The sequence below is a fragment of the Manacus vitellinus genome, unplaced genomic scaffold (genome assembly GCF_001715985.3).
Source record: "Manacus vitellinus isolate BGI_N305 unplaced genomic scaffold, ASM171598v3 scaffold_44_pilon, whole genome shotgun sequence".
Taxonomy (NCBI): Eukaryota; Metazoa; Chordata; class Aves; order Passeriformes; family Pipridae; genus Manacus; species Manacus vitellinus.
This window is the reverse complement of record NW_021940565.1, coordinates 2,759,293-2,882,194: the sequence shown is the minus strand read 5'-3', so window position 1 is coordinate 2,882,194 and position 122,902 is coordinate 2,759,293. Positions and strand designations below refer to the sequence as shown.

The following is a 122,902-nucleotide window of genomic DNA, read 5'->3' as shown; positions in this document are numbered from 1 at the left end:
TGCCTTGGCATCTTGCTTTGCTCCCCAGCTCCCCCCCGGCACGGCCGGGAGCACCGGCCTTGGACAGCCCCGGGTGAGGGAGGGGCCGCCTGTGTCTCTGCTGGCACCTCCTGCAACACCCCCCTGCACTCAAGCGCAGCAGAGAGAAATGAAGTGCTTCTCCAGAGCCTGGGGGAGTCAGAACTGCTCCCCAGCCTCGGTGGGTTTCAGTTGGGTCACTGCAGCACCCAGCCCTGAGCTGCTCCAGCGTCCTCTGGGAGCACCCAGCCTGGCCACCCCAAATTTGGAGCAGGGAGGGCCAAGGCAGGGTGAGGGCTGGGCAGGGTGTGTGGTAGGGGCTGTCCAGGAGGGTCAGCCTAAAAATACACACTTTCCCTGGTTGAGAGCAGCGATCCCCTCTTGCAAGGTCGGGAATCCTGTCTCCAGGCTCCAGCCCTGCAGAGCTCCCGTGCAGAGAGCCCACAAACCCACTGCATCCCACACCACCAGTGCCCAGGGCCATCGTGGAGCTCAGCCACCTCCAAAAATCATCCAGCAGGATCAGAAGCAGCAGGGAATACAGACACTCATTGCACAAGCCTTGTTTTATTGGGGAAGAGAAAGCAGCCAAGAGAGCAGGGGTGAGGAGTGCTGGCAGAGCATCCTGCAGCCGGGTGGCCTCTTGGTGCACCCAGCCCCTCCCGGCCACGTGCTTCGGCTTTGCAGGCCGTGCTGGGCCAGCAGCTCTGCCCACAGCAGTCCAAACCATGCTGCTTTATCTATTTATTGTAGAAATTTTCTAGGAGGCTTTTTCTTTCCCCCCGCCCTGGCATTCAGGGCAGCAGCAACCACGTCCCCCAAGGGCTGTGTAGGGTCCTGGCCCAATAAACACTGCCCAGCACCACTGCTGCCTTGCACCTTATCTTTCCAAGCCTCTTTTCCTAGGGGGAAACTGTAAAGCCTTGGGTAGGAAAATGCCACGTTTGAGAAGCAGCTTCTGACAGAAATACACCACATGTTGGAAAAAGAAAGGACAGAGAACACAGTGGGACACTTTTCAGATGGTCACCTACAGGAATTGTCAGCAATGCGCTTCACCCCACTGCTGTCCTCCTAACACATTGTTGTCTTAAGTGTAGCACTGTGTATTTACATATACAACATAATGAAGAACTTGGCTTTTGTATCATTCCCACGCTTTATTTTGGAAAAAATATGCGATGGCTGTAAAAAGTGAGACTCACTCTATGCATAAGGGGTTTGGTGAGCCAGAGGTGGGCAGGGCAAGATCTGGGGCAGTAAAGCTGGGGAGCAGGCAGGGGCTGTCAGGGACCCTCTGGACCCAGGAAGAGCGAGGCAGCAGCAGCCAGACCCTGCTGACACAGTGCTGAGCCACCCCAGCTGAGACCTGCCCACCCAGTGCACAGACAGCCAGGCAGTGAGGATGGGAGAAAGGCATTTCTGTCCCAGAACAGGATGGGAGGCGAGGCTGGAGCCTCCCTTCACCCCGCAGCTCCCTGGGGGAGTGAGCCGAGCCCCGGGATGAAAGGCAGGGTTTGTGCAGAGCCCCGGGGAGCAGCAGCACCTCGCTGAGCCCAGACACCGAGGGCAGACAGCCCCGGCCCGGCCCACCCCGGGGCCTTTTCAGGCTGGGAAGTCCATCTCTTAATTGACTACGAAAATAAATGAAGACAAGCCAGTGTACACAGGATTTCCAGAAAGCTGGGCTGGAGCTGAACAGTGCTGAATACACGGCTTTACTTAACAGGCTTTGGGAAAACAAGCCCTCCCCTCCTGCATCCCAGCAAGAAGCCAGCCTGAGCCCAGGGGGGTTGCTGGATCTGGGCCCAGTCACACTTAACCCCCTTCTGCTCCTGCCCTTGAGAAAAGTTACAGTCTTTTCACAGCCTGAACATTATTAAAGGGAAAAAAAATTTAATTACCCCAACAAAATAGTTCCCTAATTTCTGGGAGGTTCAGCACAATTCTTTCTGATGACCAGAGTCCTAGAAAAGAGATTACACACCAAATCCCACACAAATTAAAAAAGCAAGAGCTACTCCAGAGTAAATAGCCAGGGGCAAGTTATCTGATTAAATGTCATAAAAATATTCCATGAACTGGGGTCAGTGACTGAAAGCTCCACCTGGCCTCAAAGGCAGCCAGGGTGGTTTGGGGTTTTGGAGAGACACACATCAAAACTGGGTTATTTGGAGGCAAAAATGCCCAAGAATTTGCTTTTAATTAAGTTTCTGCAGAAATATTACCCTCATTCAGTTCTGTGCAAGAAACAGCCCAAAGCCTGGTACATTCCCAAAGCCAGCTGTGGAAAATTTGTCTGACTTCCTAGTTACCACAGAATTTACTTCCTTTATTACCACAGAATTTAACATTAATCCTTTTAACAGCATTTCCTTAAAAATAGAATACTCTGGTGAATGAGTTCCCATTTTTGGGGTGAAACAGGCAGAAGACAACCTCAAACCAGGGAAACATCAGCAGAGCTCAATTAACTTTATAGCACATTTATAGATCAAATCAGTGTCTACATTCACTCAGTTCCCCACCTCCTCCTTTTCCCGAGTGTTTACTGCAGTTGTGCTCAGAGGTATCCTTATGAAAAAGGTGATTTACCTGCAGTGTTACCTGCTTGGAGGTTACTCCCTGCCCACTGCTTGTTTGTGGATCACAGAATCTTTTATTCACTCCATATTGCTGCAGTTCTACCCCCAAACAGCAGCAACCTGGGCAGGGCTCCAGCTCTCCTGGTGGCCCCAGTCTGCTGCTTCCTGACCCACTGCGGGGCCGGGCAGCAACACCCCTGACCAAAGGTCAACCTGCCCAACAGCCCCCCAACACCCCTGCCTGGCTTTGCCCTTTCTTCAGGGGTGCAGAGCCAACCAGCACCTTCTCCCAAGGCAGGAATTACTTCTCGGAGACCAAACACGAGAAGGTTGGGAAGCAAGTTTCCCCTGGTGGCAGCTGACAGTGTCCTGCCTCTCCTGAACCCCACATCCCAGGGCTGGGAAGGCTCAGGCCAAGCTCTCTCTGGCAGGAAACCTCTTGCCTTTACCCCTGGTGCTGCCAGGGTGTTGTCACTCACCAGCTGGGGACATCCCAGTCTCCTCTGCCAAGCGGCTCCTCCCTGGGGAACCACCAGCGCCAGGCAGCTCCCAGGGGCTGTCGATGGAACATGTGGCAACCACACCCATCAGGCTCCTTCCAGGGAGAGATGGAAGCCACATCCACATCCTGGGAGACCTTCACTGCAGAGGGAGCGTGACAGTGCTGGGGGTACAGCAGTGAGCTGTTGCAGTGTTTTCCTCAGCAGCCTGCTTTCCCTTGGCACCGCTCCCATCGCGTCCTGCAGCGCTGCACCAATCACCAGATCACCAGGGGGCTTTATTTAGAGAATACTTTATTAGTTTCTGTAATCAAACCCATGTAAATAAGACCGTACATATTTCATACAGTGCGTTACCCCTGTACAAATGGAAAAAAAATTAAGTTTAACATTTCTAGACCAATATGGCTGTTAATTTCTGTACAATGCCAACTCACACTACAAGTGGGATACTTTTTTCCAAAGTTGACATCACAGCTAGAGTTTCCAAAAATTCAAATTATATATATATTTATATAAAAAGATAACCAATAGCGATTCACTAGGCATCAATAGCAGCAACAGCCTTTCCAGCTTCTGCAGTCATTTGAACAAAATTATACACATTAGACTTTCAACTCTTCCTTCCAAAAAATGTAAAAAAAAAAAAAAAGAAAAGAAAAAAAATCCAAGAAAAAACCAGCAAATTCTGCTACTGATGTGGTACCTGGTGCTTTTTATTAGCTTTTTCAATCATTGTCTGGAAAAAAAACCTCTAGAATAACATTATTAAAAACAGCTCCAGTATAGCACAGTCACTACTACATATCATAAGCAGGTACAGGATATCTTACATTCACAGAAGTATCATACAGTACTGTCCTACAGCTAGAATACTAGAGGATACAATTAAAAAGGCATTTATTTGACTTGATTCTACTTTCCAGCACACTGTGGGCAAGGAGGTGGTGCGACTCAGCTCTGATATGAAAATGCACCTTTGAGATAAACTCTCATTAATCAGTAAGGTTTCTGTAGTTCTCGTGGCACAGTTTAAGTGCTCGTTGCTGTATCACAGACAGAAACTGGAACCGTTTAGAGACCACTCGCATCATATAAAGACACCTGGACAGGGGTGAACGGAACAAACCTGACTATTGATGCAACGAACCTTTCAACTCCAGGGGAGAGAGCCACTGAGGGGGCAGCGGGTGGAGAGGACACAGGTGGCCAAGTAGCGTTTTCATGTGGTGATCTAAATGCAGAGTATTGTCATCCAAGCAGCAGCAGCCAGCAAAGCACTGCCTCCAGAGGGAAATCCAACACCGCCAGCATCACTGTGTCACGTTAGGTTAGACCTCGCGTGGCAAAGGCAATTTTGCCAGCTATGGATCCCTCTGTTTGTTACAAGATAGAAGCTTCTTAAGTCACTAAAAACTTAACACACATTACTTGGCCCAGCACCATCTTCAGAACTGCATGTTGTCATACTCATGGGTTTATAAAAAGATAAATAGCAGCTGAAGATCAGAGCCTGAAGAAAATAAGAGAAGTCATCGTGTCAGCCAGGAACATGCCTCCCCACCACCTTCTTCCCTGCCATTGCCACTTCTCCATGTTTCTCACCGTGGGAAGCAGAAGGTGTGTAAGCCAAAACACGTGCACACGTGTGGAACGTGCACACACCGAGAGCAGCCTTCATGCTGTCAGAGGAGACACAAACCCCCAGAGCCCAGGAGCTCAGCTGGACACCCAGCAGTTTGCACCTGTAACTGCTGATGGCTCCTGTGCCCCTTCAGGCTGCTCGGAGCCCTGCAGGGAGAGCAGGCTGCTGCCTCGGCCTTCAGGCCACAAATTCATGCTGCTGACACCTCGCCCACCCTCCCCTCTGCCCCCCTCCACGGGAACACAGCCTCTAAGATTTAGTTTCCTCGGTTTTGATTGCCTGAGGTTTGATTGGTCCAGTTCTGACAGGTTTCGGTGTGGCAGCGGGTGCAGGCGCGGGCTTCTCCTCCGTTTTGTCCTGGCAGACTCCTGAGGAATCAGCAATTGCCTCGGGGGGTTTGCTTCCATTCTCCTCCACTTTCTGGGCTTTGCCTCCTATGGGTTTGCTCTGCTGCTGCTGCTGCTCAGAAAAGAATCTCTGGGTGGACTGAAGTACCTCTGCTCTCTGCTTTGCCTTAAGAGAGGGAGAAAATAAGTTCACTGAAGAGAGGGCATTGGAATAAGAGTGACTTCACAAAAGTATTTCCTAAACAAAGGGGAAAGGACTGACCGCAGTGGCCAGACTTTCCTAGAAAGGCAGTGTCCATCCAGTTGCTTTCCAGATGTCACCATGGGTGCTTGGCTCCTCAGCAGTAGCTTAACTTCATGCCTAGGCTTCCCTTCCTCTTCCTAATCCTGCCCCCAGGAAAAGAGGATCAAGGACAACAGTCTGAAGCGTTATCTAACATCTTTTTATGCCACTACTGTTGCAGAGCTTTAGAAGTATAAACACTGCTGACAGCAGGCTCAAACTGCAGCTCCCCCCTCAGCACAGGTCAGACATGGCCAGAGGGTGCAGGACACTCCCTGGGCACCCAGGGCACTCCAGCTGTCCCTGCTCCTGCCCTGTGTGTTGCACCTCAGAGTGGAGGGGCTCTCACAGCACCACAGCCTACTCTGAGCACACAGATTTCCCCCCCTGTGGCTCTGAACACAGACTTCAGAACCTGCAATGGGGATGCAAGTGAACCAGATTCAAGATTGTGCTATGTGTAAGCTGAAGCCTTATCTTTTCCCACTCCAAGCAAGCACTTGTCCCAGGCAGCACAAACTACTGCCTGGCTTCCTTCAAATCCCTCCTCTGAATCCTACCAGTAACCCTGCCCTGCGACATGTTCCAGTTCCACTGTGCAGACCAGACACTTCACACCAAGCACTTGGCTTTCGTGCCCACACTCAGGCAGAGCAGGAGTTCCATTAGAGTTCAATCTTTTGGAAACTGCACAATTAAGCCCAATGCAGTCAAAAATCTTTTTTTTAAATTAAAAAGGTGTATCTTAACAGAAGGAGCCCCAACTGCAATACAGGCACTAAGCCATGTACCTCTCCAAGTATTTTATGTTTGGTTTTTTTGTTTATTTGTTTGTTTTTTCTCAGAAAATGGAGCTGGGAAACACAGACACAACAACAGGGGTGGGGGACAAAACAGCAAATGCCTGGAACAAGAGGCCTTGGCTCTCACACTGTGTAGTTGCTCCAAGTAACTCAAGCAGCAACAGAACAGAAAACAAACCTGTGAACTCTGGTGTGCAAGACTGCAGCAACAGCCTGATTTTACTGGAGCCAGGCGGACACCTGAAATCTTTAGCCCAGATTTCAGCCATCCCCCGAGGTTAAGGCTGGATGACTTGATCCCAAGTAACCAAGTGTGACAGAGTAACTCTCATTCCTTTCCACAGTGTTTGCAGGGAGGTTCAGGAAACCAGAACTGTGTATTAGTATTTGCTATGACTGGCCAGATTCAATGCACAATACAGAGTCAGGACAATACACGAAGCATCACCTGGTAAGTCTTTGCATGAATTGGTGGTAGAAACTAAATGGACCAACTACCTACAATTTAAGGGGTAACAAATTCTCCTACAGCCATGCAAAACCAGGGCCACCACATTCTCTTGCTTTTATACAACAGTGCATGTGTTACATTGAATGGCAGTAGATGAAGGAGCTCCTAAGTACCATCTATTCAAGCAACTCACTCTGCAGCAAATAGGCTGAGTGTCCAATGGTGCCCCTACAGACATCCCACACTGCAGTCCTGCTGTAGGAAGAAGAGTTTACCTCGACCTGAAGGGTCCCAAAGTGCTGTAAGAAGTTTGATGACTTTCATCCCCTGCTACTGAAATGCAGCCCCCTGTTCTGTGCAGTGCACCATGTACTGCATTCTTCCACAGAGAATTAACCACAGGTATTTCAAACCACCGGGAAATGACTCTTCAGAGTCCTCAAGGAGCGAGGCTGGCTGGAACAGGAGGGTCCACAGTGCTGCTCAGAGCTGGGGTGTGAAATGAGAGGTAACAGCCAGGCATGAAGCTTTATCGCTCATTCAATAAAAATCCAGGCTCTTGACACCTCGTTGTCACTTTGCCTTGGACAGCAGTGGCAGCTCTACAACTGCTGACCACAGGACCACCTGAGCAAGGAAGCTCCCTACAAATATTTTAAAATTCTTGTTAAAAAACAACAGGGCTTAGAGAAGGTCTGTTTTCAGTTGTTAAAAGCCCAGCTACCAGCTTTGGGTCCAGAGGCCTTTTCCTGAAGCCCTGATTCGCAGACACATCCCTGCCCTAGAGCTGTCAGACTGAACTGGTGGCAGCAGCAGCTCTGCTGTTCACATACTAACCTTCATGTCTCGTTCAGCCTTCAGCGCAGCCTGGGCCTGACTGCCTCTGGCTCCAGGTACTGATCCACAAGGACCTCTGGCCACACGTGGTAACTGAGGGTGGCTCATAAGGCCTGTGGTCATCTGAGACGGCATCTGACTATGCAGTGCTACTGGCAGCCTCTGAACAGGCGCTGGGAAGGTGTTAGTAAATGGGGCTCTTATCAATGGAGGGAGCAGGTTAGGCTGAGAGAGGATCTAAGTGGGGGAAAAACAACAAGAAGAGACAGTTCTCAATTAGAAAATCGCCAACTAGATTGCACGTTGGCATTATCTTAAAGGGGGAAAAGCTGCTACTCTGCTATGTCAAGAAAACAGGCTTTTTTTGCTAGGAAAAGCCACGCCTGAACTCCAAGAAAAAGCCAGCCCTGCAGTGCTGCTGTGGCTGAAAGCAGCACCAACAACTTCAACCCAGCATGTAAAAGGGAGAAAACCCTCAAAAGGCAGTGGAGGAGCCACTAGAGAAAGGCAGCCCCAGAAAGGTGATGTAGTTTCTGCTAGTGGCAATCCAGAAATCAAATCCACAAGTCCTGCAGTCCAACACTCCAAATGCTAAAAGACAGAAATATCCTACATTTTTAGAGAGGCTACATTTCCCTGGCAGCCTGGTTAGAGACACCTGTAACAGGGATGCACCACCCTTGTAAGCTGTGCTCCCTGGAATGCCAAAGCAAATCAAACCCTTTGCCATCAGGCCTGCCTTGTATGGACTATTTGACCTCAGAGATCTTTTCCAACCTGAACTGCTCCTTCAGTACTTCAGAGCTGCAAATCTGCTTTGTCTTTGAACATTTAAAATATGCACTGGGACCCTTCTGAGACACAAAGCTCCTCCCTTTCCCCAACCAAGTGACCCGTTTTTGCAGGACGAGGTGCATTACAGCTGCCTGGGGAAGCCAGAACACTGTCTGTTCTACATCATTCACAACTTGTATTACATTCCTGAGTGGGCACAACACCACAAAATCAGCATTACTAGTTAGCAAGATCAGAGAGGTACTTTTTTGCTTTGAAATCAGTTTTCTTACGCCATTTCATTTTAAGGATGCCATTTTGTATCTCCCCATGATAAAGCCTGAGGAGACACAGTCAAGGTAGTCATCAGGTCATACAGAGAAAAAAAATCTGTTTGTAGGAAGCCACCAATCACCTACCTGGGGTGCAAATTGTGCAGGAAATGGCTGTGTCATTCTTACAGCAGCAGCTGCTGACTGGAACTGCTTCTGGTAGACAATGCTGTTCATTTTATTGGACTGATTGTTAGGACTTGTAGAACTGGCCCTAAGGGAAAGAACTCCAGTTAAAAATCACACTGCTTTCATTCAGAGGATGTTTCTGCCTTTAGTTACAACTAGAAATTTAGCATTGGAGGGGTAAAAAAAATAAATCTCTTCGAGAAGCCGGTGTGAAGCTTCGTCTATATGCAAACAAACTCAGAACTTTAGAATACAAGGAGAAACCATAATCAGAAATATTTAGGATATGGAAAGATTCCAGGGTATGTCTGTGGGAAAGAGACCTTTCCTTAAAGTATTCACGACACAAATAACTAATGTTAGAAGTGTGTTCCCCTTCCCATCCCTGCCCAGTCCTGCCCCCTCACACTGTTTGCTCTATTGTGGCAAGTTCAGAGCTTGTCACAACAGGCAGTGAACGTGTGCAGCTGCTTCAACTCTGACCTGTTGTCAAACCTTCCAAAATGCACTTGAACAGACTTCAAGAATTCACAGAAAACACTACTCCCCCTGTTTTACTTAGCCAAGAACGTGACCCTCCATTAAAACTTTCAAGGTGTTGAATCCCCATGAATTACATGAAGCTTGAAAGATTATCTGGGGGCAGGGCAGCAAACAACCCTCAGAGAAAATAAAGACTGAACAGCCTGCTTTAGGAAACAGGGCTTGACTTGCAGAGCTCTCACACAGACTGTGGGTGATACAGTCACTCAAGGTGAAAGGAGCAGCAGGGCACCACTGGCAGGGCCACCAGCTAAGCTCCACACACACCAGCACTGTGTGAACTTGAAGGAGGCTGCCCAGTTTACTAATTTCATTTGTGAGAAGCTTGTGGATCTTGCAACAACCTCTACCCCTTTAAGCAGAACTGCTGCCACAACTGCTGTCTAAGCCTTTAAGTGATTTTACTTAGAACACCACAATTAAGATAAACTGTCACAGAGTTTATCCCAAAGTACCTCTTCCCTGCCACTTCAGTGCCCTACTGGTACAATCCCAGGTCATTTCACATGATGTGTTTAGTTTCATTTAATCAAAAAGTATTTTTCCCATTTTACTTCAGAGCTGTGTACTTGTGTTTAACTACAACAGATGTGATGATCTACTGGAATGCTGCTTGTAAGCTAAGATTTAAGCACTGTATTTTACATCAGTGGCCCCTCACCTCATACCTTTCAGAACTGGCTGCTCATGCATGACTAGGTACATTTTCTAGCTCTGATTTCAAGGAATTCTGAGCTTAAGGCAGATTTACCGGAAGGGACTGGAGGTTGGAGTAGTACTTCTGCCAGTAACTGGGGGTGTTCCAGGTTTAACATCAATGCCACCTCCAAAGGCCTTCAGGTCCATTTCTGATATCTGAAAAACACAGCAACTGACATGTTAATTCTAATTAAAAAAATTAGATGTGCTAAGCAGCTGTTAGCTTACCTCAATGAAAACAGGTAATTTAAGTGGAGATGAAAGCCTCACTGGAGAATGGACTCTTATAATTAGGATAAGCCCAGCACCACAAGCACCTCTCTGTACAATTTTCCTGCACTATCTGGCACTTGGTAGTGGCTTTCTAACTTGATCCTCCTGCACAAGGAAAGGGGATTTGAGAGTAATTTCATCTATTTGGCCCTAAAATTAAAAAAAAAGATATGTTTTGAAGTACAAATCTCATTATCTGAGATTCCCATCTCAGGTACCACATGAAAATATTTAGAAATAATCCCAAAAAATGCTGAAAAGAAAAATGACATAAAATAGTACAGTTTTATAAAAAAAAACCTTAAAGCACAGCAAAATGGAGCTGTCATTCAAGGAAAAAAGACTAACTGGAGCAATCAATCTTGCATGCTATATTGCAGATACACTGAACAGATAAATTAAGTCTCTGCAACAGTGTATTTCCACACAGGGCCATGAAGCATAACAGCAACAATAAATCAGTTAAAAACGAGAGGCTGTTTTAAGCTTTCTCTAACAGGAACTTGATGGAATCCTTAGAGCAGGGCTGGAGAGTCATCTAAGGACACCAACCCACTGCATCCTCATTTTTTGCTGAAATGAGTGATCATTTTCCAATGACAACTGTGGCAGGAAACACGCTGCTTGCAAGGTGGGCTCATAACAACTATAAAGGTGGAAAGATTTGGCCAGATCTCATCAAGCTGGAAAAGTGCCCGGTGCCAAAATCATCACATACACTCTGGGGGTGACAGGCTGAACACTTCATCTGGGTGGTCTCGAACTCTGGGTGCCATCACTGCCCAAGACATGGAATTAATGCTCGAGAGAGATTTTTCTTATCACAGCTGTAATTCTCTGGAACAGCGGGGTCATTTTATACTCCAAAGCACCCTAAAATCTAGGCCACAGGCTGTAGGGATTTCAGGTGCAGCTCCAGAGACAGATTACTCCCTGAGGTGGGGAAAGACCTTGCTGTACCTGACACAAACCTTAGCTGAGTTCATGTCCAGTGTTATCAGCCACTGTTTCACCTGTAAGTTTACTCCAGCTGTCTTGTGCTGCACACTATCCAAAAATCCCAGGTGCCTGTAAATCTGGGATTCCATCTAAGACAAGAGACCTTGTGATTGCAAGCCAGCTTCATGCATGTACTCATTGGCAACTACCTTAGCAGCTTCAGATAAAGGAGAGAAGTCCCCTCTAGATATTCAAGTTTCTTACACTATTTCAGTGTTATTTCCTTACTGGAGCAGTCACTCAGGGAGTTTTCCTCGGCTGGCAGACCAGCTTTCTTTTTTAATTACACATCAGAGGTTCTGCCTTGCATAAAATGTTACATTCTTAATATGCAGCTTGCTGAGTTTAATTCCAGTTTAAGGTCAGAGCTGATCAGAGTCCACTGAAGCCCCTAAAACTCCACTCTGTTGCACTGGAAGCTCTTGAACCCACACAACTTGCTCTGATGTGAGTCCAGAAACAAAGCAACAAACACAAGCATGACCAGAATCAGACACCAGCCCTGACAGTTGTTTGCCAGCTGCTCTAACAATGGTTCAGTACCATTTTCTACATGGTTTCTACATGAAATGCCCTACTAGTCCACAAAGTCACTATCAAACCAGGTATTCCTACAGTGCAAATGGACCAGTAGCTACAGACCCCTAGCTAAACCTTCACAAAACACACAAACTCAGTCACTCAGGCACTAACACTGACTGCCTTTCCTGCTTTCCCCTCCCTACTTTTTAGAGCTGAGGCAGATTTTTAGGTGTAAGTCAACATGCTGGTTGTATAACCCAACACATGGCTGTGCCTCCCAATAATTTCAGTCCTGCAGATGTAGCAGTGCTGTTACCTTTCCAGTGGCAGCGATCATGCTGTGCTGAGTTCCTGCTGGGATCAGTCCTCGGAAAGGTTGGGTTACTTGTGCAGGCCTGCTCAGATTCTGAGCCTGGGCTTGTGGTGGTGTGTGCTGTAGTGGTGGCTGTAAAGACTGGGGCAGGGCAATCAGTGGCTGTGCTGTGGATCCAAAGTTGGGCAAAGAAATCTGGGATCCTGGCAGAGGTACCGTCACCTGGAAAGAAAGTGCAGAATCACCAGTAACAGAGACACAAAGGCCATTATTTAACTTTCATGAGTAGCTCTACAACTTCAGCTTTATTCAAGGCAAATGGCTTAATGAGTTCATACATTTACCCAGAGGGTTGCAAGCAAACAAGTTAATTTATTGTTCAGTCTGCCTTTATAATCAATTCTAATGGCATTTGGGTCTTTGCTTTTCAGAAACAAAGCTGGATGACATCTCCAGTGTCAACATCCTTCAACATGATTTCACTGTATGAAGAAGTAAATTTAACTCAAACAAAAGCAGAACAAAATAGCGAGCTGGGGAGGGGACTGAATTGGCTTAGTTGTTTACTTAGACAATTTTAGTCATCAAAGGACACTGTTTGGGATGAAAACTAGATTTAACTCTCCAGGAGTTCCAACAACCAGCAGTCTGAAGTTAAAAACAACCCCAACAAACTGCAGCCTGTCCCTTGCTTGCACTTACAGAGAGTGCTGTGGGCTGAAAACACCACAGAGTGGTAAATGTGAAAATACCACAGCAGTGACCTGACTGGTAGAAGTCACTGCACGTCCTACTCTGACAATCCACAACCTGCAAAATTATATTGAGTGTGACTAGAAAAAAGGCTTACTAGGATTCTGCTCTGCAGGATAACAGATTAAAAGTATAGAGACAGCCAGGACTGAACACATAATCACTAACCCTTCTAAAAGGTCCTTAAAATTTCATGCTAGATTTCCAATAGATGAGATCCAATTTTTTCATGACTCTTCTACATTTCTTGTCTTGGCAACTTTTCATGTGTATGAGGTAGGCTACTATAATAAATCAGTCCATCAGAAGTTTGTTTTTTTTTTTAAGGTCACTTAAATAAAAAAAACTGAACCAGAAGACAGAAACCTCTAGACAGCATCCTGTGAATATGACAATGCTTGCACACAGCTAATAAACAGTTCTTTCACAAAAGAATTAAAAAGCCTTAAAATCACTGGAGGTGTTTTACAAACCTCCTGATACAGATTTGCTGGTTACTGCCTTGGCTGTCTTGTTTCCCTGTATCATCACCTATTTGCTGACTTCTCAGTTATTTTCTACACATTTGTTATCACTGGGTTTCATCTCAGTGAGATCTGGTGGTCAACCATTAGGCTGCACAAAGCACCTGGAGTTTCCTTCCACCATCCCTGATACCTTTCCCCCATAAAAGCAGCATGTGCCTCAATCAATTAGCAACACCACTGTGCCAATTAAACCTTTGTCCATCACTGGAAAATGAACTATTTAAGAGAAGGATGCCAGGGACAAATGATCAACATGAACTGTGGACCATATAACTTATCAGCAATTAGCTGGTTCAGGGCTGCTGCTGTAGTTCTCCTTTGCTATTAACTTGAAATTCTTGCATTTTGGAAGAATTAAAAATTCTGAGCCCCCACCTCTACCCCCACCCCACAGACACTATCAACACGACATGCTTTTAAGAAGAATACAATTTAGGGAATTTACCATGCCATAGTTTACCTGCTGGAGAGCACTGGGAGACTGTGCAGTGTTGTAGAAATTGCTCTGGCCAGGCTGTTGAACTTGCCCAGAGTAGAGATTTGAAGCCTGAGTGAGCGTAGCTCTGGCCTAGGGACAGCAAGAGACACCATTACCTTAAGAGCACTCAGGAGAGTTCCAAGGCAGTGTGGGACATCCCTCTGGACATCAACCAGTGCAGCAGAAACCCCATCACGGGGAGCTGACAACCTGAGGGTTTCAGTTTGTGACAAAGCTCTCATTTGCAGGTGGTACAACAGCCTTTATCATCAACCATAACAGAAATTCAACCTGAAGCTCTAATTAACCACAGAAGTGTGAGGAGCCCTGTAATTTGGGGAACAAGCCTCAATTCAGAGATTATGCTAATGTACCTTAATGAAATTAAAAGAACATTCTCTTCCAAGTGTCTTAATCTTCCTGTCACTTTGACTGTTACCACACAGGTGGGCTTATCCCGAGCTGAGCAAGACTTGATGTCCTGTATCAAACCACTGCAGAAGTTTTTCATTTGGAGCATTTCCTACCTGCAGAATGTGTGTATCAATGAGCTGAGAGCCTCCCAGTCCTGAAGCCTGACCAAGCTGATGCTCATATAAGATGGGGATAGGCTGTGTGTTCGAAGTCTGTTGGAATGCCAGGCTGGACTGTGCCTTAGCAAGCTCCTGGTGCTGGACTGCTGGGAAGTTGTGTAAGGCTGTACCAGACAGAACCACTGGCGACGGCTGAGACAAACCACTCTGCATAAAAGCTTGCTGAGATCTGCAAGGGATTGAAGCACCATACATAAAAATGCTGACAGAGCTCAACAACGAGCCACCAAAAATTAGGAGTACAGCTTATATTCTTTAAATAGAAATAGAATGCTTAGCTCTACTGAACACATTTTCATGTGAGAAAGGAAGGTTTTTTTTTTCTGTTTACCCTGTACACAATATAACAGATGCTACTAAAGGCACCAGGAAAAGAAAGGATTAGGCTTTTTACTAAAAATCTTAAATTACATTTATCTATTTGCATGTGCATGGTGAAACAGTTCTTGGATAACTTAACTGTAAAATACAGAAGCTGTCAGTTCTTAGTTCATGTGCTATAAGGTAGGATGGCAGGGAAGCACATGTGAATAGCTCCACTTAGTCATAAATAAACTGCTTTGTTCTCTTGACTCCACAGTCCAACTTTCAATACTTATAGGTTAAATCACTGGATACTGACAACTGTAGCTTCCAAATGAATGTTCTAGTTTCAAAAGAGACCACACACAGCCTTTAATTTTAGCCAGATATCCAATGCCTTTGTCATCAGCATGGGGAAGCTGCAGTTTGGTTAAGTAACAAAGACCAAAGCCAGTACAGCAAAAGCACCACAGACAGGTTGTCTTAAGTCCATCTGAAACACCTATCCAAACATTTCCATTAAGAGCCACCTTGAGACTGAAGAATTAAGATTTTTTTAACCAAATGCCCCTCTCAAAACTCTGGAGCTCAGAGGAGAGTGTTTCCATGTACAAACATTTTTTAGTTCATCATATGGTGGATATGTGTGAGCTCAGCACTGGACCCATTGATCGACTGCTGTGGTGGCCGTGTGCAGGTCTGACACAACACCTGGGTTACACCACCTGGACAGGCTTTGTTTTGTACCTTTCCTTAACTGCAAAACACTCTTACAGTCCTACTCTGAGCACTGCAGAAACTTTTCCACATTGTATGCAGAGGATTTTCTTCAACGCAGACAAAATTTTTTACTAGTTTTTTTTTTTTGTTGTTGTTCATTTTTCACTTTTGGTTGCATTTTTTTTTCAACCAGCAACTTGTACCTCTCAAAGCTTATCCTCCACTGCCAGAAGCATTTATTTAATCTGGAGCACATGCCAAACTGATTGTGTTTCTGCAGTTAGCCAACTGTTTGCAACAGCTTTTGTCAGCTGTGGCAGGACAAGCAATACTTGGTCCCACAAAGCCAGCCAAGCACGAAGTCAGGATACAAATGTAGTTAATTAAACTTTCTGTGGCTTCAGTCTTCTACATTGCAACAAGCAGGTTTTTCTACAGCCCAGGCAAAACCCTCCAATTAAACTTCCAAAGAAACTTCCTCAAAGTGAAACCAACAGCACTGGTCAGAATTATACTGCTGTGAGTCAGTTTTGATAGGAAGTGCAAGGAAGCTTTGGAAAGGCTTACAGTGGAAGTTTGTCTGGCTACCAATGCCAATTGGTCTTACTATTATCTTTTGTAGCAAACAGAAAACATTCTAAAACATAGCCAGCTACCCCCACACATCTGAAGTTAAGTTTTTACCATCTAAGGAGTTCAAACTAGGATTTCAAAGTGTTTCATGACTCCAGTGTTGGTTTGCTTAGAAAACTGCTGAATTAAAGGGACAGACTTTCTCTGTTCTTTTAGTATGAAATACTGATGTTTTCAGCTTTTTAGCCTGGATTTCTAAAGATACAACTATCATGCATAATCTGTACAAGCAGACTAGACACACAATCTGCATACAGAGTTCTCAGACGAACAGAAGAGATTTTGGAGAAGACAGGAAGATGAGGCAGCTGTGGAGCACAGAACACAAGTCTGCAGGGAATCAAGTTCAATAAATTCTGCCACTCAAAACCCGAAGAAATTTGCATATGCTACCTACCTATAAGGTTGTAAGGAGGAATTGAACAACTCTTGGGCTTGGGAAACAGCTGGTGCTGCTCCTAAACTCAGCTGAGCTTGGTGCTGTCCTTGCAGAGGTGCATAGATGGGGATGGGGATCTGCTGAACTGAAGCGGGCTGCATAAAAAAGAAAACATTAAATATCCAAGGACAAAAGCCACGTAGAAAAGCTACAGTTTGATGTGTGATTTGTGTAGCATTATGAAAAGTAAACAGAGAATGTCAAATCCCAAGGCTGCATGCAGAGATAGTATTGCTGCCACTAAGAAAATTACTCTCTAGTTGAATTTTGCACTTTTCCTTGCAAATAACCAGCCGAAACTAGATTAATCATTTAGATTTGTGTACAAAACAACTGCACAAGATTGCATATAATTTTGTACTACCAAAGCTGAGCAAGCCTGCACTAACATGACCACAAACACCTCCTGTGAATATGTGCTTTCACATACAGTTGTGAGTGAAAACTTTTCTCAACTTTCACGACAAATGCTTTAATTCTCAGCAACAGCAGAGATCAAACACCCCCTGCATGCACCAGAATGAAACGGCAAGGGCAGGCATGACCTGGTTTTTTGTCAAGTCTTTAGTCCCACTCTTCCCATTGGATCATCAGTAGAACTTTAAAGGCAATATGGACAGGGAGGGGAAAACAGAGAATAAGAAATGCCCAAGTACCTGAGAAAGCCCTGGTTGAAAGCCTTGCTGTTGGGCCAGAGAAGGTGGTGCCAAACGCGCGTGTTGGGTGTTGAACAGATGACTTGTATCCATATAAAATGCTGGGATTTGAGCTGTAGTACCTCAGGAAGAGCAATACAATTAGCACCTGATTCCAAACATCTCCCTGCTAGAGAGGTTTTCATCAAGAGTTAGACATGCAGCCACTGTCATTACTTCCCAGCGTGACTGCTACCAGAGAGCCTGGGAGAAGACACAGAACTGGAAAGCTGGTGTCCAACCAGCTTTGGTATCTTTTCCAACTCTCCCTCAGAGTCTATCCATCTCACACAGGCATCTTAAATCCCACACAATTTTGGGGGGATGAGCAACAGATTCTGGCCAAAAAAAGGTGTTCGGGTGAAGGAAGGGGAAGAACATGTTATAGTGTCATGTAATTTAGGTTAACTCAATGTAGGATTTTCTTTAAAGAAAATATGTCACAATTCTAAACTCCTGTAGCATTTTAAGAAAGAAATCAAGACAATCACTTTTGGTCTTAAATAGTGATGTACAATTTTGTAACAGAAAAATGGTGCATTAAGAGACTCAAATTTACTTTCCTCAAAGAACTAACACAGTATTATCTTTGTACTTACTGACAGAAACTTGCAGATTTAGAGCAAGACACAATTAGTGAATATTTGCTACAGAATGCTCTACATCATTCTGTCTTTACTGCAGAGAAAACCAGAACTAAATTCAACTCTGCAGCTTCAGAACTCCAAAAAAGCAGACACGTGGCTTCTCGGGCACAAACACCATTACCTGCTGCAGACTGGGACACGTAGACCTGGGGACTTTGCTGCTGCTGGGCAATGAGGGATGGCATGCAGCTCAGCTGGGAGAAGTGACTGGCAGAAGCCAGGCTGCTTGTCTGCAGCTGCTGGGGCTTCACTTTGCAGATATTAGGAGGGTCAGAGGTGCTCGCAGTCTTCGTGCTCAGGGAAGAGGTGGTGTATGTTCCGGCTCCTTGGAGGGGAGAAGCAAGGGACACATCAATCAAAGATATTTCAAAGCCTCATCGTTCAGTGGTCCAAGTTTTGGGATAGCTATGCAAGCACAGCAACAACTGGCAAAAACCACTGAAACCCAATGCAGCTGTTTCCATCAACATGACAAAACCACGAGACAAGTCTGTTAAGCTCACTATAGGAAGTACTGCAATACACTCCCTTCTCAGGAATAATACATCTCCTTGTCAGCTACAGGAGCCTACAAAAGCTTTTTCTCAAAGGCTTCAGCTGAGATTTGGGAATATATTCTAATATTCCAAGGCATGAAGACTTAACCAGCTACAGCATCTTTTGTTTGGTGCCAAGAACGAAGGTGGCAACCAGCACTGTTTGTGAAGAGCAGCTGGGCATTTGCTCTGCCTTTCATGAAGGGGGTTTATTATGAGTTCTTGAGGCTTTAACTCAAAAAGCAAGAGAACAAAGCGAAGTTGCAATCAGCTGGATATCAGAACTATCCTCTGCCCCAAAATCTACTTCGCTCTTTCCTTCATTCAGCCAAACAGAATGAAACCAATGAGGCAGCCAAGAGAAGTTTACCTCCTCTTTCAAGTCCATATAAGTAGCTTAGGCAGAGAGACATCTTAGTATAATTTTCAGCTGACTGACTTGAAACAGCATTTTCCTGTTAGTTAAAAGGTATTTGGGAAGCTGCTGTTCAGATCTGACACTCTGTACTAACGTAAAACTTGTGAGCTTTGCTTTTAACAACCCCAAAGGGAATCCAATCTCTTGAAGAACACGGAACAATACAACAGGATACAATGATCTCGGCATGTGGTACCTGAGAGCGAAGTTGTGGGTGTAACTGAGGCCACAGGAATAGGAGGCATTGATGCACTAGAGAAGGAGCTGTAGGTGCCACTGCTTGGCCCAGTGTTGCTGCCGCTGCTGCTGCTGCCACTGCCACCTGCGATGGGAGACGCTGCCGAGGTCACTGGAGAACTCTTCTCCCCCATGTTCGGGGAATTCTCCCATGCTTTGCGTGCAGACTCCATCTATTTAAAAGAAAATAAATGTCCTCATTTATTAAGAAGTGTCAACTAGTCAAACAGTCTTCCTCTTAACAGTTCTTGTCAGTCTAAAGGCAACTTGGGCTTCATGCGAGCCTCTTTCTGAATAGGCACCGTCATCGTGCAATTCTGTTCATGCAAAAAGCATTCAGCCTGAGGTTGGAGCTTATAATCTGTTCCAACTGCACACGTGCACAGTTCATCATCTTAACACTCAGTGCTCAAAAGAGAGTTCACTCACACTAACTTGGCTTGGTTTTGTTTGACATGAAGAGCAAAGACACAGTGAGCAAAAGAAAGGTAAGAAATTACTCTAAATATTTCCATCAAGTCCTTTACTTACAAGTTGCTTGGGCCATTTAAATGAAATGTCCCCTTGCTTTCTGGGTAAATCAATTGCTTTTGAGTGACCACCAAAAATATCTAATGCACACTTCAGTAAACATGACAGTAGTCAAGTTTAGATTTCCAAAGCAACTGCTGCTCAAGAAGCAATCACGAGCTGGCACAGCCTGTGCACGCTGCTTTATATTAAAGCTAAAAATGCTTCGTGCTCCTCTACTTCTATAATAATTATGAGCTTATGTCTGCACAGCAAGGGAGATGAAACTCAAAATATTCTATACACAATTATGTTCCAACCAAAGCGGAAAGAACTATGGTTTTACTGCAGCCAATAAAATCTAATTATTGCTACATTAGACACACAATACAAAATCTAAATTAAGACACTTCTGAGGGACTACTGAAAGGGAAATATTAATGTTTCAGACTACACTCCCTAATTTAAAGGCTCAAACATGGTCCAGGGATTTCTGTACAATATTCAGCTGTCTCCAGTTGAAACCAAAAATGTGCCAGCAGAGCTGGATATCACAGGCTGGAATTGCTCACTTTAAGTTTCTCAAGGCCAGGTGGTGTCTTTAATGGTGTATATAAAGGGGCAAATACTCACCAACATGTCTGACCTCACTGCCTGGATCAAAAAAGTCCCCCCTAACTGGGACCTGCACTCTCTGAAAGTCCTCCTGTCAACCCACCCTGCTTTACATCAGTTAGGCACAGTCTAGACAGCCCAAACGTGGCTGAGGTTATTTGTCTGGATGTTTCAGAAGTGACAAAGATATCAGAGAAATATCAAAAGAAGTGGGTAACAGGTATCAACACACACCCACGTGGAAAATGGGAGTTCTGTATTCCTCAAGGGAGTAAAGGGTGAGGAGGAAAACTTAGTTACACATTGAATCCTTCAGAGGCAAGTCACCTAATTTCATTGTTGAGATCATCTTCCCCAGCAATCATTCTTTGTTTCTCCTACACATTCTCCTCCAAACTGATTTTGATTCTTACAGACAAGGCAAACTTCAAAATTTATTACTAACCTACTGCAAATTATTTTGCTTAAGTGTATTGCATTGGCATTAAGAGAAAGTAAGTACCTGTGAATGTGTGAACAGAGAGGTACAGAAGCTTCTGCAACGTTCAGTGAGTTTCATGATGTCCTGGAGAAACCACTGATAGCAAAAGCTACACAATGCATTTTGTTATACCCAGTCCTGAGTTTTCTAACAGCTTTGCTTTCAGAGAGCTTCTGAACAACCTCTAACTTCTTAAGCCGAAAAAAAAGATGCAAGAGAGACTGGTACACTTGGAATGTCTATGCAGCACCACCTACAGACCAGACATGAAGGAGTAAGAGGCTCTAAATTAAGTGAGGCTGGGGTTAGTGCTGTAATTTCACTGCTCACTCAGTTATGGGGAAAGGAGGAGATTGTGGTTGCTTGAGGCTTCTCTTTATTGTTGACCCACTGGTGCCTTCCCACTGCAATAATGGTCCAGTACCCAAAACCTTCGCTGGAGATAAATCCCAGTGTGCATATCCTTCAGTGCACCAAAGTCTAAGTGATCAGAAAGTCAAAATGTGTCAGATTCCAGACCAGATGCTTACACAGGAATCTTAGACGAAACCTCAGAACGTGGAAGGTCAGGCAGCTCAGTTTAAGAGGGCTTTGGACTTTCTTTTGTTCAGTTCCTCACCTACCAACAGCCCTATCAGCCAAGCCCTTAAGAGGATGTCTGTCTTAGTGAAGGTGTCTTTAGCAAAGTTACTCCAAGGAAATGAGACCTCAACAAGCCTTCCCATAGGAGCACCTTACACTACACCATGGGAGAACGATGCCAAGTAGTGGGACTGATTATGGCTGAGTTCTCCACTGAGTCTCTTCACAGACAGCTCTCTGTGACAAGGGATGGAGGTAAGAGGAGGTGCAAGGAACTAATCCTTTATGGAGGCAGAACCTGGAGATCATGTTCTTTTAAGAGAAGGAAGGAAATGCTTTACTCTCTCCTGCTCCAAAAGTATCTTTTAAAAAAAGCAAGGATTATACTGAAGAGGATGCCAAAAGAGTGGCTCTGCTCTGCCTGGACCAGAAGGCCTGTTGTGAAGGTGACAGTTTCAGTGTGTGCTTCCAAACAAGCTTGTTGCCTTCAGCATTTGTAAACAGAAGGTAGAGCTCCAGTGGCTGGAATAAGGAAATTAGGGAGAAGCAGTTTCCAAATGCTTTTCTGTTCAGATTTTCGTCAGAAGGTTCTTCAAGGTAGCCTCAAAACATGAATCTTTGACATATTTTGTTACTGCACATCCAAAATCTATCATCCACTGAGAAACGACCAAAACCAGAACAGCAGAAAAAGGAAACTGCAGGATGAATGACACGAACACCATAGTTTGCTCCACAATGGCATGTTGTCACACTCTTTGCAGTAACATTCCAACCTGTATTCCATGTGATTCAGGTCTCCAGCTGCTAAACAGTCAGACCACTATTGTAGACAACGCTTTCAGACGCCAGAAAGTCAGATTATGCTAACTGGTTACACAAGAATGCAACAGAAAACTAGGTTTTTGTTAAACTAGTTGTCCCTCTCCAGTCCTCTCCCCACTTCTGCTGGTCTGTTGTTTTAGAAAGATGTTATACTTTTTAGGAAATAAAGTGTTAACAAAAGAAAAGCAAAGATTCAACAAGAGGACATTAATATCTATCATCTGTAGAGAACACAAGCAAGCAGCTGTCAAATGACACCAATGAGACAAGTCTCACTGGGATTGACAGGCAAGTTTCTCCAAAGTGTTAGTTCTGCATCCAATCTCCAGTTTAATTTCTTCAAAAAATTTAGAGAAACTAAGTTCAAGCATCACTCTTCCTCAATACTAGAAGCAGCAACAATGCTTCTACTGGTTCAGTCACCTGCAGTCACAATCACAAAGCAGATCTAGGACACCAAAAAAATGAAAAAGACCAACAACTTCTAAAAATACAGTAGCAAAGCTAGAGCCCAACTCTGTGTTAGTGAGTTATACAATGCAGTCCAAAATCTAACAAAATAGGAAAATACCATTCAAAATATTCTACACACTTGCTCTACCCTGGAGAGCAGAAAACAACAGAACATTTATAACACAACCAAACACATTCTGACTCGCTGATCTAACTGCCCTTCAGAGACACCAACACACCACCTACATTTCACCATTTGGAACTTCAGCCATCCAACTCCAAACCACGTTATCACTGCACCAAAAGCTTACAGCTAAGAAGAAATCAAGCTCGGCTTACCAAGCAACTCCTTAAAGCCTTTAATACCAAACCAGGCAACTTATTTTAAGCTAAACTCTCAAAAATCCTCATTGGATTCTGATGGTTTGCCATGAGCACCATGGTACAATGCTAAAACACTGGGATCTTGGTTTTCAGGGCAGTGGGAGCCAAGACTGGTTGAGATGCCAAGTGTTAATGCAAAACGGGGTTAGAAATTTATAATTTAAATGCATCTTTTGATAGAGTCTCGTGTTTCAGCCATCCATTTATATGCAAAAGCAGTTCAGCAGAGGAAACAAAGGAAGGCTCTAAAAAAAGGTTCACCAGCAAGTTCTCCATTAACTTTTTCCCCTGCATGCAAGAAAACGACCCTTAGAGGGATGTGGTACATACCTTGAGGGTGAGGTCGACGGTAGCGGGAGAAACTGGAGTTAGGCTGGAGCTCTGTTGTAAAGTCTCCCTCCTAGGGAGGGGAAGGGTGTGGGGCAGGGGCACCTGAAAGGCAGGCAACACACATCACATTCTAACTACGTCTACTAGAAAAGCCCCAGAAAGCAAAGCTCAAGCTTTATCAAGTGAGCTACAATTTCTTCAAGGCTTGAGCATTTGGCAGGGAGATTCTGATAAAATAAGGTGAAAATTTGGTAGGCAGGGAAAGGCCATTCAGTAGGTGCCAAGATGCTTCTCATCTCTTTTAAGAGGCTGAAGACTAAGGTTCTAAGGTGTCCATGTCCTCTGCATAAACAATCACCAATTGTCTGTTTTGGGATTTAACTTCCAGTACCATTTCAGTTTACTGATATGCAAAAATTCTCCCCAAGCCAAATCTGTCCTTTTTTGTACCAATACAGTACGTGGGGCTTCAGGACCTTGAATTCTGAGATGTAGTTTGTGAAAAGAGGAAGCTTTTATAGACCTGCTAAGTCATAGGACCATGACACAAACTAAACCAGATTTGCCATCCAATAACTGAACTCAGTTATTTTCTCTTTCAAAAGATGAAAGATGTGATACTTGGGGAAATAAACTTGACATAATGCTACTGCTATCTTTGCCTATGAAAACACCAACACATTTCCTAGAAGGTTCAAAGGAAATGCATCAAAAATACTGCAGTGGCCAGTCTATTACTTCCAGCCATTCCTTTCTCCATTCACAGCACAGCTAATGGACTTCTACTGGATGAGATAAGGCTAATCCAAAAGACAGATACTGAAGCTTTGAAGCACAGATCCTTTGTGGCCAGGAGCCCCTAATTCCTGTGTTAGAAATTCAACTCCCACATCCACAGGGATAGGATATCATTAACACAAAAGAATTCGGTCTTCCAAACTAACCACCAAAGGCACAAACCACAACACTACCACAAAAGCCAGCAGAAGAATAAGAAGTTCAACCAGTAATGCTTCAAAATGATGCTGCAGTAAGCTGAAAAGCATTTTTAGATGGAATTCACATCCTCATAAAAAACTAAGATCCTCCTGTATGATTCTTCTTTCCCCAATCAATGTGACTCTCAGCTAATTCTATTTCTGCTACTCTAACAGCAAAAATCACAAGATCCAAGCTCCCTGATGTCCCAGCACACTCAAGTCACAACCCAGCTCGTTCTCTCAATCACTATGCCACACTCACATAGTCAGGATCACTGGCTTTGAGGACTGCAAACATCTCACCTCCAAGGCAACTTGAACACCTGAAAGCCTCCTGTCTGCTTTCACAAACCATTCAGCTGCTCCCATTCTATGCAGTTGTTGTGATTTCAGGCTACAGTTCAAAACTGCTTTCTTTGTAAAAGCCTTTTTTCAACCTTAGGTACAGAACTTTGCTACTGGTACCAGGGGTCAAGTCCCAACTGCTGCCAAGAACACACTCCCTTATTATGCCTGTCTTTGCTTTTTTAGAATTGTCCCTACAAACGTCTCCACTTTCTGTGCTCTTTAGCTCACTGTGATAGTTCAAAAGACAAGAAAATACCCGAAGAATTCATGAGCAGGTACTAAATCAAACCAAATGTACTTCAGAGTAAGATTACTGGGTAACACAGAGCTAGTTCACATGAAAGGAACCTGTTGACTTGTTTACTGAAGGCACTTTTTGGTGCTTTAAAGAAGTGTGAAAATATTTTCCTGTCTTCAAAGTCAAGATGATCACTGGCAATAGACTTACGTTCGTCACCAAAGTCTCCTCCATTTTTGTACTGCTAGTAGCCACTGTGTTAGGATGAGAAGAAGGTGTAGTGTAGTCTGTTACAGACTCCTGTGAAGAAAAACAATTCCATTAAAATATCTCCCTTACCTAAATTAAGATTCAAATTTCTTGGACAGGTGTCAGCCTTCCTACAGGAGCTGTTCACCAAGCAACAGAAGATTAGGACTTCAAACCATTTTTTTTTTCTTAGAAGGCATGTCTGGCAATCCTTATTGCTGACTTGCTACTGAGGTCAGAAGAATTCTTGGGAGATTACAGTTTGCCTCATGACCTCACAATGTACATCTGGAGACAAGTCAAAACACAGTCTGTAAAGCAAGAACAGTCAGAGCAATGTACTGCCTGGGCACTTTAATACTGAACTGTGATGGTGCAACCAATGATCATCTGACACTCAAGATGCTTTAGCCATCTGTGGGCACTTTTAGCCTACTTTAAAAGTAAAATATATTGGCTGAAAGCTTTCTGTAGCTTTAAATAAATACAGAAATTTCTTACTATGACAAGCAACGCTCCAGATTAAAAAGAACACAAAGAGATGGTTTCAATTTGCAAAACAGTTTTCTTTTTCCTGTAAGTCTTGTCTCAGAGAGTCACAAGATTCTCTGGATGGTGCAGGCTACCTCCTCATTTCTGCACTGGGTAGTGACTTCAAAGAAGAAAAGGACTGAGGTTTCCAGTCTACCCAGAGGTTTTCCTTGAAGCTGGTCTGTCACAGTGAAGTGGACCCTACTGTGCTCAAAAAACAAGGTCCACTGCCATGACCCTTGTTGTAAGCAGTGATTAGTTGAAGATATAAAAGGTCTGAGGAAAGTGCCTCCTTGAACACTGTCAGCCCTCAGAGAATGGCCTACAGTGGCACTGGTACTTCTGTGAGCCCTGTTCAGTGCTGGTTTGCAGTTCTCACCACTGTCATCTCCTGAGCATGTTCTGGACAGGCAAACAGGTGTTAGCAGAACCTGACCCAGAGAATTTGCCAGAGAAATGGTGTGATCCTGGACTAGCCAAGATCCACTCTCCAGCAAGCACTGCAAACTCCAAAGTTTGACATGTCTGAAGCTCAGGAAAGGCTCTACCGTCCATTCAGAGCCAAACACTGCAAAGGAACTGAAGGACAAATTAGCAGCAGAACTATTATTGAGTGCCTGGACGTGCCAATACATAACGATTTTGAAGGCAAAAACTATAAAATGCTTGTTTAATTGCATCCAACCAGTATGACAATAAGTTATTAAAATAGTGCACACTCAATTTACTCCTCAAGCCTACGGCAATGTCTCCTAAAAAGCAATTAAAGCACTGAGATACTGACAAATAACAAAGAATCTTCCTTAAAAGGAGGAGCTCATTTTGGTAAATGACTAGGACAAGCTAAACCATAAGGGGTGAGAGGACACAATTTGCACATCAACTTACTTTTATATTGCTGAAGAAAAGAGAGAACTATTTTCTCCATTTTGTTACTTCCTTTACTTGTTTAACTGGTGAAATACAAGATATATGATGCTTCCCACAATCCCAACTACCAAACTGCAAGTTGCACATTTGTACTGAATTCCAACAGGCAACTTCAGAATGGATAAAACAAAGCAAGCACACAAGGCTGCTTTAATCACAAGGGCCTCCTAATGAACTGGCTTCTTGGTTTTTTTAGGATGTGTTCCTCAGTAAGAAAAAGGAAGTTTTTACTGTAACATTATTAAAAATCCTTCAAGGTTTGGATGCAGTTTTTACAGGGGCTCAGCACTAAAATTCCTTACAAAAGAAATCAGATCAAGACTAATGGCAGCTTTCTCACTTTGCAAACTCACAGCACAAGAAACCCCTTTTTACTAGAATTAAAACCAAAGCACTGTACCAGCTCTGGTGCCCTCAGAAGTGTATGTGCAATGCTGAGCCATCCTATAAGGGTGTTTTATGTGCTGAACACGCAGACCAGACAAGGCTTTAGCTGTAAGAACACCACTCCATAACCTGTAGGTTAATAACCATCCTTCATTTCCTGGTACATTAAGTCCAGGAATCTGTTAGATATGGCTTAACACCTTAATGTTTTGTAATTCAATTAAAGTGATTCTCTTGTACAACTGTTTGACTGAAAACCCCAACTGATTAGTTCATTATAAACTAGTAACAGCTAGAGCAAAAAGCTGTTCAGGCTTTTTTTGGAGTTATCTACAAGTTATTTATATCTGAAGGAAAAGAACAGGCAACCCTTTTATAACTACCTACTTTTTTCTTAAGAAGATCATAAAACCTCAAGTGACTTGATGAACAAAGGACAAGGCAGACCTCAGAGCTGACCTTGCTGTAAAGGATCAGAGTATTCTACAGGATTAATTAGCTATTTGATTTGTTCCTGATATGCATAAATCACCCAAACTAGAGCTTGAAAGATATTCAAGATATTCTGAAAAACAGCCTCTGTCCTTTTAGACCTGATCTCTGTAAGACACAACTACCTGTGCAAATATTTGGTGCCCACAGCCAGGTACTGATCGTTCCTGTGATCTGAAAACTTCCAAGCTTTAGACATGGATAGGTGGGGAAAGGCAAGGGGTGAGGTGTGTTTCCCAATTCAGAAATGGACACATCAGACTGCCTTTACTACAAAAACACTGCAAAATCCAAGAGAAACAGTTGCAATTGCTCTGGAGCATCACGCTCATGTTCTAAATAAACATCCCACCAGTAGGAGTTGATTTACATTTATACAGTTTCTAAGGTAAAACAGTCTTGCATGATTAAATGCACATGCTCTTATCAAGATGTTTGTTTTGGAGTGGATGGGGTATTCTTACAAAGCTTCTGAAGTAGGACAGCTGGCTTTTACAGACATTTAAATCATCAAATACACCAAGTGTGCCTTCCCAGAAGCTGAGCAATAATCTTTGAGAAGGATGTTAAAGAGTATCAAAAGAGAAGGTTTGCTAAAACTTCAACACCTGACACTAAACCAACAGATTTAAGATGTCAAAACTTCTTCCATCATTAATGAGCGACAGAAAGAGTACAAAGACAAGAAAGAGCAGCTGCAATACACAAGAACTCCAAGGTCAGAGCAGTATTTGAACCCCTTTTAAAAGCCACTTAAAAAAGTAGCAAGGTTTATTGCAGGTTTATTCCTGCATAATCTAGACAAAAGTTATCTTATCCAATAAAGTTGCAGGTTGTTGGATCAACTTCCAGAGAATTAAATATAAAATATACCCACTTCTTTCCTAGAAAAAACCCAACTTACTGATGCTCCAGGAACTACTCATGACAGAGGAATTCAAAAGCAAACAAACCTGGTGCTGTTAAGATTGGACTATTTAGGTCTATTATTAAAGGCTTCTTTTAGCAAACACTTAATGAGGAAAAATTATATGCAACACAAACTGGAAAGTTTCCTTCCACTCTGGTCCTCCTTCCAGAAGACAGAATCTTGGTGCTTTAATTCTGTGGTAGTTCAAAGAACCCTGGCAATCCATGTTTAACTAAGACTAGACAGGCACAAAATCCAGACTCTCCTTTTGAAGAACTCATCCTTTAAAAATACAATTGTAGAGAGTAAATTCTGCTGATTTTAGTAGAGCTACTTGATTATATTGAGTTAGCCTGCATAACAGAGATATGTTTCCTATTCTGTGTGTGGCTTAGTAAAAGCATCTCCTCCCATGTTGGGCTCTGGTCACAGGAGCTGGTAAGACAGTGAGAAAGCACGGGATAGAGACAAACAGCCTGCTTACCAAATACCCGAGCAAGCTGGTATTTACTGCTCTACACCTCTGATTCTCATACAAGAAGGGCACTTTGTCCTTTTCTGGGATGAACATAAACCACTCACTGCTACTTACAAGATGGAAACAGGCAGGAAGGATGAGAAATCCCAGCACTGAATTTTGTCAAGTATTTGCCATTCAAAAATCAAGTTTACAGCTACCATGGCTGGACACAAATATCCTCCCTAACACTACAACAACACTTCATTGAGAGAACACACCATCTTCTGCTTGCATGGCACCTTGGCAAAAAGCTGCCAAAGCTGTCCTGTGCTCTGGTTTTTTCCAGTTGCGGGTGACAAGGATCAGTTGTGAGTGGTCCACATTTCAGATTCTTCAACTCTTAATGGAACTTTAGCAGAGAATCAGTTTTCCTTAACGGCATCAGATGATTCCTGATTAAGACTAGGATGACTGAAACAGCACACAACAAACAAAACTGCTTCTCAAACATACAAGAAGCATTTTTCCCTTACCAAAGAAGGTGTAACTATTAACTAGTAGCTACTCAAACTGTGGCTCTTTTACATTTGAGAGATGACAACCATAGCTCTTGCTCAAGACACAATGCTGCATTCCCCACACAGGCCCTTAGGCAAAAAGGAGAGCACCTCTGGGGATGTTTTTCAGCCAGTGCTATCAATGCACCACAGCTCAGAACTGAGTTGTAGAACAGTGAATACTGAAAGTCTCCATCTCACTGTTGAACAGTTATAAAGAAGTCAGGGTAGTTCTGTGCAAACTACTATGATGAGTCCTCAGTATCCTGAAGGAGTTCTGCCAGGGATATCTTGACAGTGTCTAAGCCCAGAGGACCTGATGAACAGACCCTTTAGGTAAACAGAACAAGCCTTAGCCAATGCCTTAGCACATTCCTAGTTTAGAGGTTTCTCTTTTCACAGAACAGCACTTATTTCACAGCTACAGGTCATCCATGCACTCAGCCAGCAATCGTGCACACTACTGCACTCCAGTTCTCTGCTGGAAGTCATCTTGCATCCATCCCATTTATCTGAATTTACAGGCTCTGCCTACACCAGGCTCCAGTGCCACTCTCCACAGCAACACTCAGGACTGAGTGCTCCCATCCATATGGCAGCAGGACAGTTTAAAATCTTGCCAGCTGGTCTCTGCACAGGGTGTGACAAACAGCACGTCTCCTACCACTCTTGCAGAGCTGTTATTCAAGCAGTACTAATGTTTTATATCTGCTGTTCAGTAGGCTCTGCTGTCCAGGTAACTACCACCAAGTGGCAATTACCTCACTGCAATCATATTTTACATACAGTGCTCAGTTATTTGTCAATGGTTTTCTTACCTTTGTGTTTGTTCCAAACTCTGGAGCAGATACAGATATCATCGTTCCTATTTCCGTGCTCAGTTCACTCGTTGCTTTGGTTTCCTTTGTAGTGACAGGTTCTGGACTTCTGACAGAGGTGGGAGATGGCTTCTCCTGTCCTTCAGGCTCTCCCTGTTGGGCATCCTTCACCTTTCTGTTCTTTAAAGAACGCTCTTTCCCAATAGGACCAGGCTTATACTCTTTGTTTTCTACCGGACTCAAGTCTGGAAGCTAAGTTAGTGTTAACTTGTCAGTGATGTCTTCCCTGCTATGTCCTATCCAACAAAGAATACTCTGACATGCTTAAAGTAACTGTTTCAATATAACAAAGCTTTCCTGAAGGGTAAGCATTTCCTAACAGAAAAATCATTTTACACTACGTTCGTCCGTGAAATGCATTAATTTCAAACATTAGTTATTTAAACCATTGTTTTTCAGCAATACATTTTTAATGTGAAGTGGTAGAGTTAACTAAAATAAGATCTAGTTAAAATCTACACAGGAAAGTCAGCTTGACTGTCCTTACAAGAAAAGCAGAAAATACAGAAAAGCAGAAAAACATACAGAAGCCACATGATTGTGTATACACACAGGTTATTTTCATTTCAGAGAATCAGGAACTTACAGGGCCCCAGGAAACTAGAACAGAAGACCCTACCTTCATTTAAAGTTATCTTGACATATGGATGTTGGCAGCATTTTTCCTGGGAACTGATCACTAAGGGAATATCCAGAAAAAATAAAACACCTACGCACAAGTGTTGCCTTCCATTGCAGACACCATGGTTGGAATAACTGCTGCAATTCAATAGTTCCTTTATGTGCAGCTAAACTAAAGCAGAATAAAGGGCCTTAGGGAGCCTGAATGCTCTGCTGTTTCAATAGCCATGTCCTTTCTGGCTTCACTACTGAGCAGAACAAGAATTCCTTAAAGGCAGTCCTTAAAATCCTATTCCTTAAGCTCTGACAGTGGCAAGACAGAAGCTGCTGGTATTGTCCCTATAAATACAAACCAGCTGTCTCAGCAGTAGATGAAGACTCTCTACAATATGATGGCTTTGGAAGGGTGGAGTTTCCCAAAGGCATTTGGTACCCTCAGGAGGCCAGCAGAGACTGGCTTTTGTGGGGGAGGAAGGAAACAAAGCAGGAGCCAATGCCTGAGCTCTGAAAAGCTGCAATCAGGAACATCAGGCCCACCTCACCCAAATAATTTTTGCCCTAATAGTTTACAGAGGCTGAAATACTTCCAGGGACTTTAAGGTCACACTTAGAAAGGCAAATTGCTTTGTTTCAAGTATGATCCTCTTACGTTGCCCATATTAATTCAATACCAACCTCAAATCCTGAACATAAGCTTGTATTTAGGCTTCACAGCAAACAATATCACCATGGGGGTGATGGGTGTGTAAAAAATGTTTGTTTGTTGGGATTTTTTTTTTACCATCAAGACAGTTAAAGGATTACAGCCCCCTCATCCAAAAGTGCAAAAAAAAACCTGTTAACCTCCAATTAATTTACCATTTAGTCACACATGTCTTTCCATAAAGCCTGCAGGGTTCTTGATAGCTATAACCAAGCAGAAAAAAGGAACTTTCTACACCATGTAGACTCCTTATTTAACTTTGGAGTTCAGCATCTGTAAGTGATTTTATGTGGGCAGTTTTAAGCATGCTGCAGTATATCTGAGATATGGGTTACTGCAATTCACCAGCAGTTTTAACTACTGCATATTGTCTGCTGTATGGGGTTTATAGTTTGCAATAAAAGCCATTAACTGCAACATCCCACTCAGGGTCTCATACAGAAGAAGTTAAATTCATTTTATGTGTGTGACCACACTTGCAGATTTCAGCTCTTTTTTGCTGGGAGGAGGGAAAAAAAATAACCAACCACCAAAAACCAACCAAGTAACACAAAGAAAAATCCAGTCTTCTTGAAAGACAAAAGGGCTTTAATTACACCAGGACTGCTGCCAAATCTCAGACATCAAGAGGACTGAAATAGCCGATTCTAAAAGTCACCAGCCACGTTTATCTGCTGGAACTGTCTCTTTCTGGGAGGTAGAAGCTGGTGCTGAGTGGTAGTGATGCACAGATTTCTGTGCACTGGAGGTGGAAATAACAGAAATGTAGGTTTCACAAATGTGAAAGATCCCCAAGTGTAATCTAAATGACAAAAGGAGAAGGTATTCCTCCTTATGAGTGGTAATAATAGAAATACAAGATGGTGATGATCAAACAGAGCCCCTAAACCTATTGTGGCCCTAAACCTGTGGAAGGCAAGCAACAATTATTTTCTTAAACTGAGATAAGCTTGATTACCTAATTAGTATTACTCAGTTTCAGGAAATATAAAAAGGGAATGCAGTTTTTATGGGTCTAGTCCTGACTGAATGACTATTCTTTGTAACCTTCTTTTGGCTGAACTTCTCTAAGTTTAGAAGTTTGTACTGAAATTATGACCTTTTACCTTTTGTGCTTTGATGGGTCCAGCCCGAGGCTGTTTCTGTCTTTGCTCTTTTGGTTCTGGTAACTTGTCTGTGGACTTCTCAGAAAGTACAGGGCCAATTTCATTGTCACTGCCACTGGAAGCTGGGGCTCCAAACTGAATAGTTTCTATACCAAGATCGACTCCACCTTCTTGTCCAGGCTTTGTCCCCTAGTTAAAAGGCAAACATTTAATTCATTATGAAAAATTTCTGTATCAATAAAATGACTACGGTTCAGAAAAGAGCACAAAGAATGCTCAGTTGAAAACCACTAAATGGGTACTTTTATCTTCTGCCAGCAAAAGTATTATTTGTGACTGCAACAGATTTGCAAGAATAAACAATGTCTGAATGTACACTTCCTCCTCCTCAAGTACTGTATTGTTTATACAAGCTCAAAAAAAAGCAGTGAAGAAATATGTAAACACAATCAAGATCAAGAGGCAAATACAGTATCAAAATGTCCAGAGTCAGGTTCACAACATTCTCCTGAAACTTCAACACTTAACGTTCAATTCCAGAGGAACAGTAATAACTTTAAAAATATTTCCAGATCTGTTACGCAGTTAAAATGGTCTCCTAAGACAGCTGTCTCACATTCCTGCAGTTTAAAACAATTAAGACCAAGAAAGTAAAACCACAGCACTTTAAATGTAAAATTTAGGACTATGCAAATTCCATGGGATAAGCAGAGATAATACACCTACTGCTTTTTGCATCTCTGATTTATGGAACACAAAAAACCCATTTAGTTCCCTGGAGACATCCTGTTTGTCTACACTACTGAACTCTACACAAGTGTTCACATGCAAACCTCGCAATATTTTTCCTCAAAAAATGTACTGAATAACAGTTATCAATAAAATCTGAGAAAGGCTGAATTTTTATCAACAGAACACTTTTTTCCATGCCTGTATCCTGTGTTTCTGTGCTGTCTCCTGACTGCATGGAATTTTATACATACTAGGCACACCTGGATAAATTGATAATCTGTACCCAATTCCAATGAGATCTAACTTGGGTAAGCTTCACACACAGTTACTCTTCTTCCCTTACCTCTGGAGATGTAGCTGAACCAAAAGATGTCAGAGGTTTGTTCCAGGCACTGACTGAAGGTGGCTGAGGCGGGCTAATGGGTCCCACTGACAATCAAGAAAAGAGTTAAAAAATCCCTCAGTGTTGCTAGATGCATGCAACTAAAGGTATCAATTGACTGAGAATTAAATTATAGAGGTCTTGATTAAATAAGCTTTAATTAACCTATTCAGCAGTTAACTATATGCTACCAATTTAGCTGCTTTCAAGTGGGGCAATCATCCTGTCTGGAAGCATGACCAAGCCTGACAAAACAGACTCCTGAAGGGAGTGACAGTTTGCTCATTGCTTGTGAATGAAGAACATGATAACATAAAATACTGAGTAATATTATACTGCAAAAATCTCTTTTCAGCTGTTACTAAGCTGAAAAGAATGCTGCCCTCTATTCCCTGTGCAAAATACATCTGCAGGTAAAAAGACATCCAGAGAGACAGCTGGCAATCATCTTTCTCTACCTACAATGTTTGCCCTCCCCCCCCCAAATCCAGAAGACACCACTTACATTTTTTAGAGATGTCATTCAGAACTGCTGTAGGAGGCACTTTGCTGTCCCACAGTTCAGTTCCCAGACCGTTGTGAGCCTGGGTGTTCTGCAGGACTTTGCCTGACACGGTGTATTCCGTGCTGGCTGTGCCTCCTGCAGCCTGGCTTTGTGTCGGAACGGGAGCTTGGGGCTGAGCTGGAGACTGTGCCGGACACGGGGGCTGTGCCTGGGCTTGAGCCTGAGCTTGTGCCTGCTGAGCAGCTGCAGCTGCTGCCTGTTGCTGCTGCTTTTTGGCAAATCTGGGTGGGAGCTTGGAATTCTGACCTCGGCCTTTTTCGCTTGATCCTTTTTTGGTCCAAACCTGCAAGCAGAAGCCCATTTTATTCTTACAGCTGACAGTCTGTACAGACACCAACTGTTCATTGCAAAAAGCAAACTGATTAACCCAATCTTAAAGAAGTTTATTTTTTAAGGAGTATTTGATCACAGTAACAACAATTTCTCATCCATTTTCCTTTTGGAATATACAAGCAACAGGATAAATCTTTATCACAGTATGAAAAATGGTGTTTTCAGTTTGCCAATTCCACTTGCCCAACAGTGCCCCATCAAAAAGTACAGAATCTCAAGATGGCTAAATGAACGTTAATTTTATTAAATCTGAACAATTTTAATATTAAATGTAACTATAATAATACAGCTTCTTTGGAAGGAAGATTCTGCACACTTTAACAACATTCCCAGTACTGCAAGTAGCATTTTCCCCACTATAAATGCTGGTCTTGTACCTGCACTGTTTGTTCTTCCTTCTTTCTGCGCTCTTCATCTTGCAAGCGTTTTTGCTGCTTCTTAGACACCACTTCTGTGAAACCATCATCATTCAAGTTAGATTGGGAGTCTTCAACTACTGTCACTTCAGGGTGATCATCAATGATCACAACACCTATAGGAAAAGGAAAGGTATAGATGCTGCTGTTTTAACAGCTTCAGGTGCAATGCACCAAGCCAAAATTGGCTTTAGAGTGGAAGCTACTGCCCCACAGACACAGATGGGAGCCCTGATCAATGGCAAACTTCTGCTTGCCAAGTGCTTTGCTGCTGAGCTTGAAGACAAGGAGTTAATATTTAAGAACTTGAAAACTAGAGGTTCCAGTACTAGATTCTCCAGGAAATATGAACTAAAACATAATAACAAATAATGAAAAACCTTCCTGGATTTTAGTTCTAAGCTTATCAGTGACATCCCCCTGCCTCTACCTGTGAAGGTTAACTAAATTATGGAATGTGGTGGAGAACGGTATGAATGACAAAGTCAAGATTAGATGATTGTATAAAATTGTTTTTATCTGTACATAATAACATACAATGACATTTGCCAACTTTCAGAGGCACATACATTAATTAGACATGACAAAGGTAGCAATGCTCAAGTGTACAATTACTTTGGTGTTCTAAAAAAAACTCATCCTTTTTTGTAAGTTTTCAAACTTCTAGCTCTTTATGCAACAAAACTAGCAGAACTACCGAAAATTATCAGCATATTAGCAATACATACTTGCGTAATTATTAAGATCAAATTGAGACAAGGCATCCACTTTTTCCTTAGGCTTCTTTGGACCAGCCTTTGGTTCTTCTCTCTTTTTGCCACTTGCATCCTTGGTGCTCTTTTGTCCTGCAGCAGCAGCACCTCCGTCCTCCTGATGTACAGAGCTGCCATTGGCGGGGTCAACACCAGGCACAGGTGCTGCCTGCTCTTCAAATGGCCTGTATTAGAAAAGAAATTCAAAAATTAAGCCACAGAGAACATTCATATCATCCTTCTGTAGGGCTGTAAGAGTCTACTGTGCAACTTCTTAGTAGGATCCAGACTGTTACTTTCAGCTCCTCAGTGAGAAGCTCAACAGCGAAAGCTGTTTTGGGGAAATACCAAATGCCCTGTCAAACTTCCCATCAAACTCAGCATACAGGAAAATAAAGTTTAATCTAAATGACAAGCATTTCTCAACATGCTTGTCTGTGTTAGGTGATTGAACTAAAGTGCAATGCAGCAATTTATGTATTAACTGCAAAACTGCTCACATGAACATTTCTGCTTTCATCCAAATCTTGAGAATCACAGCTCAAGTCAGAAAGAGCACTGCCATTTTTTTAATTAGGCATTTTTAGCATTGTGCATACAAGAACACTCTGCTCTTAGCTTAGGGTTCCAAGTGTCCATATACAAACAGAAAAAATAGAAAGTACAGAGCCATGGGTGCATGTGTTAGTCTTACTCTCTTTCCTATCAGTCTACAAATCTAAATTAACTGCTTATGCTTTTAAACCACGAGAGGTCAACAGAAGGCCATGACCACATGTGGTTCCTCACAGGAGGTGGTACTCACCCTCTTTTCCCACTTCTGGGAGGAGGACCACTCCGCCTTTCACTCCTGGGCCCTGAGAAATTCCTCCCTGGTTTAGCTGGCCCATTGTTGCCACGTCTGTTTTGACGGTCTATCCCCGGCCGCTGACTAGAGAAGCTTCTCTTGGCTATTTCCCTTTTTGGAGCTCCGGCGTTTTCTCCTGCCTTTGCAGCCACCTGTGCTGCCGCATCTGCTGTCTTCTTCTCATCCCTCTCCCGCCTCTCATTGAAGTCGCTGCTTTCTGAGGCTGTTTCCCACTCTTCATTTGCCTGATCCGAAGAATTCTGGTTGGACAAGTCTGGTGTCTTACTTCCTGACACATCCAGAGCAGGGTTGGAGGGCTCATTAACTGCACTAGTAACTGTGGCACTTGTTGATGAGCTGGTTACCACCTCACTTATCTTGGAGGCGGCCTCTCTCTCCTTTAGGCGCCTGAAGCGTGGTGGTTTATCTTGCCTTGGAGGCCGAGCAGGCCTTTGTCTTCGTGGCCTCTCTCTATTTGGATCAAACTTTCTCTCAAATTTTGGAGGTCTTTTATCAATTGGTATAGGACCATAATGCTCATTCCGTCTTGGAGGCTCCCCATCTTCTGGTTTAATGATCTCTGTTTGCCTTGGGTTCCACTGATTGTCTCTGTAGGCTGGTCTCCTGATTGTGGATGGACGTGGAGGACGCCCACCAGGATCCCGGCCACCCCGTCTGTACATTCCCCCTCTGCCTCGTCTAGAAGGCTCTCCTTTAGGGAGAAATCCTGGTTTGGGTTTGTTGTCATCATCTCTTATGTATGTTTTCTCTAGAGATCTGTTGTCTACCCTGATATTGTTCTCGGGTTTGAATGACAGGGGCTTTGGAGGCTTCTTGCCATCAGCTCTCTCTTCTCTTTTCGGGTGCTTGCCCTTGATGACACTGTCTTTGTCTGACAGCAGCGTGTCACTTGCGCTCTCGTGCACTTCGCTGTCAGAGTCCGTCTCTGAACCGTGCTGGCGCCGCCGCTTCGGGATTACCTCAAAGTCAGAGCTCTCGCTACGAGTTTCACTCTCTTCTCTTTGCCTAACAGGCCCTGAAGGCACATGGTCTGTTCTAGGCTTAGGATCTCTGTAGTGTGGGTACTCTCTATTATGGCCTCTGCTGCCCCGACCACGCCCTCCATAAGAACCCCTGTAGCTACGGCCTCTGGAATAATACTCGCCGCGACCTCTGCCTCTGTATCCCTGATCTGGGAACCAGTCTCTATCCCTGGCCTCCTTCCAGTATGTCCTAGGTGGTAAGCCAGGCTCTCTCTTTACTGGCCTGGTTTCTAAGCGTGGTTTCTCCACAACCTCCTTGCTGACCACCTTCTCAGGCTGCTTCTCCTCCTTCGCGGCGGGAGCGGGCGGCTGCGTGTGGGGCTGTGGCTGTGCCGCCAGCGGAGCGGGCGGTGGTGCAGGGATGGCCGGGGGAAGCTGGGGAGTGGCCGGCTGGGCAGCTGGGAAAGTGCTGGACTTGGGTGTGGGGCTCAACACAGCCTTAGCTGCAGGCTCAGGCTGGCTGCCCTCCTGGCTCGCCGGGGTCAGAGCAGCATCCTGGGTTATCTTCTTAGCCAGAGGAGCGCTGCTGGAGGTGGATCTCTCCGGCTCAGCCTGAGGCAGTGGCACTTGAGGTGCTTCCTTTTTGTCACTTTTTTCAGGTTTGCTTGTTTTTTCACTAGCTGTCTTTTCTCCTTCTTTTTCCTTTCTCTGTTCACGCTCTTCTCTCTGCTCACGCTCTTCCTTCATATCTCTAAGCACAGGTTTTTTAATAGGACCTGATCTTCTGACTGGTCTATCACCGCCCTCATCTCTCCTGCCATAACCTGGCCTAGGACCCCATCTTGTTTCAGACTTAGGTTTGAAAGTTTTCTCAGGTTTTGGTCCTTCTGATGTTCTATTATTGATCAAAATCTCTTTTTTCGGTTTGATCTCAAGTCTCTCAATTGTCTCCTTTGCCTCGATAGGCCTGTTGTTTAATTTAGGGATATTTGCTGCTGTTTCATTCCTCTGGTCTTCTGATTTTAGAGAGTGACTTGAACCATGGGAAATGCTTCTCTTTAGTGAAGAGTGACTTTCCCCCACAGGCACCAATTCTTCTGGAGAGCTACGTGTAACTTTCTCATTCACTCCTTCAAAATTAACTGCTGTGTTAGGTGCGTCAGTTTGGAGAGGTTGTACATCTTCCAAAGGCCTGCTTGGGAATTTCTGTACCTCTACCTCTCCTGATTCTCTGAAAAATTCTGTCTTTGGATGAGAGTCCAACTGGTTGTGTTCTACAGGATAAGCACTGGCAGGGACAGCAACTCGTTCTTGCTCCAAGTGTGCTTCAGACCTAAGCAGAAAGCAATTAAGAATGTTAGCGTGGGGGGAAAAATTTACTCGTACATATACTCACAAATCAAATAATTTTCTATTAAGGATTTGTGTCAGTTCTAGGAAGTAACAGGCAATAATTTTAAATGAAGCTCCCAAGTATTGCCCAGACAGCAACAGAGTAAAAAGAATTTTTGAATACTTTAAAGACACAGAGGAAAAGCTTTCCTGACCATCCATCAAGCAGGAAAGGTCAGAAGCGACTGTCCTGCTTTATACCACTTGTACTTAACACACCACTTTTGAAACAAATATACATCAGACAGAAGTTCTCTAATATTGGAAGAACTGAGAGCAAATGGAGAAAAGAACAACACTGCAGGAGTGTTCTACAAAACTGAAAATTCAAAAATATGGCAATCACCATTCATCAGATTAAGCTAAGGGTCCTAAACCAAGGGGTAAATTGTCTTTCTACACTGGACTAGAGAGCAGGGGTGCCTTCTATTCCATACAACAGTACTAAGTACACTGCATCCCCCAGTCACAACTCCTTTTCAAGTTGTGTGTGAAGAGCAGCCACAACCCAGTCAGTTTAAACTGTTTCGCAACAAGTTACACAGCCAAGAGTGTGAGTCTGTGTGACTCGGAGAGGTGACGTGCAGTGGCACATAACTCAGGCTTTACCTCACGTCGTCAGGCTCTTCCAGCACTTTGGGAGAAGTAGATTGCTGAGACTCCGTGTGGGGGTAGGGGTCTGACCCCCACATCATGCGGGGCTCTGACAGAGGCACAGTGTGCTCCCTTGCCGAGCGAGCCATGTGTTCAAACGAATCCGAGCCAGCTGCTGATCCCTCCATCTGGTCTCTTCTCATCAGTGGCTTGGGAGGCATAATTCCTGAGGCAGAGTTAAGTTCAACAATTGAAACAAGTTTAACAACAGCAAAGAAACCCACCTCAATACAAACAAAGCCTATCAGGAGGTACAAAACAATGCTGTTCTCTCCCCTCCACTCTCCTTTCCTGACCCTCCATTGTCAAAACCAAACGTCTATTCAGGGCCAGCTGACCTTGGAATGACTAAATCATGCTCAACACTCATACCCCATGCACCAACAAAAGGAAAAATCTGTCTGCTTTCATTATAATGGGGAGAACCAGGTCTGCAGACCTTCACGGATGAAGTTTCTGCTGTAAGATCTCAATGGCAAAAGGCAAGATGAGTGTACACAGAGGTGATCTTTTGTACTCCATTAAGGACTCCAGCTCTCTTTCTTTTGTAACATTTTAAAGACATTCTGTAGTTTTGACTGACTTTGCTTAGCCTGCCATTTTCTCTGTTCATTCCCTGCGCTCACTGAGGATATCCATTCCCTTGCTCATTAGTTGGGCAGGTATCTCTGTTACATTACATGACAGACTTCTATTATTTATGCCAAACAGCTTTCCTAACTGCAAATCAGATGGTCATTCCACAAATAAAAAAGGACTTTTTAGTGCCAGGAATCTGAAACCACGAATTCATTAAGACTATGGAGTTGCTAGCATGTCATACAAAAGTAACAAAATTTCATGGGTTTTTGAGAAAGTAGTGTACTGCCAAGTGCTAACATGTAATGAAACACAAATGGTAAATACACTCTTTCAGTTCAACCTAACTCATGCCAGCTTTACTATCTGTAACAAAGTAGAGGTTTATGCTGACATTCTGAATCATCTTAACTGTCACTAACATGGTTGCAAGTGTGATAGCTGTGATTTTACTTTAGAGTCAAAGGGATACATTCTCATACATCTATAATTTTAGTCACATATGATTAAAATCTATTTTGTCTCAAACAATAAAATAATGTTGGTTTCTTCTTAGAAACCCACCCATTCACCAAACAAAGTGTGGCCAGGGAAAGACTTCTATTTCAAACCCAAGTAAATTCAACAGTCAAAGAAATGCTTCCAGATTTACCAGGATGAATAGGAGGCATGTCCATTGCAGGTCTTCCTGACATCATCCGTGGGTCCATGTAGGATTGCATCATGAGCCACCGTGGATCAAAGCCCATGGAAGCCAAATGCTGAGGATGTGGCTGCATGGGCTGGTAAAGGGGTCTGTGCTGGGGGGGTGGGACAGGGCCACTCGAAGGCTGGGAGGGAGCAGACTGTGGAAGGACACTTTGCTGCTGCTGCTGCCACTGCTGCTGCTTCATTTGCTCCTGCACAACAGAAAACAGTATTACAGGACTTTCTGTTAAGATGAAGACTTGAGCAGAACTCAAATAACCCTTGTAAACAAGTAGTACAATTATCTCTAGGACACTAAGCATTTCTGAGTTAATTGTAAACATTCATCAGGATGAACCAGGAGTAAACCAGACTGGACGATTTAAAATAGCTACAGCTTTACTGGTGTCCAGCTGAGACACAGAACAACCTATACTTCACACATGTCATTAATGCAAAGAGCTCTTCAGATCACAGGACCCAAGTTCAACTCACATTCGTGAGTGTCAAACCCTTTTAGGAAAAGCTGCAGAAACAATGATCAGTCATCAGCCCCCTGGTTCCACAGGCAACCACAGCACAGTGCCAGTGTGAGCCAGTTTTAAAACCTCTCTTGCCTTCTGCTCACTTTTGTACCTTGAAGGTTCAAGAAGTGTTTCATGGAATTCCTGCCAATACCATGGGTGTTATAGAAGCTGGAAACCAACAACTTAAGCTTTTTGAAACTCCTGTGGTCATGTTCTTACTCAGAATGAAGCAGAAGACGTTCTTTAAATGAGCTTCCTTCTTTTAATGAACTGGTTCATTACCTGCTGCCTCTGAAATCTTGGTGGCAGTGATTTCTGGAACTGTTTAGAATAGCCTGAGGAAACAGCAGGACGAGGCTGAGATCCCGAATCCGGCTCACTCTCATGAGTCACCTGTGAAACCTCTTTCTCATTCCGACCACTGTCTTGTCGAGTAAAGACTGCTTGATCTTCTGAAAAACAACAGAAACCCCACACGAGGGAGACAAGAGTGAACCTCAAAACTACGACAATTTCACCACAATGTCAGATAAAGAACGTTGTCCTAAAATGTCTGCCTTCTCTAACGTCACAGGCTCAGTTTCCAAAACCAATAAAAGCAAAATAAAAAAGTCAAGAACAAGCCCTCAAAGAGACCACTGTTGTTAACAGATCTCTCAGTGTCCCTTTTAAACTCAAATACACTGGGTAATCAACCACTGACATTTAGGTTGTACCTATGATGTGATTTAAGAAGTGGTGCATCAATGATACCACAGTGCATTTGAATCAACTTTTTTTTATGAACCAAGGCTTGGTTTAGAATAACATAAAGGATAACATAACCTTACTAAGCACAGTCTAACGGATCTGTTGTGGTATTCAAGTTCCACTACAAAAAATGTACCATGTTTAAATAGCTGCCCTTTGTGTCTACTTCTCTCAGTTTGCTGAAAGAACAAAATAGCTGAAATAATTTGCAATGCTTTTTAAGCAACACGGGTGGCTCACTCTTCTTTAGGAAGAGAAGAAAGCCTACATTTCTATCTGTATTCCTCAAAGTCCAGCCCAAATCACAGAACCTATTTTATTCCCTAATCTTTTGATGAGCTGGGCAAACAGGCCTAGCTCAAAGGACAGTTATCAGATGTAATGCGTCGGGAAAATAAATGGTCTAGATGCACTAGGTTAATTAGGTATGCAAATTAGACTTCTAGACTACAGCTACACTCTGTGACTCAGCTTTAAGGATAACTCCTCGTTGTGTGCAAGGATACCTTTTTCTTCCTTGTTATTCTTGGTTTCACTTTCTTGTTTTTCTGCTACAGGTGTTGCCACCGGTTCTACAGGCTCAGGAACCTCGTGTGCTGGTTTCTCCTCTTCTTTCTCTTTCTCATTCTCCTTCTCTTCTTTCTCCGTCTCTTTTTCTTTCTCTTTCTCCACTTCTGGTTCTTTTGCCTTATCCAGTTTCTCTTTTTCTTCTTTTTCTTTTTCTTTCTCCCTTTCCCTCTCTTTTTCCTTTTCCTTCTCCCTCTCTTTCTCTCGCTCTCTCTCCCGCTCCCTCTCCTTTTCCCTCTCCCTCTCTCTTTCCCTCTCCCGCTCCCTTTCCCTCTCCCTCTCGCGTTCCCTTTCTCTCTCCTTCAGAGGGTCTTCCCGGGAGGGTTTTGTCACGCAGCCGAATTTCTCATTTAACCGTTTCAGCTTTTCAGCACAAGCTGCTTTCCGCTGCTCTTCCATTCTCCTTTCTTCCTCTTCTCTCCGCTTACGGGCCCGCTCGACCGCAGCCGAGATCTCTGACTGCTGCCTTCTCCTCTGCTTCCAAATCTCATCTTCATCTGGGACCGGTTTAGGGGGAAAGGGTCCCTGCCTTCCCATCTGGCGATCGGGGGGAGGAGGGTGCTGCAATATGAAAACCAGTGAAGTTGAACACGTGTCACATCAACAGCCAGCTGAAATATTGCATTGAACTATCTGTCAGCACATGTATCTGCACAGCACAGACTTGGAAGAAAAAGTAAGCCCCCATCTTCCTGATGTTCAGACTCTCACAACCTGAGCTCAGAAAGGAGACGTAAAGATTCAGCTGGGCTCACATCACCCCTCCTCACCATCCTCAAGGTAAAGTGGCAGCAAAGATGACAAACAACTTTTAGATTCGGTTACAGGCTGCTCTAAATCTCAGAGACTCAGGGCAAATCTCAGACAGAAATCCCCCAAGGAGCCAAAGAATTTCAAGGTAGCTCAGGATAACAGAGATTTTAGTTCACATTTCATTTGGGACTTCATCTCCCCATCTGTCTTGGCAGTCAGCCCTCAGCAATGTTCCCATGCTCCTGTCCTCTCTAGTTCCCAACTGGGGCTGGATAATTAAAAGCTTTTGAAATTCTTGTCCATTCACATGCTACTTACAAGATGGGGCTGTTTTACACAATTAGCATCATGGATGTGCTAGGGTACCACTCCTACTGTCCCCAGGCACTATGATCATTTTACTTGTTAAAGGAAAGGTTTACTGTTATTTGAGGCATATTTTTACATTTCTTAGTCTAAATCTCTCTGCCACAGCTTTAAAGAAAGCATTAAAGAATTTAACTCAAGGAAATAAGGACAACTTCAACCTTCCTTACCGGTGGTAGAATAGATTTTGGAGGAAGAGCAGGGCCACCTCTTTCATGTATAGAAGGCTGTGGTGGACCTCGATCCTGTTGGATCAAAAAGGCACCAGGATTAAGCAAGCTCATAGCCACAGCCACACTGACAAATTTTACATTTGTTATTTTCTACTGCTTTAAGATACTACACCTAATAAGGTATCTGCATTCAATAGAAATCTGCATGCAAAACAAAGGCAAAACCACTTTCACTTTTTGTACTGAGAGCTAAACAACTTAAGAATTCACATATCCAAATGTCAGAGTTTATGTTAGTGCACCGTTTTTCCTCAGATTCAATGTAGCATCAACCCTTAAAAAACAATGTGATCTTTATATACAGAGAAAATGCAAGTAAAACCAATCTCAGTTCCTCCATCATCATTACCCGCGTCAAGAAGAAATATTTCTAAGAAATTTTCAAAGCCAACAATTTTCAAAGCTTTTCCTGGTGTTGTAAAATGAGTGTTTTAAGGTGTTTTTGAGAGACCTTAAAACACTCATTTCATGACACCTGGGGAAAAAAATTTAAAATAGGGCTGTAGCAGGCATAAACTAAGGTGGTTGCCAACCTTCCCCTAACAGAGGAAACCAGAAATGGCTGAGCTGATGAATTCTACATGATCTGTATAAAATCAATTGGCCTGAGACGTGAGAAGTGAGCTCACATTACAGCAAAGTTGCCCTCACTCATGTCCATAACCTTAACTGACCTGACAGTTTGGAAAGACACTTGAGTCAGACTCTCCTGACGAGGCTGCTGCCAGAAGAGCTGAAGAGAAGAGCACACAAACCTGATCAAGCTTGCCATAAGACCCTTTGGCTGCTGCTGTGGAAACCTGGGTGGCAGACTTAGCACTTGTCTGTTCTTCTGCTTCCTTCTGGTCATCGGGACTCTTGGAATCTTTTGATGGTGTTTGTTCATCACTATGTGCAAAGAAATAACAAAAATGGAATGTGTACTGCACACAGGTATTTAGTGATTATCTTCTAGCCTCAATGGTTCTTAGCAAAGGTTGCCCAGAGCAAGGATAATACACACCCAGTTGACTGGAGTCTGCAGGCAGTCATGCAATTTAATACAGTATTAAATTACTGGAATAAATGTTATTGCAATGAGTACCTGCACTAGTTTCATTCAGTCTTTCCAAAAGCTAGGTTAGTTAAGTGACAGCTGGCAACACCAACTCACCCACTTTCCTTCTCTTTTTGACTACTTCCTTGCTCGTCATCATCACTGAAGTTCAACTGCTCGGTGTAATCCACCTCACTCTGAGCACCTGATGCGTAAACAAATGTTCCATTAATCTTTCGGAAACGTTCCACGTACAAATAGCAGACCATTAATCTGATGTTCTTACCTGCCCAACCTTCATCAGCCTCAGCATCCAGATTATCAAATTTATCAAGTTCTTTGAGTTCACTAGCACTAAGAATGGATGGGCGCTCAATGGGTTCTGAACACCAGGAAGGTGGGCCTCTTCCCCTCGGGCCTCTAAAAAAGGAGACAGAAACAAAAGCCACTATTTATCCACAAATGATTAGATAAAAGGTCAACTTCTACGACAGCTATTTGAAATATACAGTACTGTTCTCTCAAACAGTATAAATGAGAACTCTCCTCTACAGGTGTGACTACCACAATTCAAACTACTGCTACACCACCAGAGGGTTTGTTCTTTGTGACAGAGGAACGCTGGATGCTACAGCCTTGCTTGCACACTTCACAAACAACTCAGACATGGGCTGACAGCAGAAAACCACATGCCTTGTAGCTTTCACACAACACACTGCACAGATCTGGCATCCTTCTCAACACCCATTTATCCACCCTGGAGATATTTCTTTATACTTTTCATGCTTTCCCACTGTCAAAGACTCTGTACCATCTTCCTACTCCCATACTCAAGTTCTCCCAGTCATCCCTCTCAACCCTCCTATCCTCCTCCTGATCCCAATAACGGATCAACTGTCAGTTTGTACCCTACTGCCCACCAGATCCCCTATTTCCTCATGCATGTGCACAGTCCTCCTCAACTACGGAAAAATGCACAAAAAGGAGGAAGACTGATTTGGTAACACATTAGATTTGAGAACTAGGAATTAACTCCTTTCACTGTAACAATGGAAGAGTCCTTTTACAGGCAAAATACTGGCTGAAGTTTCAAACGTATCCCCAAGTGACTTTTGCTCTTATAAATCAAAAACCCTGTAATGTGCAGAATTTCCTTAAGTTTTGCAGTTGAGTTGTCAAGCACAAATCACTCCATGGCACTGCTCCACACAAGCCAAACTTGGGAGACTAACCAGTGGCAGTTCTTATGCAGTGTATAATCATCACTGAGAGAGTGCAAATTTCTTCATTTTTTTTTAAACTAAGTCCCCGAGTTCATACCCACACAACAAACACTTATAAGGTTTCTTACCTGTTAGGCTCAGAATTGGGGAATCTTGTTGGACCTTGCATGGAAGGAGGATATGCCATTCTAGGATACTGATTAAACATCTAAAAAAGTTTTAAAAATAGGAGTCATTCATTAAAAAAAGTGTAACTGCATTAAGCATACTGAGCATAAAAAGAATCACAATGGAAGTAAAGCATGACTTTTCACTCAAAAGACAGTTTGCTTAATATCAGAGGTGTGTGACATCAGGACACAAGTGTTAATCAAGTCCTGACAAGTTCAAACTTGGCATAGCAGGAGCAGCAACAGGTAGCCACATCCTCTGAGGTGCTGGTTTCAATCCCACCCTTCCAGCAGAACTGCTGAGTGTTCCAAGGAGGGAAGAGAAAGGGGCATAAGGAAATCACGCCAGCCAATAATCAATTCCTGCTGCTTAAAACTGTTCATGCAGCCATCACTTACATAAGGTGGCATCATTGCTCTGTACTGAGATGAGAGGGGTGGCTGCTGCTGCCCATTCAGCTTGGGCTGAGGGACCTGTGGCAACCGCACATCCCTCTTGTCTCCTGCCTTCTGGCCATCATTTTGTTCTGCTGGTGTAGCATTGCCATCTTCCTTAGCTTCTTGATCTGTTGGAGAACCAGGAGAGTTGTTCTTAGTACCCCCTTCTCTCCAAGCAGTAGCATCTGCATGGGCAGAATCAGTACCAGAAAAACCCAGAGTAGACTTCATATTACTGATTTACAGACAGGGATGATGAGAAGCACACTGTTCCCGTCCAGTTCTCAGTGGCACAGAGATCTGTGCAGACACACCTTCATACCTGGTACTGAAACAAGCAATGGCCACTTGAGGAAACAGAAGCTGCTCCTAATCCTCTTCAGCCCTATGTCCAGCTGTGTTCCTGAAGGATCAGCTCTAAATTCATGGACTGCTCTAGTTGTCCTACTCTACCTTCCAAAACACAGTGCCATTTAGGAAGGATTCTGATTATAGCACAAGAGGGAAACCAGATTTAGCTGTGCTAAGTGGGCCACTGTTGACTCAGTGTGAAGATGCTGTCAAAGGAAAGATTAAGCTCCCTAAGCAGCAAAGGCCTACAGGAAACTCTTGAGAAGCTCAAAAAGAAAGATAACACACAGGTATATGCCAAAGTGAAACCAGAGTCTGGCTTGTATCTCTGCCTGATAAGAACGGAATAGAAGTGATTAGGGCTGTACTTCTCCGTGTGAATGTCTAGCAAAAAGTCCAGGAAAAGTAAGGGATTTTAATGACCTATCACTTGTGCCAGGCAGTCCATTCTTTTAGGAGTTTCTGCCTACAGACTAAGAGGGTCAGGACAAAAAAAACCCCAAACAGAGTACTCAGCAGCAGTTCTCAGATCCATGAGAACCAAAAGAAATTCAGACACACACTGTAAATAGTATTCCTTTAGAGAAACAAACCCTTTAAGGAGTGATAAACTGTGCTCCTAAGTATCCATTACAGTTCCTGCACTTATCTTTGCTGGGGAGCACAGCTGCTAAAGGGGCAGTACTAGCCAAGTCATTTAGCTTGCTGCTGTCAGACACGAAAGAAGGGCTTAATATAGCATGTACAGTGCTGCCCAAAACTGTAACTGCCTGCAGGAGGCTGGGACTGACATGCAGAGCTGTTCTCCTCATTTGGCGTTGGACAGATCTCAAATTTCCTGACAATTTATTCTTTATACCAAAATCCAGCAAGGACCTGAATAGGGACATGGTCCCAACCTGCAGGACCTGACAAAAAAATGAAGGAAAGCCAGAGCATGTAACATGGAAAGGAGTTAAGGGTTCCCTGAGAGCCCAAACCCTTTAAAAGCAGTTCACCTTGTGCCTTGCACTGGTACAAGACAGTCCTGCCCACAGTGCAGGACAGGACCCTCAGTCCGTCAAACCTCATCAAAAGCAAACTTCTGAGGGAGAAAGGAATCTTGTTTTCCACTGGTAACAAGCACAACCCCAAATGCCTCCCTGTTACAAGGACCTGGGGAAGCAATCCATGCTTCTTCCCTGAGAGCTGCAAACCCAACACCGTTATGGGTTGTTTTCAGTACATCTAATGCCCCACAGCCTGAACAGATCCAGCTGGTCAGAGCACTGCAGCCATGAACCAAAGATGCCAATGCCTTTCAAAGCACAATCCACTCTTTGGGTATCTTGCAGATTAAGCTTTCATTTCAGGATTTTTCAGGCTCCTCTCTTACGAGTACTAACCATTTGGGGACAACCCTAATGACGACTTATATAATTAGTTAATATTACAAGAATTCTTTAAATACATATTTTAGCTGTTGTGACATCAACCAGTTGGAAGTAAGAAAAAGTCAATATTGTGCAACTAACAAGTGTTCCTCAGAGCACAACTGGAGTACTGACCAGACTGGGAAAATGGAAAGTGAAAGGATCAAACACTACCTTCCACACCTCAGGAACACAGTAAAGCAGAGTAAAGTCTGAAATATCCATTTCTTCAGTGCAGGAGCATGTTGATTAAAACAATATATTCATCAATTTTGTACAGGGCCCAATTAATCCTCTGATATGTCCCACACCCATCCATGCAGTTACACAGAAATTTGCAGCACACACTTACTTTGTGGTCGCAGGCTGGGTCCTGATCCATGGAGCTCTTCAGGTGCATCTTTATCTTTACCTGACTTTTCCTGATCCCCAGCTGCCGGCAGACTGGGAAATTCTTGTTGGAAATAACTATTTACTGGAAGAGGTGGACCTACACAGCAAGATATTCACAAAGTCACAACTTCCTGTAGTCAAAACAGTTCAGAGAGCAATAGAAGCCTGTTCATCCTTCAAAAGTGAGTGTTAAAGCCACATTCATTTACTGGTAATGTAATTCACATAAGTAAAGAGCAATCCTTGTAAAGTGTTCATGTTTGCTATCAGAGTTGTTAAATTTGTTAGACCAATTATCACAGTTGTTGGGGCTGAGAAAAATCCAGAAGCACCAGAGAGGAATAATGGACAATGGAACAAGGAACACAGGGAGTACCTGAAGTTCCTCAGCTCTGTAAACACTTTCCCCCACTCCTTCCAGGCAAAGGTTCCCTCCTTTTCATTCTATAACTATAATGCACCCAAGAATGGGCAACTATGTTACTGCAATGCCTTTAAGATTAATTACTGTTCTAATAATAAATCTTCAGGACTTTAAAAGGCCACAGCTTTTACCTTATGAGAGAAGTATCAAGAATTGTAGCGTTCTTGATTTCTATAAACCTTTGACATTATAACTCAAGATTGGAATTTAAGACTTCTGTTGTACCTGGTATGGAAGTCAAATATACAGGTTGTCTTCCTCTGTAGAAGGTTTTGTTGGCATCTACTTTGCACCAATTTCTTCACCTCCCCATTCACATAATGGATAGACCTATATCAGCAGCACTGTAGTGCCCAATCACTGATTATCTTGCTGAGGGGAAATTTCTGTTCCAACAGCCTGAATAACACCCTGTTCCTATACCTGTCTTTACTACTGGCTGCTAAAAGAGACGTGGTGTTAGCCTACAGAGATTACTGGGCACACTCACAAAAAGGGATCTGAACACACGCCATCCAAAAGCCCCCATTCCCCAAGCCATGCTTTTTTAACAACTAGAAAAGCTTTCTTCCCCTCCACTCTCTGAAGGAATCATTCCTAACAATAAAATGCAGGGATTTCAGTGGACTTTGGTTGGGTTTTTTCCACGGTAAGGAGTCAAGCACAGGATAAACTCCTTACTCTGTACTTTGTAAAAGCATGACAGTAAATGCCACTGTTTATCCTGGTGCCTACAAACTGCCTTGAAATCTTTCCATTTTCACTGAATTCACATACTACAGATCACATTAACTTGTCTTTTGTTAATGGACACTGACTGTTCATGTTCCCATGCAGCTGCATCCAAAGACTTGCTCTTAACATGACTGAAAACCACTCACACTAACCAGATGACCTGCCAGGCAAGGGAGCCCCTTCCCAGATCCCAGGCCATGCAACATCCATGAGTTTGATGAATCTTCAAAAATGTTTTCTGCTCAAGTCTACACTGTGAACAGCAACAATGTTTTAAAGGCAAAGTAACAGCATCAGCGATCTCCTTGATTGTGTTTAAGCTCTTAATCTGAAATAGCCAGAATGTCAGCCAGTAGTTCAGACAGAACTTAAAGAATTCAAAGATATTTTGGCAGCATTTAACCCCAAATGTCAGCCAATGCCTGAGCTGAAAAATTCATGCTGCTGTTACATTTCAGAAGGCTCTCCTTTCTACATGGCCACAGACAGGATCAGGAAAGGGTTTAGTCTTGCCTCACTCAAGTTTTACGAGAGCATGAGGCAGTGGCTGAGTGACTGCTGGAACACTCACAAGGCATCTGGAAACAGTACAGGTTCCAAGAGCCAACTGCAGCTCAGGAAAGCATGAGCACAACAGGTGTACCCTGAGTTTCAAACCAGAGGACAGCAAGCAGCTGATCCCAACTCACATCCAGTATTTCTTCTGGAAACAGCAAACCCGCTCCTGCATTAATTGAATGAAATGAGGGTGCCATCTGGGCTTGGCACACAAGCTGCCATGGTAACTATGAAATAATTAGCTAAACGCATTTTGAAGCCACTGAGCCGAATCACTATTTCCTGTGTCATGGAGATGATCTTATCAGCTTATGCAGAAAGGCTGGTGTGCAGATCACTTTGCATCAGTGTGAATTCCTTTTTTTTATTCCACAGAGATCTTGTAAAAGCTTATAGGAGAAAAGTTCCTATATTTGACAATGAAAGAAACACTGAACATCAGAGAGGAGAGCAAGAAATGAAGAATGTAGGATTGTCACTTCTAATATTTAGTGTGACAAAATCCCAAATCATTGGATATGTGATGTTAACAAACTATATAATGTCTAAGAAGTGACCTCCACGCAATTTAGATTTTACTATTTTAAAATCTCTATTCAGAAGAGAATTCACTTCTTCAACTTGAAAGCCTAAACTCCATTTTACAGCCACAGAAAGTCTGCAATACTCAAATTTAAGGAACAAAACACATTGCAGGGTATTTTTCACAACGGAGACACAGGAATTCTAAGTAACTTCTCACTCTACAAGCATTTAAAAAATCTGCTGAAGATTCAGTTCTGATCTTAACATTTATAATGTAAGATTAAGTCAAGATTCACACCAATGGAAATAGTTCTCCATCCTTTCATACAATTATGTTAGACAAACCTTTAACTTTTCCCCAGAAAAAAACTACTTGAACACTATCACTTTGATACTAAAATAACCAAGGAATCTATAAAATAAAGGGGAAAGTATTGCTGCAGCATGTGTTAAAACAGAAACACAACTACATGCACTTCGCACAAAATGATCCAAAATTATGATCAGGATTATGACCACCAAGTGTTCACGACTCTCCTTCCCATGCCAAGAACTGCAGATGTTGCAGGAACTGACTGTGATTCTCTCTCCTCACCACAGCCATTTCTGAGGTTTTACACTGCCACCACCATTTCCCCGTCAGTTCAGAAGAGGTGACTACCCCAACCCTTTACAAAGCAGTCAGACCTGCTGATAAATCCTCCTGCAGCTGCAGTCACCAGCCACTGTCTCACCTTCCAGCCTGGAAAAAGGCTTCCACAACTTTCTCCAGTCCCAACTGGCCAGGTCAGGACTCAAAGGACTGCTGGGTGTGGAGGTCTCTCCCAGCAGCATTCCCAGCCTGCTGGGCCAGGCAAAAACCCTCCACCTGACCAGCACTTACCGTCCTGTCCACCTGGCTTGGTGTTGGCCCAGGATTTGGCAACAGGAGCTGCTTCTGGAGGAGCAGGAACAGCAGGTTTTGGCTGTGTCTGCGGCACGTCTGGCTGTCTGCAACGAAGAGGAAAAGCACTTGTGAATACAAGAGGGTGAGCACAGGATAAGCTCGTCAGGATTGCAAACAAGTGAATGAAATGAGGGAGCTGTGCAGCTGAAGAACCAATAACTACTTTTCCGCAGAAGAAGCATTTTCTTACATAAAAGAAGTTGTTATAGTAACAGTCAAAAAAAAATTGAATTAATTAGCTAATTCTTTCAAGAGTCCACTTCCCAAAGCGGAGAGGAATGAATGAAAATGGCTGGGCAGAAAATACAGTCAGGCATGAACTGAATTATAACTTTCAGAGTAGTGTATTGGACAATCAAAAAACCATCCATCTACAACCATTGAAGGAAATTATTTGGAATAATGTTCCCTTGCCTCAGGAATTACTAGAGGAAACCATTACAAAACCACCATGAACCGAGAGAAAGAGGGCAAACATGTCAGAAACTAGAAGTAAAAGAACTGATAAGGAAAGCTAAAGACATCATGAAAAACTGCATGGGTACCAGGAACTGGAGCTGAGAAGCTGAAGGCTTAAGAAATGGTCTCAGTCTCACCACCTTAACAGTGAAGAGACACAAGCACTCTTTTTGTCCAATGTAAAAAAACTAGACACATAAGACTTTCCTAGTCTGCAGATTCAGAGATATTGTTTAACTTGGTTCCATAAAAGCTATTTCTGAAATCTGCATATTCAGATAACAGAAGACCCACAGCATTTGTGTCTACAAGTCAAGACCTCCAGCTCATTAGCAGTGACTTTTGATAAAAGAGGAACTCTGGGGCAAATCCTGTAGTCTAAAATCACTTTACTATACCAGTAAAGAGATAACTAATGCAGTATCAAGTCAAGTAACTCATAGGAAGCAATTGTGTTTTAAGCAGATCCTACAGTAATCCTAAATTTCTGAGGGCTGAGAAGTCAGTTCCATTTGGGTTCTGCAGTGATCCACCCACGCCCTACACAGTAGTCTGAGAACTGACACAGAAGTAAACATCATTAAAAAAAATCATTACTGGGGAGAAACACACAGGCTTCTCACAAGGACAACTGAATGCAATTTTCATTTGTTTCCAGAGATTACTGTGATTAAAAAAAAAATTATCTTTTTTTTTCCTGTTTCCACTTGTACTTTCTTACAGTTGCACATTTTCTAAGCAGATTTTGGGGAACTTCCATGGCTATATTTTGTCACACACAAGGGAACCAAGGAACAAAACTGTTAAAGAAACTATTCCTTGCATTCTTACCCTGTTTCAAAGCCAAGCCACTTAGAATTTTATTCATCTAAGCAATGTCCTATAGGTGTGGGATGAGGGAAAGAACTCAGCTAAATTAATCAAATCAATACACAACAGGCTGCACTGTCCAGGAACAAGGGACTGTGACCCACAGAACGAGTCACAGCTCAGGAAAGCAGTAAAAAACCTAAATTACAGGGAACAGCTCATTCACGTGAACTCCAATGCAGTGATACAAGAGACTAAAGCAAACTCTTATCAAGATGTTCCCATTACCCACAAGGCTTGTGAGAGGAACAATAAAACACTCCACATGTAAACTGCAGCACTTCAAGCATGTCGAAATATCACAGAAATACAGGAGTAGTTACACAAATGGCCTGAAGACTTGAGCAAACACTTCAGATGGTCCAAATTAGGAGAATCTGCTCATGGCCTGGGCATACACACCTGTTCCTGGGAGCAAATCCCTCCCCCTCCTTGTTTTACTTGTATGGGGTCTTCAAGGCCTTTATCAGAATAATATACATGCAGACACAAAGGCAAAACACTTCCAATTGCAGATAAAGGACAGCCACTTATTTTTAAACATAACATCAACTACTGGAATGTAACGCATGCAGGAGGCCATGGAAAAGCAAAGATGCAGAAAAAAAATGTGTTTTAGTCAAACAAGCTGCAGATTTAACAGGACAAAGTGCAAGTGACCTTGCAGTAGAGGAAGATGTTGTTAAAGTATCAAGCAAAACACGGGGCAGAAAACTGTAAATTTGCAGTTTCAAAAGCTTAAAATAAAAGACTGAACACAACACCATATTCCTGAAGTCTAATAGCTTTTCAAAGAGATGGCAAAAACTGACATTTAAATGTAAAAAAGTACACAAATAAATAAAGGGATGGCAAGATGGGGAAGAAAAGCTTTAAACCTCATCTTTTGCTTTCACAAGTGCTAAAAACATCCAGTCAGTGCCTCTAGCTTCAACTGTTTTTCAGAACAATCTGTATGATAAAGAATTAACATTTAAACCTTGCTTCCAGTTTTGTAGTGAGAATCACATCCTATTTTAAGCTTACGTGGCAAAATATCTGCTTTGTAATACTTTCCAAGTAGAAACTGAAAAGTTGTAGTTTCTATTTTCTTCAGCTGTACAAATGTGAAACAAATTTAGCAGATGAAACTGCATTGAGCATGGGAAAGTTATATTATACACAGCATAAAGTGCATCAACATTGCCATCACTTCTGTTTTGGTTTTAAGACATACTGGAGGAGTTTGAAACAATAGTGTAGTTTAAGACAGAAAATTTTTTAAGTCTGTAGAATTTATGGCATTCCAGCAAAAAAATCCTGAAGTGCAAACATCAAGAACTATTAGAAAAATAAAGCAGAGATTCAAATAAATGTATATAAATCAAGAGTTTCTGCGTTTTCTGGTTGTAGCCAGCATAATCACAATTAAACAGATTTTTGCATACTTTCACGAATTTGAATATTATTATTTAACTTAGCTGCTGTGCATCTCAGGGTTGCTCCTAGAGTTTCAAGAGAATTTTACTAAAGGTGGTTACACTGATCTTACAAAAATATTTCCTTTAAGCAGACATCAAAACTTACACACAGGTAGCCACCATGTGGCTAAAGGAAATACTCTTCCCTCATGTGGAATTTTTAGGCAGACCACTTCCATTTTAAGTGTGAGGGGTTCTTTTGTATGTGTGGGTTTTGTGGTTTTTTTTTTTTTAGCTATCCCCCTCACAAAAATTAGTAGTGGTGCTATTTCCTCTCTGGCAGCTACTCTGAGGACTTTATCAAGTTCTGGGCCCCTCAGTTCAGGAAGGATGTCGAGGTGCTGGAGCAGGTCCAGGGAAGAGCAACAAGGCTGGTGAAGGGACTGGAGCACAAGTCCTGTGAGGAGAGGTTGAGGGAGCTGGGGTTGTTCAGCCTGGAGAAGAGGAGGCTCAGGGGAGACCTCATCACTCTCTACAACTCCCTGAAAGGAGGTTGTAGCCAGGTGGGGTTTGGTCTCTTCTCCCAGGCAACCAGCAGTAAGACAAGAGGGCATGGTCTCAAGCTCTACCAGGGGAGGTTTAGGTTGGATATTAGGAAGAAATTCTTTACAGAGGAAGTAATCAGGCACTGGAATGGGCTGCCCAGGGAAGTGGTGGATTCTCCATCCCTGAAGGTTTTTAAGATGAGACTGGATGTGGCACTTGGTGCCGTGGTCTGGTAACCACGGTGGTAGTAGATCAAGGGTTGGACTTGATGGTCTCAGAGGTCTTTTCCAACCTGGCTGATTCTATGATTCTAAGTCTAGCCAATTCCTCCCCAGGCCCTGCCCATCCCTAGTTTTGGGGAAACTGGAGAGAACTGGCACAGCAAACCAAGGCAGAGCTCATCGGTCGCTTACTTTTCCTCTTCGTGCTGTTCTTGTTTCGAAGCCCATCCTGTGCCGTCTTTAGGCACGATGTTCACATTGGGGTCATTGCCTTTGTTCTCTGCTTTGAGACTGGGCAGGTTGGCTGGGGGAGGCATCCTCCTGGAAATAGCAACTTTTCCAAGGCTCTGTAATCCATGGCGTGCGGCAACTGCAGGGCAAAGCAGAAAGGGCAAGTCAGTGGGGCTGTTTAGCAGACAGGGCTTATGCAAAGCTACACAGAAACGCCCTGAGAGAAGTCAGAAAAAATTCAGAGTACAAGAAACAGAAATTCAAAATGCTTCATAACTGAATTTTTTTAAAAAGGCAATTGGAAATACTTGGTTTGGGAGAACTTGAGTATTTTTTGAACAGCCATTATTCCAGATTAAAAAGGATATGTGGCCCCACCTTTACACACAGAAAGCTAGAGAAGTCACTTAAAATACGATGTTGATGCCTTAATATCCTTCAATATTTCATCAAGCATAATTCTCTTGCTCCTTTTGGAACTTAGTGTACATTGATGAGTCCAGGAATATCCACATGGGTCCAGCCCAGTTCTTTTTTGCTGCCAATTTCAGTTGGCAGATGTTGCCCTCACAAAAACATTCCTACAAAGTGCATTAACTCCAGACTACGAGCATAAAAAAGCAGTACAAAGCTAATGCACCACACAGGACACTTAACCTACCAAGTAATCAATTCAGGTGAACAAGTACAAGTTACTGCCCTGGGCAAGCTGTGTCATCACAAACAACTCAGTTTCAACCTTTAAAAATAATATTGTGGCAAACTTTAACAAAGTCTGAATTTACTTTCCCTCTTTTACCCTCAACTTAGGCTACTATGTCAAATCAAATTCAAAACTCTCAGAATGTCATTCTCCCCTGGTTCTCAATCCCATCAGTCACGAAAAAGCAGGCTCACAGTCACCTTATTTGAGGTGTCAGTGCAAGTTTCACCCAGTGTTTGTCCACAAAACAGACAAAGCACCCAACCTGAAAACAAGCATTGCCTTCTCCTTAAACAAACACTTCCAGTACCTCAAACCTCACTGCAGTGAAAAGCACAGCTGGGGAATGGCATCTCATCTGCTGATAACAAATGGCTATAAACCAGTTTTTATTTACCTACATTCTACTTCCTACTAGACTGCAAATGCTGCCTCTGAACCGACACTCTTGTTTCCAGCTAACCAAAAACTATAATGAATGCTGCTTTCCACAATCCTTCCACTTCACTGCTGGACCAAGCAGGTAAGAAAAAAATCTTGCTGTGGTTAAGTGCTCATATACTTTGCAGCCTTAATTAGCACTGCAGTGATGATGAAACCGAAAGAATGCACCACTGCAGACAGTTCACTCACCTGTGGTTTTCTGAGTTTCCAGTGACTTTCCCTTGTAAGTATTAAACAGACTGAGTGTTGCATACTTTGTTTTTCCATCCTTTGCTTTTGTACTCTGGCCTGACTTTTCCGACATTTCGCTGGAAACTCATCTAGTCTGGTACCTCCTGTTCACTCCTCAAAATTTGCCTGTAAAGAAAAACAACAGAAAAGTAAAACAGTCTGAATATAAGCCAGCATTTAAGTCAGAGCTCACAGGGCAGAAGTGGACAGCATATTTAACACCACTAATGCTGTTTCATTTCAGCATACTGGAGGATGCCAAAGAATGCATTAACTCCAGAAATCTCTACCCTTATGTAACACTAGGAATTCTGAAGTATTTCCATCTCTACAATTTGAACATCACAAAATCCCGAGTGTCAGCATTTAATTAACATCAAACACTGCAGAAGTGATAAATACCATCCATGATTTCACTACAAAACAAATAATTAAAACCCAATCCCAATCCCCACAAACATGCAAAGTTTCCACCAGCAGCTATTTCTCCACTGGGGAAGCTCAATGACTTCACCCACTCCCGAAGCCAAGTGCTGAGACACCATTAACTGCAGTACAGTATTTCTGGAATTTGCTTTTTTTCCAATTAAAATCATCACAAACACAGCAGCCAGAGAAACTAAATACACAGAGTAAGACTTTTTTGTTTATCAAAACTAGGAACACGGTATGATCAGACAGGGAGGGTGAGAATTCCTTAAACCAAGAGTTACACTGTTCTTCCTGCAGCAGTAAATTACAGGGCTGTTAGAGCAGGTCATCTCTTTCCTCCTTCCTTCCTCTGGAATAGGCCTTGAGAGAAAGAACCCAGTAATTAACACTGATACTTCACTACAAGTTCTCAGAAGGAACTTGCCAGAGTCACTGTTCATCACCAGGCAGGAACACAAGGAGCATTCACTTAACCAGAACACTGATTTTAACACTCCAAAAATCCTGCTAGCCTCTTTACAATGGCATTTTTTTATATATTTCCATCTGAATTCCAGAATAGCTATGTATGCTCAAATACCCCTGTGTTTTGTTCTAAAGCAGGCAGCAAGAAGCAAGACATCCTGCTCAAATCTCAAATCCTCTGGTGATCAACAAGCTCCAACGTCAAACTCAGAGAACTGCAGAAAATCTTCAAAAGGAACTTGATTCACATTCAAGGTGCTCATGGATTAAGGAGAGTCTGCAAGGACAAGCAGTCTAAAGAACAAAGCCCTTACTTAGTCATGACGGACATTAAATAATGTCAAAAGACCATGGAAATATTAAGCAATGTCAAAAGACAGTGGAAATTTTTTATATAGGAATGATAACATTCCCATCCTCCTCTGCCTTCTACTTCAATTTACAAGCCATGATTGAAAAGATGAAAAAATTAAGATGGCAAATAACCTTGGGGTGGTTCAGCTTCAGCATAACTTGGGCCAGATGCTTTTCTACTACAACCCATGCAGGCTGCTGCCAAGGGGACAGTCTTAATCTTCCTATGGGGCCACATACATGGCTAAGAAATATATTCTCCCCTCATGAAAAGTCAGTAACTCCCAGATTTTTTTTCCAGATTAGTCAGCATTTGGCTATTTCAACAGCAAGTGTTACACCAACAGTCATTCTTCACATCATCCAAACCCATGAAACACAGGATGGAAGCAGGGAGAACCCAGCCCACCAAGCAGATCACAGACCTCAGTTTGGCTGTTAGGCCATCCCTCATCTATCCAAAAAAACTACACTTTGACACTGCAAGGTTTCACTGGAAGCCACAGCTCACTACTCAAACTATAGGTGCAGGGAAGGGAAAGCCCACCCAGCCTGACACATGAATTCTGACAAGCTTATCTTTGGAGTTATCAGTCCAGCATATTTCAAGCACCCATTCACTCTGCAGGCTGCCTCAACACTTATTTGCAATTCAACAACATGTCAAGCTTTGCCCATCAGGATTATTCACAGCCACACAACTGCTTTCAGCCAGTCTGGAGACCTGAATCCAGGAAGACTAGTTTATCAAGGTGGAGTCTAGATCAGACATTAGGCTACTCTTCCACGAGGAAAATCAGTTTATCATAAAGTCTTCAGTAAAAGGTCTGTGAATGAAGCTGGCACATTCATCCCTTCAGTTCTCCTGTTACCCTCTGCTCCCAGACTTGTATTTGCAATAAAGAGTCCACCACAATCATCCTGGAGCATCAGAGCAGGCATTGGGCAGATAATTACCAGGAACACAGGGTGGCAAACAAGCTTCCAGGTGAGCATAGAACTATGGAGTCCCATGCTATAATCACTGTGCTCACACAGCCTTTCAAGTGCAAACAGCTCATATACAGCTTTTATTTGCAGCAAAAGACTCATCCTAGTCAAGGATTTTGTACACATGAAGTAGCTTCACAACTGTGAATAATCTGGAAGCTGGCAAACAAAACCAATCAACCAACCAAAGAAAAAAGAGGAAATAAAAAGACAAATCAGGTAATTTCTTACCCCTCAAATTTACAAAGCCCTAACAAGATGCAGACAGAGCAGAAAGAAGTCTGAGAACAGTTTAAGATAATGTTTTGTCATATTTTCCAAAGCCTGCACCTCTGGTAGAGACGAAACATGGAAAATCTTAATCATAACTCTTCTTTACAGAGCAAGACACACTTCATGGTTGGGCAGACCTTAATTGTAACAACTGTTCTTTCTACATCTGAGAGCTTAAAGAACAGGAGACAGTAACCACGTTCCCCAATAACACCTTTTTATGTTAAATTTACAAAAATTAGTCTGCTCATTACAGCTGAGCTCTATGCCTTTGATATTACTGAAATTCATACTGTTTGACAAGTTTTTTCCAAACTTATACTACAGAGAAAAATAAACTGAATATTTCATAATGATTAAAACATTTATAATGATTACACATTCCTCAGTAATGTGACTTGCAGAAATAAATCAAGCATCACACAGTGCTCTTTTCAATTAGGCAGATCAATATATTTCTATTTAACTAAATTTAGACCTGATACTGGTTGCCAAAGAAGATAATCTCGCAAAATTAGACTTTAGACCAGGTACTCAAGCCAGGGATGACAAATCCTCCCTCTGAAGAGCCCATGTGTCCCTCTACAAACATTCCTGCCAAGTCACACATTAAACAAGCACCCAGTGCCATCCAACAACAGTTATAAAGAGATAATTGCAAGGTTTTGAGCCACATGAAACTATCCAGCTCCAAGAGCTCCGCCTTTTCATCCAAACTTCAGTTGTACATGCTACATTCCCGTGCCAGAGCACTGGAATCACTCCTGTAGAACAACCTACCAGGTGTTTTAACACAGGACACGTTTAACCTGTGCACAGAATACATTGGCAAGTCCCAGGCTCACCAAGTGACTCTTAATTTGCCCTAACACTGACACATTCTATCAGTGAGGCAGCTGTTAGTCCGGACTCTCTCAGTCCAGCCCTTAAAGTGCTGCTGTGCCCCAGGTTTGGACTCGCTGTGCTGTAAGAACAGGAGGCAGCTGCACACACCTCTGAAGAGCAGCGACACAGGGAAGATGTCAGAGCTACTTAGCAAAGTTAAATAACCCCCACGGCAGGGAACAGAAGGACAGGGAACAGCACAGGCAATAATGGCACTTGGCAGGGCTCACTGCACTGTTAAGAAATCCAAGCAAGTCAGCTGTTCACTTTGAATGACTACAGTTACTATTAGGCATAATTACAGAAGGCACAATGCTCCCAAAATTCTAGAGCAAAGATTACCTTTCAGCTGCTCTGCCACGTTATCAAATAAGTTAACTGACCTTCGCTGTGGCCTTAAGATTTTAAGGTTAAAATTGTTACTGTAATTTCTGTACCAGACTATTTTTTCAGACTCCAACTGGCTGGCTTATTTAGATCCCACACTGAACTTGGAAGCTTGTGTACAGAAAATAGCACACTAAGTAGCTGCCACAAATTCTAGATATCCTGGTCTCAACTAAGGGATATTTACTTGTACCCTCTTAGATACTGAGAGTTGGTACAGAGGAAGCTGAATGTGGTATAATTCACATTGCACAATCATATTTTTAAAATACCGTAAAACCCCATCAACCTCCCCACATTTAACAGATCTTTTCCACTGGTTCTCCTGATCGCTTCAGAATTCCTCAAACTGACTTGTTTTTGAGGTCACTTTTGAGGACTGGAGAGATGAGAAGTTTAAAATATCTAACAATTTCACTCAGCAATTCTTGTCTGCTTTCAGTCCCTCTCTGCCACCACGCCCATTTCAGCATTTTCAGTTGTACATGAAATCAGTTTTACACACATGCAGAGCAGAACAGCGTTCTGTGTAAGCTACAGTGTATTTTTCTTGGTGTAGTAGTACAGACAGACATGAAAAGGGGAAGAAAGCTGTGAAAAGACTCAGGTAGAAAGTCTACTTTATCCACAGGGTTTTTTTAGCAGGGACAGATCAACTCTCACTATTGCCATGGGAAATAACTATATTCTCTTTGTTATAGTCTTCCAATTTATACATTTCTGCCTATGTTTGAGACACAGCATCCACCATTCCTCCTCAACTTTGGGAAAAAGATTACTACATTCTGCATTTTTCAGATACCCCATCGTAGCTGGTGGGAGCACAGACAACCAGATGACAAACTCTCTCAATCCATATTTTATACACTGCATTTTTAAACCTCTAGCCAAAAAAAGTCTGTATTTTTAACACAAGTGTAACATGTGAAGACACCTCTTCAGCAATATTACAGTGGCTTTTAATGCAGTCCCATCACCCTGAACCCCCCATCCCACACCTGCTGAGCCTACAAGGACACAATCAGTTAGGACAGGCAACCTGTACATGAGCTTCCCAGAATTTTAGTCTTAAAAACACTAAGCAAACACTGGAATAATTCCCACAATCCCTATGCAACCACAGGAGGACATCTAGTACCTGTCACCTCCACTCCAATGGTTGTATTTGGGCTGAATTTAGAGAAGGATGAACCAGAATGACAAGGCAAAGAACACCATTCAAGACTCAACCCTGCTGAAGATTTCCTAGAACCTTAAACTCTCAGAGCCTCAAATGCCCATCTGTGAAGTGGGAAACATCATCAAAAACACTACATGAAAGTTTATTCATAACTGGGACACATTAGCACCTCTCTCAAAACAGAAACCAAGAAACAAATCCAGACAGACTCTATTTTAAGCACAGTAAAAGTGGCTAAGGGGCAAAAACCATCATATACAAATCTGTTATTTGCATCCAGCCATAACTTCACTTTTCTAAGAATAGCTTTGTTTCTGGGACACTGAAGAATGTGGTCCTGGTAAATTCTGAAACTAAATACAACAACTAAAAAAAAAACAAACCAAAAAACAAAAAACTCAAAACTTTTACACCACATATTCAATTGGTATTAGAGGCAGATGCTCCCAAATCAGTGTCAGTAATATCAAAAAAACTTCATTGCACACAAAAATGTGGCATGAAAAATTTCAGCCTGAAAGGAAAGATTTCATTTCAACTGTAAGTCTGGCATATTTAGATTCTAGAACTGAAGTTGCCTCCTAACTGCAAAACCCAGGGATAGTCTGCACTTAGATATTAAATTTTGAAAACCAACTGTGGATCTTCAGAAAACAGACTAATTTAAATCAATTACAAAAACATAATGCCACAGAAAAACAGAACTCTGGATTCAACATACTTGGAAACCAAGAAAGCTTTCTTCATGCTCTTTGTAACCCATTATCAAGGGAGCCTATTATTTTAAATGAACACTCAAAAATACTGTGTAATTATTGAATACACTTTTTTTGTACGTGGTTTTGTACAGAGAAGGCTGCACAGAAATAACAAATGGAATTCCAACTAACACACTGATTTCACTTTTCTGATGTGGATGTTTATAAACTGTACACAACAACAATCTTTTATTGATGATTTCATAACTTTCTATTGCCCAAAGTATCACTCTGGGACGAAGATTTTCAGGTCAATTTTTTATTTAGGAACATAACAACAAAACAAATAAACAAAAAATTTGGCCATTTATCCCACTATTAAGAGTTCTTTAGAACTTCAGCACTGGTCAGCTTAATACAACACGAACACAGGCCTCAATAACCTCCAGTAATGCTTCAGCAGCAAAAGTCTCTGCCAAATCAAAGTACTTAATAAAGTCTCCAACGTCAGGATTTCCCTCCCTCTCAAGACTAATCTGCACCAAGGTTCATTGACAAGGAGATTTGCTGCTAAGCAGGCTGAAAATTGCAGTAAAACTTTGAGGACTCCTGAGCTTTTATTTCATGTACCTCAGACATGGCTCGATGACCTACAAGACTAGAAGCTCTCAGTAGATCTCACTACAACTCATTCTTGAATGAGAGCTACACTAAGTTTTAATTTCCTTAGAAAGCCTTGCTAATACACTTTTCCACCTCTAGATTTTGGGCTGACTGGTTTTCAGCAGAGCTTGGAATAGGGTACACAATGCACAGATTGCATTGGTTCCATACAATCTGTGAAGATAGGTGGCTGAGTAGGAAAAGAAAACCCTTTAAATCACCATCTCTCCTGCACCCATCACCTCAGTGGGAAAACTGCAGCACAGGGTGATCCCTGAGGCTACCTAGACAACCTAGAGAGGAATACTGTTAATTGCCACTGAATGGAAAAATCAAAATTAATTTCTGCTCCTTAGAACGAAGACGTTCCATCGTGAGACAAAGGCTTTGCTAGTTCGATTGTTCTTCAAATTACCCCCCTTTAAAGCCTAAGAAAGTCTTTCCAAAACACTACCAAAACTAAGTGTGTCAGGTGGAAAACGGGTCATGATACAAGAGAGCCATTTTAGGGAATTATCCCACGGATGCATCTTATTAAAATGGAGGTTGTGGATGCCAGAAATGAGCATCCACAAATAGGTCTGCGTCACTTCTAACAGACAGCCAGCAACAGCTTAAATAGAACTACTAAGCTAAGCAACGAAAAACAACCCAAATTAGCCACCCACAAAAAAGTCCACACAGAAACTTAACTTCACCACAAAGCATATGTTAATCTGAATGAGCCATCTATGGAGCAAGGAAATCTGCTGCTGCCTTAGACCGGGAGGCAGCTTGTTGAACCAACTTTTTGGGAGAAAGACCAGTCCCCTAAAATCTGGCCTTCCAGCAGGACAACCAGCAACAAACCACGACAGCTCAAGGAATTTCTGAGAGGAGTGTTTGAAGTCTAACACAGCACTAATAGTAGCAACACTTTTTAATCAAACTTTTAGGACACATATTGTAGAAAAAAATGAGTTTCTATGAGTTCTACTTGTTTCTTTCCACTGCATTCTTGAACTAAAGAATAAATGATAAAACCTCACAGACCCGAGGACAGCAAACTTCTAACTTGTTTCTATCCACAGATTTTAATATATATTTAACTATATGTGTGTGAATATTTCATTAACACGCACAGAAATCACATTCCTGTGGAACAGCCCTGCCAAAAGCAGCTTCATCTGCAGCACCAATCACGACCAGCGTGACTTTTTAGATGTGCCCATACAGCAAGGGATTAAAAAGCCACAGACAGGATAAACTCACACTGGCAATAAAACTGCCAAAAAATGGACTAAACATTTTCATGTGTTACACAGCTGCTTCCTTTCAGCTAAGATCATTTCTGATATCTGTACTGTCTACGAAATAATCTCCTTCTGAAGTGACCTCAGGTAAATGAGAGATTATGGATCCCCCCCTCACTGGCAGAATGATGCCAGTGCAGCTATTCAAGAACTCAAGGGGGAAAAAGGACAGTTTTCATTTCATCTAGTTTGAGTAAAATTGGTTTTCATTTTTATATTCAGAGTATCAAATAAAGCTGTCCAATTTTTTGACAAATACTATCTAAATATTACCTACAGCAATACAATTTCCCAGGCATTCAATGCTTTCAATGTTTATGTATGTCATTTTCTTCCATGTTTTACACCAGTGGCCCAATTTTGGTCTCCACCTTTCTACTGGATAAGGGAAGCTGTTCATCAACACAACTCTTGGATTTACTTTTGCCTTTTACAAGGAAAGAAAGAGACAATGCAGAGGGGCACTCAAGCATAAATACAGCCATTCTTATGAAGCAAATCCTGAAATTAGTAACTAGCTCCCCAAAAACTGTATTCACTTCTCAACTACTGCACAGGCAGAGGATATAATACCTCTGTCTGCTTTAGCTTTATCATTACACTTTCAGTATTTTTCTTTGTATTTTAATGATAACTTTACAATTAAAATAGAAATAGATTTTTTAAAGTATCAATTATCAAAGTCGAGTATCAAACAAGTTCAAATTAAGAAACTCCCTTCAATATATTTTGTGTCTGGTAATTCTTTGAATCCCCAGAGGTTATAATGAAAAATAGTACAAATATCATCAGACAGTTTTAACATAAGCTCCTCTACTACTGCCTACAAGTTCCTGGTCTGGAATATCATGAGACATCACCTCCATGTTCCACCATTTGTGCAAAGCAAAGCCACACATAGTTTCCCCCTGAACACCTAAACTACAGTTAATTAAAATTAAGAACTATACAGCTTGTGATTAAAATAAATACACCAGTTCCCCAGAAGCCATTCTTGGAATGGCTTGGAATATTTACATAACAATTCTGAATTGAATATCCAACATCTGCCGTGCCCAGATTTCAGAAAACTGATCATTTTTTCAAACTGCTTTGCAACACAAGGGACAGTTCCTTAGGCTAACATGCTGGATTTGCATACAATCAAATACTAAAGAGAATGGCCTCAAAGGCTGAAGCTCTACACCAGTTGCATGCACCACAGGCACCATAAAATGATGAGCACCACAAACCCACCGTGTGCCACTAAACCAAACACTCACTGGGTTCAGTGTTTCCCCCTCTTGGAACGGTCCAGAATGATCTCAGTACAAACAGAGCAGCCTCAACACAGCATATCTTACTCTGTCTTGTTTTTGGAAGGTTGCATTTGCCCCAGATAGCTTCCCACTGCTGATGGCAGTGAACGTGGAGTCATGCTTGAAGAAATGCTTCTCCACATGTGTCTGCCTGCAAACTCACAGAGCAATAACTGACAGGCTGGTGGAATGAGCTCGCGGTGCTCTCCAGAACAATTCCCAGTTCAGGCTGAGGCACAACAAGGCAGCAATGCAAAACAGATCTTATTTCTCACTGATACATGAATAAAAAGCTTCTAGAAGCTGAAAAGACTACAATCTGTATGACATGAGAACACCACAGACACTACACTAAAATTTCACCAGTGGGGCAGAGAGACCAGGCAAATACACCACAGCCTTCCCTGGTATTGCAAGTGTCCAGTTCATTTATTCACTTGTTCTACATGAACCAAACCAGTGGAAAGGAACTTAATGCCACAACCACAGCTCAAGTGAAAACAACAAACATGAATAACCACCAATAACTGTACCAGGAGCTTTCCTTCAAGTCCCAGTCCATTTTCAAGTTATCAAAGCACAGCTTCTCTGCCAGAAAGGGTTTTTCAAGATATTCCAGCAGAGACTGGCAGTGTGGGTCACACCTAAGGCAGAACTAGCACACCACAAAGCTCGTGCACTAACCCAACACAACTACTCTGGCCCTGTGCTGAGAATACTCAAACATAAATCACAATTTAGATGTTTTGCTACAGTACTGAATATGTTTCAAAGAAAAATGTATCCTTTTCTGCAAACATCAGATCCAAAACTTCTTTGCAGGTCACTTTTAAGGCAGGCTATTTTCTTCCTTCTTAGCCTGACAATGTCTTTACAGGTAATTTTTGACTTCTTTGTCACTAAGCATTCAGCAGATGTTTTCAAAGATAGATTTTTTATTTTCCAGTTTCATGCAGTTGATTAAGAAACTTTTTAAAATTGTAAATTTTTAATTGAGGCAGGAGTTTTGAAGTTCTGGAAGGAAGCCAGGGCCAAAAAAAAAAAAAAAGAACAGTTTCTATAGAATTAAAGAGAGCATCCTAATGATATGCATTCTCATTACTTCTGGGAACAGAACAATGTAAGTGCTTTCATCCAATTAGCTTTTCAACTTGCAGATGCCAAATGAGACTTATTTTCAAGATTTGCAAAACCATTTATTAAAGAAACTTCCATTATTTGGAAGAATGAGAAAACTTCAAAGCTCACGAAACTGAATTGCTGCCTATTTGAGCAAAAGATAAGGGAATAAATTAAGGCAAATTCTTGCAGAAACAAGCCATGTACCTGCTATCTAAGTATAGGATTCAAATAGTAGGTTGGCAGGTAGCACTTTTCTCTGAATATAGAAGACTAATGTGACCTGTCTTACCTATGAGAAGTCCTTTTTTAACTGAAAAAATTACAATTATCCACTAGGCTTCTTAATAATTAATTTAGGCCAGTTTATCGAGACCTCAGCAGCTCCCTGTAAAGGCATCTGTTAATGATTAAGATCACAAACAGTCCCTTAAAAAAACTACTCACTTAGCATGCTGTGACAAGAACCACTTTGTTTCTGGCTCATCTGCACCACCCCATGCAGCAGAAGCCTGGAAAGGCAAAAGCATTAGCAAACCACTGTCCCTACACACAGCGAGTGAGGTGGGAGTCCCCTCCTCATGGCATCCTGAGCAGGGGTTGCTGTGCCAGGTTGAGCACAGGGGAGCAGAAGAGAAGGCCACAGCAGCTTCACATCTGATGACACATCTGACTCCAGTGCAGGCTGAGCAGTGCTCGGAATCTGCTCCTCTGCTGCCTGGAATAAGTTCCCAGAAACAACAGCTGAGGTGAACAAGAGCTGACTCCTCAAGTTGGTCTCAGTGTTAAGCCGGTGCAAAACACTTCCTTTTAGGAAGCTGATGAAAGAAAATCAATGAGTACGTGAAAGCAGACCAGATTCCCGACAGATGAGCAGCAGAAGTTGTAGCCACTTACAGCCAATGCCCATCTCTCCACTGTTCCATTTTCCCCTTTCACTTTAGCTCTCTCACAGTGAAAGCCCTTGCACTTCTCTACAAACTCAAACAAAGCCATCTGGACCGGTGGACTATTTTCAACCCTCCCCACCCACCCCATGTTGACGAGGACAGTGAAGGAGGGCAGGACAGATTAAAGAGACAAACCTGAAATCATTCCTTGCTGTGAATAACTGGAGGAATCTCTTTCAAGGCTTCTATTTCCTGCTCCTTTACCATGATTTCCAAGTCCCACTGAAATAATTAACATTTCTTGACAGAGGAAGTGACACCTTTTTTCAGTGTTCTTCCCAATGAATTCTGAGCAGTGGATTTCTCTCCACATCATACCTTTCTGAACCTTTAAAGTATCCCTGACCTCAGCTGCAAATAAATAAAACTTTTATACAGAACTTGTTCTTCCAAAGCCCCTATTCATACCTTAGCCCTTAAATAACATAAATAATTACATCTAAGTTTTTTACTTCAGAAATTTGTTTGAAGTTGCTTTGAAATAATGTTCAGGCAAGCTGCTCTGTTCATGAGCTCTTTCAGAATATTTTGGAAGTGCACAAGAACCACTCTAAGGCTACATCAATAAGAATTCTCATTCCTCTTTAGAACAGATGTGCCAAAATTAATTCCCTCTTCTCTAGCTTTTTTCTCCATTTTTTTTTCTGTTCATCTTCTCAAGATATTTTTGGTGTTGAAGGATCCAACCTGATGGAAGTATTCATCAGCAGTAGGAATCTACAGAATAAACAGTTTTATACAAAGTCCTGTACAGCCTTAAGGTGACAAAAAAAATGTTCCAAATAGTTACTCTAATCATTTATGTAACAACTTCAGTTGTTTGTCACCACTTTGCTCAAATCCTCTGTTGCCTGTAACTCCTGCCATATTCCTAACCAGACTCACGTACATCAAAAATAAACATAATTTCTCCTCTGTATTTCTCAGCATATTTTTAAGGCTTTTAAGACGCTCCCACTGTGCCAGTGAAATCCATGGCTGCCAAATGTACCACTTTTAACAAACCACTGACAGCATCACTTAAAAACTGCCACTCTGGAGCACACAGAGGTGGTGGAATCTGCTCCTTGGTCTGGTCCAGCCTGGAGAGCTCAGAGCTGCTCACAGCCTCTTCTACCTGCTGCCTGTTATCCTCTGGATCTCTGGCTACATGCTCTTCCCTGTGACTCACGAGTTTCTTGGAACAGCTTCTTGTTCATGAAGAATGCTCAGTATGTAAAAGATGCAGCTGCCAACACCACACAGACAACAGTTCTGAACAGCACTGGTTAATTACGCTGAGGGTCAACTTCTGCCCTCTGCTTTACACTGGATTCAATCGTGTCTTGTTGGAAAAAGAGGAAAAAAAAGATGAGAAGCTAAATTAGAAAAGCCTTATCAGCACACCCAGCTTTAAGTATCTGCCTTTCAGCATTACAGAACCCCTTTTCCATGGAAGTTAACTTGCATCTGCCAAATGGCTGCAGATGAAGTTTAACATCTTCACTTGCTCTTGGTTCTCTGTTTATTCTGCTTAGGGAAAAAAAAACAACCCACGTGTCCCTTGATACTTTGCTTTCAAGATGCAGTAAATAATTCAGGTTCAACACATTATTAAAATACTTACCAAGAAACTTCTACTTATCCAAAGCTGTGTGTGCACTACAAAGCTCAGAGCTTCATCTGTGGCATGAAGAACATCTCCTAACTCCAGTGACTCCAGCCAGTGAACCACATAGATATGCCACAGGTCAAAGGCAAATTTTTGTTACCAGATACATCTTTCCTACAGACTACTCACACCCACTGCAAAGAGAAAATCTTATTGTTCTCCATCATTAGAGGACTTCTGTTGTGCACCTGTACCCAGTATCTTGTGTGGGAAGCACACACTGCCCTAAACACTACTATAAAATAAGTCCTGTAAATACAATATATTTTTTTTTCTGCAAAATGAAAGCATCAATGTACTGATATTAAGCCCATGAGGTCCTCCCATGGTTATCTGGTTACTTTGAAACAGAAGAAATATTAAGTCCTAAAGCATAGCAAGTCTTCAACTGGGAGAAAATCACTGGTTTCTCAAACAAAATGAAGATGTTCCTGCACTTCCACCTTAGAAAATTCAAACTAGTTTAAGCATAACTTACACCCTTGATCCTGCAAACACTCTTTTAAAATTGCGACTGTAGACTCAAATTGCAAGTAAAAATTTACAAACAATAAAACCTGGGAATGGTCATATGCTTACAAAATATTAATTTTAAACCAAGGTGTAGCAGTTGAGTTGCTTTCAGGAGGACAGACTGAAAAGGGCTGCTCTTCTAAGCAGAGCAAGTTTGATTTGCCAGCTTAAGCAAGCACTGCAGCAAAAAACAGGCAGGCCAGTCATTGCTGGAATACAAGTTACAGCCCAACTAACCCAAAATTGAGTAAGGCTGCCATTTCACTTAGGAATGAGCTGTACATTGATCTAAATAGATATTTAATGACCCCTCTCCTCTCAGTTACCCAGCCCCAGGTGATGCCACAGTTCTTCAGCAGTACTTGTGCATTTGATGCACCTGAATGTAAAGTGCAGTAATTCCTGTCTCTGATGCTCTAAGCCTCTGAAAACATACCCCACGTTATTTTCAAGTACACATCAGTTAAAATTATCCCCACCACACTTCAGATTGAAGACATGTAATGTTGAATCCGCACTATAATTTTACTGTTAATCAAGACAGTGTCAGATAATTTAAAACATGAACAATGTGAATGTTAAACAGCTTCTCCCTTCAGTATGTGTTTGCAATCTGTAACAGACTAGCTCGTTAGCATTTACTTAGAATGTTATGTAATGGCTGAGGTATTTGTAATAAAAACAGTCTATTTCTGTTAGCCTGCTCTTCATAGACATAAAAGCTGTCTTCATCTGATTTTTATTAGGACTTCATCTTCCTCTGCTCTTTATGCATTTTTAAAGACTCCTGTGCACTCCATTTTCATTTCACCAGTACTCACACAGCATTATTTACTCCCACCTCCCCACATAAATTTCAGCCTTTATTTTTACATCTGCTTTCACCCATAAGCTTCTACCAGCTTTGGGAAACCCGGACCCAAAAAAACAATGAGGGCATGAGGCTGAGCAAAGAAAAAATTTCCTGCAGAAGATGAACTGGTTCTACCAGTAAAACACCACTGGCAGTCCCGTCATCACAAGCCCAACATCCATCCTCACTAGTGGAAAGGTGGTGCATTTTCAGGGCGGAGTTTTTTCCCCTCAAACCCTCCACTACTGCAAAGTACCTCTGAAAGTGTCCACCTCCTTCTCCAGCGTAACGAGGAAGAGTGTTTTTCCTTCACTCACATCCCCAGTCCACCACACAAGGGTTTATTCCTCTGCAAGAGCACACCGTGCAAGGGTTTAATTCTTCTGCAAGATTTTTATCTCTACATTTTATCCACAGCACCCTTATATGGTATTCAGCCTACACTTTCCACCCTCTCTCCACTTTCACATCGCTCCCGTTACTTAGCCTGGAAAACAGCCTGGAACAAAGGGCTTGCACTTCCAGCCAGGCAGGACACCTGGCTGAAGTCAACTCCATCCAGTGTAATTGCTGCTTTGACTCACATTCTTTCCCTTAACTGACACACAACATTCATTCAGACTGACCAAAGAGAGCTCCCTTCCGAATTGCATCATCCTTCCCTTGCTCACTGTGGCCTGTTTCACTTTCCCTAGTGGACTCCAGGATGTGGGGAAACAGGGCCTAAGGAAGACAAGTCCTGTAAACCTGTACCATTGAACAAGGAGCCCAACTTAAAACTGGACACTGATCTAACTATTCTGCTCTACAGAAAACCAGGGTTCCCATCATGGGAAGGCTAAATGAGAGTAAAGAAATTATAAATTGCTACTAACCGGCCAAGACACAGAATATTTATATTAGCAAAGCTCACAGAGGCAACTGTATATTGATTTACAAATATTTCATAAGCTATTATTTACAAAAGGAAAGAACTTCACACGAGAAACGTATACAGACACCAAGGCAGTGTTTTGGGTGACAGACACAGAGATCACAACCCTGGTCTCCACACACTGGGACTGACCTATGAGGGAACCAAATTCTCACTTCAGTTCAAACAGCCACTTCTCAAGCACACACCTCCACCAAACTGCCTTTCCACTGAACATTCACCAACTTCAAACAACTCCCAAAACTTAATTCTTTAGACCCAAGGAGACTGTTGCAGAGTTGCAACAGGACACCACAAAAATTAACGTAGGAGAAAAATTCTCTAGACTACATAATTCAAAGAAATCCGACAGCCATATCCAGCTCCTCACAGTCAGTATTTAAGGGTAATCCTTTTGCTTCTCATCCATGGACAAATGGCATCATGTCCTGTTTCCTCCCCCTCCAAAAGCAGTTTCTTGCCTGAGCAGAGCTCTTTTAAGACTAGACACTGGGCAGGCCTGGTGCCTCACTGCAGAAGAGGCAGAGCTTCGAAAAATTAGAGCCCTGTTCCTTCTTTGGAAATAAAGCTAATTTCCACTAATGTACACATCTGACTCCAGTAAACAGATCAATGAGGAAAAATGGTCCTTCGCCGATGACAGAGTTCAAGACCTCTCACAGAAGAGTAAATTTACAAAACACACGTGTGAGACACAAAAAGGGTAGAAACCCCACAACGTTCCATTCAACACCCAGCACCACGTTCTCATGCACGCTCCCCTTCCCCATAAAGAGGTCGTGAACTGGAAACTATTTGGGCCATTTTTAGCCCCAAAATGTTCAATCCCTGCATCCCTCGGTGATGGCTCCCACCACCCACTGCATTATGGCCACTGCAGACCAGCTGCCTGAATTTCAGCCGTGTCATCTCCTCACGCTCTCACCATCCCTTAAGCTCTACCAGCAAGACTCTGACCATCCCATCCCTACAAATCCTGCCCCTGGGAGCACAAACAATACCTCCCCCGAGCGCCGCTCCGCTCAGCCCTACATCAAACACCCCAGGAACCGCCTTTTACTGGGGGCGAGCAGTGAAAGAAGCGTGGATGCGTATTTCCGAGTGGGAAAACCCAAGCGCCGCGCCGTGCATGTGCCTCCAGCGCCCTGCGAGAAAGGGCTGCTCTGCCCCGCGGTCCTGCAGGAAGAATCACGGCCACAGAGCGAACGCGGACGCACGGAGGGGCCGGCGCCTTCCTCGAGGAATGCCCAGCGGGGGAGAAAGAAAGAGAGGGAAGGAGAGAGAGATGGGAGTGGGATGAGGACCTGGAGCCGTTTAAAAAAAGGGAGGGCGCAGGAGGCGGGGAGAACGGCAGGCAGCGGCCCCACCGCAGCCGCCCCCTCCCGGGCGCGGCCCCGGGCTGTGTTCCCGGCGGGCGGCGGCCGCCCCTCGGGCGCCGATGGGGGCTGCCCACGGGGCCCAGCAAACCCCCGGCCGGCCCGCCCGGCCCCGCTCCGGCGCCGCCCGCTCGCGGTTGCGTCCCGGGGCGCCCCGCACCCGCGGCCGCCCTCACCCGCGGGCGCGGGCCCGCCCGGGCAGGAAAGCCGCCCCCCGCCCGGGGCCATGCGGCGCAGGCCGCCCCGCCTGCTCCTGCCGGCGCCCTGCCGCGCCACGGCCCCGCGGCCCCACGGCCGGGGGTGCGGAGGTGCGCTGGCGTTACCGGGCGCGCAGCGCGGCCTCGGCTGCCCGCGGGATTGCGGTGTCGGCGGGCCGCTGCCCGCCCCGGCGCCGGCCGCCTCGGCCGCTTGCACACAGGGGCCAAGATGGCGGGCGGCCAAGCCGGGCGCCAACGACGTCTGACGTCACCGCGCACGGCGCGCACCGCCCGGCCCCGCCCCGCGCCCGCGGGTCACGTCGGCCGCGCTCGTGCGCAGTCGGGCGGAGAGCGCGGGGACGGGGCGCCCCCCCCTGCGAGAGGCGGGAGGCCGTAGGCGGGGCCGGCTCTGCCGACACCGGCAGGACCAGTGTGGCGTCCCCGTTTCCCCCTGTTCTCATCCTGGTCCCCATTCCCGTCTCCATCCCCGTCCCCGGTCCCCATCTCCGTCCCCATCCCTTGTCCCATCCCCTTTCCGCTCGCCATCCTGGTCTCCGTTTCGGTCTCCGTCCCCGTTCTCATCCCAGTCCCCAGCCCCAGCCCAGTCCTCATCCTGGTCCCCATCGCCATCCCCGTCCTCATTCCCATGCCCAGCCTCATCCCGGTCCTCCTTTGGGTCCCCCTCCCTGTCCCCATCCTGGTCGCCCCTCGCCTTCCCCTTTTGGTCCCCACCCCTGTTCCCCTTTGGGTCCCCATCCCACTCCCTATCCCTTTCCCCATCCCCGGCCCCACACGTGGGACCAGCAGCGCCCCACAGGAGCTCCATTGTGGTGGGATGGGGGACAGATGGCTCGGGACATGCTTTCCCCCAGGGAAGTGGCTGCAGCCTGAGGGCAAGCGTGCAGCAAAATCCCCTGATGGAGGCACTCGTGGGTGTGTGGGAGGGCTCTGCCTTCTGCCCAGTAATAAACTGTTAATGAAACCAGCAGAGAAGACCCAAATCTGTGAGCTTTGTTTGTGGCTCCCCTCTTTGTGTCCCAAAAGTTACCAGACAAATAAAAAGCTATCTACAGTTCATGTTTCAGAAAATCTCAAGGCATTGTGGGTCTTGCTGAAATTTTATGGAGGAAGCTCTGGGCGAGCAGGGGGAAGGAGGAAGCCTGGCCTTGTGCCCACCAGTTCATCCCAAAATGGCTCTTCCAAAAAGCCCTCTGGAGATCCAGCCTGGTGCTGGTGTGGAGCGCAGCAGGTCTGGGGTGAACGTTCCATACGGCCCTTGGTGGGCATGAAACATCAGCAGGAGGTAGATGGACACCAGACATTCCTGGCATCCAGGCTGCCACCAGTGCCAGGCCACCACCTGGCAGGGACACGGCTTTGCACTGTCTCCAGCTCACCTGGGGCTGGGGCTCACCAGGTTTCTCCTACAGCTGGGGACCTGTCCAGGGCCTACAGCCCAGCTGGGGGGGTTTAGAAAGGAGGAAACCTGCTGTGAGAGCCACAGGCAGGGCCAGGAGGCACATCCAGCACCAGCCGGACGAGCGGTCGGAATCTTCATCCACCATGCGAGTCCTCAAGGGCTTCAGTGCCCGCTGCCACTGCGTCAGGATGGCATCTCTGGCCCCACTCCATGCCCCTCGACCCACCAGCCGGTACTGGTAGGGCGTGCAGGGCCCGAAGAAGATGGCCAGGGCCAGCCTGGGGTCCGTCAGGAGCAGCCTCAGCACGCTGGGCTTCACACCAGCACAGGCAGCGATTTCATCTGTGTAGCCGATAAAACTCATCTTCAGGTTCTCCCTCTCAGATGGATTCCTTCAGTGGGACATAAAAAATAAAAATCAAATAGCATCATCCCACCTCAGTTCCCAGCTCCACAGATTGGGCTCAGGCAGCATTCAAGCCCCAGTCTTTAGGGTTGAGGTCCCTTGGCCCCAAATAAACCTAAAGGCACTGAAAGAGCCTCCATGGAGTTGGTCCCAGCAGTTACCTGGGGCAGGGAATAGACAGAAGCTTGTTTTGTCTTCAGTTGTGGCCTCAAAACCAGTTCTAGCTGAATACTGTCTTTACTTTGTAATGCTGTGTCCTTCCTTAAGGTTCACAGGTGTGGATTTGGCTGATTTTGAGAAGCAGAAATGCAAACTTTCAGAGATAAGAATGCCAAGGAGACTGGGAAAATCTGGGAGATGCATAAAGATTCCCATTCCAGAAGGGACGTCCAGGATTTTTCTGCTTGAGGCCTCACGTCCCTCGCAGGAGGGAGGACGTGCTGAATCTGCTTCAGCAAATTTGGGACACCCTGAAGGTTGTCTCCCTTGTACCTCAGGCTCCCATATTTCTGTGTAACATCGTTGTGGTGCAGTCACTGGGGTTCCTGGTCATAATCCCTGTAGTTGTGTTTTGTCCCAGCTTTTCATAAGTGTCCCATGAGCCAGCCCTGCCCTGCTGGCAGACCCAACCCAACCTGCACCCTGAGATACCCTCCTTGCTCCCAAAAGCTGCTGCAAGGCAGGCAGCACCTCTATCACCACCCCTCCCACATCCTTGAGGGCACGTCTCAACCTCCTGTAAAATCCCAGTGCCAACAAGGCAGGATGTTAGCTCCCACATACACAACAGCCTCGTGTAATCATCCTGATCTGTTAAAAACTGACACAAACCGTCCCCCATCTACATTGCCTGGCTTCAGTGGGGTTTCTGGGTGGGGCTTGGGCCTGAACCCAGTGCTCTCCACTGCTTGGATTTGGGAGGAAAGAGCCACGAGATGGCACCCTCAGTCTGGAGGAAACCAAACTTCCATCTTGATATGCTAGGAATAAGGACATGGCTTGGAGGCCTGGCAGAGGGGACCTGCAGGTCCTGGGTCTTGTCATAAACTGCTCCAGAGCAGCTTATGGGGTCTTGGTCCATTACCCATAAAGGAGCTGCAAGAGTTCCAGATGTGTCCAAGGCAGGTTGTTCCCACAACTGCCACAGAGCCCCCCCTTTCCCTGGGGTTATCCTGGCACACAACACCCATCACATCTGGAGCACAGGAGCATCACACACCTTTTGACTGGAGGCTTCTTCTTCAAAACATCAGCCATCATCCTGCTGGCAGGAGGGAGCTCGTTCCAGCCTGAGAACAGAGAAACCAGAGACCTTCAGCAGCACTTTAAGCTGAAAGGTTCACCCCCTTCCCAAGCTCCCAGCACCCTTACCCAGAGTGCTCATGCTTGCTGGCTACAGCAGCATGTCTGGGGCAGCAGGGATACAGGGACGCAGTTGGCAGACAGAGGCTACAATGCCACTGATGCTCACGGCCACCGCGGAGCTGAAATGTGCCCCAGGCTCTGTGGACAGCAGGTCAGGCTGCCCCAAACCTCCCACCCCAGCAGACCCCCCCGTTTCCTACCCGCAAAGATCCCCGTCACCCAGCGAGCCTGCATTTCTGATCCCACCATAATCGAGCCGGTCAGCTGGACCAAGCCAATGATGGCCAGCGTTGGCTTTTCCAGCTGGGGAGGGAAGATGCGTCTATAGAGGGAACGGTTGTCGTCAATGAGGCTGCGAACTGACTCTTCAAGGAAGGGGAATGGAAAGATGTAGCCCGTGGCAAAGAGCACCACGTCGATGTTTTCTTCTGTTGTCCCGTCTTCAAAAACGGCAGAGCTTTCTGTGAACTCTTTCACACTTGGCTTCAACACAACAGTCCCAGAGAGGAGGCAGAACGGCAGCTCTTCATTGATAATCACCTTAAATTTGGAGCTTGCAGGGGGAAAAGAAGGCGTTAGCACCCGGGTGGGATCTGAGACAGTTTTTGTAGTCAGAGTTCCCCTCCAATTGTTTGCTATTCCACAAATATACCCCAAAATTAAAAATTGAGCATTTCATGGTATAAAGACCCCCTGACCAACCAACAAAACAATCAGAAAGAAATACCTTTTGGTGGAAGCCAACCCATAATTTGTGTGGTTAAACCATGAATTGAACTTCCGAAACCGGATCCTCCTTGTGAAGGCTGATGGGAGAAGCCAATCAAGAAAGTGGTTGAAGCGGGTGTTGCCGACCATGTCACAGGGGAAGCCATGGTTTGAGACCCGGCTCATCACCCACGTGTGGCTCCTGGCACTGAGGAACACCTGGGAGAGAAGGCAGGTCTCAGCCTCCTGTCCAGGCAAATCTCATCTCAGCACTTGGGAGCTGAGAGGGTTATCCTGAGGGAAGGAGATGGCATCCAGATCAGCCAAACAGCTTGTGGCAGCTTCTACAAAGTTCCCACAGCTGCTGAATGGCCACTCCTCAGGTGGCCCAAACTCTCCAGGAATCGCAAAGCTTTTTCAGTCGTCTTCAATTGAAAGTGGAATTTGTTTAAAAACCCCGGAGCAAAGCTTCCTGGGGTAACCTAAGCCCCTGGCTCTCCTGGTCCCTGGCTGAGCTCTGCATCGCTGCAGAGTTGTACCTTGGCAGCCACGTGGCTCAGCTCCACGGAGATGTCACCACCAGTGTTGCCAATGCCGACCACAAGGACCCGCTTTCCCCGGAAAGGCTCCACATCTCTGTATTCCTGGCTGTGGAGGTACTGGCCTTTGAAGCGAGTGCCAATGCCTAGGCAGAGAGGGGGGAGCTTCTCCTACTGTCAGATACATTTAACTGTCCCAGACCCTCTGGAGTCCCCAACCTGCTACCCCCCACCTCTGATTGCAGCTGAAAAGCCAATGGAAATCTCGGCTGCCTGGGTGATGCCACCCCCCTGCAACTCCTCTACTCCGTCTTGCTCTGCAAATCCTCGTTCAAAAGCCTGGCTGCATCTTTCCTAGGTGTTTTTGCCATCCCTGTGAATGGCCCTCACCATTCCAACAGGGTGAGGGTCCCACTTTTCCCAATGTAAGGGCTTTGTGGAGCAGACAGGCTCTAAGAGGAAAATGCAGCCGAGGAACCCATGGGTGCTGGGCAAAACCTCAGGGGGCAGCTGCAGCCCACCCCACTGCTGGGACAGGGCTTACCTGGGAAAGAATCCAGTGGTAAGTAAGGCTCCTGGTAATGGCCAGTGCAAACCATGACGGCATCGAAGACGTGGGACTCACGGACACTGTCGGTCTCGGTGACCACCTCCCACTGGCCAGAGGTGGCAAAGTCTGGGCGCCTTCTCACACTGAGAGCTGTTGTCTTGCACCAAAGCCAAACAAAACAGCAGTCAGAGACCACGCTGTGTTTTGGAGATATGCCTGTGAAGGGCTGGGGCTGCTGGGGGCAGGCTGGGTCCCTAGGGAGCTGCATGTCACCCAACACCACCAAATCCCACCCTGCACCTTTCCCCTCATGATGGCATTGAGGGGGGAGATGCAGCCCATGTTTAAGAAGCCTTTAAAACACGAAGCTAAAGGCTGCATTTGGGATACAGAAGGCATGTAGTCCTCATGGGATGGCACCTGGCATTGTCCTGTCCCACCTGGGTGATACCCTGGTCTCTGCAGCTGCTGGTGGGTCTTCTGCCCATGGTGTCTGGGGTCCCTGCTCACCTTGAAGCGTATGTGCCTCAGGAGGTCGAAGTGGCGGGCGTACATCCGAAAATACTCCAGGAGGAGGCTGTGGGGTAGGTAATTGGGAAAATCCTCCGGGAAGGGGAAGTCACTGAAGCAGGACATCTCCTTAGAGGTGTTGGTAATGACAGAGCGGTACACACTGACTCTCGTACCATCCACGGAGTCCTGTGTGAAGCCAGTGGTGCTGTTTGAAGGTGTGCAGAGAAATACTTTCTCTCCCCAAAGCATTTGAGTGTTTTTCCTCCTTGTACTTGATTATAAAGAATTAACCAGGACAAGCATCTGCTGACCATGGTTTCTGCTCCCTCCCTTTCCTTCTCCAACTTGGAGTCAGGGGGAGACCTGTGCCTAGGACAGGGACAGTCTCTGAGGGCACGGCCACTCTTTTCTCTTTGCTGCAGGCAAAGCATATCCGAGGAGGGAGGGGACAAACCCAGGGACAGTCCTCCCCGCGCAGGCAGAGCTCACTGACCGTGTACCGCCAGACCCCCCCGATGTCCTCGCTCCTCTCGAAGCAGGTGGGCTCCAGCCCCTCATCCAGGCAGCACTTGACAGAGGCCAAGCCACCGACCCCGGCCCCGATGACGGCCACGCGCCGCACCATTGCTGTCCTGCAGCAGGGAACGGGCCCGTGGGCGAGCAGCTGCAAACCAAACAGCCCAGGAATTAGCAGAAACACCAATCCCTTCTTCCCGTCCCTAGAAAAATACCCCTGGTCTTCTCTGGCTGCAGGTGCCCTCAAGGAAAACTGTTCTTGGAGAAAGCCATGGCCAGCTCTTGGCTCAAGCACTATGGACAGATGCTGCTTGTTACCCTTCCTGCTGTGCTAAGCCCACACCAAGGGTCCAGCAATTCCCCTCCTTCATGCAGGGAAAAGGGAGACACTTTTAAACCTCACTGTGCTGCTGCTTCGTTTTTTATTCCGTTTCCAAGCCCAAACCAGGGCACGCAAAGAAGGGGAAGGGGCTCGCAGCTTCTGCCCGCACAAAGCGATCCTCCTGAAACGTTTGCAAGAAACAATTTCAGCTAAGATGGCTCATTTTCATGCTTTCCTTTTTACTTTCCCATTAAAGAGCAATCTCTTGAAAACAAAAAGGGTTTAAAAAAGAAAAAAAAAAAGTGATGCCTGACTGAGCAGGAGCGCGGCACAGCCATTCACAAGTTAGACAGCACCGTGAAAGCGCGGCTGGGATTACAGAGCACACAAAAGGTAAGAAACCCGGGAAACGCGGGTAATAAAGGCGAGGAACTCAAGGCCCCCGGGGTGTGTAAACTAGCTGCACCGAGCTCGACTGGAAAGCAAAGAAACTAGGAAAAATGAACCCACGTGAACTTTGATTAGATAACAAACACTCCCACTGCGGAATCTGCAGAAAGAGTAATTTATAACTTTCTTCTATCAGTTGCGTGCCAAAAAGTAAGTTAACGTAAACAGGAACTGGAGGAAACTGAAGAAAGACAGGGGAAAATGAAGGAGGTGCAAAAATACCCCCTCAGAATCCAAAAGCCCAGACTGAGCCACTCCCTGATCTGCACAGGGCAGGACTTGCCAGCAGTTGCCTGCCCCCTGTCCCTGGAGCCTCCTTTGGTTTTGGAAAAGGGTAGAGACATGCTAAAATCAGCCTTCTTTTCCAGTGCTGGATACAGACAGTTTTACTCCAGAGAGTCCCCGTAAGACCCCTCACCCCCCGCCAGCAGGGAGGCAAAGCCGGTGGCAAATGCCAAACCCCTGGAGAGCTGTCTGCCCCTTTTGGAAGCCTGCAACACCCATCTGGAGAGAAGTGAGGAGCAAACCTTGCAGGACAGTGCCGTGCCTTCGCTGCTCAGCCTTCGGCCGAACTTTGCTTCAAGTTTCTCCTGCCGCAGATTCGAGGGGAAGGCTGAAGTCCAGGCAGGTCGCCACGGCTCTTGCACCACTGACCTTTACGCCTGCATTGCCCCACCCCGTGTGCTTAAACGCGCTGGAAGAAAGCTCTCAACATCCCCGCGGCGGTGCTGGGTGAAAATCCAGACTGTAATCCCATAACTTGCTTGCAAGGGCTCCCACGCCGCAGCTGGCCACTGGCCCAGACCGGGCAGCAGCCTGGGGTTGTCCTGATTCATCCCCTCCTGCAGTGCCTGTGCCTGGCAGGTGTTCACTTGGCACGCCCAGGAAATGGGCAAAACACACTCTCTTTGCCAGCTGACGGCATGGATGGGGGACACAGAGCACAGTGCAGAATAATTTTGGGGGGTCAGTGAAAGCTCTCACAGCCCCAGCCTTGTGAGTTGCCCATGGCACCGGGTGGCACAGCCCCAGCTCAGACATGGACCCTCCTCCCAGCTCTTTCCCTGCACACAGGCAGACGACATGGAGGCACCTGCAGCAGGCTCCTGACACAGCTGATAAGATTTTATTCATTTAAAGTCTCCACACACGTGAAAAAAGCCCTAGGATTATCCAGTGGTGAGGAATGAAGGAAAACAAAGCCAGGAGTGTTCAGTCCCAATTTCAGTGGTGACAAATCACAACCAGGGCCCTTTCATTGGAAACATGCACCAATTCAACCCAAACTGGGATTTTTGGGTCACAGGTTTTAAGTTTGGGAAAAGAGACAGCCTGACCTGCGTACCCAGCCCAGATAACCCCTTGCTGGACTAAAGACCCTGGTTCTCAGGTGAGTTGGGGCAGGGCTAGTCTTATCCTTGCTGCATCCTGGCTGGCATGATCCATACACAGTTATGCCATAAAGCCATGCTCTGCTCCCAGCAGTGGGCAGGAGAGGAGAGGAGCAATAGACACTGGGGGAAAGCTGCCATCCCCAGCTAATGGGGTCTGCAAAGCTGTGCTTGGGGGTGAGTTGGGGCAGAGAAAGGTTTGTGCGGCAGGTTGAAGCATAAAATTTGTTCCATCTCCTGAAATCCTTTTCCTCCCATCCCATGGCGCGCTGTGGAGATGTCTGACCTGAGATAACATCCCCCGTGACAAGAACAAAAAATTAACAGGCTCTAAAAGCTATTGTAAACCAAAAATTATGGCAGCCAGGAGTAGGAGGAACCCCACCACAACCAGGAGAGAGGGGAAAGAGCTGGAGGAGCCAGCAGGGACTCGTGTTCTTGTGGGCTTCAGAGTCCGGTCCCACTGGGTGAGGATGGCCTGGCGTGCCCCCTCCCAGTGCCCAGGACCCCGCAGTCGGTACTGGTAGGGGGAGCAGGGGCCAAAGAAAATGGTGAGGGCCAGCCAGGGATCTCTGCAGAGCAGCCCCAGCACGCTGGGCTTGGCACCGATGAAGGAGGCGAGCGTGTCCAGGTAGACCAGCCACTCGGTTTTGAGGACCTCGTCAAAGGACAGACCAAACCTTAATAAATCAGAGAAGAAAAAGAGGCAGGAGAAAGATTGCTGTCAACAGGGCTGAGAGGAACTTGAGTGCAAGTCCTCTGCATCCCTGTTGTTATTGCATTTGAATGCAAGCAGGTTCTGTTTAGGAAAGGACTGGGCGTACACAGAGTGGGAACCTTGGCCTGTCTGGCCCCAAATCCTGTCCCTTATACAGCACATGTAAAGGGATGCTGGCTCATGTTAATCAGTCTTTCACTTCATTGGCCACAAGCTGCACCTGTTCCCCCCCTTCATCTTGGTGGATCTCTGTTAAAAGACTTTGTCAAACCAGTTTGGGGATTTTTTTTTTGGAATCTAGTTTTCCCTTTGCTCTCTGCAGGGAAGTCATGTGCAGCATGAGAAAGGCAGCGCCCTTTAGTTTCCCTCACATTCATTTCCATCAAGTACTGCAAGAACACGTGGTGAATTGGAGAATTGCTTCCAGTTAATCTTCTCAGTAGAATTCAGAGTTTTATGTCCCACCTTTGGTGGGCTGAAAAAAGGCCATGTGAGTTTAACCTCGTATTGTAGAGCAATTCTTCTGAGCAATTCTGTAATTCACTTTTCTATCCCTTTTCTCCTGCAGTGATGTAGATGACTGGATTAATACACTGCCCAGTTTCCTGGGTTTATCTCATTCATACCCTAATATTTCTTAGCCTTTTGCCTGCCTGGGAACCACACACTGGTGTGTTTAGATACCTGTTCACAGTGAGGCAGGTCTCCATGCTGAGAGATGAGACAATTTGTGTGGACACCTCGGGCTGGATTTTTTTCCCCTTCCCAGTTGAATTACCTTGCATTTATTACCATTAATTTCTCTGCCATTTTCTCTCTCCATTCCTGGGGACCCTGGCACACTTCGCCAACTCCTAAGCAAGCTTTAGGCTTAAGTACCCTAAATTCATTTCTTCCTGCCACCAACAGGCAAAATACCAGTGTCAAATCAAAGGTTATACTGGCTCAAGTGAGCAAAGGGTAGGCTGGATCTGGACATTCCCCCTTGCCTCTGCCATACACACAGGGAGCAGCTGCAGAGTGTGAGCCTGTGTGTTGCTGCCCCCAAAACTCCAGGGATTTTTCAATCCACAATAAAACCCCTTTGAGGCTCCAGGGAACGACTTACCATTTAACTTGGTTTTTCTTCTTCTCATTTACTTCCTTCTCCATGACAGACTGAAGAGGCAACCGACACAAGCCTAGGAGAGAGAGGAGAGCGTCCTCCAGAGTTTAGCTCCTGGGGGGACTTGTGAACTCATTCACTGATGCAAAACATGAGAATCCCTACCTCTGAAGGGCAAGAAAACCCCATTGCTCAGGTTTAGGTTGTCATTGGCAATTCTGCCAGAGACCAGTCCTCCACAGTGGTGCAAATTCACCCTTACTTTCTCCTGCTCTTACAGATTTGTGCTGTCAGGGCACAGGCAGGTGCCATGGAGTGAGATGGGCTGTGCAAGCCCCAGAGAGGATCATCCCAAAGAGAAACCACAGAGCTTCCCCTGGCTCTGTGGAGAAGCCTTGATATAGCCCTCCCTGTGAGCCCAGTGGGAGGTTGTTGTTATTATTTTTATTAAAAAAACCAAACAAAACCCCAGTAGGTTTCTTTCCTCACTCATGTTGCTGCAGCTTAGCAGAAGTGAAATAACTTGGGAAGTCTGAGCCCTGAAAATACTCCCCTGTCCACTCTGAAATGAGCTTCTTAGCTCTGAGATCTCCAAGGACAGAAATCCATCTTGGTAGATGGACGAGACGCGTCCAATCTGAGCTGTATTTTGGTACCCAGGAGAGCTCCCGTTAGCTCTCCTACCTTTGAAGACACGGGTCACCCAGCGTGCTTGCATCTCTGTCACAGGCATGATGGCTCCAAAGGGCCTAATCACCCCAATGACAGCCAGGGTGTGCTTCTGCAGGTGGGTTGGGAACACGTATTTGTAGAGGGATGTGTGCTTGTTTTCCACCTTGACGACTGATTCTTCTAGGAATGGGAAGGAGGCGTTGTAGCCTGTGCAGAAGACAACGATATCAACGGGCTCCTCTTCAGGGCAGTTGTGGAAAACAACAGAGTTGGCCTTGAACTCCTTCACGCCCGGCTTGATGGTGACCCTCCCTGTCAGGATGTAGCTCGGAAGGTCGTCGTTCAGCAAAGGCTCTCGCACCAGGCAGCTGTGGAGAGCAGAGGGGCTCTGAGAACAGGAGACCATGAAAAAGCCCTGCCAGTGCCCTTGCTCCTCCTTCCCTTGGGCCCGCCAGCTCATGATGTCCCAGTGTCATTTGCTCTAAGCAAACAGCCCTGCCTCCCCCTCTCCAAACACTGACACGTTCAACTCCCGCACCAGTGTCACCCTGTCCCACAGTGTGAGTGATTCCTGGACACTTCCTGCCTACTTCCTCCACTCAATTGCTCTTTAAACTGTCTCTTTTCAGAGCTGATCCACACTTTAAGCCTTTCTTCTCTTTCATCAGGGAGCCTCATGAGGAAAACTCCTCTGGTCCTTCCTGGGCTTTTCCAGCGTGCTCCATCTCTCACCACCTAAGGGGGTACAGCTTATCTTCTCCTGCTGGGCTGTGAACTCCTGGTTGGAGATCACCACAGTCTGGGCACTGGTTGATGTTGGTTTCTGGAGATCTCCCCCTGCCCACACCACCCATCTGCATGGGTTGGCAACCACCAAGTACCTCTTCTCTGGCTGAAGGCCATAGTTTTCATGGTTGAACCGCTGGTTAATACTGTAATTAACCCATCCCCATGAAAGGGGCCCAGGGAGGTTGTTTCTGATCAGGCTCATGAGGCGAGTGTTGTAAACCATATCCCATGGGTAGCCATGGTCAAACACACGGCTGAGCAGCCAGGCACCCCGACGGGTGCTAATGGTCACCTGGGAGAGAGCAGGGAATCAATGATTTGGCTGATGAATTTGCTGAAATTCGTGCTGAAAAGTAACTCAGAGGGGCGTGGCTCAGACAGCTGCACAATGGAAAAGCAGCAACAGCATCTTTAAGACCTCTTGGCTGCTGATAATGGAGGTGGAACAGGAGAAAAGAGGAAAACCAGCTTTCTTTCAGGGTAGGTTTTTGAACAAGAACTTCAGGTTCAAAAGGACTGTTTATACACCACACCCCTGCGGTGACAGAAGACTGAGCTACTGCCCCCCGCACCTCCCTCCCCACACTCCTGGGGTGGCTGGGTAGTGGTACCTTGGAAGCTACACGACTGGCCTCCACTGCAATGTCCACTCCGGAGTTGCCCATGCCCACCACGAGGACACGCTTCCCCTGGAACACGTCGGGGTGCTTGTACTGGCGGCTGTGAAAGTACTGGCCTCGAAACTTCTCGATGCCTCGGGGAAAAAGAAACGAAGCTCTTAAGTGTTTGAGCATTTGTGGGTTTTGTTGGGAGGACTGGCGTAGAAACAATCCAGATGGCAGGAGTAAGGAAGTGCAATCACTGGCCACCCGGGACTGGGGGAGGTCCAGCCCTCCATCCCACGCACACAGAATTGGTGCTTCCTCTCCAAAACAGGGCCTCATAGACAAAGCTGCTGAAGCACGAGGATGTATTGCTGCTTGTGCCAGGAGGTTTGGAAAGCAGAATCAAGTAAAGGAAGAAAGCAAGCATTTTCCCCGAGGAGCCTCTAAATGTCCCCCCAGCCCCTGGAAGCAGGTAACCACAGGCAGCCTTATACTGTACCAGGAAAACAGTGCAGGGGGAGGGATGGCTCAGCCAAATTGCCACTGCAAACCATAACAGCATCAAAGACATGCGATGCCTGCTTCCCATCTGCCTCCGTGACAACATTCCACTGGCCCGTGGTGGCAAAGTCGGGGTGTTTCCGGATGCTGACAACAGTGGTCTGAAACATGGGAGTGAAGCAAAGTCACCACTGGCACCCAGAGTGTGTGGGGAGCGGGGCAGTGCTGGGGCACCCATCACTCACCCCGAATTTGATGTGCTCCCGGAGGCCAAAGTGCTCGGCATAGCACCGGAGGTAATCCAGGAGCCGGGCGTTGGGCAGGAACACCGGGAAGTCCTCGGGGTAGGGGAAGTCAGAGAATGCTGACATCTCCTTGGAGGTGTTGCTGATGACTGACGGGTAGAGGCTTGGCCGGCCGGGCTCGATGTGCTCCTGGCACGGCACCCCGGGGACGTCAGCCCTGTGCCCGCGGTGGGGACTGTCCCCCACTGCCCTTCCTCTGGTCTCAGGGAGTGCAGGCAGGAGAGACCAGCACCCAGCAAACTCTCACACCCCCTCCCATCCACTGGAGCCCACCTGCTCCCCACCTGCAAAGCTGCAGCTCCCAAGGAAAGGAGGACAGGCACCGATGGCTCACCGTGTAGCGCCAGAGCCCCCCGATGTCCTGGCTCTGCTCGAAGCAGGTGGGCTCCAGCCCCTCATCCAGGCAGCATTTGGTGGCTGCCAGCCCACTGACACCAGCGCCCACCACGGCCACTCTCATCCCTGCTGCCTCTGCCGGGATTCCAGGCTGTGAACAGGGCTTAACCTGGGAGAAACCCCACAGACAGTCATCACACTCTCAGGGAACAGCTCCTGGCATATCCTCTGTAGGGGATTTCTCCTATGCCACCCCAAAACTTCATTCCCTTTACCAGCATTCTGGGTTCTTCATTTACAAGTGAGATTAAATATCTTTAAATCATCATTTTCTCCTTTTTTTTTAATAAATTTAATAAATTCATCTACTTATACAGTGTACTCACGAGGCTGATTCCAAACTCCTGCAGTTTTCCTGGAAACTGGCTTTGAAAGTATGTAGTCAAGCCACAATTCGCTGCCAATTTTTTTTTACAAGCTGTGTTTAAACTATCCTTCCTTATCAGTCTTGCAAATACTTTTATCTTTGGATACCTGCCCTGCCTTTCTCAGGATAAAAAAAAAAAGTCCAGTGAGACTATTCAGTCTCTGCATCTCTGGCAGGGTCCTGTCCCCCATCACCAGGGAAGATGCTGCTGACTTTGACACAGCCACCGAGGCTGATGGACAGGCTGCAGATGTAGCACACCTTGGATTTAGGATGCTTTTGTGCCTGCTGCAGGGCTCCAAGCAGCTCCACCCCGGGGCTTGAAAGGCAGCAGCCCCTGAATGGACATCCAGCCCTACAAGGCTCCCAGAGCTGCAATGGGGACGATGGATCCAAATCCTTCTGATAGTCCCAGGCAATAAAACAAGGGATGAAGGCCAGGCTCCGTGGCTTGGGCTGGATGTTGCCAGAGCAGGGACCCCCACACAGGTGCCTCAGGGGTGCTGCTGCAGCCTCTGGTTTAACCCCAGTGCTGGCAGGGAGCACCCTGCTCCACTGAGTTATTAATTCAGCACACCAGGATGTCATTATGGGTGGCACTGGCTCCTCTGCACAGAGAAGCACTTTCAGCCTCCACGAGACACAGAGGATGGGGTATCCATCAGAAAAAAATAATTAAAAAAAAATCATTTAAAAAATGGGGTTAGGCACAGTGTTTTCTGAAAACCACCATATTCCCCAGAACAATTTCAATTTTCAGTCATAAGGCAACACCTAATGAATGCTCTGCTTCTCAAGGCTGGGATAAAAACTGGACTTGTTCCTGTGTAAATGAAGAAAGCACTAGCACGAGTCGCTCGCTGTTAACTGTTTTGGGGAAGGCTTTTTTTGCATGGTGGGAGTTACCTTATATCACAAACACCTCCCAGCTACATATCCTATTTGATTCTCTGCCTTCCTGCATAGAAGGTGGAAATAACACCCAGGAAACACTTTCTCTGCTCCCCTGTGCCCGTTTCTGCCACACTCTCCCTGCAAATGCCCATAGCAGCCAACCTCAGAAGCAGGGTAGGGAGGGAAGGGAAGGCTTCTCAGCCCCCCAGGGACACTTACCTCTCAGCCTCAGCCACCTGTGCTGCTGTCTCACCTCTGCCGCAGGGAGAGAGCCCCTCCTGGTCCTGATTTATAGGCGGGACTTGGCGCTTTGGCAGAGGCAGGGGAGGGAAGGCAGGCGCCCACCCCACTCCCACGGCAGTTGCACAACCAGGGTTTGCAGTGGGAGGAGTGGCTGGACTCTCCTGCTGCCCTGTGGAGTGAGCTGGACAGCCCAGCTGATGAGCCCTAACGGGGATTGAGTGGGTGGGAGGCAGCGAAGCAGTCCAGATGTGTCCCGCAGTCGTGCCAGAGGGATGTGTGCAGGGGCGGCTCCAGCTGTGGGATGTTTTCACTCGCACCCCCTCCCTTCCAAAAGGGAGCTGAAGAGGCTGACAAACAGCAGGGTTTAGGCAGGACTTTGCACCCAGGGCACCATCGAGTTAAAAAAACAGAGAGCTGGTTTTGTGGTCACTGCTCACAGGACACAGAGGCTGCATCGTGCCATCAGCCAGATGTGCAACTGCAAGAGACCCCCTGTGTCAACTGGGAGAGTGTGGAATGGCCACAAACATCAGTGTACCAAGGTCCTAAGCACAAAGAAAGGGAAAATATTGGCCTAAATATCAATGCAGGACATAGAGCCCATCCAGGTGTCTCCCAGGGGTAAATGATCATGGAGATGAGAGGGATAAGGATGGCTTTGAATAGGGCTGTTGTCCCAGCTACTCAGTACATTTAGGGGTGACTGGCAAGAAAGTATGAAACCTCTGCAAATGAATACAGCTAGGCACAGAGACCATGGAGAGACAGCTGAGAGAGGAGTGGGTCTTTAGGAAAACCAGTGATTATAAAAGGACAGTGCTGTTTGTGCCATGGGGGTGACAGCAGACAGCTCACTGGGTGAGCACAGGGGACAGTGAAAGCTGCCAGCCCCATCAAGGCATCACCTTGTCATGATAAAGGCACTCCCAGAGCTATGGCCCCAGATTTGATATCAGCTCTTTAAGCAGTTTGAATAACCAAGGATTCTGCAAGGGGGAGGGAGGAAATCCCATCCAAGGACTGCAGAACAGAGGGTGGTAAGTAAAGTATCCAACATAGATGTCTGCTCTGACCCCACATTTTGATCTGCAGAGATGTGAGATGGGCTCAGAGCCAGGAGCTGAAATGATAAGTGGAAGTAAGATGCACATTGGTAAGAAGGAAGGTGATTAGCCATAGGAAAAGTCTGCTAAGCTCTGTGGCAGACCCAGGCACTTGAAGAAAAACTGTTTGGTTCCTGGAGGAACAGGATTTACCACTCCTGTGTCGGGGCACTGTCAGGAGTGCAGCTGCCTGGGCTGCCATCCATCTGCTGCACCCACAGAGACACATCAGCCTTCTCAGGCTTCCCTACCCCAGGATCTCTGTTTCCACACAGTGCCTCGCTCCAGGGTTTGCCCTTGGGAGCACACCAGGTTCAGAGCACATGCCCATTCTGGGTTGGCTGGGCCAGCCACGCTCCAGCACAGCTCAGAGAGGTATCCAAGAGTGATGCCCTTGCAGGGGCTGGAGCCCCTGAAATCAAACTCATTCCTTGGAGTTCAGTTTTCAGACCCTTCTCAGCAGCATGAAGAAACATCCAGATTTGCTCTCCCAGGCTAATGGGACATGGTTACTGGGGCAAATGGGCAACAAGTCTTGCACATCTTTGATATTTTGGGAATTTGTACAGGTTCTGTCCCTCAGCTCTCTCTCACACTGGACCCTTCTCCAGATGCACAAAACCTTGCACCTGCAAAGATGCTTGCCAGCACTCAGTAAAAAAGAGTAGGGAACCCACACAGGCAGATATTTTGTTCTGTATATAATCCTGCTTTTCTGAGTTTGCCAGGAGGCATTCGGGTGACTCGCAGTTAGAAGGACACTGTGGCAGCATCCCAGTAGTGGTGTTACTGCTTTCAGGAGGGCAGTTCAAGGAAGTTTGCTAAAAGAACAAGTTGTGTTTTGGAGAAGATAAGCTACTGGCACAGAAGAGGGGACAGATGCCTTTGCTGCAGCTACTTACAAGGGGGGTGGCTCTAATGAGGAATCCAGTTCAGAGGTGCAGGATGAGATGCAGTGAGTGATACCAGGAGTCAAGGGTAGAAATACCTCCAGAGCCTCAGTGATCTGCTTCAGGACTGTGATGTTCCCCTCTGTAAATACCTCTGGCAATGGTCTGGCCCAGGTGTGCAGAACAAAGCATTAGTGGAGATGGACACTCGATAGCAGGGAGGCAATTACTGTAATTATGCATGTGCTTGCCCAGGGCACTGAAAAGCCCTTGGCAGGGAAACATAGGAAAATTCTTGTTGCTTTACTCACCTCTGCTGCTGGTATAGCAGGGAATAGTATTCTGGGATACCCAGAGCCATAGAGATCCCTGTGCCCATTTCTGATGGGAGGGGAGATCTGCTGCCACCCCACTGGGGACAGAAGAGGGACCCTGCCACTACCATTGCCCAGAGAAACTGCTGAGGAAAATGGGCTTTCTCCAAGGGTTGGAGTGAGGCCAGGTGAAGGCACAAAATTCAAGGAACTGTTTTACCACCTTCCCTCAAGCCAGCCTGGGACACCAAACAGCTGGGTTTGTCCCCATCCTCACATGCTGGGGGCACAAGCCCCATTAGCTTCCAGGGGTGTATCCATCATGGGGGATCAGAGGGAATGCTAGGAGCAGTAAGTATCCAGTGGTGGCTCAGGATGAAATGGGATATTTACACCTGCCTACTGAGAAGCCCCTTCTCCCCTTGAGGAGCAAAGCTGCCCAGCCCTGTGGCATGAGCCTGGGCTCTACGACAGGCTTTTCTCCTTAAAGTAGAGGGAAGGAGAAACTAAATAGGTCTATTAACTCTTAATCAGATGGGAAAACTCACCTTCTCTGAAAAATTCTGGCACCACTCTTACAATTGCTTTTTAAAATAACACTTTAAACCAAGGAAGGGCAAAACTATGTAGAAACAAGTCTTAGCACGGCCTGCTTTGCTCTTTTCTAGGCTTGTGTCAGCTGCTTTTGGCATGTGTCATAGTGAAGGGGAAAAAGAACAAGGAAAAAACAGTGGAGTTTCTTGTTAAGCTGGTCTCCAGGCAAAGTGGGGTGCTCTCCACCGAGAGCTGCTGCTGCCACACACACTCAGAACTGATGGAATGTGGCATCAGGCTCGTCAGTGAAACACTTAATCTTCCCCTCTCCAATATTATCACTGCCTCCCCTTACTGACCAGAGGCTTTAACTGACTTTTCTTCACTGCATGTGGAGGTGAGCTGCCCCAAAGGTGGCTACTGCCTCCCATTGCTTCCTGCAAGGCTGTGGGATACAGCCATCCGTGAGGTGAGGGGGGGCTGCAAGCAGCTGCTGGTGAAAAAACGTTTCCCCCACTTAGAGCCTGGATTTTGGCCTTAAAAAGGCTCTTGTTTCACCTCCAAGGCAGAAGACAATTTCCTCCTTAAAAACAAAGACAAACCCAAAGCAGCAGGGGCTGTTGATTCAGATTTACTATTCCCAGAACATAGAGAATAATCCCAGTGACAAACACTGGTCAGACACTTACATTGCTGTTTTAATCAGGGCTAGGTATGTTCAGTATCTTGAACTACTCCTGAAACCTCCCAGAAACACCATTGTTAAGGAGACCCAAGGATGTGTTGGAACAGACATGGGCTGTAACACTGACCATGGGAGAGGGATTTACTTGCTAAGCAAGGAGGTCTCTGCATGGAGGGTGCAAGTGTTTTGCTCCAACATACTTGGCAAAGCTTAACCTGATTTAATAAGTCACCATGTTTCCTAGGCATATAACCTTGGAATTTGTCAAGAGAAGACCGCTGCCCTTGTCAAATCTACTGTATTAATAAAGCCTAGAGAGCTGTGGTTTTCAACTTCTTAGGTCTGGAGGTTTTAAAACCTACATTTAAGAGCTTCCCCAGACAGCTGCTCGAAACCTTCGCAAGAACAACCCTGATGGACATATACACCCTCCACTGGTCACCACATCCTTGTGCCAGGACTCAAAGTGGATAAACATATCTGGTCCCCAAGTGCCATGGGAGATGCACCCAAATAACATGCAGCACTAGGAAGGACTTCAGACCCTCCTCAGCTCATCTGTGCCAAACCTCATTGTTAAGAGATCTGTGTCTGTCATTTCACAGGTAATAAAACATAACTGCTGCAGAAACTGTCAGAGCAAATAGGACTTATGGATAGGGTAACTTGTAAGCAAAATAATCCTAAGGAAAAGCTGTCTGGAGAGCACATGGTTAAGTCACATACAGCCCGCCCAGAAGCCGCCTTCCTACCACCACCAGGTGAAGTCATCCATCAGCCTTCAAGTGCTTTCAAAAAATCACTCAGTGCAGGTGACTCCTGTCCACAAATATTGACTGAGCTCCCAGTCCAGGCACTTTGAATGCTTCCAATTCCTGCCACCTCTCCAGCAGATGTGTGACTGTGGCTGGCATTCCCATCCCTCAGCATGGGGACACGGTAGCAAGCCTAATTCAGGAAGAGATGTGCCCCTGTACCATCTCAACCTCCTACCTAGGAGCACTTTTGTGCATTTATTCCCAGAAATCAGGGGTTTCAGATGAGAAAACCCCCAGTGCTAAGCAAGACTCTACTGTCAGACCCTCAGAGGTTCCAAATTCCCAGCACAGGCAATGTGGGGGTCTGTTAGACTGCATCAGCTGACAGACCTTCTTTCACCTCCAGTGGCTTCACTGGTCCCTAGGAGGCAGGATGGGAAGGAACCTCAGGAACATCTGACCCATCCTCTCCTTCAAAAGCAGCTCTAACTGACCTGTATGACCTTGTTTCCTTCCTCTTTTAAAAACCTCTGGTTATGGAGACACCAGCACCTCCCACACAACCTCACACTTGCTTTTGGTGGGACCACCAAGTTTTCTTTTCTCCCCACACCAGAGACAAGCTGTTAGCTGACATTTGGGGATAATTAGGAAGACTTTGCAGCACCACCTCTCCCTCCATTTAAACGGGAACTGATCAGTGTGACAGAGGAGTTCTGACTGGCTCATACCTTGGCTTGCTGATTGCTCTGAGAAGCTGCTGAGCACTCACAGGTTGTTGGGGATGTCAACACCACTGCAGATTAGCCCCTCTGGCTGGTATTTCCTACTTATAGCCTGGAGGAGGACTTCTATGAGTTCAAACATTTGTCAAAAAACAACACCAGGAGTGATGCACAGCATGAGAGCACACCAGCCCCTGGCCCTGGCATGGGGATAGAAAAAGTCAACCCAGGGCAGAAGAAGGGGAATAAAGGTGGAGGAAGAGTTAATAATTTACCTGGAGTGACACAGATATCAAGCAACCGAAAGAGGAAAATACCATGGACTTCTTGACTCATCATTTCCCACCTGCCATTTTCCTTAAAAGAGAAAAAACCCATATCTTTTGGCATTCCTCTCTCCTCTCTGAAAATGGAAAACAAAGGAAAAGAATTGCAGGTGTGGAAAGGCAGCAAAAAGGAGAAAAGTTAAGGTGGTCAAAAATCCCTGTAAGGAAAAAAAAACCCCAAAAGCTTCAACCCTTTTAATGCTCAACATCTACAACCTCTTGATGGACTTCTTATCACATGCTACGGGAAAGCAAGAAAAGAGTGTGCACAACATCCAAAAGAGCATGAACAGCTGGGAAAAAGCAGTCTCACCTACAAAATCCTGCCTTTTTCCAGCCCGAAGCTGCCTCGCAGCAGTGGCATGGCTGAGGCTGGTTCCCTGCGACGCTCAGAGAGGGTCACAGCATGACAACAGGGATCTGCCGGGGACCACCTGCAGTGACAGGAGCCACAAGAGGTCGATGGCACAGTTTGCCTCGGTGTGTGCCGTGACCCCAGGTCCGTGCCCAGCTCCTTTGCAGCTCTGTGTGTCCTGGCTGCCGTCGGGGCTGCTGCGCTGGGATGTGTGCATTCCTTAACGGAGGGCAGTTGGTGGACAGGGGCCATTGGCCACCACAGCCTGTCCCTGTGCAGCCATGTCAAAGCTCCTGCTGGCAGCAGCAGCAAAGCAGAGAGTGACAAATCCGTTTTTGATCCCTTCCCTGCCTGCACAGGCTCTCCGAGGCAGGAGCCAGAGGGATGCTCGGCACACAACCTGTCTGGGAGGCTGGGCAGGGGCTTGCCCACGTGCCAGGCTGCTCATGCTTTGGCTGGACCAGGCTCTGCCAGACCATGGACGCAGCACAACACCCACAGCCTAAGCCAGATGCTTCCCCAGGGAAGCGTTCCAGCCGAAACAGCTGGAAACAGACGGATTCCTCACTGTACCCGAAAGGAACAAACCTCAGCACCGCGCCTTGACCATAGCGCTGCAGCTGGGCTCCCGACTCCCGTTGGCAGCCAGGGATGAGCCAAACTTGCCGGAGGCGCTGCTGGCCCAGCTAGGGAGCGGTGGGGCCCCGCGCCCCACAGACGCCCACGACTCCCATGGGGCCAGCGCTCATCCTCTCCTCCCGCATCCCCCGGGCTCCGCTCAGCCCTTTGATGTGCAGCTACATTGTTCAACCATCTTTGAAGTCTGAAATGAGAAACACCCTGTGTGGAGGCTGGGCAGAGCCCTCCGGAGCTGCCGGCAGCGCCACAGCAGCCGCGGCTGATGGGGGGACAATAAATCCGCAGCTGGAGCGGCACAAAGCGGGGCCGTGCACAAGAACGGTCACCTCGCATTGGCTCGGCACGAATTGCATTGAAGCGCTTTCCCGGCCCTTGTTTTTTTTGGAGCAGCTAAAGGTCCATTTTTCATTTGCTTTTCCACACCCTTCTTCCCCATTTCTGTTTGCGAGCAAAATCCTTTCAGGAAAGGGCTGCAGGACCGTTCCCCATTAGGTTTGGGGCTGATGAATGGAGCACCCCAAGGGGAAGTTAACACCTTTTGATGAGGAGCAAATGTAACAATATCTCTTCACTCTCCTTAACCCTCCATCAGACCTGAAAGTTGGTTTTGCCATTCCCTAGGGATCTGTTCTGATCCGCAGCCTTTCAGTGGAAGTGGGAGCTCTAAGAGCGTCACTCACCCTCAGCTTCACAGCTCACAAGTCATCTTCCAAGGACAAGGACAAATCAACCATACTTCCCATGAAATGTTTTTTAGACACAGCATTTGCAACAGGATACCACATCTCACTGCACCTATCTCAAAGACATCTCTCCACCCTTTCCCCCTACACTGCCACCCAGTCTTGGAGCTCGGTGTCCTGCAGACCTCCAGTCCATCTCCATGCACTCTCTGGGATTCCTCCTTCAGGCAGAGCCTCTGTCTGTCCTCCCTCTTTTTTCCTCCACGTGTTGTTCCCTAGAGGTGCTGCCTGGATGCAGGCAAGACCCTTAGAGCCCCAGAAACTGCTGAGAGCATCAGATGAAGCCTCATGGGAAGCCACAGCCATCCCATTGCAGCATAAGCTGCTCCAAGGTGCCTGGTTTTCAGGACAATATCATCCTTTCCTTGGGCAAACACCAGGGGTAAAGGCACCCCATGTTGACCTGGCTTTTGCTCTGCTCCAAGCCTTACACAACCCAGCAGGGAGGAGCAGAGACCACAAGGACACATGGGTGAAATGCCTTCACTGCACCCCCAGTGAAGCACAGCCCTGGTCAGCAATACACGTGCCATGCACAGGGTGGTTGCTGTGCTTGCAGCTCTTGCTGCAGCTCTTCTGGGCCCAGACGGGTCACAGACATGGAGAACCCACGGGATCTGCTTACAAATGCAGGAAATTGTCCCCAGGGTTACTCCTCCCTCAGGAAAACCCCTTCCCCTGGGCTGCTTCTCCTACCCATGCCCTGCCAGTATTTTGTCAGGGACCTCCCTAGGGAAAGAGCTGTCCTCTGTCACCAACATGCAAGCCTTCCTTGGAGCCCCAAGTCGTGGTGAGGTCCCAGACTGGGATTTCAAGGTCTGAGCTGGTTTTTTTTGCATAAGGAAGAAACACAGCCTTTGTTCAGCAACAGGACACCAGCGGCTCAAGTCTTAACACAAAACTGCTCCAGGGTGCTTTGTGACCACACCTGCCTGAAACAGGTTTTGTGGATTTAACAATTCCATAATTCCTGCTAATTAACTGTGCTTTCTCTTTTGTCCTTGGGAGAGAGGCAGAAGGCATCTGGCTTAAACCCCCTAGTTATGGGGGCAGTGACTAACCCCAGAGCAAACCTCCAGGTGCACACACTCATCCTCACCTCTTGCCTTCCAGCCCTGGGGGCACGGATGAGTTCCAAGTTGCCATCCATGGGTTCAACCACTGCATTTTGCTCATGTGCCTTATGGTAAGGCAAGGATCCCCTCCTTGCTTCAGCAGGCAAATTTTCCAGAGGCTCAGGAAGTTCAGTGGGATGAAGGCTGCAAAAGAAGGAAGGCTGATCAAGCCCAGCACCTCCAGTGCTGTATTTCCATGTGGGCAGCTCTTGTCCCATCTCCTCCAGTGGAGATGAGACCCAGGGTGCAGGTTGGTGCAAACCCAACATTTTCCAAGCCCTCCACAGGACACCGTGATTACCGAGGGCTGGCAGGATGAGGGAGTGCTCAGGAGCCAGAGGAGATGGACCCTTGCAAGCTGGACATCTTCAGTGCTTGCCTGGCTGCTTCCTCCAAGGCAGAGAAGGAGCAGAATGTCCCGGCCAGGTCCTCATGCTTGGCCTCCCCAGGGCACAGCACAAGCTCCCTTTTCTCTTTGCAGGCCACCACTCCCCAGCAGCAGAGAGTCAAGTTGCCTCATTATGGTTTTAGGGCAGCTAATTGTCAGTTTACAAGAAACCCATCTGAAGAAGACAATGTCCCTTCTGCTCTCTCAAAGGCTGCTCCAGCCCCAGGACCTGCTCGGTGGATGGTCTCTGGGTGCAGCAACCTGACTCCCCAGCACCCACCCAAGCTGCATGCAGGGTGTTTGTAATGATTTCTCCTCCCTGAGCACAGACTGGTCACGGACATGGCCATTTGTGAGGGACACTGAGGCAGAAGGATGTGGGTGGGATCATTCCCCAGTTCTCCTCAGCCTGGGGACAGACCAAATTCCAAAGTCTCAGTCTGCTCCCTTTTGGGAAGGTTAGAGAGGTGCTCCCCACGCCAAGAGCTCCTGACCAAGCTGGTGAGAAGGCTTTGGTGGCCACAAGAGCTGCTTGGGAGCAGGAGCCAGGGAAAGCAGGCTCCCTTAAAAACCAACCCACAAGTCATAATCCTGGCCAGGCAGATACTCAGAGCTTTGTTTGCAGATGATTTTTTAAATAGAAGGGAGAAAAAACTTCCAACCATGGAAAACAGCTCTGGGAAGAGATGGTCCTGCTGCTCAAGCCCCAGCTTCAGGGGAATAGCTGTTAAAAAAGGGGCATCAACTTTCTTTGCAGTGGAGGTTTCTATCCTTTATACCTATCGTGAAGGTAAAAAAAAATGGAAAAAAATCGACCCTCTTACACCTTAGAGAAAATCCTAAAGTTCAACTCGAGCTCCCTCTTGTGACTCCTGTATTCAGGCTGCTCTAAGCCTGGCTTGGACAAAGCTTTGCTAAGAGGTATCCTACTGTCATTATGGGAATATTTATAGCTCCCAGTCATATATGAGAATTACTTAGCACACGTATAAAGCAAAATGTATCCAGATGTTTAAACGGGCATTGGCATCACACACATGATCCAGTTTGTCCTGTTTCTGTGCCAGGAAACCTGGGAGAAACTCTGAATCAACAGGTGAAATACTACCGCCTTTTCCATTCAAAGCCCAGATCTTATCACACAAGAGAACACCTTGCATTGGGGGTTTTCATATCCACACTCTCATTCCAGCTGACTCTGCCCTTTCAGGATGCTAAATCACTGCTGCCTCAGGGAAAGCAGCCCAAAGGAGCTTCCCCCACTAGCCTACAATTTATGTGCCCTGTAGATTGCTTTCCCCAGGTTCTGTTTGGTCACACACCCCATAACTGTGTGAGCTGGTTTATGTATTTCTATACTTTATAACTCCCCCATATCACATATTCAAAAGCAACATCCCTACTGCTAGGGTGCCTTTAGGCTTGTATTATTTATTCCACTCACCTCTACAGCCACGGCTAGTCCAGAATTCCCACTCCTCACTCCCAGACAGTCCTAACGATCAGATGGGTTGTGAAGCAAAAGCACTGAATTCCTCACGGTACAAAGCACAACCCTTTGACCAGCAATGGGTGCAACACAGCCCCCCCTGGTTTTGGGACCTGCACTTAAACACAGCTACATCTGCCCTTTTTCCTCCACTGCACATCTAATGAGTAGGAGCTGGGAGCTTTTGGCTGGAGAGGACACACTTCTCCCTCTGTGCCTCCCCACAAGCAGACCTCAGCTCCATGAACTCATAAGTCCCTTGCAGCCCAGGAAGATGGAAAAAAAACATCTCTGCATAGCAAACCACCACTGGGGTTGTTCCCCTGTGGTTTGTTGCTCCAAGAGCTATCCTGTTCCCAGATGGATGAGCAATTCTGTTGGCTGAGCCCATCCCAAGCCCCAGATCAGTGGGACTGATTTCCATTCATGCCAATGCCCTTTCCCATTGTCTTCTTGCCATTGCTCTGCCTGTTGTGCAAAGCTTGCAGAAATAACCTCAGAACAGTTCCTGGCCTTTTTGCTGTAGGGATATTGCTAAATCATATTATTCTTGCTGTCATGCTAGAAAAAAAATTATCCACTTCAGTACAACCATTAACAATAATTAGTGCTCAGTTGCACACACAGTCTGGAATGGGGGATCTGATTTTCTGCTCCCAGTCAATAAATCTCTCCAAGTGCACAGGGAGCAGACAGCAAAGTGAGCAATCACTCATTTCTGCTCCTGTAACTACTTTTAAATGCCCTGCCAACAAGCTTGCAAGAATATTTTCCCCAGTTCCCTGTACCAGCCCTTTCTGTTCACAGCCAGCATCTCCTGCTGTTGGATTTCCCCAGATCACAAGCTTGGGAGGCTAAGAGCCAGACACTTCGGGAGCCTTGACAGATGCAGCCCTAAAATATTTGGGTACCTAAGGTAGAAAAGCCCCCAGTCTCAGAGTGGAATGCTCCTGACCCAGACCCAGCCTGCTGTGTCTGGGATCCAGTTTGTGCTGGGCTGCTCCAGCATCTTCTGCTACTGAGGCTGCTCCTTTCCCAGCACATCCTTTACATCTCTGGCTACTCAGCAGCCATCCAAAAACTCCCCACAATTTAACCCCCTCCTTCTAAAGCCTCTCACGGCTGTACAGGAGTTTGTTCACACTGCTTGCTCCGAGTGCTTGGCTCTCCCACGGAGCCTGCAACTCCCAGCCCTGCAGGCAGCACCAGGCAGCGCAGCACCACTACCCGCTCCCACATGGTGATGGGTTTGTCCTCTGCAGGGATTTTAAGGAGTTGGTGGAAGATGTTGCCTCCAGGTTTGAGTTAATTTGCATGGAGATATCAATTAACTTACCTGTGGAATTTTTAAGTCTGCCTCTGGACTCAGAAAGAGCCTGGAGCACTCCATGAGAGATGCAGAACTTGTCCTTTATGGGTTGCTCTTCTCACACCACCTCTGCATGGGTAAGTCAAGGGTCATGTAACAGGACAGTGAGGTCTGCTGGTGCCTTTCCAGGTTAGTACAGCTGCCGGGTCTGCAGGCATTCAGACTTGGCCAGAAGAGCACTGCAGCACACAGCCCACTCTAGCAGGAGCCATCCAGCTGGAATTTACTCAAAAATCCTAGCTCACTTACCCTGGCTTAGGGAGACATCCCATCCCTGAGAAGAAACAAACACCAAACTCAGTAGAAAGAGTGTCAAAGAGGACCTTTCTACTCAAAATTAAGTACAGAATTGAATTTTGGCTTGAGACAATGCTCAGGGGAAAAGTGAAGGTCTGAGTCTGAGCTTAAATGGGCTCCTGGGCCTTGGCAGTGGATGTGGGTGGGGGGGTCCCAGGTGAGTCTGCTTGGGGCAATTAAAGCCCATCAGTACCTTCAGGGTCTCATCACTCCAAGTGAGGAGGTCAGTTCCTCCCTTAAGCTGGTGCAGGTTAAAGAGCAAGTGAGAAATATTTTGGTAAAATAATCCCTCCCCTCTCCAAAATGGCCCAGATGCAACAAGGGATGCATATGGCAGGAAGGATGAACAGCCCCAGACTCACTACAGCCTGGATGCAGCCACCAGCTCCAGGCTTGAAGGGCACAGTGATCCAGGGCACATCCAGGCTTCTCAGTGCCCACAGCCGTGATTTTGAGTGAGCCCAGAGCTGTGGGGTCCAGACTGGGGGGAAACCTGGCAGCTCTGCCCCAAATCCCACCCCATGCACAGCCCAGGCACCAAACACGGGTGGATGGAAAGCACTGGAGCAGACACACACCATTCCCCTCCTTCCTTCACCTGCAGGCTCCAAGCACCAGGCACTGTCTGGGTACCAGATTCTCCAGCAGTGCCACCAGACCCACAACCCACCTGGGGAGATGTCATGGCACCTAACTCAGCCCAATTTGCTCTATAGCCCCTGCCCCTTGCTCCAGGGACTGAGGTTTTACTGAGCTGCCTGTGGTCCAGCACAGAGCTGCCGTCCCTGGGCTGGTGCCAGGGTGGGAGGAACGGGGTGTCCCACCCCCACACTGGCTGAACACCTGAAGCCATCACCCCATAAACTGTGGGACAATCCCATGTCCCCCTGGGTGACATCATCACCCACCATCTCTGGGAAGTCAAGGCTCATCAGCATCACCCTCTGAGCTTCTTGGAAGCGCCCCAGCTCCAAGGTGGGGGAAGAAATCTCAAAGAGATGTTTCTGGGCTGATTAAAGTTAATTAGCTCAAATGATGCCTCCGAAGGGAAATGTTTCTTATTTTGGGTTCCTGCCGACTTGGGCCCAAGCCTGGTTTTCATAAGGCCAGTAAGTGCAAACAGATAGGGAGGGCCTGTCATTGGAAACAGGCAGTGCAGGATATAATTAAAGAAGTATGCACTGGCATGGCAGGGAACCGTTTTCAATTACTGCTATTTCAAGAGGATTAAGGGGAAATATTTTAAACAAGACCACTGCAAAAATAGATTTTGTTTGTCATTAGCTTTGAAATAATATTTGACTTTAGGGCTGAAATTTCCATGTGCCAGGTCTGCCTCTGGCGGCACTTTCCCTGGGGGCTGGGAAGAGGGTGATTCACAGCAGCATGGGAGCTGGGAGCAAAGGTCCCTTTGTATGGCCATATTTCCATATGGGAAATAGCCTCCTTTTTCCCTTTGGCCAGTTTTTTCTCTGTGCCAGCCTGGAAGTGATGCACCAGGCAGCCTCAGAAATGAGAGAACGCTGCAAAGAACTTATTTAGCTACGAGAACTGCACTTGGGATGTTCTGGGGACACATTGCCACTGCCCTTGGATGGGAATGTTCTCCTCCCACAGAGGGAGTGGTGGCTCCATTGGTCCATGTGCTTTCCTTGGCCAGGCTGGCTGTACCTCTGACCCTGACGATTTGCTGCTGTATCTCTGCACAGCATGAGCTCATGGGTGTGAATTTGGGCTGGCCTGTTTTGCCAGTGGCCACACAGGTGGCCTGGAAGATGCTGTCACTGTCACAAATAGTAGTGCAGCCCGGCCTCCCTCCATCTCTGCCTCTCCCAGCTCAGGCTGTACCTTCAGCAAGGGGAGGAAACTGGAGCTAATCCCAGGAGTGGAGCAGCACCCCTGACCCTTGCTGGGAGCCCTTCTCTGGGTGCAGGTCTAGAGCTCTGCACAGGGCTGGAAGTGGGGCCAGAAAGGCTGAGATATGTTTGCTCTGCTTTCCCTCCCCACTTTTCCTGACAAGACACATGCCTGGGTGTGTGAAACCTGTGATCATGTGGAGCTGAAGAGAGAGGCAGTCACGCTGTAAGCACTGTCATGTTCCTAGGGAGGACAGGGACTACCTCACCCCACCACACACATCTTGGTGCCAGCAGTTGTTGAACACCTTCTGAGACACCTGTCACAGGACAGACAATCAGGAGGAGTCAGCTGCTATCCGTATGAAAGGATCCCATAGTCATACAGGTTCAACACTTAATTATCAGGCAGTTCAGTGAAGGTCTCCAAGCTTAGTCTGGCATGTGCAGAGCAGGCATGTTCTCCCTGCAGGGCTTGCCTTCCCAGAGCAAAGGGCTGTTTCTCACAGCACCTGGGCCAGTCGGGTTTCTGGCTCCCCGGGGGCTCCTAAGGGCCTGTGTGAAGTCAACAGCATGGGAAGGGCCTGGCCACAGCGTGGTGAGAAGGGCTCTCTGCTGACATTTGCCCAGGGAGCTCATGAGGCTCAAGCAGCAGAAACACTGGTCCGAGCAGGATCATGAGAAATCGTTCCTCTGCGCTATTTACAGCAACCAAGGACATATTTTTCCATCTGAAAACACCGCAAGGAGGATGTTTCTCATGGCTGTTGAGAAAGAGAGGTTCACCTTGGGGAATAGCATGGGCTGGGGTGTGTAGGCTTGGGGCAGTGAGGCAACACATCAAAGAGAGCCAGGGACACCAAAAAGGGAATTTGGCCACTTCCATGTCAGAGTGCAGGGCTGCTGGCACCAGCTCAGACTGCTGTGTGCGAGAGGAGTGTCAACAGACCGCTGAGATGCCTAAGGAGCAGAGGCACCAAAGGATGGATCGTCTCCAGGGGCATTTCCAAACACATGGGCACTGGGTCCAGAGCACACACGACAGCTTCACTGGCACATAAAGAAGCAGATGGGCAATGAAAAGGCTGGAAGAGGTGGGCTTCCTGCAATGCCAATGGGGCTAAATAACCCAAAGGGGTACCCAAACTGCTTCACATCCCCAGAGCTGCAGGCTTCTGGCAGCCCAAGAGGCTCAGGGGGCTCTGTCTTGTCCACAAAGCCTCCAAACACACTGCAAGAACTGGTGAAAATGAGAAAAGAGCACACCAATCCAGACTGGGGCAAACAAGCCTAGATGCACAGATTTCACACTGTTGGCAGCTCTTGGGTGGCTCCTGGGCTAAAAGCACTTGGGATGCACTGCCTGCTGCTGGGGGCACAGGGCTGACCTGAAGTCCCTGGAAATGTCATCAGGGTCTCCATGAAAATATGCTGAATAACCTACAGGAGAATTGATTGGACTAACAATTAAATCTCTTTGGATTTTACAGGGACTGGAATACTGCATGTGGAAAGGAGGTATTTCTCAGCCTTCTGCCCATGCTGCTCTTTTTGAGCTACCCATCTTTTCCCCCAGCTTTACAGACATACACCCTCATTATTTTTGCATGTCTCTGTTAGCTATGCTTTTGCTCTGAGCTTACAGCAGAAGGTGCATCTCCTGGTCCCTGTTTCCCAGGGCTGATGGCTTCCTCCCAAGTGCTTCCCAGCCATTTACAGGATCACAGAGCATCACCATGACCCCCGCCAGCACCAATTCCTCCTGCCACAGGGTCAGGCGGCCTCTCTCAAAACTCCTGTGAGCTCTCCAGGAAATATCCTGTGGAGAACAAAATGAGATGTCAAAGACCAGGAGGATTTCAGCTCTGGCTGACCTCTGGCAGGTCCCCAAATCTGGGAAGCAGAAAAGTGTTATGAAAACACTCATCAGAAGGCGGTGAGAAATTAAATAGAGGTCACTTGAACTCCAGCCCTGAGGAAAGGGGTCAAGCCCACAGGGTAAAAGCCCAGCTGGATGGGAGGAAGCCAGCAGAGTTTTTTTGGAGGAGAAACTGCTTGGGATAACAGGTCTGGACCCAGCGCTGGATCCTGCTCAGTGGGGCCAGCAGTGCCTCTCCTGCCAACCCCACAGAGCAGCTCATGCCTGCGTGCGGTGCTTAGATTTTGGGCACAGATTTTTGCCCCCCAGCTGCAGCACTGTCAGATGGTTTTACTAAACAGGGCACAAGAGCTTCTTGCCCATAAAACGCAAACAGGTTGGGCATTAACAGCATGGTCCAGCCCAGGAGATGGGAGAGAGGGTCTGCTCTGAGCAACTGGGAGTATGAACATGAATCTCCTTTTAGCACTTGTTTTCAGGCTTGTGGAGTGGTCTTCTGACTGCTATTTGACAGCTTTTTGTAGATACCCAACTTGCACTTTCATAAGCAATTCATTTTTGGTTGTCTCAAAGGGACTTTATCTCCCAAGAGAAACTTCCTTTTGAAAACAGTGTCCCAGAGCCCTTGGGGCACTTGCAAGATGTTTCACTTTTATACCATAACATTTAAAGAGCCTTTAAAGGAGAACATAAGGCAATGGATAGGACCCCATGAACACATTAAGTTAGCAGCAACCCTTGTGTTTATTTTTTCTTCTTTGGAAGAAAAGTCCTTTTTCACTTTCAAGCACTGAGAGCGGCTGCTTGCACCAACTGAGGTCACAAAACGTTTTGATTACCTGGCTCTGCATATTTTGGATATGCTACTGAGCAGGTTAACTGGTGGGTTGACCTCTTGAGATCTTCCAATAACTTTGCAAATATTTTTTGAGAGGAGCATGGCATCGCTGGAGATGAAAGACAAGTATTTATTGGGTTTGACAGCTTACACGCGCGAGTGCTCACTTTGAAATTGTGGCCTTTTGGGGATGGGATGGGTTGACTCCTAATAGGATGCTGCTTTCTACCTGAGACATCCCAAGCAGGTATTTGGACCACTCCTGAATCCAGCCCTGGAGACTCTCCAAAGACAGCACCTCCTTGTACATCCCCCTGGAGGTGGCTCCATCCAGGTCCACGCAGCACCGATGGGCAGGCGGGTTTGTTCTCCCTCTGCTTCCAGCTCCAGCTTACTCTGGAAAGATCCGCATCCTTGGAAGAGCTACTCGGGAGATTTATAGCTCAGCTGGGCGGCCAAAGGCAGTTCAGAGTTTACATAAACGCTGGGCAGGGGCCCAGCTCTGGGTGCTGACTCAGGCACCCGCCCATGGACGCTCCCACGTCACTGGATCACATGGACCATACGGAGCAGCCGTGCTGACATTTCACGCATTCACAGAGTGTAACAGTCGCTGGAGCAGCCAAATCATGGAGCTTCACATCCTGGAGGGAAGGGGCTTTAAATCTTCTCCTCCCCAGCCCCTGACCTCAAGCAAACACAATGTAATTGGGTTGTCCCAGTTGGCGACGGGCTTGATTAATTTTCCTGAACGGAGACCTCTCTGGATGGTTGCACAAAGAGGCTCTGCAGTCCTGGCTCAGCTTCCAGGGCGTGCAGAAGGAACAGCTCCTGGGAAACCTGATCACAGCCTGTGAGCACCCACCAGGCACCACCGACACCCAGGACACTGTCACGGGTAGTGGTGGGTCAAATGAGAGAGTAACAGGAAGGAAATGCTGTAAATCCTTGCTCTTGGCTCTGTGGGCAGATTCATGACTATTCCAGCTCAAGACAGGGATGCTAAAATACAGCACAGAAAGAATTTTGTTTTCTTTTTTTTCCCCCTGAAGCTGTCAAAAAGCTCCATTATTTGTTACTTCACCATAACAGTACACGGTGTTTCATCTTGTACCTCACCGGGTTTTCCGAGCTGCCTGCTTCTCACAATCCCACCCTCCTTCCCAAGCATATATATCTCTACTCCCCTCCAGGGAAGCTCCCTTTTCTTCACTGAGAAGTGGAAGCTGCAAATGCCATAGCACCATCTGGCTGCAGCAGGAAAATGGTCCTTTCTGCAGCAATTAGTCTGATGCCCCAACTCCCCACCCTGCACCTGAACAGGCACTCCCATATCTGCTCTTCCTGGCCATGTTTCCATTCCTGGAAATTAAAGGCACAGCCATGAGCCATAGACCTGTTTAGGACTTGTTGTACAAGCATGATAAACAACTGCTCAGAAAACATCTCTGCTGCTCCTCATATGCTCCATGCCTGCATTTTAATAAGCTGATGCTTGGGAATAGTTAAGTAGCTGCCTTGACTTGTTTAACTCGATAGCCACAGACATTTCACTGAGCTGATGTGGGATTTATGTCTCAATAATGCAATAATGTTAGGTAAGCACTGTGGTTTTGGGTAGATTTATGTCCCATCAGCAATCCGAGAGGGATTTATGGGGCCTGTCAGAGGTAGGGTTATGGGAAGTGCCAGCGGGGCCGTAGAGATCACTGCATCTTCCTGCCCAAGGACAATGCCCCGGAGAGGCCAAGTTCAGGAGTGTTGTAACCTGCTGACACATTGCCCTGCTAATATTTTTCGTTAATATGACTAAGCACGAGGGCTAAGGCAGCTGCCTGGTGATGGAAAACGTTTTGTAATGTGCCTCCCTTCTTCCAGCTCTGTGACAGGCAAGGAAGGCTGGTCTGGGACTCACCACGGCCCAGCCCCCAGGAGGGAGACCATCCCCATCACCTACCTCATGCACTCTCCGGGGGGCTGCTTCCTTGCAAAGGTTCCCAACCAGCCTGGAGGCAGCAGCACAATGCCTGGAGCAGGGATGAAACCCAGGAGGCAGCAGTGGAGATACAGGACACCCACTTCCAAAGGATGGAGAAGGACCATGTCTCCCAGTCGCACCCCAAACATTTCGCAACTCTGCGATTTAAGTGCAAACAGTGAGAGTTTGGGACAAGCTGCATCACAATCAATCTTGAGTTCAGTGTTGCAGGTGGCTTTTCAGAGCAGTTCTGCTATGGCAGGTCCTCTGTGCCTGGGCTTTCCCAGGGGATGCTGGCTAGGAACAAATCCTCATGTCCAGCAAGTTCAGGAGATCTTTTCTCCGCCGGGAGCATTGCTTTTCCTTAAGTTCCAGCTGAAAACATACTTCCTAAGACAAATTTCTTTGGGTTGAAATTGTTCCCTCCTGGGTCCAAGCCTAGACATACATCATTGACAAGATTCATATTACTAAAATAACCGTATTAAAGTGATTGACTTTGCAAGAAGCAGGTGCTGGAGGGAGAAACAAGGCTTGGGAGCAGAGCATTGGAGCTGCTGACCTGAAGGACCACGGTGCTGGGAGGTACATCACCTTTGCTTTCCAGCTTCCATGGTGGTAGAACAAAACAGAGAAGGTTTGATGAGAATTAAGCCAGCTTTAGATGTTTCACTCCTGTCAGTTATCAGGATCAGTTTGGTCTTTACTGCTGCAAATAATAATACCAATTTTCCTGTAAGGAAGCAGCACCATGACTGATTCAGTCTCATCCAGAGACCAGGACATGCTTTGGTTACTCCATTCAACAGCCCTTTTTTTTGAGGGTAGTATTTATTGGTGGCAGAATTGTCCACATATCCTTCACTCAGCTGGGAGGAAAATCCCCTGTTATATGGTTGGACACATTCATACAACATCAGGATGGATACATGCAATGCTGAGATGATGAGAGAGGGAGTAGAGCATCTGTCACCTCCTATAAATGACCAAGAGGAAGTGAAAGAGAATAAAAAAGTCAAAAATTCCCCTCTTTGCTGTTCAGTTCTTGGAATAACTGCTCTGAGCAGGCCCTGGCAGCAGCAGGAGTGGGTGCTCCTGGGTTCACAAGTGGCACAACCATGCTTTGACACCTGGCTCCTTCCAACTCATTGTTAACATGGGAATTGCCATTAATCACCAATCCCTGTTACTCATTCATAACAAGACATGGACAGCCCTGCTGCCATCCTGACCAGCACACCAGCATCTTCAAGCTTTGCTTTTTTCGTGATCCATACCTAAATGATATCCCAGCAAAAACAAGCACAGGCAGAGTCACACAGCATCTAAGAAATCATGAGGATTAGAATCCATTGAAAAAGTGACATTTGAATACATAAGAGTTTTGGAGGGGAATTTCACATGTTCATTCTTCTCTGAAAGAGTTTGGATTTGTTTACTAAGTGTATTTTTCAGCCAGGAAAAGCTTTTTTTTTTTCTTTCCTAAACAGTTGCTCAACATCTTCCCCCTGTTAGTTTCAATAAAGCCAATACATGCAGCCAAATTCACCTGAGGTTGCACACACGCAGCAATGCCACCTCCTCGAAGGGAAAGCTGTTCAATGGGACTCACCCTGCACAAACAGCTTCCTTGGGCTGTGTGCAGGGGTCAACACATTCCTGCTCATACCCACCTTGGCCTCCTGCACTGCAGCATCAGGGGCTGGAGACTGACCACAGTGTGAAGGTGCTGCCAGGGCTCCCATCCAGCAGGAGGAGAGCAAACCTTCTGGCACCATTAGCGGCCTATGGTGTGGGGTTTTTTTTTAATTAGGAAAGTAATAACTTTGCTGGTTTTTCCTATTCCAATCCTGTTCTATTCTGGGTAAGGGCTCTTATTGTGATAAACAGGATTGCAGCCTGGACTTGAAGGCTCGTGACTGTTGATGGGAAATATTTCGTTTCATAACAGCGGCTGCAGCCAGCAAAGCACGAGAACATTTTTTTTTTTGCAGGAACATGGGAGCTGCTATTTTTAACTGTTCTCCCTCGTATTTCTGGTGCTCGGATAAAAGATGCGCCAGCTGAAACACGTTGCAGCAACGTGCAGCATTTAACTCCATCTGTGCTGTGGAGAGAGGATGTGCAGGGGTCTGGTGGGGGGCAGTGGGACGACCATGCTCACTGTGGGCTGACAACCTCCTGCAGCTTTACAGCACCCAACACCAAGGCCATCATCATCAGGACACGACATGGCATTCTGTGCACTGACACACAGCCCCAAAACGCACCTTTTGGTGCCAGCCCTGGGCCAGCAGTGGGTGAGAGCAGGGTCTATTTGTGCAGAGCGCTGCAGACATCCAGAGATGGACATGAGAGCCTGGGAAGAGCAAGAGGTGTCCAGTGAGGATGGTCACACGGTGGGTGCAAGCTGCCCAGGTGTCACCCAGTGCATCCCCCCATTTGTTGGCATCCTTCTGCCCCCACTGGGAGGGCCCTTTCCCTCGAACAGGGAGCAGAACTCACGCTCACCATCTTTCCCACCTTGTCTCCTTTGGGATTATAAAGCCCCATCCTGTGTCATGGCTTCCATTCCTAAGTGCAGCACAGATCCACTGAGAAAACAGACCTGATGAGGCTGGAGAGACTCTGACACAAGGCTCCAGGTGGGTCTAAGGACTCCTAACCAGGGCACCAGAGATTTTGCAAACCCAACAGCATCAACGCAGACAGAAGTGGCGTTTAAGTGCATAGTTGGTTGAAACCACGTTCCTCCATGTCCAACAAAAATACATTCTTAATAGGCGTGGAGCTAAGTGGAGTCACCCAGAGTTATGATTTCCTTTCAGCAGACATTTAATCTTCAGGCTGTCACTTTCACTCAGGCCACGATTAAAACAATAAACCCCAGAGAAGCCACCCTGCCCCCCGTCAACAGCTGCTTCTCCTCCACACACTGTGATGGAAGCCATTCATCACTGAAAAAAAGGGGGGGGAATTAAAGACAGATTATTATTATTTCTTATTCAAAGATGCCATTTTTGGCCAGCAAGCTCTCCTTGGTACAGCAAGGTTGGGCACAGCAGATGCTGACTGGGGAGGGAGAAGTCACCCTACGGTGTAGGGGGATGCATCACTGCTGCACGTGCTCAGTGCCTCTAGGACCTTCACCTCTGGTTTCATGTGAGAGGGAAGTCACTGTATTGAAAGGAATCCCCCATTTGCCTCTGAAAACCTTCTTGGACATTTGCATTCCATCAGTGAAATCCCACCTTGAAAAATGATTTGCAAAGGGGGAAAAAAAAATCAAGTATCATGCATTGCCAAAAATAAGCAGTAACCACACCACTGTAACTCCCAGCCCTGATTTCTGTGATTTTGGGAAGTCCATTCTCCTGGGTTTCTGGCCTTTGTGCCCCAAGTCTCAATCTGGATGGCACTGTGGGGTCCTCATGGCCTTAAAAGAAGCAGATGATGGGGAAGGAGAAGGCACATGGATTATCCTTTGAATCTGCAAGGCAGTTTTTTCTGTGCACACATTTATTGTGGACATGACAGGTAAGATCCATCCCCCTGGGCTGACCACAGGGCTCACTGGCAGTCTGAGGAGACACCTGGAACTGGCCCATGACAGATGCTGGAGGAAACAGCCCATATCCTGCCAAGCTCAGGATGGGGAGCGTCCCACTTGGACATTTCATTTAGGGCACAAAGACAGGCATTGCCAAAATGCAACAGTTTTCTTGGAGTGGGTTTTCCAAAAGCTCAACATGTTCCACTTCAGTAAGGCTGGAAAATCTATCGTGTCAGCTCTCCTGCCATGCCTGCACATACTTGCATTTTCCTGGCAGTTTATTTAGAGATTTCCACTCCATGGCCTGATTTGGGATGAAGTCAAATATGTGAAATCTTGGAAGCTGCCACAGGAAAAGAAACTCCATTTTTCAACCAGCTTTAGATACAGCCTTCAGCCACGGTGATAAATCTTCTGCCAGCCTGGAGAGCTGTACTTGCCTCTTAGATCAGGACTTAACATGGTCCAGAAGGTCTTTGTCCTGCAGCCAGTTCAGGGAGGTGCTGCTGTCCCGCCCCTCCGAGACGGGCTGAAGATTCCCACAAGACACTTCTTTGCTGACAGGAGGCAGCAGCAAGAGAGGGCAAGTGACAGAGCTCCCTGGCTCCCTGTCCCACCCAGCCCTCATGAGCCAGATGAGCAAAGAGCTCAACTTTCCTCCAGATACCCCTGTTCCCTGAGGGTCCCATATCTACAAGACTCACATCTTCTTGCTGAGGCAAGGGAGGAAATGACGGGGCTGACTTGGAAGAAGCTCAGTTCCCAGTTCCACAAAAGGACCAGCCTCAGCTCAGTCACATCCACCACGTGTTTGCTGAAGACTCTCCATCACAGCTCCTCTAGAAATCATTTCTAACAGCACTGCTACAACAGTCAGGCAGTTTTGTGGGGTGCAAATCCACAGGCAAAGCACCAGCTGTGGGAATCACCTCATTCCACTGTGGGATGGACCTGGCTCACCCCCCTGGGCGAACACACACCCTTCTGGTTTGTGCTGAGTGGTGATTCCCAGGCAGGACAGCTCCCTCCTGAGCTGACTGTCCTGGGGAGGAAGAAGAAGAGACCCTTAGCTGTCTCACACCCCTCACAGCTGGGGATGAAGAACACTCTGGAGCTGCTTTAATCCTGCCTTCACTTTTTATTGGCCCATAGTCCACACGTGTCACCAAGCCAGTCCCAAACCTGCACATGGGATGGATGGAAAGGCACCGTGCCAGCTCAGCAGCGTTATGAGGACCCACCTCAGAAGCACGGTGTGACTTTTCCCACCTGGGAACAGGTTTTTCCTGCGAGCATCCACAGTGCCAGCCCCACGATGGGAAGAGGGAGCAGTGGTGTAACCTCACATCCCACTTCCCTCGAGGAAAGCTCACTGCCTCCCCTGCTCCTTGGGGGAGGAGCGCTCATCTCCTTCTCACGTGGCTGCTTTTTGGGAAAGTGGGACTGACCTCATCACCTGGCCACTGAGATGGGGGGCTCTGTGGTGTCCCAAGATGGTTTTACAGCATGGCTAATTTTAGTACCCTCCCATTTACAAGGAGTGCTCCACCTGGCCCCACTCTGAAACCACCTCTGGGCTGGAAAAGAGCAGCTGTGAGACAACATCTGGCATTGCTCTGACAGGCAGAGGCAGGAAGCAAAGGAAAACAGCCTCTGTCCGAGACTGCTGAGGGACTCCAGCTAGACAGAGAGCAAAATTTGGCCAAGATGCTGGAAAGAGTAACTCTGATCTTGAGAGTTATTAAAAAAGACAAAGAGGATGAGACATTATAAGATGCTGATTGCCATTTGTCACCCTTCAGCCTGCTGTTAACTCCCACAGCACCTTTCCCTGCCATGACATGGAGATGTTGATCCCCCTGCCCCACCAAAGCCATTTCAGCTTTATCTTTAGAGCTGGAGACCCTGAGGCTCTATCCCAGCATCACCCTCAGGACTCCACCATGTGAACTGGGAGGCTGCAGGAGAGCGCAGGGCACAGCCCCACCATTTCCTAACCCCATCTTAAGAGGGGACAGTCCCTTACCTTTCAACTTCATTTTAAAACCAACACCTGGCTCTTGGATGACGTGACAACCTTGGCAGGGTTCCCCAATTGGGACAATCCCAGCAGCCTCAGAGACACCCTCCTGACCAAAAGCAGACATCAGGGGTATGGAGGGAGGTTTGGCCATAGCACATGGTCCTCTCCAGCCCTCAAAAAGAAACTGCTGGCCTGCCTTTCCTTAGAGAAAGAGACTTTTTTTTGTTAGACCCAATTTCTGAACACCCTCGAGCGCACACTGCACGTGCCAACCACCTGCTGGTAGGAAACACAGGTGCTGCTGGCTTGTGAAAGGAACTGGGGTTTCCCCACTCCTGTTCTCCTGAATTTTGCTGCTTCATGTTATTTCCTCAGGCAGAAACACACAAAACACCTGACTTGAGCCACACTTCACTGAGAGGCAGGAAAAAGTGTATTAGGCAGCCAAGGGCAGAAAAAGCACTGGTGGGGAAGCCACAAGAGAGAAGGTGGTGAGCCCAAGAGCAGTGCTAAGCCTCAAACTGAGGCTGCAGAGACCCAACCAAGCCACTGGGCAGCTGTTCCTGCTCACCTGGGATCTCTCTGGAGGGGGAGAAGTGGGGAAAGGTGAACAGTAAAGCCCCCATGGGTAAACCCCTGGGCATAGAACCACCCAGGGGCTTTCCTTGTCACTCATGCTGTAAGCAGGAGATAGGACTTTCCTGTAAAGAAGCCCAAGTGAATTAGGTATCTCCTTCTGTGATGGGAATACTACACATGTGTAATGCATGTTCAGGAGATCCTGCAGCAGCTGCGTGTGGGGAGCCCACCAAACCCTGCTTCTGCCATGGTTTTTATTGGTCCTGCTGGAAAATCCAAGCCCAACTGAGAGCTGGAGCCATCAGGTGAGGAGCTACAGCACAGCAGTGCCAGGTGGGGAGATGGACACCTACCCAAAGGGAGCTCAGGTGAGCCAGCTGGAGGTCTGGATGGACATCCAAGGCTTGTTTCAACTCAGTCCAAGCCACTCCAGTCTCAAAATCAGCTTGGAAGCGATGCTGTTTACAAGCCTACTTACTTTGGCAACCAAGAAATAGTAAGTGAGCGATATTATTATTATTTCAGCTTCAGCAGAGTGAATGATCAGCTTTGCAAGGAGTGCAAGCTTGGCTCGCTGCTGAGGGCTTTGCAGAGATACCCATCTCCTCTTAAGGGGGTCTCTCTGTGGACTGGGCTGCTGAAATTTGACTGCCCATGGAGGGTCAGAAGCCAGATCAGCAGGGAAACAGGAGGCCAGCCCAGATACACTCCTGATTCCCAACATTTGGCTGAAATGCAAATGAATCACTTAGTGACCAAGAAGGGAAGTCACAGAAGCCCACCAGCCCCAGACACCCAGCATCCTTCCCCCACCCAACTGCAGCTCCCAGCAGAGACCCAAGTACCAAAGCACAGCTCACCAGCTCCAGCCCAGCTTAGTGTCTTCAGGTAAAAAAACCTCACCACCAGCACTTGCCCCATCCCTGCTTTAATAGCCTGCGTTAATTAGCCCTCATTACCCTCTGAGCTCCTTCTGACCACCTCCCTTGCTTTGCAGTGGAGGAATTTCCCTAATGAGCCCACCCCTGAGTGCTCCCTGCACAGAAGGGACTCAATCCTTTTCCTCTCATTTGCTGCCTGGGGCAGGCAGCCCCAGTCCCCCCGTTTCCCCACACAAAGCTCCTGCATATTCCCAACCCCAGTGAACACTGTAGGACACCTCAGGGCAGCAACACAGGACACAGATGTGGCAGCTTATAGAAAGGACTGGGGAGTCTTTTCCCCCTTTTATTGAAAATGATAATTTCTATTCTAGTGTAAACACTGTACATTTTACATCACAAAGCAAGAGATAATTTACAGGATACACTTCCATCTGGGAATCCCGTGGCTTCACGCGTCAAGCTCCAACAGCCTCATCAATCATCCATCCCTGTCATGCTCAAAAATCCCACTTAGAGAGAATCAGCCACCTATTGAGAAAGGGGGAGCCTGAGAAAACAGCATTTGTACAGAGCTGGTGAGAGAAATGTGTCTCAAGACCGTTTTCTCCCCGAATGGTACCCAAAACTAGTGATAACTGTGGTAACCATGGCAACCTCCTAGAGCTGCAACCAAAAGTCTACTAAAACCCTGGAGAACTCCATGCTTTGAGGATAAGGCCCTTGATTTGCACATGTATTTACATGTTTTAATAAAATACAGATTAAACATACACAATAATAAAATTTTGCTTTGGCTTGATAGACAACAAGACGCTGCCTGTTGGCTGAGATCACCAGCAATTAAAAAACAAACACCAAAACCTCCCCCTTCATCTGGCTGGACTCTGTTTAGTAAATCCATGTAAAAAACCTAATTATTGGGTCACCCATCACCCAGCCCAAAGGTGATGTAAAAGCTCTCATCTGAACTGAGAACAGCCCAGTTCACCTGAGGACATCCCTGACCAACCAGCCCGAAACGAGGCAAGACCCAACTCAAACTGGAAGTCAAAAGCTTGCACAACCTTCCCACAGGAGCAGCTTGTGCCAGACAATTCCATTCCTCACACAAATACAGTGAGGAGGCTGAAGGTGGGTTTGCACAGATGTTTATGTGGCCCCCTCATGTGAACATCACAGTGTGGGGATGGGTGTCTTGGTCCATGGATGGGTGATGGGGTACCAGGAGCTTCATGCTCTCTGAACTCTCTCCGTGCTAACTTCAGAAAGAGGTGTCTGTATACAGGCAACAAAAAAAAAAGCTGCTCAAGGTGATTTTCCTACTGCAGAAAAGGTGGGCAAAGACAAGGGGAAAGCCAAAAGGCCACCAAGACACTGAAGGAAAGAGCTGAAACTCGCTGAAGGAAAGAGCTTCCAGGGTGAACACTTGGGGAAGGCCAGGGGAGCTCATCCAGGCCACTGTCACTGCTGGGATGTCGGTGGATTGTGGAGAAGGGCAGCAAGGCAAGGAGAGGGGAGAGCACCAGTTTAAGGCACTCAACAACCAGGTCAACCTCTGAGTAACATTGCAAGGCACTGTGTCCTTTCTGCTTATGCAGGACATGTTCTTTAATAGTTCCTCTGTTTGTGTAGGCACAGCAATCAGGAGTGAGTTTCTAAGTGCAGGCTGAGATTTTCAACATGATCACTTGGCTCTAGGAGCTGGAACCACACTACTCATGATAGAAATATTTAGAGATGTTAGGTTCTCCAGACTGCAGAAAACCAAAAAAAGGGATCAAATAGAACATGATGGATTTCTTAAAATGCAGTGCTTGCCCAGCCTCTCTGTCCCTGCTGATGTTCTGGTTGTGACTTTCAGCTTTTTGTCCTGATCACAATTTAACTTCCTTTTTTTCTCCCCTCAAAAATACCCATACAGGGAGAAAAAAAAAATTCCAGCAGCAACACATACAATCACAGGCACAACTTACTCAAGTTTGGATTTGGGGCTTTTTTCCTAGTGTTAGCTCAAATACTCTGGCTGGATTTCCATTCATCTTCTGCCAGTTTAATTTTCACCTTCACTTTGAAGAGATTTCTTTCTCATTTCCTGAACATGATGTTTTAGTCTATCAAAGCCCACTGTCAGACATCTACATATGCCCAGCATGTCTGCAGCAAACCAGGGTGGAGACCTAAGCCCCTGTACCAGAACTCTCTCTCATAACTGAGTTTCCTTCTCCTTCCCTTACGGTCCAGTCTGGACCACAGAGTAGCTCTTCTACTTTCAGTCAGACTATTCCATGGCAAAGTTTGGACACAAGTGCTATAGGTCATAAATAAGCCCCCTGCCTCCCTCAAAGAGGCAGACACCACCAGCAACATAAAAGATCCTAGTTTCCTCAGGATGTTTGTATGGAAGAAACCTCTTTTGTCCTGCATCTCCTCTACTCCTCATTGAGAGAAAAAAATTAGGTCCTAATTAGAGCCCAGAGGGAGGACAGCAGGCAGGGAGAGCAAAGGAGAGTGGTTAAGGCTACAGGACAAGCCTCACTGGGCAGTGTTATGGGAAGTGGGGGGTGATAAGGTCTTTGGTGGGATGCTGAGACGTCACCTGTCGTCAGAGGGGCCGGCAGAGACTTTCCATAGGGATGTCCTTCTGTGCTCTCAGGAACCACGTGAACCCGTCTGATTGGAGAGGAGATCCTTGTTGTATTCTAGGAAGCTGCAAATGCCTGTGGGGAAAATCTGCAAAGCAGTGTGGCTCCCTCCAGCACCACTTCTGTGGGGTTGTCATGGGAGGACGTGAGCTGCCACTTCCAGCGCTGCCCAAGGCTGCCGGGCAGAGCTCTGACAAGGGGGAGAGAGGCTGTGGCTGGAATTTCAATGCCTGGCTCCAGGGACCTGGATGCAGCACAAACATCCCAAACATTTTCAATGGATTTTATTTCGTTTAATAAAAAACACCAACCAAGCTTGCATGTATTATCTTATATATATAAATATATACAGTATATATAAAACAAATGCATCCGGACAACGCCTTTCCCTGTGGCACAAACTGTAAGGCATAGAAAGGAGTGTCCTAACAGTCCTATTCTTGGCACTACAGAGCGATCCCTCCGCTGCCCTCCCCCTGTTCACACACCCACGTTGGCTTTTCTCTCTTTGGCTTTTTGAGGCAGCAGTGCTGGCAATACCCAGCAAAGCAACGAAGTGCTCTGAAGCCCAAGGAGGTCTTCCTCACACCTTGGAGTGGTCCAGGCAACCCAGACAGGATGAATCCATCTCGTTGCACTAACAGGCTTCTCACAGACTATCACTAATGGTGCTGCCTCTGTGGTACAAGGGATGGAGGGATGAGGGCCAGGTGGATGCAATGGAAAGCGGTGACCAAGCAACTTCTCCACGGTTGAGCTGGGGCAGCAGGGAGAGGAGCAAGCTTTGCATCTCAGCACGGTGGTGGTGGGACTTGTCCCTGGGCTGAGACTGGCAGAGGTTTCTTTTTGCAGTCCCATACAAAAATGGAAACCAACAAGGGTGAGACTGTCCTTTACTGAAGAAGCTCGTAGTATATTGAGCAGAAGCAATAAACCCAACAATAACAAGAAAAAAAAAAATGGTGGCATTATCCCAAAAGGAAGGAGGAACCTTGTCACTCACGAGCGGTTCAGTTTGCTCCCCATGTTCAGTTCTGGGCGAGGGTTGGCTGTTTTTCTTCTTCTTCTTCTTTTTTTTTCTTATTTTCTTTTCTTTTTATGTTTTTTTTTTTTCTTTTTCTTTTTTTTTTTGTTTTTTTTAGTTCAGCACAGACAAGTTGCGAAGCAGGACGGGCGCTGTTGCATTTTCTCCTTCTGCAAGGCAGCTGCCTCCAGTCGTTAATTGACTGTGGGCACCTGATTCCTCTGTAAACTATATTCCTTTGCCTTCAGTCTCAGGTTGGCAATACTGTTGGCCATGTTCATGCCCTGCGCCGGGCTGGCGTTGGTACACGTGGCGGAGTAGGTGGCCATGGCACTGTGGGATGGAAACAGAAACACCACATCAGACGTGGCCTCAAACCCTGGGATTTCCACACCTGTGGGATGAATTTCTGATGCCAGCAGGGAATTACCACTCCTCTTTATTTGACACCCCTGTAAATCTTTCCGCTGCAGTTCACTCACCCAGGGACAGACGGCCCCAAAGCCGCTTGAAGTCAACAGGAAAATTTCCACTTCCTATTTTCTAACCCCCCTACAAAAAAGGTTTACAATGAGGTCAGCCTGCCAGTTAGACCATTGTCCTTAAAAGTATTCCCACTGGAAGCAGTGCCTTTTTGATGAGAGCAATTTTTGGTTTTATTGGTTGTGAAATCACGTCACTTCTGAAACACATGTTACATTAAAGAAACACTCTGGGAAAAACCCATTTCAACAATTCTGATGTTTTCTGGTTTCAGCCTTTTGGAATGAAAATTTCCACATTTTTTTTTCCCCTCAAACCTTCAGCTGATCATAAAGAGGATGCCCTAAAGGTTAAGGGAAAAAAATCCAACCATGAAACACTTTTTCTCCCTTCAAATAATGACTTTATTCATGAAAACCAGCACTTCTGACAGCAGAGGCTAAACCAAAACCTCTGACTCTTTTCTTATCCTACAAAAAAACCTGCAAATCTGTTTTCCAGACTACTTGAAAACTTGTTTAACCCATGTGTCCCAGGGATTTCTGCGAAAAGCAACCCCCCTCCTCCTCCAAACCAGCACACTGTCTGACCTGCTGCATTTCCTATACATGTATCCACAGATCAAAACCAGTTGACCATCACCACACGAACTAGAGATGCCCATTTAACACAGACAGTGCGTTCAGGAGGAAACCACAAATGCTCTGCTGGAGGTAAGCTCAGGTCTGGACTGAAACTCCCATGAGTCTCTGGCTCCCAAGTCCCCAGAGGTATGGGGGAAATTACTGGTACCAAGTGAAACCTCTGCTAAACCAAAAATCTTCAGAAACACCCTCTTTCAGCAAGTTATTCTACCAGGAGCAGTACCCAAGAAGGTACTGTCTCCAAACATCAGAATAGTTTGAGGGTTGCTCCAGAGACTCTTCAGGGTCTAATAAGGTCTGAATTTACCCTTTTGGCCCCTTCCTCTGCCCCATTCAGGCAGAGATAAGACTCTCCTTCCTCCACTCAGCTGTCTGCTTTCATGAAACACAGAGGAACATCATGTTCCTGAGTCCTAAAATCCTCCTTTCAAATATGGTTTTCAATGGCCCGTGGAGTCAAAGGTTGTTGGAGTGGGAAGTGCGGGCTGACAGCGCGACTGCAAGTCTTGTTTTCTTAGGAACCTATGCTAAAAAATGCCTAAGCAAAACATTTCAACTTCAAAAAAATAATAGTATCTACTTGGCTGTCTATGTGACACAGATCTGCAAATAGCTTTGGTTGACCTGTGGCTGAGTGTATTTGGAGAATAAACACGCTGATTGAAAACTTTCCCCAGATCTAAGGGCAAAACCCGCACCGGCGGCGCAGCTCCGGGCCCTGCTCTCAGCCCCCTCCTGGAGTAGCCGTAAATCAGGGGCTGGTCCAGGGAGATGGGGAGGGGGCAGAGGGCCATGCAAACACTCCACATGGCTGGAGTGTTTCAATATTATTTCACCAAGTGTCCAGAAGTTTAATAACCTTACTCAGTTCAAAGCTTTAATGAGGCTGTGACAACTCGGCCCGGGTGCCCTTTAAGATGAATGCTATTGCTAAGAGATGATGAGTAGGAACAGAAAGCCTGAGGAGCATGGAGTGCCTGAGAGTCCTGACCGCTTCACACTGCAGAAATCAGCTGCTCTGCTCCTCTGCCAATGCTGGGCAGTGGGAGGGTGACAGTCCATCCTAGTTGGACATGTGGTGACAACTGTAAGCTGCACATATCTCTGCTGAAACATACTGGCTTAAGACAAGGGGAAGATATCAGAACAGTGAGGATGTGTCTCTGCACTGTGGAGAGGCATAGCCTGGGCTGGACCTCAGGGGGGAAAAAACTCAACCCTAAGACTTTCCCTCCTGCCTTGCTCTCCTTGTTCTCATATCCCAGGCACCTTGGGCTTCTCATTGCCCAGAGTGGCCCCACACAGCCCTTCTCAGTGTACCCCTGGAAGCCAACTTTTTAGGGTCTTCTCCTAGAAGCCCTTATGAAGCCCTCTGTGTAGACATCTTGGGAGGGTCGATCTACTTTAAAAATGTGAGAGGTAGAAATAAGTCATGAGTATTCAGCAGGGATGTGGCACTGTGACCAGCACAGTCTCAGCAGGGTGGGGAAGGAACTTGCTTCTCTTCCCTGATCTCACCATCTAGATGCTTCCCTAGGGTGCTACACTACGTAGTACTTCACAGAAAGCCTTAACCACAAAAGGAGGGGTTTGCCAGACAGCAGTCCTTGGATAAAATCCAAAGGATAAGGGCTATCTCTAAGACCAAACTATGCTGCCAAATGCATCCTTTTCAGTGTCTGACTTGTCCTTCTGGAGCTACAGGATGGATGGGGAGGACCCCATGGCACTGAAGCAAACAAACTATCAGGAAGGCTACGTGTTCACAGGCCTTACTGTGCAAACAATGTTTGGGAGCAAAAAGGGGGTCAAGATGACCGAGCAAGAGAGGTCCAGTGCATGGCATGGCTCCTGGAAGCCAGCAGGAGGGTGGCTGTGACCAGGCCAGAGGAACAGGAAGAAACCCAGCCAAATGCTTCAAGGTCCTTACCGACAATGAAGGCACTGTGCTAAAAAACACCCACCGACCTCATTTTTAACTGCCTGTGAGCCAGCTGGCTCCCCACAAACCAACACATCCTGTGGATCTTACGTCCACACCCAGTTCCTGCTGCGCTGTGAATGGCACGAAGGAGGACAGGGGGGCCTGTGATGTGCATGGACATCCCAGATCCTTTGAGACTGGGGTTGCCACATCTACGCTTCTGTCCTGTCACCCCTTAAGCAGCACTGACCACAGGAGATGGGCACTGAACACCAGTCTGTCACCTGGTCCTTGCTGCGGGCAAACCACAGCACAGCACAACGTTCATACACACACTTGTGCTCAGGCAACTAGAAAGAAACTGCTCACACTGAGGGAAGGAATGGGAGCAACATGCAAGGAGTTTCCAGCCCTTCCTTGCATCCCAACCAGTGACTGCCACGGGACAGCCGCAGAACTCCCTCTTCTGGCCACTGTGTGTGGCTGAGCCTCCCCAAGTGCTCTGCCCTCACCTCCCCCGGATCTGTGCCCCATGGAAAGGTTTCTTCATTGCTTTAAACTGGATGCACGTGGGAAGCAAGTGCAACCCCTTCTGTTTCTATGTATCTCTACCTGATCCTCTTTTGAAACTTCCTGAGCTGCAGAGAAAGGGACCACCAGAAAAGCAGCTGTCAGAAAGCCACGATGATGCTGAGCTGAGCCCACCTTGCAAACCTGGCAGTGAGATGGGGTGGGACGGGAACAGGTAAGGAAAACCAGTGGGGTGGTCAAACTGCTGTACCCTCCAGTTCTTCCACGTGAATATAAACAGCCCATGAGAGCTGTCTGGGGGCCACTCTCAGGCTGCTCTATACTACGCCAAAAACCGGCCAGCCCAGCGGGGTTGTTCACTCACCTGTAAGGCGAGGCGGTGCCCCAGGAGAGATAATCAGTGGGTCTCGGAGCTGGGCGAGGTACTATGGGCTGCTCCACGGCGGTCACGTCCCCTGAGTAGGATTTGAGCAGAGAGGCATTCTTGCTGGCCAGCATCGCCCTCTCGTTCCGGCGGAACTTGGCTCTCCGGTTCTGGAACCACACCTGGGGCGGGAAGCACACAGACCCACCAGCCATCACAACCAGCTCTGCTGTGACACGCTCCTTCCCCACACCACCTGTGCCCTCGGGACTCTGTAAAAGCTGGCTGCTTTGGCGTGCCTGTCCCTGGGAACTCCAGGGACAACACAATCCTCATAAAGCCCTCACACGAGGGACTGGCTCAGTGAGGTCCCTGTGGGACCAGGTCTGCCTTGTGCTGACGGCAGCAAGGCCTGGGAGTGCCGTACAACACACTATGTTCTGCTCTGACCTTCCAAAGGTACAGGCTTGCAAGCTAAGGGCTGAACAGCTCAAGATAACGGGAGCAGCCTGAGCATTCACCATCTTGGCCTTGAGAGAGCCACATGAACACGTGTGACTGGGCAGGTGGCACTTGTGGCAGCACAGCAGGCTTCCCAGTCCTCCTCAAGGCATGTCACACCTGGGGCTGCAATACAGCAGGACCCAGAAGCTTGGTGACCCTTGTGTGCCCCACCGGCCTCAAGGATTTTTGCTGCCTTACTGGAATAATGATGATGATCCCCCAGGTGAGGTGTGCCTGGATACAAGGCGATTACCTGAACTCTGGCTTCAGTGAGGTTGACTCTGCGTGCAAGGTCTTCCCGTACAAAGGCATCGGGGTAGTGTGTCCTCTCAAAGACTCTCTCTAATGCCTGCAGCTGGCTGCTGTTGAAGGTAGTCCTGTTCCTTCTCTGCTTTCTCTTCTTCTTCTCTTCTGAGTTCAGCTGATCATCTAGGAGAGATGATTGGAGACATGAAATGCTAAAAAGGCAAGAGCCCACAGCCATGGGGTGGATAATCTCAATGGTTTCAAGATGGAAAGGGGCTTGCACAATTTCAACACCACACATTAACCACATTGTGTTAGCCTCTATTTAAATAGGAGGTGGAAAGTCCACTGACCCCAAGCATTTATTTTCCAACTCAACTGCATTAAGACTTGTACCAGCTCTCTCAAGTTACCCCATTCCTCAGCTTCCTTATCTTCAAATTAAAGAAACAAAAAAAGTCCAAAATGCATCTCCCTATTCCTGACAGTCCTGGAAACC

At 46.3% G+C, this 122,902-nt stretch overlaps 4 protein-coding genes across 4 annotated transcripts in view; all 4 read right to left on the bottom strand.

Annotated features, from left to right (window-relative positions):
• Nucleotides 1-3,380: 3,380 nt before the first annotated feature.
• Nucleotides 3,381-74,120, bottom strand: PRRC2C (proline rich coiled-coil 2C). The gene is made up of 34 exons (XM_018079019.2): nucleotides 74,073-74,120; nucleotides 57,395-57,562; nucleotides 56,020-56,197; nucleotides 52,269-52,375; nucleotides 49,103-49,240; nucleotides 46,949-47,115; nucleotides 46,508-46,587; nucleotides 45,443-45,576; nucleotides 45,274-45,361; nucleotides 44,876-45,008; nucleotides 44,058-44,132; nucleotides 42,708-43,329; nucleotides 41,734-41,903; nucleotides 40,890-41,136; nucleotides 39,614-39,824; nucleotides 36,588-38,945; nucleotides 35,759-35,967; nucleotides 34,992-35,146; nucleotides 34,222-34,564; nucleotides 33,678-33,763; nucleotides 32,603-32,791; nucleotides 30,113-30,364; nucleotides 24,989-25,078; nucleotides 23,213-23,314; nucleotides 18,992-19,205; nucleotides 17,963-18,166; nucleotides 17,156-17,268; nucleotides 16,458-16,594; nucleotides 14,339-14,573; nucleotides 13,794-13,901; nucleotides 12,057-12,275; nucleotides 9,999-10,102; nucleotides 8,663-8,789; nucleotides 3,381-5,261 (listed from the first exon to the last, which is right to left on the bottom strand). The coding sequence occupies exons 2-34, from the start codon at nucleotides 57,507-57,509 to the stop codon at nucleotides 4,998-5,000; spliced, it is 7,974 nt and encodes a 2,657-aa protein (XP_017934508.2). The 5' UTR covers nucleotides 57,510-57,562; nucleotides 74,073-74,120; the 3' UTR covers nucleotides 3,381-4,997.
• Nucleotides 74,121-75,351: 1,231 nt separating this feature from the next.
• On the bottom strand, nucleotides 75,352-80,488 carry LOC103766858 (dimethylaniline monooxygenase [N-oxide-forming] 4). The gene is made up of 8 exons (XM_008933932.2): nucleotides 79,941-80,488; nucleotides 79,445-79,633; nucleotides 78,929-79,091; nucleotides 78,385-78,530; nucleotides 77,865-78,064; nucleotides 77,338-77,690; nucleotides 76,992-77,061; nucleotides 75,352-75,758 (listed from the first exon to the last, which is right to left on the bottom strand). The coding sequence occupies exons 1-8, from the start codon at nucleotides 80,070-80,072 to the stop codon at nucleotides 75,371-75,373; spliced, it is 1,641 nt and encodes a 546-aa protein (XP_008932180.2). The 5' UTR covers nucleotides 80,073-80,488; the 3' UTR covers nucleotides 75,352-75,370.
• Nucleotides 80,489-81,841: 1,353 nt separating this feature from the next.
• FMO1 (flavin containing dimethylaniline monoxygenase 1) lies at nucleotides 81,842-88,799 on the bottom strand. The gene is made up of 9 exons (XM_008933933.3): nucleotides 88,698-88,799; nucleotides 87,156-87,326; nucleotides 86,762-86,950; nucleotides 86,515-86,677; nucleotides 86,022-86,164; nucleotides 85,503-85,702; nucleotides 84,634-84,989; nucleotides 83,953-84,025; nucleotides 81,842-82,806 (listed from the first exon to the last, which is right to left on the bottom strand). The coding sequence occupies exons 2-9, from the start codon at nucleotides 87,279-87,281 to the stop codon at nucleotides 82,464-82,466; spliced, it is 1,593 nt and encodes a 530-aa protein (XP_008932181.1). The 5' UTR covers nucleotides 87,282-87,326; nucleotides 88,698-88,799; the 3' UTR covers nucleotides 81,842-82,463.
• Nucleotides 88,800-117,075: 28,276 nt separating this feature from the next.
• The window catches only part of PRRX1 (paired related homeobox 1), an 11,547-nt gene continuing 5,720 nt past the window's right edge, over nucleotides 117,076-122,902 (bottom strand). The window contains exons 2-4 of the mRNA XM_029962225.1: nucleotides 122,411-122,586; nucleotides 121,654-121,835; nucleotides 117,076-118,040 (exon numbers count right to left, since the gene is read on the bottom strand). Coding sequence (XP_029818085.1) covers nucleotides 117,902-118,040; nucleotides 121,654-121,835; nucleotides 122,411-122,586 — 497 coding nt within the window. The 3' untranslated portion in view covers nucleotides 117,076-117,901. The remainder of the gene's footprint in view (nucleotides 118,041-121,653; nucleotides 121,836-122,410; nucleotides 122,587-122,902) is intronic.

Bases quoted from the DNA above. Each gene is read 5' to 3' on its own strand.
- PRRC2C (XM_018079019.2), bottom strand. From the start codon at position 57,509: ATGTCGGAAAAGTCAGGCCAGAGTACAAAAGCAAAGGATGGAAAAACA. The intron at 18,167-18,991 runs GTACCACATGCC...CTCCCCTCCAAG, and splicing joins ACCCACAACTTCGCTCTCAG to GAGCCGGAACATACACCACC. The intron at 10,103-12,056 runs GTAACAGCACTG...TGTGTTTTTCAG, and splicing joins TGATCGCTGCCACTGGAAAG to ATATCAGAAATGGACCTGAA.
- LOC103766858 (XM_008933932.2), bottom strand. From the start codon at position 80,072: ATGGTGCGGCGCGTGGCCGTCATCGGGGCCGGGGTCGGTGGCTTGGCC. The intron at 79,634-79,940 runs GTCAGTGAGCTC...GGCTTCACACAG, and splicing joins GGGGGGTCTGGCGGTACACG to GACTCCGTGGATGGTACGAG. The intron at 77,062-77,337 runs GTAGGAAACGGG...CTCTGTTCTCAG, and splicing joins GGTGACGGGGATCTTTGCGG to GCTGGAACGAGCTCCCTCCT.
- FMO1 (XM_008933933.3), bottom strand. From the start codon at position 87,281: ATGAGAGTGGCCGTGGTGGGCGCTGGTGTCAGTGGGCTGGCAGCCACC. The intron at 86,165-86,514 runs GTACAGTATAAG...TTTTTCCCCGAG, and splicing joins CCCCCTGCACTGTTTTCCTG to GCATCGAGAAGTTTCGAGGC. The intron at 85,703-86,021 runs GTACCACTACCC...GCTCTCTCCCAG, and splicing joins CCAGTCGTGTAGCTTCCAAG to GTGACCATTAGCACCCGTCG.